At 41.4% G+C, this 144179-nt stretch overlaps 1 protein-coding gene across 2 annotated transcripts; it reads left to right on the plus strand.

The window, feature by feature from the left end:
• The first annotated feature begins 4982 nt into the window (after positions 1–4982).
• Positions 4983–114104, plus strand: IBTK (inhibitor of Bruton tyrosine kinase). 2 transcript variants are annotated; one of them, XM_050950088.1, is made up of 29 exons: positions 4988–5194; positions 13758–14423; positions 17756–17852; positions 19688–19812; positions 20341–20451; positions 21820–21990; positions 22686–22803; positions 25807–25987; positions 29256–29379; positions 33999–34176; positions 36211–36385; positions 37627–38232; positions 39655–39741; positions 43988–44070; positions 44160–44197; positions 45918–46014; positions 46661–46762; positions 47497–47614; positions 49828–49888; positions 51469–51596; positions 65601–65713; positions 66462–66610; positions 68292–68455; positions 77225–77317; positions 87581–87739; positions 92419–92571; positions 110655–110708; positions 110825–110957; positions 112656–114104. In XM_050950088.1, the coding sequence occupies exons 2-29, from the start codon at positions 14100–14102 to the stop codon at positions 112779–112781; spliced, it is 4068 nt and encodes a 1355-aa protein (XP_050806045.1). In that variant the 5' UTR covers positions 4988–5194; positions 13758–14099; the 3' UTR covers positions 112782–114104. The 2 variants fall into 2 exon arrangements, 1 of the variants encoding a protein (XP_050806045.1); XR_007773972.1 differs by lacking the exons at positions 110825–110957; positions 112656–114104 and adding an exon at positions 92807–93003 and having other exon boundaries at positions 4983–5194.
• Positions 114105–144179: the final 30075 nt, after the last annotated feature.

Below are 144179 nucleotides of genomic sequence, written 5' to 3' on the forward strand. Positions count from 1 at the left end.
AGCGCTTTAACGTGCCAGTGTAGATAATCCTTGAGACTTAATTCAGTGAAACATTTTACATATATCCCCTCAGAAACAAAGAATCCCTTATCACTGTATCTGAATGCATAGAGTCTCCGAGCAGTTTCCCAAGTTGTCTTATCTGTTGCTGGGATTCCCTGAATTTTTAATTCTAATATTTTCTTCTCATTTTTAGAGCAGATGTTTATTCTGTTGGATCATCTGACTTCCACTCCAATCCACCAGTGGTGTAAATATTGGTGGTCAGACCAATAGTTCGCCTAATCTAGCATCCTGTCTTGTGACAGTGGCCAATGCCAGGTACTTCTAAGGGAATGATCAGACCAGGCAATGACTCATTGAACCATCCCATTGTCCACTCCCAGCATCTGGCAGTCAAAGAATGTTTTAGGAACATGCAGAGCATGGGCCTGCATCCCTGATTATCTTGGCTAATAGCCAATCTACTTATCCTGAGCGACTGATCTAATTCTTTGTTCAACCCATTCATAGTTTTTCTTTTTAATATAATGAACACATATCTACAACCTCAAGATAATATGAAAATATACCTATCTCATAGAACTGGAAAGGACCCTGAAAGGTCATCAAGTCCAGCCCCCTGCCTTCTCTAGCAGGACCAAGTACTGATTTTGCCCCCGATCTCGAAGTGGCCCCCTCAAGGATTGAATTTACAACCCTGGGTTTAGCTGGCCAATGCTCAAACCACTGAGCTATCCCTCCCCTCAAACCTTTATAACCACAAGAATTCTAAAATCATGAGTTATACACCCTCGAGTCAAGAAATTTTAATAAATAAATGATATATTTTTTGTGCCTCTTTGATCCTGAGCCTGTAGGGGGCAATAAAGTCAGTTCCAATGCCTCGAGCCTAAACATCTGAATGATTCTTAGTCTGCCCTCATATGCCCAAACATTTAATATACCTAAGGCCATATCTACAGTTTAAGTATGGGTTGACTCAAGTTATGTCACCACAGAGTCACTACCGTTACTATGTCACTTTTCTGCATGCCTCCTGGACTCCATGACTCAACAGTCAAGGTACTCACCAGAAGCACTTCTATAGATTCACAGTGAGGTGCACCATGAATAGATATCCCACTGTCCACTCACTGTATTTTGGGAAGCTTTGGTTTGGCAGTGTATGCTGGGTAGCAAACAGGTCAGACGGGGGTGGTTGTGGCAATGGGATCAAACTTCTTATAATGCATTGTTAACCATCCACTGAACTAAATTAATGAGGTTACAGCAGTATTTTGCAAAATGGAGTAAGCATTTTAAAATAGTGTTTTAGTTACAATATGGAATCTTATTACAACAAGTGTAATGAACAATTTAAAAAGTTGGGCTGCAAAGAGGAGTTACAATGTTAGAACAGTGAAGTTTGGTTTGTTCATTTGATAGTAAATAAAGAAAAGAAACAATTTCATTCTTCAGCTGTACAATGACCTGCAAATGACCCTTCAATCCAGAGGTACTGAATGGGTCACACTTTATGTAATTGTCTCAAGACTATATAATTTTTTTGAACCAACCTGAGCTGGTGGTTTCAGCATCTAACAGAATATACCAGACATTACAATTAACATTCAACTTATCAGAATAATGAAAAGAATAATTGGGGGCCCATCCTTTAAGAATATCATACCAATGATGTGCTATAATTTGTTCTGCTTGTGCAGATACTCTATTTCAGATCCCTGATGTAAAATAGCCAAACTGTGTGTCTGAACTTGGACCTGTGTGATTTCAGTCTGGTAATTTGGTTATTTTTCTTCATTCGTTTGTACAGATTTGTCCAATTGACCCACAAAGAAAAGTTAACCTTTAGAATATTACTGGTATCCAGTACGTTAGTTCTTTTATCCTCATGAATTGAGAAGTAATAGGTTAAGGTGGGAGTTTTTAACATAGTTTATATTACACATATATTGCTCTACTGGTGGTTCTTGCCACAAAAGCTCCTCTAATCCAATGGCACTGTAGAGAGGTCGAGACTCACCAGCACAGCACCTCCTGCTGGTCGTCTTGGGAATTAGCACTCCAGCATACAGATAGCCTCCTACTGGCCAGTGTCTCATCTGCCGCGGGCACCCGTGTTCCTGCCAGATCCCAGTGTCCTTTACCTTGGGGTGCTGCCCCTGCAGTAACCCCTTATTCTGGGTTTCCCCTCCCAGGAGAACCCCCAACCCTCTAACCCACCTTGCCTCAGTGGCTACTGCCTGTCATCATCTAGCCCCACTCACTGGGGAAGACTGCTGTGTTATGGCCACTTATCATTGGCAAGGGGTTATGACCTGCTGCCACTGTAGCTGATTCCTACAGATAGCAGTCTAACATACTGATGGTGTGAGAAACTGCTGCCTGTAGGAATTAGCTTAATCACATTCCAGTGTTACAGGTAGCACATCCCTATAGTTAGCAGTTTCATACACAAGTGTGCATGTGAAAATGCTATCTGTAGGACTGTGCTACCCACAACAGCGAGAGGTTCAACTTTGCTAAAAAAAAAAGCCCATCTGATGTAGCTGATTTCTACAGATAGCAGTTTCACATGCCGGTGGTGTGAGAAACTGCTGCCTGTAGGAATTAGCCTCTTCACATTGCAGTGTTACCAGTAGCACATCCCTACAGTTTGCAGTTTCATACACAAGTGTGTGTATGAAACTGCAATCTGTAAGACTGTGCTACTTGCAGCAGTGACAGGTCCAACTTTACTAAAAAAGGTATTTCAAGCAGTCTCACATGTAAAACACAACCTGATAGCGTTCTTTAGCAGTGTAACAAGCCTATGAGCAGTAGATGTGGTATACCTTGCCTTTAGTAAGGCTTTTGATACTGTCTCCCATGACCTTCTCATAAACAAACTATGGAAATGAAACCTAGATGGACATAATGATAAATAAGATGGGCATAACAAGTGGGGTTCTCCAGGGATCAGTTCCGGATAAGTTTCTATTCAAAATCTTAATGATTGAGATAATGGCATAGGATTGAGATAATGGCATAGAAATATGATAACAGTTTTCAAGCATGTACTAATAAAGTAGGATCTATTCAAAATCTTAATGATTGAGATAATGGCATAGAAATATGACAACAGTTTTCAAGCATGTACAAATAAATTAGGATCTTTTTACTCTATTCAAAATCTTAATGATTAAGATAACAGTTTTCAAGCATTGTCATAAATATAAAGGGAAGGGTAACAACCTGCCTGTATACAGTACTATAAAATCCCTCCTGGCCAGAGGCCTTTTACTAGTAAAGGGTTAAGAAGCTTAGATAACCTAGCTGGCACCTGACCAAAAGGACCAATAAAGGGACAAGATACTTTCAAATCTTGGGGTTTGGGGGGGGGGGGCGGAAGGCTTTGTTTTCGTCTGTTCTTTGTCTGTCTGTTCTGTGTGCTTGCTAGAGACAGATCAAGAAAGCAAGCAATCCAACTCCATTAGTATTAGTAAGTACTAGTGAAGGAATGTGTTAGCTTACTTTTATTTTGGCTTGTGATTTCCTTTGTCTAAGAGGGAGGTTTATACCTGGTTTTGTAATGTTAAGGTTTTGCCTAGAGGGGAGATCCTCTGTGTTCTTGAGTCTTTTGTTATTCTGTAAAGTACCTACCACTCTGATTTTACAGAGGTGATTCTTTTACCCAGGGGCGGTTCTAGGTATTTTGCCGCCCCAAGCATGGCAGGCAGGCTGCCTTCGGCGGCTTGCCTGTGGGAGGTCCCTGGTTCTGCGGATTCGGCAGCACGCCTGCGGGAGGTCCGCCGAAGTCGCGGGACCAGCGGACCCTCCGCAGGTATGCTGCCGAAGGCATCCTGCCTGCCACCCTCGCGGCGACCAACAGAGCGCCCCCCCGTGGCTTGCCGCCCCAGACACACGCTTGGCATGCTGGTGCCTGGAGCCGCCCAAGCTTTTACCTTTTCTTTAATTAAAATTCTTCTTTTAAGAACCTGATTGGTTTTCCATTGTTTTAAGATCCAAGGATTTGGGTCTGTATTCACCTGAATCAATTAGTGAGGATCTTATTCTTAAGCCTGCCCAGGAAAAGGGGTGTAGTGACTTGGGGGATATCTGGGGAAGGCAAGGCTCCAAGTGGCCCTCCTTAAATGTTTGTTTAAATCACTTGGTGGTGGCAGCGTTACCTAATTCAAGGTACAAGGAAGGATTTGTGCCTTGGCGAGTTTTTAACCTAAGCTGGTAGAAATAAATTTAGGGGGTCTTCATGCAGGTCCCCATGTCTGAACTTTAAAGTTCAGAGTTGGGAAGGAACCCTGACAAGCATGTACAAATAAAGTAGCATCTTTTTACAGAAGGTGCTTCTTACAATTTATACCAGCAGTAGGCAACCTGAGTTTCAGTGGCCCTCACACTGCCCCGGTCCTGGCGGCTCTGCATTTTAATTTAATTTTAAATGACGCTTCTTAAACATTTAAAAAACCTTATATAACTAAACTATTGTTGTATGTAAAGTAAATATTAAAGACTTATAGAAAGAGACCTTCTAAAAACATTAAAATGTATTATTGGCACGCAAAACCTTAAATTAGAATGAATAAATGAAGACTCGACACACCACTTCTGAAAGCTTGCCGACCCCTGATCTATATGTATCACTAACTGCTACAGATAGTACTTTGCTACACATAGCAATTTCTCATGGAATATACTGTAAGAAACTGCTACCTGTAGGCGTGTGCTAAGCACCTCTAACAATCTATAGGTAGCAGAAAGTGCTACCGGTGGCACACTCCTAGGAGGAGCACAGCAAAGCAGGTCAAAGCTCGCTGCCCAGTATGCTGGACTTTGCACCGCCGCGCCCAGCCCTGCACCGCCACGCGCACCCACCCCGGTGCCCGCCCCCTGACCCCGCGTGCCAGACAGTCACTCCTGGCTCCCGGCTGGAACGCGCTGGCCACAGCGGTGGCTACCGTCAGCCAATAGGCGTGCGGGATACACAGCGCTCCCGCCAATCCTGTGCGCTCTTGTTTCGGTGTGGGCACTCAGCAGCTGTTCCCTGTCCTGCCCCCGGCTCTGAGATGTAGCCGTGGCTGTCGCTTCTTCGCACGAGCGGCCTGGCCCTGAGTGGGAGTCACTGAGGATGAGTCCCCGCGCCGCGCCGCGCGCGTCCCGCCGACCCTGTCCGAGCCCTTTCATCTAGCGACTGGTGAGGCGGGGCAGAGTCCTGCCGATGCGGCGGGCGGGGGGCAGAGAGGAAGGGGCGAGGCAGCCAGTGGGCGGCGCTGGCCGGGAGGCGGAGAGGGGGCCCGAGGGGAAAGGGACGCGAACTCCCCCAGGAGAGAGTCATAGGCGGGTGTGAGGGGACGAGACACGGGGGAGGAGGGGAGGAAGGACGGACAGACAGCGGCAGGGAGGGGCGGGAGGAGAGCAGTGCGAGCTCTCCCCTGTCAGCCCCCTCCCACAGGAGCCTGAGTGGGGAGGTGCGTGCCCCGTATCCCAGACATATACCCCTGCCTGGCACGGACGCTTTGAAATCCTTAAAGCGACCACCGGAGGGATCTGGGCAGCTGTCCTTATCCCGACAGACAAACAGCCTTGAAAGTCCTCTTCCTTTCATGGGCTCTCGCGTTATTTATTCTAGACCTTTTGGCAGTGGCCTCCAGCGATGTTGGCTTCAAACCCGGCATACAGAAACATTCTTGGCGAAGTACCAAAGTGATGAAACTTTTTAATAGAGTTCAAGGAACCAGTGACCTTTCTGGGTTGCCCTGGTACTCCACCACCACCTTTTCTTTAGTTTAGTCTCACTCCTCTTTCCGCTGAGGAGATTGGCATAGCTGCCAGTCTTGAGACAAATCACCCACCTTTTTAAATAATAAATAATGCATTTCAGATAAAAGTTTCCTAATAACAGATATTTGGTAGCACATGTACTGAATTCATTTATGAATTGCACACTTTAAGTGGTAAATCCACCAAATAATTTTAAATTCAATGAAATGTTGAAAAAAGTATGGTTGGTTCACCAGAATATATTATAAGCTGTGAACATTGTTTGATACACAGAGCTAAATCAAGGGTCCAGCATATGGTTCCAGTAGGGGGAAGTTGTAGAGTGTGTGTGTGCGTGTGTGCATGTGTGTATTTTAATACACAATATTAAGTCTGAATAATTTTGACCATTTCCAAATGCACCACATGCAACATTCCTTTTTATATTTAAAAGGCTTCAGCATCTGTATTTTATTAGTTCTGACAAATGGATTCAATTTGTGTAAAATGGAGTCATTTCAAGATACTTTGGTAAAGTCAATTAAATAATTGTGCTCCATTTTGATGTTTTATTTTGTTATGAATTAAGTACAGACCTTTCTCTTTACGGTATTCATTAACAGTGATGAGATTAACAGCGAGACTAATGAACATTGAACAAGTGGGCTAGAGCTGCCTTCTCCTCCTCCTCCCTCCCTTTTGCAGCAGTAAAGACAGAGGAAGGAGAAGTTATGTCAAATTAGTTGCATGGTGTTGAAAACTAATTGCAGCATGTTATCCTGGTGTTTACGTGTTTGGGTTATGATTTATTTATATGTAATAGCTTTGAGTTAGAGCAGCTCTACATCATGATGAAAATGTTCCAATGTAAAGTCAGGACATGCACTGTGATTTTTTTTATTTATTTTTGTGCCTGTTTGCAACTCTGTTCACTTACAAATGGGCTCTCTATTTTTAACCCCCGATTTGGTGTCATTTTTTTTTTTTTGAGGAAGTTTCAATAGCTACGTATGTAATGTTCATGTTACTTGATGCTGTTTGAACAACCACTTATACCACCCTAAAGAGACCGTCAGGACAAAACGCTTCTGTGTAATGAAGCAGTTTTGATGGCAATCATACTACTATAATATGGAAGACAGTTTTAAAGATTATGCAAACATTTTTTAATATTAAAAATGAGCTAAACATTAAGACCTTTTCTTTGGACCAGAGAGTATCAAAATATGCTTTGTGTTCATTCTGAAATCATTTTATTTGAGCTTGAATTATTCACTGGAATAATTACTACTTTGGAAAGGGTTTGCAATTATAGTGAAATACTAGAAAATGTTTTGAGAACTAAAACCTAGCTAAATTAAATAATAATAATTGTTAAATAAAAAAGCAAATTGATGGGGGTCTGGGCTCATGAAGAATGAGATTTAGGTCTGGGTCTTGATCCCTTGTTCCTTAGGTTGGTAGGGATTTGGAACATTGCAGAGGCTATCAAGGAGAAGAGCAGCATGCTGCTGTTCCTTTCCTTGGGGCTAGATGTTCTGCCTCTACAGCATGCCCAGTATTTGCCAAAATAAGAGAGAGAAATTTAACTACAAGTAATTAAATACCAAAACGTTTCATTAGTGTCTAGCCCAAAGTGTAATGATCTTAATCTTTAGTATACTGAAATGTTTCTCAAGTATCAGGGGATAGCTGTGTTAGTGTGGATCCACAAAAACAACAAAGAGTGTGGTGCCACCTTAAAGACTAACAAAATTTATTTGGGCATAAGCTTTCATGGGTAAAAAAAACTCACTTCTTCAGATGCAACGTGATAGGTTTGTGCCGTCTTCCAAATTATAACAGGTGTGCTCTCTATCCAGATTGCTTCAACTTTTTTTTCCTTCTCTGTTAAATTATAAATGACTTTCAACACTTTGCATGAACAGGAAGAATTTGAAGAGATACTGTTTACATGTAAGGTACTCATGTTTTCTTTAATCATGGTACTCTTAGGTTAGTTCCGAAAGTCATCTTGAATGTCAGACCTGAAGAAAAGCGCTCTGAAAGCTTGTCTATTTCACCAAGAGAAATTGGTCCAATAAAAGCTATTTCCTCACCCACCTTGTCTCTGTAATATTCTGGGACTAACAGAGCTACAATAATACTGCAAACAGAGCTTCAAACCTCATTTTCTGTTCAAGAATTTTAGTGCATTCATTGAAATATTGTTTTAAATGTTTCATCTATGTACTTGTGTGTCTTGTTAGATGCCCTGCAGATCATAAATGATACTGTAACTTGTGCCTAACATAAAACAGGACTTATAATATTTACCTGACACTGCTACCCCAAGAACTAAATTGTCTAGCTAATCTCTCACTCTCTCTTTTTAAACATATAGTGCGCATTGCTGTATTATTTAAGCACTTATTAGCTAGGGTGAAAAATAATTGTGCCACAGTGCTCCCTAAACCATCTCCCTGCAATTCAAGAGAACAAAAGTTTGGTGATATTTGTAATAATGTCAGTCAGTTTTCTGATTAATGCACTCATGGTTTTATGCTTTCTTGCTTCACTTCACATAGTCCTTTCTTTTCTTGCAGTGATTTCCGGTATTTGTTTTCTCCACCTACTTACCTCTCTCCTTCGTACTCTGCATTGCATTCTCTACATTCTCCCTAACTTTCTGTCTTTCTCTTCCTAATCTCCCCTCAAATCTTTCTCTCTTAATATCATATTCTATTTAATTTATCCCATCAGTCCCTACCCCTCTCTCTCCTGCACATGCAGCCACCCCTTTTCATTGTCACAGATTCTTTACACGCTGCATATTAATATAGATTAATTTTGTGAATACCTTTGGGGTTAAATTGCTTAAAGGCTGCTTCAAATTTACATTGTTACACAAGATTTAATTTATTGATCAGATTATATTTAGATTATATTTGACCTTTGATTAGAGCTTTTTGTGGTGAAAAATTGCCTTTAATATATAAATATAGTGAAGAGAGAATAGGGAAAATTTCTGAGTAATGATAACCGTGGCCTTGATCTTGCAAACACATACATAACTTGGCTCACTTGAGCAGTCTCACTGTTACCTACTTTGAAAAGTGACAAGCAAAAATGGACCAGACTTTCTATGTGCGATGCTAATAAAGAACTGAGTCAATTGTTGGCTGCAACTCCAGCAATTTTAGTCATCTTTTCCTCTACCCAAACAGTTCTGATGACATACAGAACTCTGCAGTTCAGGAGAAGGAATTGAGGTTGGGAGAATGTGCCCCCTTCAGGCTGTCTGATGTAAGATGGTGAATGAGGGTGCTTGTGTGCTGCCTGATTCACCAAGCTCTGAAATAGTCCCACGTGCTTGTTGCCATTAGGCAACTCCTGAGGGGCAGCAGTTGTAAGATCTCTCTTCTTCACCTGGGCTGCTGCGGAGTTTAGTGAGAGGATCTGTGCTCCTGGAAAAAGCCAGTGATATTTAAGGCCAGGTCTACTCTACCAACCCATGTCAGTATGACTATGTCGCTCAGGAGTGTGAACAGTCCACACCCCTGAGTGACTTAGTTATACTGAAACACCTTCCTGCCCCCCAGATGTAGACAACACAATGTTGATGGGAGAATTTCTCCCACTGACATAGGTACCGCCTCCCGGGGAGATGAATTAACTACACTGATGGGAGAAGTTTTATTGGAAGTGTAGGAGTATCTTCACTAAAGTGCTACGGCAGTGCAGCTGCACTGCAGTAGCCCTGTATGTGAAGACAAGTCCTCAGAGTCTTTGCGTGGGTGAGGATTTAGAAACAATCCCGCAATATAAACTATAAAACATCTTCATGATACTCTTGCTACTTGTTCTTTTTAATTCCTCCTCTCTTTGCTGCAAGCTATTTTCTGTAATGAAAGAGTATGTTAAAATTGGAAACTCTTCAAAAAGAGTTAACACTGATGTTCCAGGCCTTTTGTAACAACAAATTTTTTTTAAAAAAAGGCATGGGGTTTTAGTTTTTATTGACAGAATATAAAGCTCAATAACTGCAGGTTTAAAAAAGAAAAAAGGCTAATGTTATAACACAAATTAAAATAAGGGTTAATGATCAAAAGAGAAATATAGGCAGCTGTCATAGGACAGAAAGAGAAATAGACAATGGCTTATGCACTATACAAAAACAGAATTACAAAACAACACCACACACTTGTGCTACTTCTCTCCCCTCTCTGTCCATTTCCGATATGTTTTCTGTTTAGATTCTGATCCTCTGACTGGGAATCTATGTGGGTAGACTCATGCATCTGTGCAGAGTCCCATTGCAGTCAATAGCGTTTCACACAGGCATGACGATCAGTTGCTGTATTGGGGCCTTAATTTATAAACTTTGGCTTGGGGACCTGTTAAGTTAAAAAAAAAATATGTAGAATTCCTAACCTGTTTTTGAGCACTATAATAATATAACTGTTTGCTTTTATTGATCTATTAATATTTGCCTTGGAGATATATACAATCTTGTGCCTCATAAAACACCCAAGAGGTGTATTAATGCGCTAATAGTGCATGCAACCCTGTTTGTAATGCTGTAATAAAGGAGGGTTGAACTGACTTGCATGAAAATAATTCTGTAGTGTCAAAATTCTGCACTTTTGCAGCAAATGTAATCCGAATAGAATTAGTTTAATGGTTTCAGAGTAGCAGCTGTGTTAGTCTGTTTAATGTAACTCTCTGCTTGTCTCTTGGTTTCTTGTTATGCAGTATTGTACATGACTTCCTAGCCATGTAGTTTTGCTTTCCTTTTTTAATACTTGGTCTGTCTGTCCACAGTAAGTCTGTGTCTGTCTCTGTTGATTTTTCTGCCTCCCCCCCCTTTTTTTAAAAAAAAATAAAAATTTGGCATCTTTTCCTGTTTTCCTTACCCTATGTGCTTTCTTATCTCAGGAGTATCTCCAACAAAAGTGTCTTTGCAATTGGTGCTATTTGAAATGTGCTTGGTCATAGATCTTTCCATGTGTGGTCTGTAATATAAAAGCTGGCAATGACATTATAGTTTGTCAATTTTGTATTAATGCCATCATATGGCATGCAATGCTGTGTACAGTCATAGCACTAATTATAAACTTTGAAGAATTCTTTGAAGCATAGTGAAGGAGAGGGAAAATGCAGGGTTCTCATAGATGTGTCACAGCTAAAGCTTTTTATATGTATATTTTTCCCTTTATCATTTTTGAACCAAGGTCCAATATTAAAGTATGATATTAGATTAATTATAATACTTAGCTTTTCTATAATGCATTTTGTCTGTAGATCTCAAAATGCTTTATAAAGGAAAGGAAGTATTCATAAGAGAGCGCTTATCTCTGTATCTGTGCAGGGTGTAGTTTCATATTTCTAGTATATTATTTTTGGCGGCTATCATGGTTCTCAAACATCTCTTCCACTTCCTTGGAATAAGGAGGTGGGCTAGTGCCCACTGAATGAAGACTTCCTTATCAATATCTAATACTGGGTCAGTTCTCTTATGCATATCATTCTAGAAAGGGTGACTGTGGCACACTCCCACATCAAAGAAAGGATAAGGGGTGACTTGATCACATCCTGTACGTACTTATATGAGGAACAAATATTTGATAATGAGTCCTTCAGTGTAGCAGATAGAGGTATAACATGATCCAGTGGCTGGAAGTTGAAGCTAGACAAACTCAGACTGAAAATAAGGTGTACATATTTTAACAGTGAAGATAACTAACCATTGGAACAATTAACCCAGGACTGTGGTGGATTCTCCATTACTGGCAATTTTTAAATCAAGATTGTGTGTTTTTCTGAAAGATGTGCTGTAGTTCAAACAGCCTGTGTTATACAGGAGGTCCGACTAGATGATCACAATGGTTCCTTCTGGGCTTGGAATCTATAAATATCCAATACAGAACTGAATTTGTCTGCACCTCAGGTCTAGCACTGGGTCTGTTTGTAGAATGTCTATATAGTGTGGCATATAGATGATGGTGAACAAATGTAAATTAGATTGTTGCAATTTCTTTTGATTTATGAAATATTTCTGAATGTTACTGTTAAATAGAGCAGAGTGAATAATTCGTAGTGAATAACTTACTAAAAATGTACTCTGTTTGTTTTTCTTAAAATTACTTGCTATTTGACATTGTTTAGCAAATACGCTCTGCACAAGTTTGGTCTGTAGATTAGTTTATTCCCCATAAATTTGTTGCATTTAATATTTGGGGGATTATTTAACTTTGGGCACATTTCACATGAGATCGTTTGGATTAATACTGTTTATTTAGATCCATGTTTCTGCTGCAAGTCACATTTGAGCTCAGAATTCATTTTTTTGCAAATGTTCTATAACAATTGCTTCCTGTGAGTATTTCTGCCAGTAAGATGATAAAGAGGGATAAGGACAAGGATTGGGAATCGGGATATCTGTGTTCTGTTCCTGGTTCTTCCACAGTCTTCCTGTGTTGACGTTGGGCAAAAGATCTAACCTTTTTCCTGTCTGTAAAGTGGTGATATTACTTCCCTGCCTCACAAAGTGATGGGCAGCTAAGTTAATTAACGTTCTGGGATATGCAGAGCTGTGATGAATGCTATGGCTCAGTGCTTCTCAAAGCCGGGCTGCCGCTTGTTCAGGGAAGGCCCCTGGCAGTCCGAGTTAGTTTGTTTACCTGCCACATCTGCAGGTTTGGCCGATCACGGGCTCCCACTTGCCGCGGTTTTCCGCTCCAGGCCAATGGGGGCTGTGGCTGGCCCGTGCTGCTTCCTGCAGCCCACATTGGCCTGGAGTGGCGAACCGCAGCCAGTGGGAGCCGCGATCAGCTGAACCTGCGGACACCGTAGGTAAACAAACCGGCCCAGACTACCAGGGCTTTCCCTGAACAAGTATCTGATTGGCTTTGAGAAGCACTGCTATTGCTTATGAGGTGCTAACACAGCTACTTTAAATTTGTCATATTTGAGTTAATATTTACAGGACTCATTGATGTATTATTAACCTAATTCTAGTGAAAAGGTTGTACTGGTCATTTTGGGATATACCATTCAGGGTTCTAGGAGATTTTCAAACCCAGGTTTCATTTATAAGCTAAAAAGTTGTAAATCCTAGATGTGGAGGGCCAAACACTGTTCACTTCTGACACCCTGTTAAAATGAGGGAGTTGCACACATGCAGCTAGCTCAGAATGTGACGTTTGTGCTGGAGAAGGTTGATGTTCTAAAGTTTGTGTATTTTGTGGTTGTTTTTTGTTTAGCTTGAATAGGAGTTCAAATTCAGATTGAACAACAGTTTTAATTTTCCAGAGTGGTGTATGTAGGTCACTGACTATTCTAATTGATTATGGACTTATCTGAATGTTTGGGATTTTTTTTGGTTTTGAATGGTGATTGTTTGTACTTTATTTAATGTGTGATTTTATTCGTTTCAAAAACAAACAAAACAATACTATAGTGTCTGTCAACCATGGCTATTTCCCATAATTAAGAATCCTTTGTAGTCTTACTGGTCAGATGCTTGAAAATGAATCATTTGAATCTTGAAATATGAAATGTATTTTTTCCTCTGTGAGAATAAATTTGAGTCCTTTGCTGTCTACTTTTTTTTAGCAATCTTCCTCCCTTCCCCAAACACATTTAAAGAATGACATGTATTTTGTGTGTGGATGTAGATTATGGCCCAGTTTACCTTTAAAGTTTTTACTGTCCTTTTAATTCATGCATTATGTAAATCATTTGGATAATCCAGGGGACTGTTGAGTGATTCAGCCAACTGGAGTAACTGTGGGGCATGATTGAGAAGTTTCTTATTTTTACAGGAATCAGGTCTGGCTTTTATGATATATGGCGACATCAATGCAATAGATAACAAAAATTGGGCCTACCAAAATTCAATTATATTTAAAACAAACAAACAAACCCCACAAACAAGTGCAGTCTTGGTATAAAAGTCTATTGTGTGGTGCATAATCCTTATTTGTCTCTTTCCTCTTTTATCCCTTTTTTTGCAGGTCTCCCTCACAATTATGGAGATTTAGAAGAATTAGACAGTGTGGAGGGGGAACCCCCCTCCCCACTCCTTTTGATTCTTGGAATTTTCTATGGACAATAACAAGATTTTTGTTGTATAAAATGGAGAAATAAGACTTTAAAATATAACTTTATATTTATATATTTTGATTAAGTGCCAAATATAACTGCATGAAGATTCTCATGGCTGCTGTATAAAACTGAATTTAAATACTAGGAGTCATGAATTTCCTGCAGCACTTAATTGTGTCATAAAAAGGGAGTGCCTTAGCATTCATACTGGTTGCTCCTCTTAATGAGGGAGCTGTTTCAGAAAGGTGAGAATGAATTCTATCCTGCCTGACTGCACTCTGAAATGTCATTCCCTGCAGCATGCTTTAGATATTATTTCTGTAGTTACCAGAGGAAGCGAAGGCCAGATCAAGGCCTTTCTCTCTTCTTACTGCTACAATGCAGCAACCCTAAAGGATACCTTTGGCAGGAATGTTCTCCATCTTGCTTCATCCTGTGGTAAGAAAGGTGTGCTAGATTGGCTGGCAGACACCAAAGGAGTGGATTTATTGGCAAAAGACAAGGAATCTGGATGGACAGCTTTGCACAGAGGCATCTTTTATGGACACATCGACTGTGCTTGGTCATTGCTGAAGGTCAGTATCTGACTTTATGTATTGCACACTAATTTTTTAAATATGTTTGGGATGTGTGATGCATGAACTTGTATCAAAATGCCTTTTCCTGTGACTTTTAAACCAGGTGTTTCTCAAACAGGGGTCGCCGCTTGTGTAGGGAAAGCCCCTGGTGGGCCAGGGTGATGTTTTTACCTGCCCCGTCTGCAGGTCCGTCCGATCGCAGCTCCCACTGGCTTCGGATCGCTGCCCCAGGCCAATGGGAGCTGCCCGGCCCGGCCCCTTTCCCTACGCAAGTGGTGACCCCTGTTTGAGAAACACCTGGTTTAAACTGATTGGTTGAGCTAAACTAATACAAAACTCTTTGTGGACACCGCTTAATTCAATTTAAACCTGAACTTGTTTTAGGGTATGGCTACACTTGAAATTTCAAAGCGCTGCCGCGGCAGCGCTTTGAAGTGTGTGTGTGGTCGGAGCTGCATGTAAACCACATCCTCTACTGGTGTAGCTGCGGCACTGATTACACTGAGGCTTTACAGCGCTGTATCTTGCAGCGCTCAGGGGGGTGTTTTTTCACACCCCTGAGCGCGAAAGTTGCAGCGCTGTAGGGTGCCAGTGTAGCCAAGGCCTCAGTTTAACTTGATTCCTTATTTTTAATAACAATTAAGCCAATTTGAAGTTAAACCTGTGCGACTTGGAATATAGGGTATGCTACACTTACAGTTGTACAGCGCTGGGAGTTACAGCTGTCTTCGTACAGCTGTATAGGGAAAGCGCTGCAGTGTGGCCACACTGACAGCTACCAGCGCTGCAATGTGGCCACATTTGCAGCATTTGCAGCGCTGTTGGGAGTGGTGCATTGTGGGCAGCTATGCCAGTGTTCAAGTGGCTGCAACGTGCTTTTCAAAAGGGGAGTGAGGGGGAACGTGGGGGAAAGAGAGAGAGAGTGGATTTTTGGATCTGTCAGCTCCCTGCCTTGCAAGTTCTAAGAACTGGAACATACACATCACCAACCTGCAATCAATTTAAAAGTTTCGAGCCCTTCCCCCACCCCTCTCTTATTCACTAAATGCAAATTATGCACTCCTAAATAGCCTTCAGACTACATAAGCAGCTGCTCAACACGGACTCCCCCACCCCCTCTGCCATGTGACTTCTCTCTTCAAGCAAACAGCTGTGAACCTTCCAAAGCAATTCCCCTGCCTGCCTCCGCTCGCTCTTTCCAGCAAACAGGAGCTGTGTTTGTTTTTTAGATAAGCAGCTCAGAGGAGCTCGGAGTTCAGCCATTCTTCCGGTTCGTTGTGAGCAGGCATTCTGGGATACCTCCTAATACCCTGGAGGCCAATAACAGCGCTTTTGGTGGCCACACTTGAGCAGTGCTGCATCACCAGCGCTGCAATCGTTACACCCCAAGCAGACCAGGTGTACAGCCAGTGCTGCAGCCAGGGAGTTGCAGCGCTGGGTGTGCCTTGCAGGTGTGGACAGTTACTAAGTTGCAGCGCTGTAAACCCATCACCAGTGCTGCAACTCTCCACTGCAGCTAAACCCATAGACAGGATCTCAAGTGTTGGTCTTGTAAGTGACTCCACAGGAGTTGACCCCTGAGCCTGTGAGGAATCCTATTGAAGTCAATGGTCTGCATGTATTTCCATTTACTTGGAAACTCTTGCAGGTAGAGATCTTAACAAAACAACCTGGGTTTAGATTTGGCACCGAATTTTGAATATCTGTGAAAATAAGCGTTTACCAAATATACTAACGGAAATGTTTCCATGACACTAAAAATAGTTAAATGGAAACAGTACTTAATAAATCAGGTATCTGCAGCTCAAAAATTTGTAACATTTTATTAGTCATACATGAAAGTGAAATTAATTAGAAGCTGATTGTAATGTTGGGCTTTAGCTCTGTCCCACTTACTCTTTAGCCAGTCACTGACCAGATAGATGCCAGAGATTTCTGCCCTTCTTACTTAAGGTATTACACTGGCTTCTCATTGCTAGCCTTATCTGTTCTCAACTGTCAGGCTAACAAAAATGGTTGTGGTTCCAACAGTTTTAATTTTAGAAGTTTTGATGTTTCCAAAATGCTTGTTTCACTTGCCGCTTTACTTTCATCGTGAGCATTCTTTCCTTGTAACATTTCCAAGTAGTATGTTTCTCAACACTTTCTAATGACTTCTCGTTAACTTTTTAGTGTGTGTGAGATTCATTACTGGAGAATTCTAAAACTTTTTCAGTATAGATGGTGTCCCATATATATTCACTCCAAGCTGGGGTGGGTGGGTGTATGTTTGTGGTGACTTGCTTCTCTTTGCCCCTAGAAACTATAGCAATAGCTGCACTAAAATATTTATTTATTTCTTCCTTTGACATCTTCTTCGGAACTGCTTCCAGGGCTAAAATGAACTTTTTTTTTCTTTTTTTTTTTTTTTTTTTAGGGAACTAATCATGTTAGATCAGTCCAGCAAATATTTGAATAATTCATCCAAAGATGAAATCTTAGTCTTCCAGTGTTAAGAGACTGCAGCCTCTGCAGGAATGAACAAAAGACCCCAAAAGATAGTTTGAAGTGCAGACTTAACCTCTGAAGGATTCTTTTAGTTCAGAGTCCAGATTGCTGTGCATGTTCAAACACATAGCAATCACCCCCTCACCCCCCCTAAAAAAGTTACACAGCTCTCATCTTATTAGTGAAAATGACTTGATCAGCTATCCTTTAAATAAAAAAATAATAGCCAACCGTGTGTGTGTATTAGCTTCTACGTTAGTGGGGTGGTGTATCTTCAGCCATTGTTTTCTTTCCTGTTTTTTCCTCACACACCTTCCTATTAGTAAACCAATTTTCATAGAGAAAATATTCTAATTAACAAGTAAACATGGAGTATTTGTAAATTATTAAAGAGCAACTCCACTTCCGTCACAACTGCTTGCTACCATTGGTGAAGGTGCCCAACAGTAATAATAATGCCTAGCTCTTGCATAGTGCTTTTTCATCAGTAGATCTAAAAGCACAATAGTGAGACCTGTTTGCCTATTTTCAACTGTGGGAGTCAGTGCCAGTTCCTGTGTTTTTCACTGTATGCAGAACAGTAGTTATTGCTGAAGCTTGACAAGTTGAGCCTTTTTGTAGATCTATTTTGGTATCGTAAGTCCATTTCACTTGTCTCTGATTATTATTTATTGAGATTAAATCCATCTTTAGAATGTCCTGGAATTTAAAGGATTTATTAGCTTCTCAAATGTAAAATTACACTGAGGTCACCTACGAATATTTATCATATTCATTTCTTTACTCTCTGTGAAATGAGGAGTGATAGTAATATTCATACCAGGTGTTTTTTCCTCTTTCAGCGTGGGGTTAGTTTATACATACAAGATAAAGAAGGCTTATCTGCCTTGGACCTTGTGATGAAGGACAGACCAGCCTATGTAGTATTCAAGAAAACGGGTAGGGCTTCAAATGAATACAGAGATTCCTATAGGTTGTGTACTGCTATCAACATATAAATGTGTGTGCATATGTAGACAGTACTATCTGTTTCTAATTATGACTATACTAATGGTGTAGTACCTACAGGTGTGATATAAAAGATGTGGAGGCAACATGGTCAGTTGGTAAGAGTATAGAAACAAAACCTTCTCTACGCGTACACATTCTATATCTTTTGTCAGAAGAGAGTGCAACAGCACTTAATGATGGCAGACGTTTAAGTCCTAGAGTAAATAGGGCTAAATAATGTTCTGGAACATGTCTTGAGAACTTTCTCTGAGTTCAGTATTGGTGCATCTTCATTCATTGCTGGCAGTTAGTAGAGCATGTGCTACTGTAGATAAGGGTGAGAAATTCAAAGTACCTGTGGTATTAACGTTAGAATTCCTCCTAGTGTAACCTATCTGTTATTCTTATCTTGGTTCAGCTATTTTTCAATAGCTGGCCTAGAGTAAATTGATGGGATTCAGTGACTTAAAAAGAAAAAATTCTGTTGACATTGAATTACATCTCTCATGGTTTTCACTAGCGTTAATAGATTAAATGAATTCCCTGGATCTCCTAGCAGCCAGTTTTATAATTTTATATCCCAGTTTTTTTAATCTTCAAAACACTTTAGTGCAACTTTTATATAATTTTAAAAAAGTAGACTAATTCTAGTCACTGGCAAGTTATTGTTATATCTAAGTAATGCTATCTGCTAGTTGGAGTACATCAGCACTGTCTTAAAAGACACTGTTAAGTTTAAAATCTTCTTTGAATATACTTCCCCATCTGTGTTACTAATATCCCTTTGAATTATTATTATAATTGAATTTTAAAAATCTAACCTGCTTTTTCCTATTTACGCTACACTTGTGCTTTTTCCCCCCATTTCAGTCAGCTTTTGGGCAATGAAAATAGTTTTCAGTTTCTTTTGCTAATCAATTATATTTTTGATTGCTGTAATATTTCATTGTACAAATATAACTTAGTTTTTTTGGTAGAAGAAATGTACACAACCTAAATTCTGGGCTGACATTACCTTTATGTTCTATTTATTAAACACTATTTCATCATGATGTTTTGATATTTCGTTGATTTTAAAATATTAGTGATTACTTTACAATCATGCTTTGTATGTTTACATAAAATATAGACTTAGTGTTGGATTAGACTGATTTGACTTTTTCTTATCTGTTTGTCAGAGAGAAATAGGTTAAAGTTCACATTCTAGTATCACAGTAATTACAGCTGAGAAGGTACTCTATTTCCACAGCTCTAAACTATGTAACTTTAGCAAAAAAAAAGTTTTTTTTGAGTTGAAAGTTCTTGTTGTAGGTCTAGAATATAAATTAACTGGGAAGATTTGAAGAAAATCTATTTAGCAGTTTGAGTCCAGGCATGATTGATTGATTGATTTGATTTATTTTATATATGTGGAAGACAAAACTTGCATACCAATTAATGTAGTTTGTGCAGTTTTATATTGCAGACTTGACATGTAAATAGTTCTTACTGATGAAGGTGTGCTCTATGAAGTTGGACAAATACTGTGAGAAATATATATGAACAAGGGACATGTACAGGACATGCAATATGAAAAAATATGTAATAATCATTCTAAATTCTCAATCTTTTATAAAATACACCTTTTAAAATAGAATTTACCTTGTTTCTTCAAGCTTTATTTTTAAGTGGAGTAACGTATACTGTTCTAGTTCACATTTATATCAGAGGTGGAGTTAAATTAATGGAACTCGCACACAGATGTAGTAGATATTGCAGATGGAATTTGTCCTTTTGAATTTTAGATCCCACAGATGTCTACACTTGGGGAAACAACATAAATTTTACCTTGGGTCATGGTGGTCAACAGAGCAAACATCATCCTGAATTGGTGGATCTGTTTCCTAGAAATGGAGTCTATATCAGACAGGTATTCTGAAAAAAATGGATTAATAACCCATATACCATCATGCGTAAGATTCTTTTTCCACCGAAAAATAATCTAAATATTGGAGCTGATCTTGCCACGCTTTCTTATATAACACTACTATTTTAGTAATTGAAACTGCTCCTGGGTTATTTTCTCTTCAGTGCACAGATCAATGGCTCTCAACTCTTTTTGGATGTATAGATACCATGGTGATGATGTAAAATGTTGGATTGACATCTGGTTTGAAAGCCATAATAAATTCCTAGCTTTGTAAATGCAAACTATGTTTTCAACAACAGATGATAATATTAAATAATTCCATACAGGAGCATGGTGCTTTTGTAGTTTGCAGTGCCATATAGACAATGAATTGAAGATGGACAGTGTACTAGTTATATATAGATTGTGTTGTGTCTTGTGTGGATAGACTGTATTTCCTCAGTGAAGGCAGCATATTTACAAAGTAATTTGCAAAAAGAATGCTAAAATACTACCCCTCAAACTGTAACCCTCTCTATTTTTTTTCAGGTGGTGCTTTGTAAATTTCATTCCGTGTTCCTTTCCCAGAAAGGACAGATTTACACTTGTGGACATGGTCAAGGAGGACGCTTGGGTCATGGTGATGAACAAACATACCTGGTATCTTTTAAATATAGTATAGCACAAAAAATCTTGCTTCAGATATGCAGTCTCAGAGTTCATTAAACATCTTCCCAAGTGCACCATCAAAGTTCTAATATTTTGTTCAGTTGTGGGTTATTTTTAACAATGACAGTCTTTGTTCAGAAATTATTTACAAAGGAAGAATTTTTATATTTTAAAATGGATTTTTATTGAAAATGATCAGTACATATTTTTTCATCTGAGTAGTATGTAGTTGCATTATGCAAATCAATGAATACAAACTTTAGAATTCAGTTTGATGCTGTGTGTGTCAGTCTTCATGAAGACTTCAGGGCTATGTACTGACCGCCAGCAGTATGTACTTATTTTACATGAAATGATATCATTTTAAAATTTTCTGAGAAACCTGAGAGTGGAGCAATTTATGAGAGAAATTGCAAGTGTATTTATGTGTGTACACGTATGTATATATTAAGTTGTGTGATGTAAAGACATTATTGGCTAGAATTTGGAATAACCACATGAATTATGAATGGCAAAGCCATAAATGATTGATTTTTAGGTCCCAAACAATGCCATCATATGACCACTTTACCTATAATTCTGTAGATGTCGCACATTTAAAAAAGAAATAGTTCAGGTTTTTTTAATCCCTCAATTTATAATGCCAAGCTTCTTTAGTACTATGAATCCAATTTACAGACGTCTGATGGAAAGCCCTGAAGGCCTTGGTATTTTTGAGATTGATACTACTATCGAGAAACCTTATATATGTAATTGATCTTAAACAAAAAACCATTTGTGTGTGTGGGTATTTTCCACCCCCACCCCCGATTTGAAAATTGGCTGAAACAGCATTTTTGATCAGGGCTAGAAGCAAGTGGCTTTTGGAAAGCTGTGATTCTCCTCTTTTTCTGTGGGATTGAGAGAGATTGGACGTCAAACCCTTACAGCAACACTGTAATTTTGGATGAAAAATATGAATTTAGGAGAAAGAAGGGGAAGCCTTTTTCTGTCAGGGTAACTTCGAAAAAAGAAACACACACGCACCACTAATTGTGACTATTGAAAACTGCTCAGATGTTTTGGAGCTTTAGATTTAGTTCCTGAGTAGATTGCAGGTGATCTGTTCTAAAGGTACATGCTAAAAGTATTTTGTCATATTAATCTTCTTTTCATGTGATATGCAATGTGTAATATATCAAACAATAATTACACAATTCTGTACCTTTTAAATGAGGTTTTCTTTTCCATTTCTATTTTTGTTGTGGGTTTTTTGATGTGATTTGGTGATGGGGGTGTGTGCATGGTCTTTTAAAAAATTATCTCTCGGTATAGAAATGAGTATTTTAATGTTTTCAACTCTTGGTCAATCTGTACTAGGTTCCAAGACTTGTGGAAGGTCTAATTGGCCATCAGTGTTCCCAGGTAGCAGCAGCTAAGGATCATACTGTTGTTTTAACAGAAGATGGATATGTGTACACCTTTGGCCTAAATACTTACCATCAATTGGGTATTCTTCCTCCTCCTACTAACTGCAGTGTTCCCAGACAGGTAATAACTGCTTAGCTAGTACTTGGACCTTTTCCTCACTGAGAGTGAAATGTTAGGATCATATTGATGTCTGTATGTAAATGTTGTAGGGATAATTCAGTGGAACATGGGGTCAAATAAAAACATCTTCTCCAGTTCGTTAGCACATAATCTCAATGTTAAATAATTCCGTTATGTAATCAGATGGTTTGCCTGTCTGTGCTCTACTTAGATTCTAAGCTTATAGAACAGGGATGGCAACCTTCGGCATGTGGCCCATCAGGGCAATCAGCCAGTTGGGCGCAGACATTTTGTTTACGTTGACAATCCACAGGCACGGCCCCTGTAGCTCCCAGTGACTGCGGTTCACCGTTCCTGGCCAATGGGAGCTGCGGGAAGTGGCGCAGGCCAAGGGACATGCTGGCAGCCGATCAGGAACGGGGATCAATGTATCGCGTCTAGATGAGACACGATACATTGATTCCCCGATAGATCAATCACTACCTGCTGATTCGGCTGGTAGTGTAGACATACCCTTTGGCCTTGGTGGAACAGTGTCTCAGTTAACTAACTTTTGAAATGAACCCTGTTTTTTTTAATACCAAATCTTCAATTTAATTAATATGGACTTCAGTTGAAAAGATGTTGATTTATACACATCAAATTTATTTGTTTGGGATTTGACACTTACATGAAAATCTTGTTTTTATATGTAGGTTCAGGCAAAAAATCTGAAAGGTAGAATGGTTATTGGAGTGGCTGCAGGCAGATTCCATACAGTGCTATGGACTAGAGAAGCTGTATATACGATGGGATTGAATGGTGGCCAGCTCGGTAAGAATCAAATAAAAATTGTCCTTTGAAAATGTTACTCAAAGTAAAAGCTGTCATCTGTATGAGAAAAGAAGCTTAATTAATGTTGGGTTATACTTGTCATCCCCTTGCTCCAGAACACCCACTTTTTAGTGCTGTCGATTATTTTTATGCTTGAGGATAAGAATGGGGCCAGTCAAATGTAGCTTTACTGTTCAAATTTATTTGGCCAACTTTCTCTTCTGCGAATCTTGTGTGGTCTATCACTGATGACTTTCAGGATACAGAATGTCATTGTTTAAATTTAGAGAGACAAGGTGGGTGAGGTAAAATCTTTTATTGGACCAACTTCTGTTGGTGAAAGACACAAGCTTCTGAGCTACAAAGACCTGCTCCTGCCTCGTTCAGCAACAGAAGTTGGTCTAATAAAAGATTTTACTTCATTTACCTGGTCTCTCTAGTATCCTGAGGCCAGCACAGCTATAACAACACTGCAAACTACATTGTTTAAATTTGTAATTTCCCAAGAGGAGTGCTTGTGTTGTGCACAGCACTGGCACATTGTTGGCACTTCTTTATGTTCTATATCCAGCTTTCCCCTATCTATAAATATACTATTGGGAATTACCTCAATTTTTCATCCTTACTAACTTTTTAAAAGCAAGATACATATCTGAATATGCATTGTGGCATTTTTTGTTTGCTATTTTTGCTAAGCCATTGCTAGAATTGTCTTTTATTCTTGCTTCCTGAATAAATATTGATTTGATGCGTTAAGACGATAGCTTATTAAACATACCACATAGCAGTGAACTTCATTTATAGTTAAGGGTCTGTGTGAAATGAAATATTTTTGACATTTTAACACTTCAGAACGTCAGACAGATACTGGTGTTTAGATTGAGTTTCTCTTTCTCCAGGTTTACATCTGTGCAGATTGAAAAGTTTTGTTAGCTAATCCTGGTGCTTTGTGTTTACATGCAGTAGTATGCTGATACCATGAAGCTTAGGCACTTCTCTGGAAACTGCTTTTATTCTCTCTTATGTAGGAGCAAGGCAACAGTAGTTAAAATTTGTATATTACTGTTGGGGAATAAAAAACAACCTTTATTGATGAGAAAATTGTCATTAACAGGAAATACTTCAAAAATATCTCATGTTCTGCTCTTAAATTTTAAGTTCATAGAGTTTCCATGCTATTTCATGGCCCTCTTATTACACCCTAATACAATTTCTGTTGCTTCAATAAATGGGATATGCAGTAGAATTCTTGCTTCTGCTAGACCAGGGGTTCTCAAACAGGGGGTCGTGAGGTTATTACATGGGGGGTCGCAAACTGTCAACTTCCATCCCAAACCCTACCTTGCCTCCAGCATTTATAATAGCAATAAATTAAAAACACTTTTTAATATATTTATAAGGGAGGGTTGCACTCAGAGGCTTGCTATGTGAAAGAGGTCACCAGTAAAAAAGTTTGAGAGCCACTGTGCTAGACCAAAGTTGCTCAATACTTTCTGTCACTCCTCCTGCTACAGCGGAGCCTGATGTCATAAGCCACATTGTCAGTACAGGGAAGGGGGAGAAGGTATGATGGTTAAATTACAACAGTGTTGTTGAACTGCAGCTTTGTTTAAATTCACTCTTTCAATAACTCTGTCTTCTAACCCCCGCCAGTACGTAAAAACAATAAGACTGAAACAGTTATTTATTGGGAGGGTATATTTAACTTTGCCAGTATTTATATTAATGTCTGACGTGCACAGGTTTTTATAATTTAGACAATTTTTAGCATTTTAAATAAATCTATTTTAATAGTTATTAACAATGTTTACTTAAGGGACTATATCTATGTCTCTCTCTATACAATACTACCAAAGTCTTGATCTATTGAATTTGGAGCCTCTTAAGCGTTCTCTAGAAGGGGCTTTGGGTTCTGAAATTTTCTCCACACAGTATGGTTGCCAAAGCCTGGATTGGTCTACCTGCTAGACGTGCTCACAAAATCCATTTCTTTTCTTGAGTATTTGGGAAGAGATGGGCTTAAAGGGCTGTGGAGGAAGTGGGATGAAGGATTAGTGAATATGATAGCACAGGGAATATTGTGATGGGTATTACTCATATAAGGACAGTCAAACTAGCAATAACATGGAAGACTTTTTTTTTTTGCTTTCTATAAAATATTGTTTGAAAATAAGCACGTAGAGTTCTGGGTATATTCTGGAAAAAGGCAAACAAAATAAATTTGTTTATAATCTCTAAGTATCTTCATCAAGGTGACTGGCATCAATAATATGCTTAGGGATATCATGTGTAATTAATAGCTGACTTTTAGTAATGTCTAAAAATAGTTTTCTTCTTAAAAAGTAGGAAACAGGAGTGGGATTGAGTGTCTGAATCCTCCCCTTTCACTCCCACTCCCCATTTAAAGAAACAACAACAAAAAAACCCAGACCCCAAACAAATCCACCCTGCAACTAGGTACAAGAGCCTTTACAGAGAGGCTTGTTCAGTTTCTGAACAGAGTCAGTTCATGCAGCAGGAGCTAGTTTGGCACCTTCCAATAACTAGTTAAGGATACATGGAGGTTGTGTTGATGTGATGTGTCAACTAATATCACGATATTGCCAAAATCAAATAAAATTGAGTTTATTCAGTATAATCTGTCCTGCTAATGAACTTTCAGTTTAGTGTGGTAAGCAAGATAAATGCAGCTGTTGTTGTGTGATTGTAATGGCTAAACATATTTAATTATCTTTCTGTGGTCTGTGATTGTGTAGTCCAGAAATCCATTATCTTTTTTTCAAAGCTTCGTTTTTTGTGATACTGTGACTATAAATGACAAATACCTTATTGATTCATTTCTGTCTAATAATAGTGAAGATGAGTTGGTAATATAGAAAAATTAAATTTTAATTGGCTTTTCAGGAATATTTATAGGAGAGAATGAGGAAGTGTTTTCAGAATCAAATGACAAATAATTATGAATCTCAGTGACATACATGAGAGGGTTGTATTTTGTTGTAGGATATTTGCTGGATCCTAATGGAGAGAAGTGTGTAACTGCTCCTCGCCAAGTCTCTGCTTTGCATCATAAGGACATCACCATGTCTTTAGTTGCTGCAAGTGATGGTGCTACAGTATGTGTTACTGAAAGAGGGGATATTTACTTGCTCACAGACTATCAGTGCAAGAAGATGGCTTCCAAGTATGTATTTTTTCCTTTAAGTGGAAGTACAATACTAAGTTAGTTTCACTGTGTTTTTTTTCTTTTTTCAAACTATTTTGGAAGAGATTTGGAAGAGGGATGTTCGTGTTCAAGAAGTGATCTGTACCTGGTCACCTTTAAAGTTTCTTCTTCCTTGACTTCTTGAGCTTGGCTTGATATAATAGTTTATTTAGTGGAGACATTGAAGGCTGGCCTTGTTTCTTTAATAAATAGATTTATTTTGTATTTGTAGGTGTGTAAAATCGCCATATGCTGATAGCTGAGTTAAAATACAACTGTTAAAAAAGTTTCAAGAAATCAGAGTATGAATAATTGGATACTTTCAATTACTGAATATTTAAACGAAACAAATCTGTGGAGGTTGCAGATGCTGGAAAATCAGATGAGGGGGAAAACATTAAGAGAAGCTTCCTTTTTTTCTAGCTAAAAGGTTTACTCTTAATTTTTTCTTCCTGCAGCTGTCATTTCTGAATCCTCCAGTCTTATTTCTCAATTTGATGATGATGGAGAAACTTCCATACTTATATGTAAACCCTTTTAAAATCCCTTCTAATTTAGGACAGGGAGAAGAAAGTAGTCTCAAAATTTGTCAGGGTTTATTTACTTTAGATCAAAGTGACTTAAATCACTGATTTTTAGTTATTTTCCTAAAGAGGTTAATTCTCATTAGTTAGTATAATCATTAAAAATGTTGTTTTGCAACCAAATGTGGCCTTTAAATTATAGAATGGGTGCCTGTGCTAACCAGGAGGTTTTCACTATATCTATATGTATTTATTTTTAAGCAATTATATAGCTTAACATATATTTATTCAGATTGTTAATTTTGCGCTTTTCTGTGTTAGGCCCATTTCTTTACTAGATCTTTTTTTAACTTGAATTTGTGCCAACCTAAATTTAGATGGACATTGGAATTCAAGTAATATTCACAAAAACAATATTTTAAGAATTTCATTTGACCTTTTAATGTGCCGGGTACATAGGACAGTAAGTTTATAAAAATGTGTTGCATTTAAAACTGATTTAATAAACAAAAGAGCTATTAACTGTCATTACTGAATTGATGGATTTTCTTCTGGTCACCATGGGCCAGATTTGTGAAGGTTCTTTGGTGCCTTAAAATGCACCTAAATCAATGGGAGTTAGAGACCATTGGGATTTTCAGCAGCACCTGAGAACCTTCAAAACCTGACTCCTGGTGACCAGAAATAAAGAGTTAGGCGCTGAACTGGTTTAGGTGTATTTGAAAATCCTGTATCTTAAAGCACCTCAAAACCTTTGAAAATCTGGATGGTATTCAAGTTCTTAGAATTAGTGGATCCGATCCTCCACCACATGGCATTTATTAATAGAATGGAAGAACAAAACAAAGCTTTCCTGCTTTTTAAACTCTCAATTCGTTTCTCAACTTTAAACTATTCAAAGTGAAGAAAATAGGATCTCTGCACCTGCTAGCTGAACTGAAACCAAAAGTAATTAAGGAAAAAGCTTTTCTGCCCAACAAAATGAAAAACATTTGAAGAAATACATACTAGCATTCATTATGTGGCAAAAACTGAAAATAATGTAGCTACTTAATGCAGCACATGATATTGTGACACATACATAAAGTTAACCTCCGAAGTTAAAGATGTTTTCCCCTGAGTTTTGCATACAAGTAAAGTAACACCCTTTGACTCATTTAAAACTTGAGGAGGGCTTATTACTGCATATTTTTTTATTAAAATGATTTTAATAATTTTAATAATTTAAAATTTTATTTTAAAACAGGTTTATTTTTTAAAAGAAAAGGATTTAAATTTAAAAGAATCTGATTTTTGTTTTTTAAATCAATTTTATCCACCCAGAAACTTGATGAATTCTGTAAGGATGAAGTACAGATTTTTAAATAATCCAAGTTTTAATTAATGGATGATGGGTAAGAACTATTGAAACCGGAGGAAGATGGATTGTTCAATGTATAAAGTTCAATGTGTTGCATTCTAATATGTTTAGGAGTCTGTGTCAAAACTATAAGTAAGGCTATGTGTTAGTCACAGGTATTTTTAGTAAAAACCACGGACAGGTCACAAGTAGTAAATAAAAATTCATGGCCCGTGACCTGTCCAGGACTTTTACTATATACCTCTAACTAAAACTTGGACCAGGGTGCTCTGGTGCGCAGCTCAGGACTGCCGCTGGTGCTGGTGGGGGGGAGGAGCAGTGGCACTCGGCCCAGGACCTTTGCTGGTGGGGGATGGGTGGGCGGCAGTGTGTGGGCCAGGACCCCCGCTGATGCTGGGGAAGTGGAGAGAGGGTTGGTGGGGTGGGCAGGCTCCCTACCCAGCTCCAAATGGCATGTCCCTGCATCTCCTAGGGGGAGGGATGGCCAGGGGGGCTCCACATTGTGCTTCCGCCACATGCGCCAGCTCCCACTGGCCAGGAACCACAGACAGTGGGAGCTGCGGGGGAGCTGTGTGTGGGTGCGGGCAGAGCATGGAGCCCCCTGGGCCCCTCCACCTAGGAGCTGCAGGGACATGCCGATTGGAGCTGGGGAGGCCTCCCTTCTCTCTGAGACAAGTGCTATACCCCCCCCTTTGCACTCACTTCCACCACTGCAACCTCTGCCCTAGCCCTGAGCCTTCTCTCACACATCCATACTGCTGCTGCTGGCCCAGTTTAGTCATTGTGTAAAACCTTTGGGTGCCAGTCTGCCTACTGGGAAAGGCTAAGGGGAGTCTTTTTTACTTCTTTCTATCTGGGTGAGGTTGGTCTCATGGATCAGAACAAAAAGGAAAGATGAATTGATAACTAATTTTGTTGTTCTCATACTGTGCTGTGTGATGATTTTTTTCAGCAGAAGAAACTTTAAAAAAAAGTCTAATGTGCCCTAGCTGTACAAGACAGTGTAATTCTGTCCCGGAGTCTTGAGCTTGAGGATTATTTTCATATTTTTTGACATGTCCATCAGTTCTTTACAGGAGGAGGGTATTCTCCCTGTGGTGATGAAGATAACCTATTTTGAAGAATGGATGGACATGAGACAACTACTGTCTGTCTCAAGCCATGAGAATATTCTGTTTTTGAGGACTGGTAAATGTACCACAAGGGAAAATTAATCACAGTAACAAACTATGTATGTTACCATAGCTGCTTTTTAAAGTGATTCTCTAAATATAAAATCTCAATGTTTGTGACACTTCTATGTACATGTTAATGGATTTGTAGGAGAAATATTAATGTTATTGTTGCTTTTGTGTTCATTCAGACAGCTTAACCTAAAAAAGGTTCTTGTTAATGGGGGATATTTGGAATACAAGATGGATCCTCAACATCTCAAAGAAAATGGGGGTCAAAAGACTTGCATTCTTGCCCTGGATGAAGCTGGACGAGTAAGTTGTCTGCCTAATGTATTAATTATTTTGAAACAGGAGATATATTGAAGGGCCAGGCAAACTGAGAACAGAACCACAGTGTGACAATGCAGAAGAATTTACTAAAGCTTTCCATATTATAGCAACTCTTCCTAGGAACCCTCAAAGCATCCTCAGTTAGTTCATTGCAAGTTCTAAACTTATGGCACCATCTAGTGGTGGTTGTAAAGTTTTTGTTTAATGAAAATCCTGCATGGAAGAGAAATCTAAAATTGTGTTAGCACAAGAAGAATAAAGAGGATAGAACTGAACTGGTGTTCCTTTCTGCATTTTTCAGTCTTCATTTTTGCTACGTGACTGAGCTCTTTTTATAGGATAAAGCGGATTTTTGATAGGTGCATCTAGTCTTTCAAATTAGATGGTAATATTTTGTCAAATGGAGTTTATTTTGTCAAGATGTTCATATGTGTGCACATGCATGCTGTAAGCCACGTTACTTGTAAAGTTACTGTGCCTGTGGGATCCAGTGTGGCTGCAATATCTTCTAATTCCTAGAGACATTGGGTTGGCATAGCTCTGTTTATTTCAGTGGTATTATGCCAATTTACGCCAGAATGTGTGCAAATAAAATGGAAACTGGTAGTTTCGTGAGTATCAAGGTTGTCTTAGGCACGAACATCACAAATGACTGCTTGGAAGGAATGGGGACCCTCTCATGCTTTTCAGCACTGAATCGACATTTGGTCGTCTGGCCTTATCTCCCCTCTCCTCATGCAGTACTGAAGGAAAAGGAAACTTGCTGCACAGCTTCTTCCCTTGGTGACATTACCCAGGGTACAATCTGGACCGAAGAACAGCTGTATCCCCTCAGTTATCCAAGGCTTGGGTGAATTTTACAGTGCTTTGCTGTGAGAGCTACCACTTCTGGTCTGCTCGCACACAGCCTCTAGCATGTAATTTACTCTGTTATAATATATCAGTGCTGTTACCAGTCACTTTTGAATTACACTGTAGAGGAACACCAGCAAATTCCCAGTCCCAAACTTTCCCCAGAAATGTATGTCTTGTACTGCCTAGCTCTGCTGGACAATACAAGCTCATATAAAGTCTATAATTTTATTAATCGAAAATGATATGCACAAATCCTCTTATCTCAAATGGAGTTTCCCAAACACTTCAATCCGATCAATCGTACTGCTTCAGATAAAACAATAAAACAAATTTATTAACTATAGAAAGAGATTTTAAGTGATTACTAGTAATGAGGCATAAAAGTCATTATTGGTTACAAGAAAATAAGTTAGGTATTAGTTGCATATTGCTTTTAACAAGCTAAGTGAATTCAAAACATAGGTTTCTTTCAACACGTTTCAGCAAGCTTACTGATTGAATTTCTTGCAGTCAGGATCCCTCCCCCAATCTAATGTCACTTCATTTTTCTTCAGGTGGTGTTGATGCCATAGGTAGTGAGAAAGGAGAGAACTCAGGGCATCTAATCTCCCTTCTCATAGTTCTTTCTCTTCTTTAAGAAACATTTCCACCTGAGATTCTGGTGGCAAAAAGTCTGCGTAGATGGGAACCCCAAGCTGCTTTTTTTGTCAAGATGTAGATTTTTTTTTTCACCCACACACCCTCTTTCCTGCTAAAGAATGGTCACTTAAACATGAGATGGTTCATGTGATTCTTTTGACACCTGGCTGAGGTTTTGGTGAGTCTTTGGCTCTGGGATTTGTGACTGTTCCCCAGACTTGTAACATGTCTTAGTAATACCTTACAGAGGATTCTTATAACTTTACATACAGTGGTGCCACACATATTTTACTAGGACAATAATGATCAGCAAATTGAGTTTTTGAATGATACTTCACAAGCCATACTTTGTATAGAATTTATCATAGTCTTATAAAAGAGGTGAACATAGGGGTACAGATTGTCACACCCGCCCCTCTCCCCCACCTGCAGTTCTGTAAATCTGTCCTACTTTAAATGTGTTCCGGGGTAATCTTTGATCATAACCAAATCTCTGATTCTGCTTTGTAAGCTTGGCCTGTATAAAACAAAGCATTTGTGGGGCCACTGAGCAATCAAAGTGCTGAAGGAGCACTCAAGGAAGAGAAGGTTGTGAAGAAGTGATATGAATTCTTTGCGTTGATCTTCACTGAATTAAATGTGAGGGAGATTATTACAGCAAAGCCATTCTTTTGAATTGACAGATCTGAGGGACTGTCTCAGATGAGACGTCAACAGAGGTGGTTTTGGAACAAATTGATAAATGTAACAGTAATATGTAATAAGGACCAGATGGTATTCACCCAAGAGTTCTGATGTAACTCAAATATGAAATAGCAAAACTATTAACTGCAATATGAAACCTGTCACTTAAATCAGTCTCTGTACCAGATGACTGGATGTGAATGCTGAGTTTTATAAAAGGTTCCAGAGGCAATCCTGGCAATTACAAGTCAGTACCAGGCACATTGGTTACAACTATAGTAAAGAACAGATTTATCAGACACATAGATGACACAGTATGATTAGGAAGAGTCAACATGGTGTTTGTAAATGGAAATCATGTCTCACCAGTCTATTAGAGTTCTTTGAGGCAGTCTACAAGCACGTGGACAAGAATGATCCAGTTGATAATAGTGTACTTGGACTTCCAAAAAGCTTTTGACAAGGTTGAATGCCATAGGCTCTTAAGCAAAGTAAGCAGTCATAGAATAAGAAGGAAGGTGCTCTCATGGATCAGTAACTGGTTAAAAGGGTCATTTTTCACAAAGGAGAGAGAAAAATAGTGGGGTTCCCCCAAGGTTCTGTATTGATACCTGTGCTGTTCAACATATTAATAAATTATCTCAATAAAGGGGTGAACATTGAAGTGGCAAAATTTGAAGATGATACAAAATTGCTCAAAATAGATAAGTCCAGGGCTGACTGTGAACAGTTACAAAGGGATTTCACAAATGAGGGTAATTGAGCAACAAAATTGCAGATAAATTTCATGTTGATAAATGCAAAGTAATGTATATTGGAAAACATAATCCTAACTTTACATACAAAATGTTGGGTAGCTGTTCCCACTTAAGAAAGAGATCTTCCAGTCATTGTGGATAGTTCTCCGAAAACATCCGCTCAATGTGCAGTGGCAGTCAAGAAAGCTAGCAGAATGTTAGGAACAATTAGGAAGGGGATAGATAAGACAGAAAATAGCATAATGCCACTGTATAAATCCACGGGACAACCATATCTTTAATACAACTTACTGTTCTACTTGCCCTGTGTCAAAAAAGATACATTAGAGTTGGAAAACATGCAGAGAAGGGCAACAAAAATCATTAGGTATATGGAACAGCTTCCATATGAGGAGAGATTAAAAAATTGGGACTGGTCAGTTTTGAAAAGAGGCGACCAAGGGTAGATATGATAGAGATCTATAAAGTCATGAATGGTGTGGGGAAGGTGATGATAAGGAAGAGTTATTTATCCCTTCACATAACATAGGAACCAGAGGTCACCCAGTGAAATTAATGGGCAGAAAGTTTAACAAAAACGTGAAGAAGTACTTCTTCACACAACGCACAATCAACCTGTGAAACTCATTGCTAGGGGATATTGTGAAGGTGAAAACTATAATGGAGTTCAAAAAAGAATTAAAGAAGTTCATGGAGGATAGGTCCATCAGTGCTATTAGCCAAGATGGTCAGGGACGTTATCCTAAGCTCTGGGTGTCTGTAAGCCTCTGACTGCCAGAAGCTGGGATTAGATGACTGGATGTATCGCTCAATAATTGCCCTGGTCTGTTCATTTCCTGTGGAGCATCTGGCACTGGCTACTGTCAGAAGGCAGAATATTGGCCTAGAAGGCCATTGACTATACTGGATCATACCATTCTTAAGTTTTTATCTTCTTAAAGTTTAAAAAAGCATTGAGGTATTTTTGGTGGTGTTAGTCTGATTGTTAAAAACAGGCATATTGTGTGTGTTAGACTATCTTTGTTATTATAAAATAATAGATATCTTTTGAATGTCATATGATGTTAGAAGTAAAGGAACTAGAAGACAAATGTACCTAAATAACTAATAGGTGGAATCTACTTGATAGGAATTGCCCTCATTAAAGACTGTTATACTTCTGGTTCTCCTTGAACAAGATATTTCATTTGGGTTCTGTTGAAGTGCAAGAAGAAAGAAGGAAAGTACAGCTGGAATCCCAATTGCTTCATAATCTAGCTACTTCATAGTAATTACTTCAGTTTCCTGCTGCTTTATTCTAAAAATGCAGATAGCGACAGTAGACTCCTACCTTTTTAGAATGGTACTCGAAACTAACAATTGTAGTTAAGAACATCAAAACAAGGTAAGTTTATCTAGTAGAGAAGTGTTTAAAAAAAAAAGCCTTAATGGGCCAGTAACTTTTGATATACAAGCATCTTCCTTTACTGCTCACAGTGAAATAAGTCATTCATTCCAAATAAACTTGCATTGCTAAAAATTCATAATCTCCCCTCAGTTCCTCAATAATTTAGAGATGACATGTGCTTCTGGTTTAATAATGCTGTAGTGCACATCACTGTGAGTTGCTTTTTTCTGTAGGTTTCTAAATTCGCTAAACACTCCCCCCCCCCATTCATATTTTAGGTGTTTTGCTGGAAGTCATCCAACAGTCCTATGAAGCAGTGTCGATGGGTCTATGGCCGCCAAGTCTTCATGTCTGATGTTGCTTTAAATAGGAATGAAATAATGTTTGTCACACAGGATGGTGATGCCTTTACAGGAAAGTGGGTAGAAGGAGAGAAAAAAACTTCTGAAAGGAAAGGTTAGTTCATGGTTTTTATGGTATTTTTGAAAGTAAATTACTACATTTTACGACCTATTTCTAATTCAATAAATATCTTTACATTTCCTATCTCTCCTCTCCCACCCAATATTTGTAATTTTTTTCAGGTTTTGTATTGGGAGAGGGAGTTTTCACTTATTCAATCTGCCTGATCTATTAGTAGTATTTGATGGGCTATCTCTGCTTCCTTCATGACTGACAGATAAATAAAAGAAATAGGAGAGACTTCGCACTGTTCAGCTAGTTTAGTTTTTTGCTATTGTTTTTTGTTTGCCCCACCACGTTCAATTTAACTTGTCTCTCTCAGTTGTCAGTGACCTTCTGGTGCTCAAGCTGTATCCTGAATAACTCATGGTGAAAAGGGTCATAGGTGTCCAACATTTATTTGAATGTTAGTGATCCTGAAATGTACTGGATGTACAGCATTGGGAAACTAGGTCCTCCTGTCAGTAAGGAATGGATTCAAGTGAAAAGAGTAGGTGCTTCCTTACATTGCCCTGCTAGGGTAACTTAATCTTGTTTCATAGAGACTGCTAATATAGACCAGCAGGTAGTTTGTGGGGGAGGGATAGCTCAGTGGTTTGAGCATTGGCCCAGGGTTGTGAGTTCAGTCCTTGAGGGGGCCACTTAAGAATCTGGGGCAAAATCAGTACTTGGTCCTGCTAGTGAAGGTAGGAGGCTGGGCTCAATGACACTTCAGGGTCCCTTCCAGTTCTGTGAGATAGGTATATCTTTATTTATTTATTTTTCAGTTTCCAAAACAATTCAGTCCTTGTATTCGTAGCTGAATCTAATGACTAAGGGTCCCAGTTTTAGGAAGTGGTTTGTTTTTTGTAATTGGAAACACCTGTTCCATAGGAATTGGTTGAAAAAATCAGCCCTGTTTACATGGACCAACTGAAAGTCCACAGATGGTAACTGCTTTGTCCCCGCCAAGCTGGGTGGGTTTGGATTTTTATGGCCTGTGGATGAATGGCCATATCACATTTCCAGGACCTTAATTTCCAATTTATAATTTCAATTTTAAGCCTCCAGTCTTGCATTCCTTCATTGCAAAGTCTTTCCTTCCCTTCTCAAAACTCTGAGTTAACCCATCCGTTTTCCTTTTTTGCTTCTCTACTTTCCAAGAAGGTCACATGTCATATTTATTCTTCCTTCTCATCTCTGTTCTCCTAGCCCTGTAAAATGTCAGAACAAGGGAATCTGTTTAATTTGGACCTTCCACATAGCAATGTATGGTGCGCTGGTCTTACAATTCCATAATGCACTAAAATGTCTTTATTCTTGAAAGATGTTGAACTAAAGACCTTTGTAGTCTTGGGTTCACTCGCCCTGTCCTTGTGCTGGACTGGTGACCTTATAAAGGTAGAAAGATTTTTGGACAGGCAGAAGGATTTTCATTTTGTTTATTGCTTATTAATAGTGTTCTCCACATTCTGCCTATGACTACAGTTTAAGCAGCACATAATTTTAATATCTTTTTAAGCAGAAATGGAAAGAAATATCTTGGTAATATTTCCCAGTGTTCATTATTCAGAATTCACCTGACATAAATTTTATAATGAATAAAATTTTTGTTTTGAAATTTTCCAAATTGAAGATATACCATGAAAATACTAAAGGGACACTTTGTGTTCTATATCTTACTTATGTTGTAACTGAAGTACAATAGAAAAAGCAGAGTATGCTTCATTTAATCCATAGCCATGCCATCTTACATATATCGCCACATCTCGCAAAATGAGGAGGTTTGAGTTAGATGAGTACTCATTGGGTGGGAGATCTCCCAAGTCTAGGGATCAGAATCGAGGTAGGCTTATCTCTTTAGGCGTGCCGTTCCTGATTGAAGTGAACGCTGTTTGGGCCAGAGTCTTCATTCTGATCTCAGTTGTAACTCTGTTGACCTCAACTCAGTGGACTCACACTAGTAATTAATTTTGTCCTTTGTTTTATCAGTTAAATCTTAATTAGTTTGACCCTTCCATTGTTTTCCAACATCTCTTTTTTTAACAGAGGTTGTATCAAGTCTTCAGAATTCCTCATATGATGTGTCTTGTCACTATGATACAAACAGTGTATATGAAAGAATTCGACTTGAGAAGCTTGCTTTTGTCCACAGAGCTGTTAGTGTTACCACAGATCCTAATGGATGTAACTTTGCTGTTTTACAGTCAGATCCTAAAACAAGGTATATTTCAGATATCTATGGCTCTAACTTCAATTGCTGAAAATACTGAGGGGGATGTGGGTGTAAAACATTTTTCTGTTCCATTAACAGTCTTGTTGTGTCTTCAGTTTCAATCAAAATTTCTACTTTACAGAGAACCATCTTTGGCTACTGCAGAGATCATAGTAAATATAGTCATTTGGCTTAGTACTTATTTGTAGACAACCATGTAGAGGTTGTTTAGGCAAAAAGCCATTAGGGAACGTCTACACTAGGAACTTTGCAGTGTAGACACATATTACAGTGACAGAAGGGTTCTTCTGTTGCTGTAGTGAATCCATCTCTCTGAGATGGCAGTAACTATGTTGACAAAATAATTCTTTCATTGGTCTAGCCACAGTGTACACAGTGCTTAGGTCAGTTTTAACTATGTTTTAGAGATGTGATTTTTTTTTTTTTTTTCCCCCACCGCGCACCCCCGCCCCTGAGCTACATAGGTAGACCTAGCCAAGTTTTGGGTGTAGACCAGCCCTTAGTTTATACAAAGGCAAAATGTTCAAGCCAAACACTTTTATAATCAAGTCCCTTTTAAAACCTACCTTCTCATGTACTTTAATTCTCCATTCCATAAAGTGTCATAGAAATCCTTCTTAACATATAGGTTCCTTATTTCTCAGAGATGCCCTGTAATACAAGAAACTGAAAGGCAGAAATAATCTGTTTTTTAAATTAAACAAAAACTTAAATCTTTGAAATAAAGTTGGAGTAAATGAAACATTGAAAGATGCACTGCTCCTTGCACTCTCATATTAGATTTTTAGACTATTTAGCATATTGTTTAACACGAATTTTTGTTTTGGACTTCAGTATGCAGCATGTCAAGGATTCTTACATTTCTGAGTTACTTTAAGCACTTCTTTTCAGGAAAAATGACATGGGTAGCATGCAAAGTAGTAACACTGCTGATAACTTCATACAAAAATGTCTGGCTTAATATTTATGAAGAGAAAAATGTGATATTTATTTGGTGCTTTAGAAAAATGTCACAGGAGATGTATGTATATGTAATATTGCATAATAATATCTAGCTTTTATATAGCACTTTTCATCAGTTTAGGAATTTGCTCTGTATTAAAGAATACAATGAAACTTTGAATAGTAATGTAGAATAGCCAAAAATGTAGGTTCTTCATTTAAAAAAAAACCCTTCATGATAGAATTTTAAATTCTACCAAATAAGAAATAACTATTTGTCTTTGTAGCCTATATGAAATTCCAAGTGTGTCATCATCAAGTTTTGTTGAGGATTTTGGCAAATTGTTAGGGGAAACAGATGAAATGGACAACATCCATGATGTGACTTTTCAGATTGGCACTAGGATGATCCCTGCACACAAGTACATCTTGGCCACGCGTTCTGACTTCTTCAGGAAGCTGTTCGTTTCAGATGACAATCGACTAGACTCTCCAGATGTCTATCGTAAAGATGAAGATGCTGTAGGATGTGATCTCTTTATGATAGATAAGGTTCATCAAGATTTGTTTACATACCTTCTGCAGTTCATATACATGGACACTTGTGATCTTTTGACTCATGGTTACAAACCAAGAATGTTGTATAAGGAAAACACAGAAGACTATCAAGATACCCTAATTTCTAACCTTAATAAAATGAGTTTCAGTGGAGATGTTAATGGAAAGTCTGCGTTTGAGGTTTACAGAAGTAATCAAGTGCATGTAGTAAATCAAAGAGAGAACAACAAACCCAAGTCTTCTAAAAAAGGCAGAGTTGTTGGTGAAGATGTCAACCCCATAAAAATGTTGCAAGGTGTTGCAAAGAAATTTGGTCTCAGCAATTTAAGCATAAGGTGTGTTACAATTTTTTCTTTGTCAGCATCCACTTTCGTTGGTGCTTGCTTTTTCTTCCTTTCTGACCATATATAAGCTTGTCTAGAAAATGGAAGAGTTTTAACTACCAGTTAAACTACTATATCAGTGTAGTTTGGGCTGACATAATTCCCAGTTTGTTTCTATTTGCCACTTCCCCACATTTCACAGACCCACAGCACCTCTTAAAAGGAGCTTATGAGGTCAGATTATTCTGACACTTCTCTAAGAGAAAGTGTTAGCAACCCTTAAGTAATGCAACTGAGGGTTCTGTGAAAAAAGAGAATTATGAGATTGCTCTTCAACTAAAGCAATGTGTTACCAACTGAACCACTAGGCCTTCTCTGGTGCAGGAAGTTCTGTACATCAGCACTAGACTCATCTTAATCCTATCCTGGGACACTTGTACAAGATCTATACATTCTACTCTGTTTTGAGATGAGAACTTCCTGTGTTTGAGTTTAGATGCAAATAATGTAGCTTTCCAGATTACTTCTTGCCTCAGACTGAGCCATATGTTTTGTCCTTTCTGTGATGCATATAAAGTCATGGCTCTCATCTGTGGTTGATGCTGGTCTTTGCATGGGTGACGCTGCAGACTTTGCATTAAACAATATGAAGCAAAGAACTGGAACCCTGTTAACTGATGTCTTGTGTTTCTGATAATATTACAAGATGAAACCAGGGGAGCTGAGATTGAACATCTCTGCTATTGTACACATTTCTGCATGATACTGTTTTTCTGTCTTGTGTCTCTCTGTACCATCATGAAAAGGATTGAGGACAGTAAATCCTTGTAAACCAATTCCCCCCACTCCTGTATTTTTAACATACTACTTTGTTCAACTTTCTCAGCCATTCTGTGGTGGTCATAAAAAGGAAGCAATTAGCACAGCTGGGTGCACATAAAAGAACAGCCAGGGCAGAGCCCAGACATTTTACAAGCAAAAATGTCCCTCAGCCTTCTAATAAAGCTACCATTTGTGTTTTCCCAATTTACAAATTAATCCTCATAGCATATCTCTAACACTATACATCTCTCGCCACTCAGGGTAATCAATATCTCAAAGTGTGGCCCAGAAGGAGCAAACACTATGTGGATGGCTGAGCCTACTCTGATATAGCCCACCTGTCACTTGGACCAGGATAAATAAATAGGAGTAATTAAGTAGTAGAGGGAAGTCTAGCAATCCATTTTCATATACCTTTCATATCTATGCTGAAGCATCTATCAGTTTCTTAATAGACTTCCTAGGTTTCTGTGATGTGAATTTGTTGTCCTTTCATTTATGGTCACAATGTTACACTGAGTGGTACTAAATTTCAAACCTATTTTTCCTTATCAATGTAGCTATTATCAGTAATATATAATAGTTGACGTTTGTAATATTTATGCTTTACAGATTGGATGGAGTTAAACTAGAAAATGGAAAAATTAATGTTGTCAACAGGAAAAATGGAAACAAACCAAAGTTTAACCCCCAAAAATGGTAAGTTTTTTTTTTTAAATCTTGCTATGTCAAGTCTCTGTGTATCTGACTTTATTTTTTAGTACCTATCACTTCATTTTGAAACAAGTAGACACTAAGCAGATGCAGCCAAAATTTTGTAAACTGAAATTTTCTGCAGCCTCTTATTGTGTGGGGTCTGTGTTTGTGTATTTCACAGTTAATGGTCGTTGGAGAGAGATGCTTTGTATTTACCTGTACACGCTTTTGTAGTCAGAGATACTGGAGTAGTACTCTGAACCAGATCTCAACGATTGTGTTTGTTGTGCAGTCACATTTTCCATGGCTTCATTTATATTATAGAATAGTAATGTCAGAAAAAAACTTGTGACTTTTCCAGTCTGACACGATCTGTCTGTTGCAGGACTACACTTTGTTATTCCTACTAAAGCCATGTAGATTTTGACTTCTGCAATTAGAAATTTACAAGGTTGCTTAATGAGAAGAGTCTCTGAAATATTTTTCCAGGAGGGGAAATTACCTGAATTTTTACCCTACTGCTATTTATATCTGAATTACTTGGTCCTGTTTTGATGGTTACAATAGTACTAAAGCTTAATTCTTTAACTTAGGTTGGAATAGGCTATACTTAGGGCCCAACAAATTTAACAGCAGTGAAAAATGTGTCATGGACCATGAAATAAGCCCTTCCCTGTGAAATCTGATCTTCCCCATGCTGCTGGGAGTGCCCCAGCCCGGGGGCTCCTAGATGCAAGTCCCAGACTTGTCCTTCCTCTGCATGGCTTTTCTAGGTGGGGAGGAGAGGCTTAGACCCACCTCTGAGTGCCTCCGCCTGCTGCAGGAAGCTCTGGGGATGGACCACAGCGTTGGAGGTTCCTGCAGCCGGAGGAGACTTGGTGAGGTGGGTTTGCTCTCCCCAATGCTTCTGGGAATGCCTCAACTGGAGGCTCCTAGCTGAGAATTCTGCTGGGCTGAGGGGGGCAGGACTTGTTCTTTCCCTGCATGGCTGTTCTTGAGGAGGACATCAAACCCACCTCTGGGTACCTTCCCCTACTATAGGAAGCTCTGGGACTGGACAGGAGCTCAGCGATTCCTGCAGCTGGAGGAGGCGGGTCCAATCTCCCCTGTGTTGTGGGTGCCCTAGCAAGGGGCTGCTAGTCACAGCCAGCTGGGGAGGGACAGGACTTCCTCTTAAGCAAAAGCAGTCCTGCAGGGAATCTCTCCAGGTCCAGGTAGCTCTGCCCCCCTTGCTTCCTGTCTGTCATTTTGCAGCTGCAGGAGAGCGGGGTCATTGTACAGAGAACTGCTCCGCCCCCTCCAGATGCAATTATTAGCTTGTTTCAATAAAAATAGAAAGATGAAGAACTTGAGAGAATTTTTTGATTGACACTTTACAGCAGTGAGTCGCACTCAGGACTCAACTCACTGACTGGTAGATATGAACAGTGGGGTGATTTTGTAGAATAATGATCTCAATTGGCATCCTACCGGAAGACAGGTGAAATTACAAGTTTAAAATGAGAGTCCAAAGTAAGTAAATAACAGTCTAAAATCATTACTATAGCGGATCATGTGAAAGAATTTGGCTTCCAAATTCTACACGCTGATGGTGACAAACTATTTTGTACAGGCTGCAATGTTTTGTTAGATCACACGTCAGGCAACGGTTCAGCACCACTTAGACTTGGAAACCCATCAAGGCAGAAAGAGGGCTTTGGGTAGTGCATTGCTGGTAAACGAAAAGTTAAAAAAAAATTCATCTCTTTTTAAGAAGATGACAGAGAGCTCTGAGACCCATCGTTAGCTAGAATGGAACTTGTGGATGCATTTGCAAATGCTTATCTCCCGTTGGGAAAAACTTGATCGCCTAAAATGCCGTTTGCTTACCAACTGCAAATAAGTTTCAACAGGACTACCTTCCAAAGGTTTTTGCTACACATTTTGAGGAGGCGAAGTATCAAATTAACTCATATGAGTCTTTTGCAGTTATTTTGGATGAGTCCACAGTTGAGCAAGACAACTATGTACTGCATGTTCTGTTTGATTTGATTTCTGACAAGGCAAAAGATATACAGACAGAAAAGCTAACGGTGCTCGCCAACTGCGTTTACTTTAATGCTGTTAACTATGCTAGAGTTTCTCAAGCGATGATTAAAACCATTTCAAGATATGGTGTGAATTTTGTCAAAGTATCTGTTTAAGAAGTGAAAATGCAACTTACATGATGAAATCTTTCAAATCTGTTCTCCAAAGTCTAATGCCAAATGCTTTCCATATTACATGTAATGCACATATAATTTGTCTCGTCAGGGAGCTGTGGAGATGTGAGTTAGGTAAAGTTGATAAACTGGTCAGCTACATTAAAATATCTTTAAATGCTGCCCTGGCCGCAAACTGTGATACAGGCAGCACATTGCGCCAATGACTGAAATCAGCAAACAAAAAATTGAACTTTCCCCAGAGCTGGTAATTACTTGTTGAAATTCCTGATTTGAGGCTGTACAATACCATGCAGCTCACCTGATGTACTACTCTGAGTTCATCTCAGAAGAGCTCACACTGACACCGAAAATGCAGGTTTTAACAGAACTTTCAACTCTTTCTAAACAGTGCTTAGCTGAATGAGGCAGTTCAGTTCGTTGCCAAGAATGCCACAGGACTGATGGATTTAATCACTTGGTTGGAATCTTGACATGTCAGTCCTCCAAGCCTACAACAAATTAATGGATGTACTGTTCTGGGCTGAAGCACAATCAAATGAAAATCATTCTGACAATGCTGAGTTAAATGCCAGTGCTTAGCAGGTGTTTTCTTGCATGGCAAAGAAGCTCAGACAATACTACTGCTATGGGAAAGAGTCAAGCAATGTAGCAAAAACTGCTCAAAAGTTTCAACAACATTCAGCAGGGTTCCTAAAAGTTGTGTGTATATTTGACCCTGCACAAATGCATTGTTGATGGTGGATTTATTTCCCCTAATGCAATATCTGGCTTTGACAAGAATTGTAGGTTGGAGATTCCTGCTTACAAAAATAATGCAAAAGAAGCGGACTGTAATTTGCCTGTGCCACAGTTTTGAAACTCAGTGGGAAAGCAGAATCCCCCATCTCGCAAGGCTAGCTCGGCGCTATTTGACAATTCCAACAAACTCTGTGGATGTAGAGAGAGCTGTGTTTGAACATGAACAGGTGTTTTCAGCGTAGAGACAGAATGAGGAAAGACGCAGTTGCTGCATGCTCCATATTGATGTTCAATTAATGACGTTAGGAACCAGAACTTTTTTTTTTCCGCTTGCTTTTGTTAACTTAAGGCAGTGGCTCTAAAGTATGAGGCTACCAATGGAGATCACTATCCTACAAAACCATATCAGATGCCCATATCTACTAAGCAGGGAGTTGAACTCTGAGTGTTATTTGCTGCTGTAAAGTGTCCATCAATAAATTCTGTCAAGTTTTGACAGACCTTTATTTTATTGAAACAAGCTAATCATTGCATCTGGAGGGGAAGGGAGCCCTCACCCCCTAAAGTAACTCCTCCACCTGCAGTTGCAGAGTGATGGGGGAAGGAAATGAGTGCATATGGCGGGGGAGTGCAGAGCTTTCTGCAGCTGGGAGAGGTACTCAAGAGCAGCTGTGCATAGGAAGAGGAAGTCCTGTCCCTCCCCAGCCTGACCGGGACTAGCAGCTAGGTCCTTTTAGAAAGTTCCAAAGCTCCTGCCCAGCCCAAAGCTTCCTGCAGCAGGGAGAGGTCCCTGGAGATGGGTCTGGCCTCCTCTTGAGAGGGGCTATTTAGGGGAAGAGGAAGTCTGTCCCTCCCCAACCTGGTGAGGACTGGCAGCTAGGAGCCCCTTGCTGGGCTGCTCCTGGCAGCACAGGGGAGATCATACCCACCTCCTGCCTCTGCAGGAAGCTCGGCTGCTGCCGCCTTCAGACCACAATCTTGAGAAGCAATAATTGGACGATAGAATTGATTTGGGAGGAAATCCTCTTCACTAGTTAGCTTGGCTTTTGACTAGCTTGGCTTTTTATTGAATTTTTTTTTTAAATCCTTTTAAGACTGCTAAGAAGTCTTGTTTGTTATGTTTACCATCATAAAGGTAGGTGTATTGTGTTTCTAGTTAAATATTTGTACTTTCCCTCCCATCTTTGAGAGGACAAGAAGCCTAATCCTGTCAAAGCTGGTTTCAAGCACAAAAGAGAAATGAACTGTTTATAGGTCTTATGTTTGTTAATAATTTCAGGATTATAACTGTTCTGAATGTCTTGTAGTTCATACCTCTGTGATGTGACCATGAAATCTATAGATGGAAAGGAATTCCCTTGTCACAAATGTGTACTCTGTGCAAGACTTGGTATGTATGTAATATCTGTAGATTCTTTTGTTCACAGTAACTTGCCTCTCTTATGATGTCTCAGAATGAGCTTTTTTTTTTCTTTGCAGACTACTTTCATAGGATGTTAAGCAGCTCTTGGATTGAGGTAAGGTTTTCATTTGAAAATGTGTGTGCTGCATTAGTTGTTTTTCATTAATGTAAGTAAATGAAGATTTTCTTCTCTCTCTCAAATGAGATTTTGCCATTACCTGGAATGTAAATTAAAATACAGTTTGTGTAAAAATCGTAAGAAAATGGGAAATTTTAGCAGAAACACTAATTTTGAACCATTCAGAAACTGTATTCAATAAAAAAAAAATCATAAATATTATGAGCCATGGTAATTTTATGTAAAAGCATACTTTGAGTTAGTAAATATATTGCTATCTTAGAAATTTCTACTGCAACTAATCTGTAGTATTATAAAACCACCTCAGTGAGTTTGAGCTTCTGGTATCCTTGGAGGTGTATTAAACTTCCTTTGTGCGGTAGGTCTTAATAAATGGCATGTAGATAATATTAGTCTTCAAATAGTGTCCCTGTGAGTGCTCCACTTCAGGTGTGCTCACACCCCATCTGCCTTTAATCAGAGATTTTTTGATAGTAGTGCCTGTTTGGGCTGCACTTCATTGTGCCCTACTCTGAGATTACATATGACTATGTGAGCAAACCTCCCTGAGTTCCTTCTCACCTCCCTTGGCCTGAGATGGAGGATTAGTGTGCCTTACTTTCAAAGTCTCTTAGCCTAGTTTCCCTTCTTTATTTTATTGTTTTTCTTTAGTTATTTTATTTACTTTTGTATATTGGGATTTAGGAGGATTTTGTCTTTATCCCTTTCCTCTTTGGGCAAGGGGTGCCTTCCCCTGCTAGATGCCATTGCCCAGGGTATGCTAGGCTCATTTCAAGCAGTGCATCTCTTGCTGGGAGTCCTTCCCAGTCAGTGACCTGCACTCCCATTTTATCCACTACTTGGGAGAGTCTCATATCCTGCAAAAGTGCTCCATCTGCTCTACTTTTTTAAGGAGAGAGCAATTAAAAATGGGGAGCTAAAACCGAGGCTCTTAACGATGGAATGTTCCTTGCAACTGGCCTCAGGTCCAGGCCAGGAGACACCCCTCGCCTCCCTTCTTCCCCCCAACCGAAACATCAGTAACTGAATGAACACTGTGCCCTGTCAATTTCAGCACATTCACCTGTGTTTACCCAAGGTAAATTCATGAAGAAAACCCATAGAAAATGGAGTCATTTTCCCCAGAAAGAGTCCATCTCAAAAAGACCTCAGTCCCTATGGAGACCACTGTGGGACCTTATGTCGCACCCTGGGTATGGCTGAGGCTCCAGACATTCTTAGTACCAATCCTGTGCCTGGGACTGCGGGCTCAGCACAGAAAAAAAGACAACAAGCATGCTTTGTATTGAGACCTTCGGTGCCACACAAGCAGGACACTGCATCATGGAAGCGTTCCACCACTAAGAGAACTATACTCACAACTCCTATATGTCTACATCTAAGTTGACCACTAAGATGGCCTTGGTACCCGAAGATGCCATGTTTCCAATATGGTCTCAGCATCCCCCAAGTCATCCTCATGAGCACTGACTACTTTGGTCAGAACAGACTTGCCAAAGCAGCATATAGCGTCGGTACTGATAACTGAATAGGGTCCCATGCTTCAAACCTATCCAGTACTGCAGGAGTTGAGATTTTTGAGAGATCTACTTGTTTTAGAGGAACCAGAGTTTTCCTTGTAATTCCTTGTAATCACCTTTGATTTTTAAATGGGCAGTTTTTGAAATTGTACTCTTCTTATCCCTTTTTCCTTTAGGCATCCTGTTGTGCAGCTCTGGAAATGCCAATCCATTCTGACATACTGCAGGTGATCCTGGATTACATCTATACAGATGAAGCTCCCGCAATAAAAGGTGCTGCCAATATATTTGTTTCTGGAAATTGTAGCATTGGGTGCATGAACAATTGACAACGAGTTTTTAAAAGCAATAAATTTCAGCTTGATCTCTTTCAAATAATTCTGCTATTTTCATTTTAAAAAACAAGGAAAAGACACCTGAAGGAAGCAGAAAGTTTGGATATTATGCACTTTCAAATTAGAGACATTCTTGTGATGTGAGGGGAAGTGGTACAGTAAGTACCACAATTAGATGACATTTTTTACTAAAAAGATACTGTATTGCCTTTTGAATCATATGTATTATGTGGTAAACCCCTAACAATATGATATCATTTTATACTTTGGGAGTTAGTTGTGGTTTTATCACGTGTTGTCCCCCCCCCACCTTTGTTTTGCTGAAGACACCATGATCTGCTGCTTTTCCCACATGCACCTCCGTGTTTTCTTCTGTGTTGCCCCTTATACATAAGAAAAACTTTCTCTACAAGATTTGCAAAGCCACTACCACCTTGTCCTATTTTAAATCCCACTTCACAAACTACGTCTGCCTTGATGCCCACAAATAACAGTGGAGCAAACTGGCCTTTGTTGGAACTTTTCTGAAGCATTTTTCTACTTACCCAGTCATCTTTCTCATGCAATTTTTCTTTATTTTCCAGACTCTCAAAATGTGGAATTTATTTGTAATGTTCTGGTGGTAGCAGACCAACTCCTTGTATCTCGATTGAAAGAAATGTGTGAAGTAGCGATTACTGAAAAACGTGAGTGTTTTACTATGTTTCTTAATGAAGTGGCTTCATTTTTTTTGTTTTGTTAAAATAAACCCAGTTGTTTAGAAGGTAAGGGTTGAGCTTTTCTTGTGAGTTGCAGTATGACTCTTCTTAACTCTGACTGTGGCTATGGAAAGGAAGGAGTGAATCTCCAGTTCATGTCACTGTTCTCTCTTGCCTGGACATCTGTAGCCACACCCGCTTCAGACTGCTCAACATTCTAGAGCTAAAATTATCTTCTTGGTGTGAAACTTCAATCATGTCACTTCACTTCAAGTATCTTTACTTCTGTGTCTCTTACCTCATCAAATTCAAACTCCTTGTCCTCACTTTTTTATGGGAAAATATTGGAGTTTAAGCTTTGTTAACAATATAAATTTATTCATGTTACTGTTTTAACCTATGTTTCTCACTCCCTTTGTCTGTTAGCTCCATTTCCAAAACTGATCTGTGTTTAGATTGTAGGCTTTTCATAGCTGGGACTATCTTTTCTATTTCCGTAAAGCATCAGTCAAATTCATGCTACATAAGTGTTGCCTTGGGTGGAGTCAGGGCCACTTAAGCATTTGTGCTTCTGTCTAATGAACCAGCAAAAGGTTTTATTTTTATTCTTTTTCATAACCTGATTTTCCCCCATTCGTACTGTATATCTTGAAGTAATAAGTGATTACAAAACAAAATTGCAGTATGTTGTCTAGTTAAGTCTGTGATGTTTCTTCTTCCAGTTACTTTAAAGAATGCTGCCGAGCTGCTGGAGTTTTCAGCAACATACAGCGCTGAACAGTTAAAACTATCCTGCTTGCAGTTCATAGGACTAAATATGGCAGCCTTGCTTGAAGCGAGGTAAGAGTGGATGTAGGTGTTACAGTATGCAATACTGTAAAAGTGTGGAACTTTTAGAAGAATTATCAGGAAATGTTACATGAGTCATAGTTGAGAATATAACCAAAAATCCTCAGCTGCACTGGTATTCACTTGTGCTGAAACTACTGTTCCCTATCTTGCAAGTTATGTACCTGTTTCACCTGTACTCCAACCCATAATAAAACGTTACTTCTGTAATCCTGAGGCAAAAAGAGCCTGTTCCAAAGCCCATTGAGATAAGTCAATAGGAGCCTTTCCATTGATGTGGGCTTTGAATCAGGCCTAAGAATGGAGACCTGCAAGGTAGTTCTGGAAGACATTTCAAAATGGTTATAAGTAGGGCTAGGCGAAATTTTTGAGACAAATAGTTTATTTGCTGAACAACCCTAAATTTATCACTGTTTTTGCCTGAGATTTTTGGATATAAAAAGGTTTTTTTTTTCCCCCAAGATCAGCTTCAGGAAACTGTTTGTCTTTCCATTGCGCTCTCTAACTTTAGCCGAGGAGCTAGGGCACTTGCCAGGGATTTGGAAAACGCAGGTTTGAATCCCTGCTCTGGAGTAGGGACTTGAATCCCTCCTCTGAATCAAGCAGGGAAGATTTGAATCCACACCTCCTACCTCCCAGTGGAATGCCTTAATCACCAGGCTATTGAATCGTTCTCACTTTGTCCCTCTATTTGGCTCAATTAATATTTGAGTATTTATACAAAGTGGAACAGCTTCAAGAGCAGAGATCGAGAGTAACGTACTCTGAAATAGCCTAGCACCTGGCAGGGAGAGATGTGAGTTCAAGTCCCTATTTCAGAGTAGGGATTCAAACCTGAGTTGCCCACATCCCACGCGAATTCCCTGAGCTTTGGGCTACGTATTAAAGGGGTGAGGGGAGGAGAGGGTTGGAGGAACGCCTAGTTTCTTGAAGCTGGACCAAAACAAACTTTTCCAATTCGCTGACATATGCCAAACATTTTTGGAACAGACTATTTTCGGTGATTCTTTTCAGTTTAAACTGGACACTAGGAAGTTTAGACTTGAAATTAGACGAAGGTTTCTAAGCATTAGAGGAGTGAAGTTCTGGAACAGCCTTCCAAGGGGAATAGTGGGGGCAAAAGACATATCTGGCTTTAAGACTAAGCTTGATAAGTTTATGGAGGGGATGGTATGATGAGAGCCTAATTTTGGCAATTAATTTGACAATTGATCTTTGATTATCAGCAGGTAAGTACGCCCAGTGGTCTGTGATGGGATGTTAGATGGGGTGGGATCTGAGTTACTACAGAGAATTCTTTCCTGGGTGCTGGCTGGTGAGTCTTGCCCACATGCTCAGGGTTTAACTAATCGCCATATTTGGGGTCAGGAAGGAATTTTCCTCCAGGGCAGATTGGCAGAGGCCCTGGAGGTTTTTCACCTTCCTCTGCAGCATGGGGCACGGGTCACTTGCTGGAGGATTTTCTGCAGCTTGAGGTGTTCAAACCACAATTAGAGGACTTCAGTAACTCCGACGTAGGTTAGGCATTTGTTGCAGGAGTGGGTGGGTGAGATTCTGTGGCCTGCATTGTGCAGGAGATCAGACTAGATGATCATAATGGTCCCTTCTGACCTTAAAGTCTATGAATCTCTGAGTCTATAATTTGCTGGTCCAACTAAAAACCCAGTTTACTCAGCTCTAGTCATGAGCATCATGTTGGTATTTTTTACATACATGATAGTTGTTGCAGTTTCAGTGTAAACAATTTCTCTTTAAAATAATTGCTTTATTCACACATAGTAGGTTTATGATATGTTACAAGCAAGTTAATGAGATTAAAGCAAAGACCTCAATTTTTATTACCTGCAACAATAATTTTACTTAAAGGGTTAATCTGCACCATATCCCAAACAAGCTCATTGTGTAGCAAATTGATTTAAAAAAAACAAAAACTTGTTTACTAGAAGCTATTTAATGCCTTGGATTGTTAGAATATATCGCAAAGGAGCCAAACAAGTAGGCAAAAGGTAGATGAGAAAGTACTTTAACATTTGATGATACAGCTAAAGTAGGATGTTAGTGCCCATCACCATAATATCTAATGCTATCACCTCTACATATGTGTACCCTGAACTGTGATTATATGAATCCTGTTGAACAAATGTCCTTCAGTTTGAATCAAATGGTAAATGAGACCAAGGCTATAACTATGTATCTTAATTTAGGACTCTGGACGTCTTAAGTGATGAAGTTTTAAAGGACCTTTCTGTGTCTTACAGAAAAATGGTAAGCTATGCCTAGTTCAGTGAAAAGTGACTACTTTTAAAATAAACATTGAGTTAAGCTGATAAATATATGCCAAATGCTCAACGGGTGGGTGGTGGGATGTTAATCTAGAAATAAATTTAATCTGTATTTTCTGAATTCTTCTTTACTTCTGAAATTTTCTGATAGTTACACATTTATTGCCACCGCAACATGCGTAATTCTGAGTTCCATTAATACTATCAGTCATATGCATTTAATGGTATTAATGGCACCACAAAACGTATGTTCTAAATTGGCTTTAGTGAACAAACAAGTGTCAGGTAATTCTATGCAGAGGAAGAATTTGTGGTGTGTGGGGAAGAGGTAACACTTCCATTTTTTAGCAGAATTGGTAGCTTCAAAGAGCATCAAATTCTGCTTTCCTGTTCTAATATTAGTAGGGCAGTGTAAGAAGAATTAATATTAAGTGAAATAAAAGAAATGAGTGAAACTTTGCTAGTAAGCAAGGCAGAGTCAGCATACAGTATAAACTATTTTTCTTCTTTCATACTTTAATGGTAAGAGATTGTGATGTGTGCATAAATCTGTGCCATTCTTCTATGAAGTATTCTAGTCAGTTTAAATTAAGTGAGTTCTGAACCTCTGTTTTCTTGAAAAGAATTCGAGAATGTGTGGTGTGTGGATCTGCGAGTGTTTGTGTGTGTGGTTTTTTTTTTGTTTGTTTTTAAATTATAAATTTCCTTGGGCTTGTAGGCTGTAGTGCATAATGGTAATATTACCTGGATTCTAAAATTATGTATTCAAGTGATTATAATCTGGTACAGAGGTTCTCAAACTGGGGTCCGTGGACCACCAGTGGTCTGCGGATAGTTCCCTCTAAGGTGTGCACCTGGGTGGCTGCACACAAGAGAATGGCGGGTTACCCCCCTAATTAGTGGAGCCGCACAGGCGTGGCTCCACTAATTAGGTGCCTGGACCCTGGGGAAGATGCATATGTACGGTGACCTAGCAGCCTTGGGGGGGAATAGATGATAGATGGGAGGGGGCAGTGGGGTGAGAAGAGGGAGTGAGGGGAATTTGGGACGTGTGGGGCTATGGTGGCCAGAGATAGAGGCGACTTTCCCTAGTTCCAGGTCTGTGGCTGCTGGAGAGAGATGGCCCTCCTCCCCAGCCTCAGCTCTGTGGCTGCTGTGGCGTGGGAGAGACCTCCATCCTTCCCAACCCCAGCTTGAGGGCTGCTGCAGTAGGGGAGAGAGGGCACATCCATCACATTAGAAAGGTAAGACTACTGATATTAAAATATGAGTTGTGTGCTGTTATTTCTAGAACAAAAAAAGTTAATTATTATTAAGTTTTTTTTGTTTTTGTTTTTATGTAGTGCTTTTATCCAAACTGCATTACAATAGTTAGCTAGCTAATGGTACAAACAACATTTGGAAAGATCATTAAGTGGTCCGCCGAGACCCTTTGCAATTTTCAAGTGGTCCGTGAAAAACAGAAGTTTGAGAATCACTGATCTTGTACTTCTGCAAGAAATAGTATGCTTTCTAGTACACAGCTTAAGAGGAGCAGTGTAACATTAACTTTTGATATCGCAGATTCCAGCTATGGTCAGGAGAGTGATTACTCCATATCAAGATGGACCTGACATCAGTCCTTTGGAGCCTGATGACAGAGAAAACTTTGTCTTTTTGAAAGAAGAAACGAATACAGAACTAACATCTCAGTGAGTCTTATGTTTTCTTTCTTTGATTGTTGAAATAGTTGGCCTCTAGTTCTTGGTATTCATCACTCTTAACAAGTGAACTACACATAGCAGTATCTTTTTTTGTTGGATACCAGTTAGCTCTTTTCACAGCTAAAAGTCAAGAGGACTATGCCAGACTGGGGAAGACGCTCAAAGAAATCGAGGCTCAGGTGATCTTCAGTGGGATTCTGCCAGTTCCTAGAGCAGGGCGACGAAGGAGTGACAAGATTATGGCGATCAACAGACGGCTCAGGCATTGGTGTTATAAGGAGGGCTTTGGGATGTACGGTCATTGGGAAGCGTTTACGGATAGACAACTGTTCGCTCAGGATGGACTTCATCTAAGTAAGGAGGGAAATAGAATTCTAGGATGGAGGCTCGCCGACCTCATCAAGAGAGCTTTAAACTAGGAAGTTGGGGGAGATGGTTGAGAGATGTTCAGGAGATCTCCACGCCGGAATATAACCTGGAGAGGGAAGTAAACAAAGTGAGAGGGGATACCCTTGCGGACCAAAGAATTGATCGGAGAAGGAATAGTGGAGTAGAAACCAGAGTAACGGGTGATGCTGGTGGTAGATGGTCTGTGCACGACGGGGGAAAGAATGTCACTGATGCCAAACGCCAAAAATTAAAATGTCTGTACACTAATGCGAGGAGCCTAGGTAACAAGATGGAGGAACTGGAGCTACTGGTGCAGGAAGTGAAACCGGATATTATAGGGATAACAGAAACCTAGTGGAATAGTACTCATGACTGGAGTACAGGTATTGAAGGCTATGTGCTGTTTAGAAAAGACAGGAAGAAAGGCAAAGGTGGTGGAGTAGCTTTGTACATCAATGATGAGATTAACTGTAATGAAATAAGAAGCGATGGAATGGATAAGACAGAGTCTGTCTGGGCAAAAATCACACTGGGTAAAAAAGCAACTAGAGCTTCCCCTGAGATAGTGCTTGGGGTGTGCTGTAGACCACCGGGATCTGATTTGGATATGGATAGAGACCTCTTTAATGTCTTTAATGAAGTAAACACAAAGGGGAAATGTGTGATTATGGGAGACTTCAACTTCCCGGATATAGACTGGAGGACGAGTGCTTGCAAGAATAATAGGGGTCAGATTTTTCTGGATATGATAGCGGATGGATTTCTTCATCAAGTAGTTGAAGTACCTATGAGAAGGGATGCCATTTTAGATTTGGTTTTGGTGAGCAGTGAGGTCCTCGTAGAAGAAATGGTGGTAGGGGACAACCTTGGTTCGAGTGATCATGAGCTGATTCAGTTCAAACTAGATGGAAGGATAAACAAATGTAGATCTGGGATTAGGGTTTTCGACTTCTCGAGGGCTAATTTTAAAGAGTTAAGGAAATTAGTTAGGGAAGTGGATTGGACGGAGGAACTTGTGGATTTAAATGCGGAGGAGGCCTGGAATTACTTTAAGTCGCAGCTGCGGAAATTGTCGGAAGCCTGCATCCCAAGAAAGGGGAAAAAAACCATGGGCAGGAGTTGTAGGCCAAGCTGGATGAGCAAGCAACTCAGAGAGGGGATTAGAAAAAAGCAGAACTCTTACAGGGAGTGGAAGAAAGGCGGGATTAGCAAGGGAAGCTACCTTGGTGAGGTCAGAACATGTAGGGATAAAGTGAGGAAGGCTAAAAGCCGCATTGAACTGGACCTTGCAAAGGGAATCAAAACCAATAGTAAAAGGTTCTACAGCCACATAAATAAGAAGAAAACAAAGAAAGAAGAAGTGGGGCCACTATACACTGAGGATGGAATGGAGGTTAAGGATAACCTAGGCATGGCCCAATATCTAAATAAGTACTTTGCCTCAGTTTTTAATAAGACTAGTGAGGAGTTTAGCGATGATGAAGGGATGATAAACGGGAACGTGGATATGGAGGTGGATATTACCGCAACTGAGGTAGAGGCCAAACTTGAACAGCTTAATGGGACAAAATCGGAGGGCCTGGACAATCTCCATCCGAGGATATTAAGGGAACTGGCGCATGAAATTGCGAGCCCGTTAGCGAGAATTTTTAAGCAATCGATAAACTCGGGGGTTGTGCCGTACGACTGGAGGATTGCTGACGTAGTTCCTATTTTTAAGAAAGGGAATAAAAGTGATCCGAGTAATTATAGGCCTGTTAGCTTGACGTCTGTAGTATGTAAGGTCTTAGAAAAAATTTTAAGGGAGAAAGTAGTTAAGGACATAGAGGTCAATGGTAATTGGGACGAATTGCAACATGGATTTACTAAAGGTAGATCGTCCCAAACCAATCTGATCTTCTTCTTTGAGAAGGTGACGGATTACTTAGATAAAGGAAATGCGGTAGATATAATTTACCTCGATTTCAGTAAGAAGTTTAACACGGTTCCACATGGGGAACTGTTAGTTAAATTGGAAAAGATGGGAATGAATATGAAAGTTGTAAGGTGGATAAGGAACTGGTTAAAGGGGAGACTCCAGCGGGTCGTATTGAAGGGTGAACTGTCAAGCTGGAAGGAGGTCACTAGTGGAGTCCCTCAAGGATCGGTTTTGGGACCGATCTTATTTAACCTTTTTATTACTGACCTTGGCACAAAGAGCGGGAATGTGCTAATAAAGTTTGCGGATGACACAAAGCTGGGGGGTATTGCTAACACGGAGAAGGACAGGGATACTATTCAGGAAGATCTGGACCACCTTGTAAACTGGAGTAATAGTAATAGGATGAAATACAATAGTGAAAAGTGCAAGGTCATGCACTTAGGGATTAATAATAAGAATTTTAGATATACGTTGGGGACGCATCAGTTGGAAGCGACAGAGGAGGAGAAGGACGTTGGGGTATTGGTTGATAGCAGGATGACTATGAGCCACCAATGCGATACGGCTGTTAAAAAAGCAAATGCGATTTTAGGATGCTTCAGGCGAGGTATTTCCAGCAAGGATAAGGAGGTGTTAGTACCGTTATATAAGGCGCTGGTGAGACCCCATCTGGAATATTGTGTGCAGTTCTGGTGTCCCATGTTCAAGAAGGATGAATTGAAACTGGAACAGGTCCAGAGACGGGCTACTAGGCTGATCCGAGGAATGGAAAACTTGCCTTATGAAAGGAGACTCAAAGAGCTTGGCTTGTTTAGCCTGGCCAAAAGAAGGCTGCGGGGGGATATGCTTGCTCTATATAAATATATCAGGGGGGTTAACGTTAGGGAGGGAGAGGAATTATTTAAGTTTAGTACTAATGTAGGCACGAGGACGAATGGGTACAAACTGGATATAAGGAAGTTTAGACTTGAAATTAGACGAAGGTTTCTAACCATTAGGGGAGTGAAGTTCTGGAACAGCCTTCCGAGGGAAGTAGTGGGGGCAAAAGACTTTTCTGGCTTTAAGACTAAGCTTGATAAGTATATTGAGGGGATGTTATGATAGTATAGTTTAATTTGGGCAATTGATCTTGGATTATCACCAGATAAGTCTGCTCAGTGGTCTGCGGGGAGATGTTGGATGGGATGGGAACTGAGTTACTGCAGAGAATTCCTTCTTGGGTGCTGGCTGGTGAGTCTTGCCCACATGCTCAGGGTTTAGCTGATCGCCATATTTGGGGTCGGGAAGGAATTTTCCTCCAGGGCGGATTGGCAGGGGCCCTGGAGGTTTTTCGCCTTCCCCTGCAGCGTGGGGCATGGGTCGCTTGCTGGTGGATTCTCTGCAGCTTGAGGTCTTCAAACCAATTTTGAGAATTTCAATAACTCAGTCCGGGGTTGTTATAAAAGTGGATGGGTAGGGTTCTGTGGCCTGCCTTGTGCAGGAGGTCAGACTAGATGATCATATTGGTCCCTTCTGACCTATGAGTCTAAGAGCACTGGATAGAGTTAAAATACAAAAATAGAAGAAATGTGGAAGAAATGCAGGTTCCAGAATCGGTTTTCAAAGTCTTTTCAGTAATGAAGTACTCTCCTTCCATCTTTCTCAGTTAAAATGGGTTGAGCAAGGGTGGCAAAAGGAGCAGTTCAGAATGATGTTTAGGCTGAGTGGAGATGAGGGTAGTTATGTAGGCAGCAGCTGAGTTATGGAGCTGCTTGAAACTAAAGATAAGCATAAACTTTAAATGCAGTGGGGATAATCCAATGAAGTGATTCAAGGAGGAAGAGCAATGATGTCAAAAGGAGTGGGGTGGCAGTGTTTTGTATGGACTGTAGTTGGAATAGAAAGATGAGAGTGTAGATGGCTTGAGAGGAGAGTGTTAAAGTAATCAAAGCATGAGAAATAGGGAGTAAGAGGGGAATTAACAAATTTTAGAGACTAGAGGAAGAAGTGGCAAGATCCAGTGAATCTGGGTCTTGAGATTGGAGAAGATTTGAAAATGATTCCTAGTTGTGAGATTGTGTAGCAAGATGTATAGTGGTGTAATTAACAAAAAGGGTTCAAGAGCAGAAGGCTTTGAAGGAGACATGATAAACTCAGTTTTAGACTTGCCGAGTCCAGGAAGAGGTGTCAGAGGCAGGCACAGATCTGTGACTAGATGGAGCATGAGAGATCATGGGTAGAAGAGGATGCATTTGGCAGTAATCCATGTTCAAGTGGTAGCAGAAGCCATGGGAATGAATAAGATCACCAAAGAGAGAGGAGAGGACAACTAATTAATATTCTATGGAAAATCTGCATTTAGAAACACTGTTTAAGAAACCAAAATTAATGATAGTTGAGGGCTGGAGAAGTCTACATCTGCTGTACTGTATTAAAGCTCAATTTAAGAGAAATTTTATCTGCAAATGAGCCTCATACTACAAGCTTTAAAAAAAAATTCTTTTTTTCCATCTAAAATGTAAATAAGCATTTTCCCTTTGATGTCTGACCAGACTGACCTTAGGTTTTTCAGAGCTCTCTTTGCAGTGAAATGTGGTAGACTCCTGCTAGTTCCTTTTCTCCTCCCACTCATTCTGACTGGTGGCACTATTAGTAGAATTGTAGTAGGTAAAGTCAGGTGTATGCACAGAGTGCACCTAGATGTATGGAGTTCTGTGCGGCCACTACAAAGGAGTTGGGCACAATCAAGGAACTATGATGTGACTGGAATAACAGAAACTTGGTGGGGCAGTTCACATGACTGGAGCACTGTCATGGATGGCTGTAAACTGTTCGGGAAGGACAGGTATGGGAGGAAAAAGTGGAGGAGTTGCATTGTATGTAAGATAGCGGTATAATTGCTCAGAGGTCTAGTTTGAAACTGGAGAAAAGCCTGTTGAGAGTCTTTGGGTTAAGTTTAGAGGCGTGAGCAACAAGGATGATGTTGTGGTGGGCGTGTCCTATAGACCACAGGATCAGAAGGATGAGGTAGACGAGGCTTTCTTCAGACAACTAACTGAAGTTTCCAGATCACAGGCCCTGGTTCTAACTGGGGACTTCAATCACCCTGACATCTGCTAGGAGAGCAATACAGCAACACACAGACAATCCAGGAAGTTTTTGTAGAGTGTTGGAGACAACTGCTTGGTACAAGTGCTGGAGGAACCGACTAAGGGCCATGCTTCTCTTGACCTATTGCTCACAAACAGGGAAGAATTGGTGAGGGAAGTAGAAGTGGGTGGCGATCTAGGTAGCAGTGACCATGAAATGGTTGAGGAAGGAAAGGAAGAAGGAGAGTAGCAAAATATCGACCCTGAACTTCAGAAAAGCAGACTTAGACTCCCTTAGGGAACTGATGGGCAGGATCCCCTGGGAGGCTATTATGAGGGGGCAAGGAGTCCAGGAGAGCTGGTTGTATTTTAAAGAATCCTTATTGAGGGTGCAGGAACAGACCATCCCAATGTGCAGAAAGAGTAGCAGATATGGCAGGCGACAAGCTTGGTTTAACAGAGAAATCTTCAGTGAGCTTAAGCACAGAAAGGAAGCTTACAAGAAGTGGAAACTTGGACAGATGACTAGGGAGGAGTATAAAAATATTGCTCAAGTCACAGGGATGTAATCAGGAAGGCCACGGCACAGTTGGAGTTGCAGCTAGCAAGGGATGTGAAGGGTAACAAGAAGGGTCTCTACAGGTATGTTAGCAACAAGAAGGTGGTCAGGGAACGTGTGGGACCCTTACTGAATGGGGGAGGCAACCTAGTGACAGATGATGTGAAAAAAGCTGAAGTACTCAATCTTTTTTTGCCTCGGTCTTCAGAGACAAGGTCAGCTCCCAGACTGCTGCACTGGGCAGCATAGTATCATAGAATATCAGGGTTGGAAGGGACCTCAGGAGGTCATCTGGTCCAATCCCCGGCTCAAAGCAGGACCAGTCCCCAACTAAATCATCCCAGCCAGGGAAACTGAGTGCCTGGACCCTCAGATTAAGAGCCCGATGCTCTACCGACTGAGTTATGTGGACAAGGTCAGCAGCCCTTAGTGGCAAGGGAACAGGTTGAGAACTATTTAGAAAAGCTGGACATGCACAGTTCCTTGGTTCCAGATCTAATGCATCTGAGGGTGCTGAGGGAGTTGGCTGATGTGATTGCAGCGCCATTGGCCATTATCTTTGAAAATTTGTGGCAATCGGGGGAGTCCCGAATGATTGGAAAAAGGCAAATATAGTGCCCATATTTAAAAAAGGGAAGAAAGAGAACCTGGGGAACTACAGACTGGTCAGCCTCACTTCAGAACCCAACAAAATCATGGAGCAGGTCCTCAAGGAATCCATTTTGAAGCACTTGGAAGAGAGGAAGATGATCAGGAACAGTCAACATGGATTCACCAAGGACAAGTCATGCCTGATCAACCTGATTGCCTTCCATGATGAGATAACTGGCTCTGTGGATATGGGCAAAGCAGTAGATGTGATATATCTTGACTTTAGCAAAGCTTTTGATATGGTTTCCCACAGTATTCGTGCCAGCAAGTTACAATAGTATAGATTGGATGAATGGACTAAAGGTGGATAGAAAGCTGGCTAGATTGTTGGGCTCAACCGGTAGTGATCAACGGCTCGATGTCTAGTTGGTAGCCGGTATCAAGCAGAGTGTCCTAGGGGTCAGTTCTGGAGCCGGTTTTGTTCGACATCTTTATTAATAATTTGGATGATGGGATTAATTGCACCCTCAGCAAGTTTGCAGATGACACTAAAATGGGGAGAGAGGTAGATATGCTGGAGGGTCGGGATAGGGTCCAGAGTGACCCAGACAAATGGAGGATTGGGCCAAAAGAAATCTGATGAGGTTCAACAAGGACAAGTGCAGAGTCCTGCACTTAGGAAGGAAGAATCCCATGCACCGCTACAGGCTGGGGACTGACTGGCTAAACAGCAAAGGACCTGCGGATTACAGTGGAAGAGAAGCTGGCTATGAGTCAGCAGTGTGTCCTGGTTGCTAAGAAGGCCAACGGCATATTCGGCTGTATTAATAGGAGCATTACCAGCAGATCAAGGGAAGTGATTATTCCCGTATCTTTGGCACTGGTGAGGCCACACCTGGAGTTTTGGTCCCTCCACTACAGAAGGGATGTGGACAAATTGGAGAGAGTCCAGCTGAGGGCAGCAAAAATGATTAGGGGACTGGGGCACATGACTTACGAGGAGCAGTTGAGGGAACTGGGGTTATTTAGTTTGCAGAAAAGAAGAGTGAGGGGGAATTTGATAGCAGCCGTCAGCTACTTGAAGGGGAGTTCCAAAGAGGATAGAGCTTGGCTGTTCTCAGTGGTGGCAGATGATGAACAAGAAGCAATGGTCTCAAGTTGCAGTGGGGGGAGGATATTAGGCTGGATATTAGGAAACACTGTTTCATTAGGAGGGTGATGAATGGAATGGGTTACCTAAGGAGTGGTGGAATCTCCATCCTTATTGTTTTTTAAGGCCTGTCTTGACAAAGCCCTGGCTGGAATGATTTAGTTGGTGTTGGTCCTGCTTTGAACAGGGAATTGGACTAGATGACTTTCTGAGGTCTCTTCCAACCCTAATATTCAATGATTATGTCGCTTGTATGTGCTTCAGTTAACTCCTGTATTTTTGCAAGCAGCAAACAAGAATCATGAGAAGAAGTGACTTGAGGCTGACTGAACAGAATGTGTGAATAAAAAAAAAAAAAAAAAAAAACCAAAAACACTGTTCAGCAGTTGATTTGAAGTGCTTTTACAAAGGAGGTTAGCATCATTACTAAATTTTACAAAAAATGTGAAAACTGAGGAACAGAGGTGAAGTGACTTGATCAAGGTCACCTAGTAGGTTATTAATAGAGCTTGGAACAAAATTAATGTCTCCGGAAAGTCTGGTGCACTATCCACTAGGCAACACTACCTCCTATTGCACAACACTATTTACATATTTTCCAGCAGAGTATATCAGTGGAGAAGAATAGTAGTGACATTTTATGATAAGTGTAAGAACTGAGAATTCAAGAATAGTTCAATAATAATAAGCATTTCTATGGCACCTTCTGTCAGAGGGTTTCAAACCACTTACAAACAGAAATGAGTTTAAATGCCACAACTTTGAGATAAATATGCACGTTCCCCATTTTCAGTATCTGGAAACTCAGTCACGATTAAGTGATTTGTGGAGCTGATTAAAAACTATCAAAAATTTTTGATGCATTTCTGTGGGAGAATTTGTCTTGGTCAGCTATAGTTCCTTGTATGCAAAGGAAACTAGGAATAGAACAGTTCTTGGCTCTTAGTACTATTTTTTAATCACAAAACCATTTTTCCTCCTTTGTCTCTCCCGTCTTTGTACTCTTCTCTGCATATGATCTTTGACCGAAGCGTGTGTATGGATAACATCACTTGCATATCTTCCTCCAGTCTTAGGGTACGTCTACACTACGGGATTATTCCAATTTTACATAAACCAGTTTTATAAAACAGATTGTATAAAGTCAAGTGCACGCAGCCACACTAAGCACATTAATTCGGCGATGTGTGTCCATGGTCCGAGGCTAACGTCGATTTCCGGAGCGTTGCACTGTGGGTAGCTATTTCATAGCTATCCCATAGTTCCCGCAGTCTCCCCCGCCCCTCAAAATTCTGGGTTGAGAGCCCAGTGGTTGATGGGGCAAAAATAATTGTCGCGGGTGGTTCTGGGTAAATGTCGTCAGTCATTCCTTCCTCCGGGAAAGCAACGGCAGACAATCATTTCGCGCCCTTTTTCCCTGGATTGCCCTGGCAGATGCCATAGTACTGCAACCATGGAGTCCATTCAGCTTTTTTGTTTTTACAGTCACCGTATGTGTATTGGATGCCGTGGACAGAGGCGATACTCCAGCGCTACACAGCAGCATTCATTTGCTTTTGCATGATAGCAGAGATGGTTGCCAGTCGTTCTGTACTGTCTGCTGCCAGTGTAATTTGGCAATGAGATGACGGTTATCTGTCCTTGTGTGCTGTCTGCTGCTATCATGGGTGCTCCTGGCTGAGATCTGCCGGGGGCGCAAAAGCAAAACTGGGAATGACTCCCCGAGTCAATCCCTCCTTTATGGTGTCTAAAAATAGAATCAGTCCTGCCTAGAATATGGGGCAAATGTACGAGAGAAGCAGTGTATCAGAGAGTACAGCTGCTCTGTGTCAGATCCCGCAGAAATGCTGAGCTACATGCCATTCACGGGGGGTGCCCCTGCAACAACCCCACCCATTGCTTCCCTTCTCCCCCAACCTTCCTGGGCTACCGTGGCAGTGTCCCCCCCATTTGTGTCATGAAGTAATAAAGAATGCAGGAATAAGAAACTCAGTTTTTAGTAACATAAAATGAGAGGGAGGCAGCCTCCTGGTGCTATGATAGTCCAGGCAGGACATTAAGCAGTGTGGGGGAGAGGAGCCCAGCATCCCACTGCTGTGATAGTCCAGGCAGTACAGAATCTTTTCTTTTCACATGAAAGGGAGGGGGCTGATTGAAGCTCAGCCCCCAGTTGCCATGATGAAGACAGTTACCAGCCGTTCTGTACCATCTACTGGCAATGACCGGGAGTCATTCCTAATTTTACCCAGGCGTCCCCGGCCGACCTCACCTGAGGCAAGCCAGGAGCACTCACGGGCTGATGGTGACGACGGATATCAGTCATATTGTACCGTCTGTCACCAGGGAGGGGAGAGGAGCAGATACTGCTCTTCATTGCTGCAGCATCACGTCTACCAGCAGCATTCAGTAGACATAGGGTGACACTGAAAGAAGTCAAGAAACGATTTCTTTCCCTTTTCTTTCACCGGGGGGGGGGGGGGGTGTGTGTGTGTAAATTGACGAGCTATTCCCTGAACCACGCCGGACAATGTGTTTGAACCTACAGGCATTGGGAGCTCAGCCAAGAATGCAAATACTTTTCGGAGACTGCTGGGGACTGTGGGATAGCTGGAGTCCTCAGTATCCCCTCCCTCCCTCCATGAGCGTCCATTTGAGTCTCTGGCTTCCCGTTACGCTTGTCACGCAGCACTGTGTAGCCTGTAGATTTTTTTTTTTTCAAACACTTTGGCATTTCGTCTTCTGTAACGGAGCTTTGATAGAACAGATTTGCCTCTCCATACAGCAATCAGATTCAGTATCTCCCGTACGGTCCATGCTGGAGCTCTTTTTGGATTTGGGACTGCATTGCCACCCGTGCTGATCAGAGCTGCATGCTGGGCAAACAGGAAATGAAAATCAAAATTTCGCGGGGCTTTTCCTGTTTTACCTGGCCACTGCATCCTAGCAGAGATTGCTGTGGTCACAGTGGTGCACCGTGGGATACCGCCCGGAGGCCAATACCGTTGATTTGCGGCCACACTAACCCTAATCCGATATGGTAATACCGATTTTAGCGCTACTCCTCTCGTCGGGGAGGAGTACAGAAACCAATTTAAAGAGCCCTTTATATCGATATAAAGGGCCTTGCAGTGTGGACGGGTACAGCGTTAAATCGGTTTAACGCTGCTAAAATCAGTTTAAACGCGTAGTGTAGACCAGGCCTGAGATAACTTTTTCTAGATTTCCTCTTGCTGCTTGCAGTACTCCACAGAAGCACTGGTAATATTAGCATACACAATGGTATCAACTAATACTTTGAGGACTTGCATACAGTTATTCACAAAGTATCGGATGTTTGGAAGACCCACGGAATCCTGCAGTACTTCATAGAGTCCCATGAACCAAGCTGTAGGAAACAATTTTTATTTTATTTTTTTACTGGCAGCATTATGTATATATAATTTTAAAAAGCTGATCTAGAACCTTGGCAAACCTGTGTTCAAATAATTTATTAAACACCTGTTTGAATATTCTAAAGTTTTTCTCTTTGGAAAATACTTATGGAAGAAGTAAGCACCACTTATGCAAATAATGCTGCAGCATACCACATTTAGCACAGAAGAGGAACGTAACAAAACTTCCAAGTTTTGACGCATCAGAATTGGGTTATTGCTTTTAAGATTCATATTACGCAGTTAATCAGTAGTCGTGTTCCTGATTATCTTCCACTTAAGTCTTCAAAAATGGTTTAATTAGACCTTTATTCGTCCACCTAGTGGATGTTTCAGGAGAAATGAAGAAGACTAAAAATATGAATATATAAAGTTGACTTTAAAATTCTGTTTTACATGTCACTGTGTAGGAGCCTGGATAAAATAGGAAATATAGGAAAAGGAATGATTGGCTAAGATTAAAACTGTATAATGCAGTGTAACCACAAGGGTATATTACATTTGATAATTATTGCAATAGTGCAAAAAGTTTTGGCTCTTTTTGGGAGGCTTGACTTTTTGTCTTAAAGTCTCTCAAAGTACCTAAGCCTTATCAGGAGTCCAGTGTAACTGTTTTATTGTGTTCTTCACTTTATTTTATTCTTGGACCTTTACAGATAACAATTATAATAATGTACTTTAAAAGGGCAAGAAGTTCTATGAAATAGGAATATTGTAATCAGTTATGGGTCATGTAACTCTCTTAAAAAGTTACATGACCCATAAAAAATTAAAGCTTTAATTTTTGGTGCAGTAAATAAAAGGTGTTCGGATTTTTTTCCCCCCACTTTTTCCAGTTTGACTAGTGATAAGCATCCTGTCTACATGACTGTTCACAAGCTATGCTACCAGTGTAATAATGTTATTTTGGAGTCCACGTTTGTACTGTAGAGCAACACCCTACTTAGCAGTCATACTACTGTTTAACAGAGTTAAGAGTGGTCTTATTAAGACACCAAAGGTTACCATTTGGTTCAGTGAACTCATTATTGTACCATTTCAGTAGATCGCACAGATCTTGTTCAATGCTACCCTGAATATCTGCGTAGGTTGCATATGCTTACTCAGTGTGGCTCTCTGTCTCTCACTAGTGATTGGGCCACAGAGAGGTTTGAATCTACTAATGGCTTTAAGCTCACAGACTTAGATGTTTTAGCTTAGGCAATCAAGACACACAGTTTTAGATCTAGAAAGTTGAGCAGGGTAGATAAAAATCAGTGCTTGCTTAAAAAAAAATTGAATTTTTTAAAATCAGATTTTTTTAACTGTTTAAATTATGATGTTTCTTTTAAAAAAGACTCTGTTTTAAAATGAAATGTGAGTTAAATACAAAATGTTAAGTTCCAAATTTATTGTAATCTCTCAAAACATTTTACATAAAAAAATAAATATGCTAAACCAATGAGTTTCTGTCGAAAACTTTGAGTATAAAGGCTGCTTTTCTGTACAAAGAGAGAATCGGGGAAAATGTCTAACTTGTGAGGTCAAGCTTTATAATTATGGTACAGTAGGGGTCACCCTAAGTAACGTTAGGAGACAGTCTCTTGGAAATGAGACATAGGGTTGGTCTACACTACGGGGAAAAATCGATCTTAGATATGCAACTTCAGCTACGTGAATAATGTAGCTGAAGTTGAAGTATCTGAGATCGAATTACCGTCCTCACAGCACGGGATCGATGTCCGCAGCTCCCCATGTTGACTCCAACTCCATTCGGGTTGATGGAGTTCTGGAAACGATATAAGTGCGTTCGGGGATCGATATATCACGTCTAGATGAGACGTGATATATCGATCCCCGAGCAATCGATTGCTACCCGCCGATACAGTGGGTAGTGAAGACATAGCCATAGATGAGTAGAAACCTACACTCCATTCTCTTAAATACATTTGAAATTTTCCCCAGGCTGACCTGAAATAATCAGTTTAACTAACTGACTACAGTTAATCTCTGTATAGTAGATTATTTAGTTGTAAATGTGAAACATGTTTTGATGAGAGAAGTTTATGTATCCAAAACATTTATGGTGGTTTTGTTTAATAAAAATAATTTGTTTAAATTCCAGTTTCTATTAGAATGCCGCTTTACACAAATCATGAGCAAAAACTTAGTTATCTAGTAAATAAGCAACATCATTCACCATTTTCTAACCTACTAAAATGTACAGTTAATAAGAATCTGAAAATATTAAGCTATATAATTACTTAAATAAATGTATATAGTTACATTATACCATCCTACGTAGCAAAAGGATGTACCAAATCTAGTGTAAAGGCTCTATTTAGTTGTAAATAAACATGTTTTAAAGGTGTTATCAACCAATGAGAAAGGACCTTTCTTTAGAAAATAACTGAAGAACAAATGGAAACATTGACTAATATTACTTATTTAAATTGAGGCTTTCTACTGATTGATTTAAATCAGTCAACTATGGATCTGAGGTTCAATCTCCATTGCTGTGACCCACCCATGGGCATCTTTTTGACTGTAGTCAAGTGCCTTTTCTTACAATTATTCTTTCACCATCTCCATTTACTCACATCTTACATATAAGGAGTGCTAAATCCACATGCTAGTTCAAAAGTCCATATCTGGTTTAATGAACGTGTAAGTGTCAAGATTGTATGCGAAGAAATGCTAAATATTAATCTTGATACATCTACCTCACCAGTAGTTTATTTTGACTTGTCATGCTCATGCACAAACACTGGATGCACTATATATAATCATAACTGCAGCTAACAACCCAGTCTATAAATAAGCTTTCATATTATCTGAGTGATTCAAAAATATTTACTTTGTTATTTCTTAAGACACCTCAAATATAAAAATGTTTTGCACAGGGAAGCTCTTCTCAAAAAGGCAAAAACAAGGGCTAAAAAGAAGCCACGAAGACGATCGGACAGCTCTGGAGGATATAATCTTTCAGATATTATTCAGAGTCCACCCTCTGCAGGTTAGTGGCAAATAAACTTTTCTTTCAGGCATCACAAAGTCTAGCATGAACTTTAATATGAAATACTATACTTCTGCTATCTGTTCATCTTTAGAAGAATTTCTTACTTAACACACAACTTTTTTTGTAAGTATCCAGTATGGATTATAATGTTTGTTTAATGAATTATAGAATTAAGTGATACTATTTTTTCTTCTCTTTTTGAAGGGATCCTTAACTTTGGCCCCAAACTTAATTTTTAGGAAAACAAGCCTTTTATAAAACTAAGACGAAAGGACATTTTCCCATGTGTTCCCCCCCCCCCCCCCAGTAATTTAAATATTCCTCTGTAACATTGGCAGCCCAAACATTGAAACACTGCTTGAGACCCTGAAAGAAAATGACTGGAAACTGATTAGCCTACTTTTCATTGTCAAGTTGGTGAGAAATAGAAAAAGTAAATACGTTTATTCCTTTTTCAAGCAAATAGTTTGTGTGAATCAGATTAGAGAAAGGAAGAGATGGGGAAGCTATTTTATTCTGCACAGTGATGCTTGAAAGTTGATGGTTACCTGCAACTGTATAGGATTATATAATGAGCTACCCTTTTTAGTTCTATATTTATAGTTATTTATAGTTTTATAATTGTATAATGTTCAAAATATGATGCAGCCTTCCAGCTCTGTATGTTTTCTTATATAACCATTGTATAACAATCCTGCTTTTCATGATATAGTTCTATGTTATATTCTTATCCAATACATTTTAGGTTTAATAAAATTGGATAAAGTTAACTCTGTGGAGTCACTTCCAGAATTGCTGACATCTGATTCCGAAGGTAGTTATGCAGGAGTGAGTAGTCCCAGAGACTTACAGTCCCCCGACTTCACAACAGGATTTCAAACAGATAAGACTGAGGTATTTTGGTTCCTAAAAATCTACTTTATTATTATCATCATAATTATCTTACCATTCTGTGTGTATTTTTAAAAAAAATGCTGTCATATACAAATAGCTAAGGGTTAATGTCTCTTTCACCTGGAAAGGAGTAACCTGAAACACCTGACCAGAGGACCAATCAGGAAACAAGACTTTTTCAAATCTGGGTGGAGGGAAGTTTGTGTGTGAGTCCTTTGTTCTGGTCTTGTGCCTGTCTCTCTCTCAGCTATGAGAGGATTTCTGTCTCTTGCTTTCTAATCTTCTGTTTCCAAGTTGTAAGTACAAATATAGTAAGACAGTAAGGTTTATATTGTTTTCTTTTGTATTTACATGTGTGTAGTTGCTGGAGTGTTTTGAATTGTATTCTTTTTGAATAAGGCTGTTTATTCATATTTCTTTTAAGCAATTGACCCTGTATTTGTCACCTTAATACAGAGAGACCATTTTTATGTATTTTTTTTTCTTTTTACATAAAGCTTTCTTTTAAGACCTGTTGGAGTTTTTCTTTAGTGGGGAACTCCAGGGAATTGAGTCTGTGCTCACCAGGGAATTGGTGGGAAGAAGAAGTCAGGGGGAAATCTGTGTGTGTTAGATTTACTAGCCTGACTTTACATTCCCTCTGGGTGAAGAGGGAAGTACTTCTGTTTCCAGGACTGGAAATAGGAAGGGAACACCTGTAGGTGGGAAGGGAAATGGTTTATTCCCCTTTGTTGTGAGACTCAAGGAATTTGGGTCTTGGGGTCCCCGGGGAAGGTTTTTGGGGGGACCAGAGTGCCCCAAAACACTCTAATTTTTTGGGTGGTGGCAGCTTTACCAGGTCCAAGCTGGTAACTTAGCTTGGAGGTTTTCATGCTAATCCCCATATTTTGGATGCTAAGGTCCAAATCTGGGAATAGGTTATGACAAATGCAAACCTTGATTTTTTTGTGTGTGCCTTTTATAAAGACAATTTAGTCACATTCTCATCCTAAAATAGTTTTAAAGTGCTTGTTTGTTAAAATAAACAAAAATCCTCTGCGGTTTTAATAGATAGTGCTGATATTTTGTTTGTGTATAGTATCAGGAGTTTTTAAACACCATGTTTCATTATACCCTTTTTGTTGTTTGCAAATCTTAACTCTCTGATGTCTTAGTTTTATATTGTTTAAAATTCCTACCTCATTTTTATCTCAAAGTATAAAGGAACCGCTGACTTCGCAAAATAAAGCTAATTTTCTTAGCCTGATGTATTTGGTAAAAAGATTACAGGAGAGGGTAATTTTAAGAGGGTAATTAAAGAGATGATTGATTTATAAAGAGAAATGAAGTTGACAAGAATTTAGACTAATGCAATTCTGTGTGCATGTTAGTCTCAGGTATCAAAATTATTATTTTAGGCCTGTAACAAATCTCTAGGAGTAGTATTACACTAGTTTAGTTTATCTGTAATGTATTTGAACATAGTTCTGAGATCATGTTTTTTGATGGATGTTGTCAATTAAAAATAATATAAATAATGCAGATTGAGCTGAGATTAATTAAAATGCATCTGCTGCTTCTGATATTTCCAGTAGATCCTCTTCATGTATACTTTAATATTTACAACTTATGTCACTTCTAACATCACTCTTTTCTAAATAGGGAAAAAAACCTGTTTCAGTAGAGTTCTTTTGTGTTTCAGATGAAAGACAAAATGTATGTTCAGAGTATAAAAGCCCCGCATTCTAATAAAGAGATGAAATTACGTGAGGGATCATCAGCACTGAAAAAGTCGGTTCCACAGTCCATTCCCAGTATTAAAAACAATTCTGCAAGCTCTCCAAGTTGGGTTGCTACTTCTTCCAGGTACAGTAAAATGTATTGTAAGTAATTAGCTGGCAAGTACTGTTCTTTCCATTTGGTAAAAGATAGTGAACATTAGTAGTTTAATATTCTTGCTTCTTTTCAAGGTGAAAAATTAACGGTGTTTAAATTGATCATATGATACCAGCAACACTTGACATGTTGGCTAAGGATGCTGGCTTTCCTTTTGCAAATTGATATGCTTGCTTTCTCTTGAAGAACCATTAGATACATCTTAAAAGGGACACTGTCTCGAAAGGTTTTTAAATTTTAAAGTAGCTCTTCCTGTTAATTGGATCCTTTACTCCTCCATCCTTCAATTAAAAAATAGTACTGCAGTATTGTACAGTAACAGTTCATTTTGCAATAGTGTTACTGCAGCAATTAGGGTTGTCACTAGTGTATCCTTCTTTTGAGGGGGATGTTTGACAAACAGTCTTAACGTTATTGCATTTATAGGCAGTTTAAGGTCAAATTTGTTAGCTTCAGTCTCATACAGTAATCAAAATCGATTCCTAATGTAGTTCTTCTAGTATTTTATCTACAATATCATCACTGTAGGTGTGTGTCCCCCATGTGCATGAGCTTGGATTCTTTTGTTCAGCAGCATCTGTTGGGTCTCTGCCTGTGCCCCCGTCCTCCCACTTCCAAGGAGGGCATAAGGGGAAAAGAAGCCCCAGACTCCACTTGTTTCCTTACCACTCATGGCAGTGAGATGGTGTGTGCTATCTAACTGCTTCCCTGTAGCTTTCTCAGAATGGGTTTAGTAGTTAGTTTCATTCACAAATATGGGACTTTTTGTTTTGAAGTCTCACATTGGCACCGGGGTGGTGGTCTGTTGGCTTAAGTTAGGTCTTCAGGTTTTAAAATGTACCCTGCCTGTGAGGCAGCTATGCCTTTAAATGATGAACATACTAAATGCCTCTCTTGTCTAAGGGAAGGTCATAAATGTTCAATTTGTAGATATTTTTCTTGTGCAAAAAGCCTGTGATGCCTGACTGAAATTATTTTTTATGGAGAACTCCATGAGGATGTTTCTGACTGAAGTCCTGCCTTGAAAGCAGTCTGCTGCTTTTCTGAAGTCAATTTCAAATTAGTGCCCCAGCTACAAGGGATGCTACCTTAGGAGCTAAGGGTTCTTCTGGCACCAGGAGGTCTTGTGCTTCTGTGAAAGCTTATGCTCAAATAAATTTTAGTCTCTAAGGTGCCAGAAGTACTCCTGTTCTTTTTACGGATACAGACTAACACAGCTGCTACTCTGAAACCTGTAAGTATAGTGATGGATACAAGGAGCTCAATCTTAACAAAGATAAGGTTAAAGGATAACTTGATCAGTCTGTAAGTACATGGGGAAGAAATATTTTATGATGGGTTCTTCAGTTTAGCAGACAAAGGTGTAACAAGATCCAATGGCTAGAAGATGAAGCTGGAAGACAAATTCAGACTGGAAATAAGACATATGTTTATCGGTGATGGTAATTAGCTATTTGAACCATTTACCAAGAGCTGCTGTGGACTCTCAATCACTAGCAACTTCTAAATCAAGATTGAATGTTTTATCTAAAAGATAAAAGGTTAGCCCAAATGGGAATTAATTCAGGGAATGACTATGGCCTGTGTTATGCAGGGCAGATTAGAAGATGATCACAGTGGTCCCTTCTGGTCTTAGAATCTGTGAATACATGCTATACATTAACTGTGCCCTTCATCAAAGGTATAGATTTTCCTAAGATTGAAGGTGACAGGAAAAAAATAAATACCTTGCAGGTACTTCAGAGCCTGCTAGTGAACACACATTCAGGCTTGAGTGTGTGTGTGCCTGGTGCATAACTACAGAGATGAGTCACTTTTTATGAAACTGATTAATGGTGACTTCAAGATGGTAGCGTTTCTTTTAATTTCAGTGAAGAAGTGACACATCTGAATGAGGGGAAAGCCTGTCAGGGTCAGACGTAATTATATGCTTTTCCATATTTTGCAGACCTTTTTAAGGTCACTTAGAATCTAGATCACCCCTATGGCTAAGGTTGACCATGTCTCTTCTAAGAGACATGGTCAACCATCAGCTCAGGATTGAACAAAGACTGTGAATGGCTTGCCAATTACAGAACCAGTTTCTCCTCTCTTGGTTTTCACACCTCAACTGCTAGAACAGGGCCTCATCCTCCCTGATTGAACTGACCTCGTTATCTCTAGCTTGCTTGCTAGCACACATATATATACCTGCCCCTGGATATTTCCATTACATGCATCTGAGGAAGTGGGTATTCACCCACGAAAGCTCATGCTCCAAAACGTCTGTTAGTCTATAAGGTGCCACAGGATTCTTTGCTGCTTTTACAGATCCAGACTAACACGGCTACCCTCTGATACTTGACACCATGCAAGGCACTGCATTTAGCCGTATGGAATGGAAATCCATCAACCTCATGAAGAAACTTGCACAAATACAGACAGATATCATCTTCCTTTCCAAATGCAAACGGATGGACATCATACCAAATGGACTAAAGGTAAAAAATCCACTGCTATCTACATACTACACAGACCACAGTGAGAGATTATGTCATACTCTATCAAAAAAACTGAGGAACCACCTGATCAGCATCCTATACAGCAAACAGGAAAACATCAAAAAAGAGCTCTCCAACCTGGAGACTCTCATTAATAACCAAACTTCTATACAAACGGACTTCACTAGAATAAGACAGGAGATCTACATTACTCACTTCACCTCTCTTCAAAGGAAAAAGGACTGTAAGCTGTCTAAACTCCTACCTGCCACATGGGGCCACAACAGTGGTACCCCTAACCCACCCAGCAATATCGTCAATCTATCCAACTACACACTCAGCCCAGAAGAAAAGTCTGTCCTATCTCGGGGACTCTCTTTCTGCCCTGCCACCCCCACCAACATGATACAGTTCTGTGGCGATCTGGAAGCCTACTTTCGCCGTCTCCGACTCAAAGAATACTTCCAGGACAACACTGAACAGTGCACTGATACACGGGTGCCCTCCCACCAACAGCACAAGAAAAAGAACTCCACATGGACTCCTCCTGAGGGTCGAAATGACAGCCTGGACCTATACATTGAATGCTTCCGCCGGCGTGCACAGGCAGAAATCGTGGAACAACAACATCGCTTGCCTCACAACCTAAGTCGTGCAGAACGCAATGCCATCCACAGCCTCAGAAACCACCCTGACATTATCATCAAAGAGGCTGATAAAGGAGGTGCCGTTGTCATCATGAACAGGTCTGACTATCAAAAGGAGGCAGCCAGACAACTCTCCAATACCAAATTCTACAGGCCACTTCCCTCAGATCCCACTGAGGAATACACTAAGAAACTACAGCATCTACTCAGGACACTCCCTACACTAACACCGGAAGAAATCAACATACCCCTAGAGCCCCGACCAGGGTTATTCTATCTACTACCCAAGATCCACAAACCCGGAAATCCTGGACGCCCCATCATCTCGGGCATTGGCACTCTCACTGAAGGACTGTCTGGATATATGGACTCTCTACTCAGACCCTATGCCACCAGCACTCCCAGCTATCTCCGCGACACCACTGATTTCCTGAGGAAACTACAATGCATTGGTGACCTCCCAGAAAACACCATCCTAGCCACCATGGATGTAGAGGCTCTCTACACAAACATCCCACACACAGATGGAATACAAGCTGTCAGGAACACTATCCCTGATGATGCTACAGCACAACTGGCTGCTGAACTCTGTGCCTTTATACTTACACACAACTATTTCAAATTTGATGACAATATATATCTCCAGATCAGTGGCACTGCTATGGGCACCCGCATGGCCCCACAATATGCCAATATCTTCATGGCCGACCTGGAACAACGCTTCCTCAGCTCTCGTCCACTCACACCCCTTCTCTATCTACGCTACATTGATGACATCTTCATCATCTGGACCCATGGGAAGGAGACTCTGGAAAAATTCCACCATGATTTCAACAGCTTCCACCCCACCATCAACCTCAGCCTGGACCAATCTACACGGGAGGTCCACTTTCTTGACACCACGGTGCAAATAAGTGATGGTCACATTAACACCACCCTATTTCGAAAACCCACCGACCGCTATGCCTACCTTCATGCCTCCAGCTTCCATCCCGGGCACATCACACGATCCATTGTCTACAGCCAAGCACTGAGGTACAACCGCATCTGCTCTGACCCCTCAGACAGAGACCAACACCTACAAAATCTCCACCAAGCATTCTCAAAACTACAATACCCGCAAGAGGAAATAAGGAAACAGATCAACAGAGCCAGACGTGTACCCAGAAGCCTCCTACTGCAAGACAAACCCAAGAGAGAAACCAACAGGACTCCACTGGCCATCACATACAGCCCCCAGCTAAAACCCCTCCAACGCATCATCAAGGATCTACAACCCATCCTGGACAATGATCCCACACTTTCACAGGCCTTGGGTGGCAGGCCAATCCTTGCCCACAGACAACCTGCCAACCTGAAACATATTCTCACCAGTGACTGCACACCACACCATAATAACTCTAGCTCAGGAACCAATCCATGCAACAAACCTCGATGCCAACTCTGCCCACATATCTACACCAGCGACACCATCACAGGACCTAACCAGATCAGCCACACCATCACTGGTTCATTCACCTGCACATCCACCAATGTAATATACGCCATCATATGCCAGCAATGCCCCTCTGCTATGTACATCGGCCAAACTGGACAGTCTCTACGGAAAAGGATAAATGGACACAAATCAGACATTAGGAATGGCAATATACAAAAACCTGTAGGAGAGCACTTCAACCTCCCTGGCCACACTATAGCAGACCTTAAGGTGGCCATCCTGCAGCAAAAAAACTTCAGGACCAGACTTCAAAGAGAAACTGCTGAGCTTCAGTTCATCTGCAAATTTGACACCATCAGCTCAGGATTGAACAAAGACTGTGAATGGCTTGCCAATTACAGAACCAGTTTCTCCTCTCTTGGTTTTCACACCTCAACTGCTAGAACAGGGCCTCATCCTCCCTGATTGAACTGACCTCGTTATCTCTAGCTTGCTTGCTAGCACACATATATATACCTGCCCCTGGATATTTCCATTACATGCATCTGAGGAAGTGGGTATTCACCCACGAAAGCTCATGCTCCAAAACGTCTGTTAGTCTATAAGGTGCCACAGGATTCTTTGCTGCTCTTCTAAGAGAATAATGTAATACTTCTAATATAAATAAGTTATACATATTAGTGTATGATTCAAAAGGAAATTGTTTATCTGTAATTGTGTTCAAATTCACTTGGTGGTTGATTCCCAGACTGTCTAATTTCCAAATTCCTGTGGCTTTCTGAAGAATTTGTCTGAGCATTACTGGTTTGCTTGACACTGCCCAAAACATAGTGCCCCATTTCAGTGGCTCTTACTATCTAAAATACAGACACTGATAAGGCAGGAAGTACTGGGAGATCTTGAGGAAAGCATTTAGAAAAATGTTTTCCTCTCCTCTCCTTTCATAGAGTGTTGGAGTGGAGAAGAGATTTGTCTGATGTGGGTTTGCAGGCCCTGTAGTAGGACTGAGTCTCTTAGAGGGATTTGAATGAGGCAAGTGTGGGATCCTAGCACATTGGGATTGGGAATACAGTTCATGTTCATCTGACAGCATGGAAGGAAAGAAGGCACACACATTGGAGTAGAAGAAAACAGTGTCCATTTCATTGCCATTTCTTTCAGAATGAAGGGACAGAGGGAGTCCAAAAGAAATTGATCTGGCAGGCAAGGTGAATCCAGTGTAGGGATTCTAAGAGGGGAATGATGTGGTGTGATGGGAAAGGAACAAAATTCTAGTTGCAGTTTGGAGGGAAGGGGTTTGATATGGGTAACACAAGTAAAAATCTTTGTTGCTGTATTCTGATGGAATCATTTATTATACCATAAATATTTTCTATGTATAATATGATAGAAGCATTCTCACACACAACTTTTTCTATGTAATTCAGAATGAATTGGATTTAATAATTGCAATGGAGGCAATTGTTTGGAGTTTAAGGTTGGAAACTGAGTCGTCCATTCAATTTAGGCTTAATCACTTGTTGCCTCTATACAGTTTCAGACAGAATTATTGTTATTTACGATGTGTGAACATATATTTATGCCAGATAATAGACAAAATGATAGGGGGCCCAAACTACCATATTCTGAGGTACCAGGAAGTTCTTCTATACTTCCTGATGGCTGCCTCTGACTTCTAATCTAATTCTTCAGTCCTTTTTCCTTCATTTTATGTTCAAATATTCGTCCAGTTTGGTCCTTGTTCACTTGAGTCATTTTTATTTATTTATTTCTTCATTACATATTTTTTACCCTTTCCCCAATCAGCGTTAAGCATTTGTTTTAGGTAACCCATACAATACATATGTGCAAGCTTAAATATACACAACTTTTGCTGCTTATACAATTTTTGTCATTCTGTTTCTGTGTTACCCCGCCTCTGCATTTTCCCAATAAAAGGGTTACAGGTTTCTGTACTTTTACCAAAAATCTTCCAGCACAACATGTTACCTTTGGCCTGTCAGCAATAATGTAATTTTAAGCAAATCTACAGGAGAGAAGAATTGGCAAAACCACACTTATGCCAGCTAGGCCTTGGCCTAAGTATCAGCTCATTCATTATCCTAAATTATTAAGATATAACTAACAAAGCTCTTAATCTTATGTAGCTGTTCTTCATTTTTATATTTCAGGATCATAATTCAGTATGTGTATTGTCATACACACATAGAAGTGTAGGGTCGTGGGTTTAAAAATGCCATGACCTCAAAGTGTCTGTGTTTTATCTTCTTTAAACATGGATTTTCAGAGACTTTTTCACTCAAAGTCCAACCTTATGTTCGTGAATCATTACATAAAGCTTCATTAGTAATTTTCCTTATGTTGTGTTTTGAGGGGTGTCTTAATTTTAGGCCTTAATAATTATTGTTTCCCAACAACATGCTCACTAGAACTGCTTACATTAGCAATGTACATGTGGGACATTAAAATATAAATAACTTACCATGTATAAGGATTTTACATAGAGGGTTGGCCTGTCACTATCGAAATACTGAAAGCTTAATTCTTAACCATATACAAATACAAAGCAGATTTCAGATACACAATTCCCAGGCAAACATTGCTGCAGGATTGCAATGAGATGGACTCCTTCATGCCTCTGCTTGGCAGCATTGTCTAATGGAAGCATAATGCTGAAGACAGCCTACTTCCTCATTCAGTGGGATAGACAGTATCCCTGTAGTATACTTTTGTTCTTAAATTAGTTGATACATACTCTCAACTGTAGCTGCATCTCAACATAGTTTTTGTCTGGGAATTACCTTGGGTTTTAAAAACTATCAGATTCTGTACACAAACCCTAAATGAGAAACTGAAAGAGTGCTACCAAGTGATAGTACATATCTTCAAGTCACTAAAAATATCAAGCTTAAATCACTTTTTAAATTTTTTTACCTTTTAAGGACAGAGTCATTGAGACACTGAAGCAGCCTACACAAGCCATTAAGATGGATTAAGCTGCTTTGCATTGCCAGAGGAGCACAAAGCAGCAAATTAAGGGTCGCACTGACTTGCAGTTGGTTTGGAGGCTTGTATTATACTATGCTGTCTGAAGGGAGGGTAAGGAGAACTCTGTAGAGGGTCCCTCTGCTCTGATTTTAAAGGCTTCCTGCATGCTTCTGCCTCATTTCCCCTGGCAGTGATGTCAAAGCACAGTGGAACCAAGTCAGCAGTGCCATGGGGAGCCTTTCAAGCAGTAATGGCATAGGTTATCCTGTGGCTGTGGAACTTTTAAGGAGCTTTGACAATTGGGCCAAGTAATCCTACCAATGAGAACTTTTCACACAGGTGTACAATTTCTGTCATACCACTGATTCATTAGAACAACTAGCATTGTTACATACAAATCATCTGTAAAGGGATGATGGTGGCTGAATTACCCCATCACAGTGGCCCCAGGTAAGAATTACTGAGCCTGTTTGTAGCCTATATAATTGTAGCAATTAATTTAAACTATCATACCATAACTAATTTCTTCAAATGTAGCATATAACAAGGTTTCAGTTTTAACTATAAGGAAAGTTTGAAGTGTCTGCATTGTTCTGCTAAGATCATTTAGAGAAACAGATAGATACTAAATTTCTTAAAAGAGCTTGTATTAAATTAATTTTATCTCATAAATTTAAGGATTTACTTGTAAATTCTTAGAACGTTCACACTGTACTCAGTCAGAGTAAGTGCTGTAGTTTGGGAAGGGGGAGGGATAACTAATGTTTTCCATACAAAACAGGTTTAATTGTTTCTTTAAGTGCAAAGTGGAATTCTGCCTTAACTGTGGAGTCATGACCAGTGTCTCATAATACTTAAGTTGCTAGCCAACTACTGAACAAGTATCCTAGTTTTAAGTATCTTATTTACAATGGCTGTTAAAAAGTAATCACACAAGTAATTACCTTGTTTCACATTGTAATGAATCTTGGAAGTATTTTTGTGTATTCTGTATATACACATATATAAAAAAAAGTTTTGTCAGAAACATTCTATTTGAGGTTTGCCATAATTGGAGAAATAGACATATGATGGTACCCGGATGTATAATTTAAGTATGACTTAGAAGATTTCAGTGAAGTTTGGAAACTCTGGAATGTAAGTAAAAATGAATGCCTTGAAAGGTAACTTTTTATTTTTCATTCAGCCCTGCCAGCCCTCCTGCTGTGGATCTAAGAACCATCATGGAACTTGAACAAAATATGCAGAAGCGTGGAACTATGCCAAAGACAAATGCAGGGTTGGTAAAAAACCAATATCTATAAAAAAGGAGAGATGTTGAAGAATAGGCCGTTATGGATTTACTTAGTGGTTCAGATGGTTTAAGATTTAAAAGAAGAAGAAAAAATATTGTCCTTTTTGTGTTTGCACAACTTTGTTTATTCATTTTGTGTTATCATTTCTGTGCATGCATTTAAAATTTACATCTCTGTCTGCAATGGCCTGATTCATGTTGTTAGTGCAGAACCTTCTGTTGGACTCTGGAGACATAAATGGAAAGATTAATAAAATAACAGTTCTTCTTCGAGTGATTGCTCATATCCATTCCAGTTAGGTGTGTGCGCCACGCGTGCACATTCGTCAGAAAACTTTTACCCTAGCAACTCAGTGGGCCGGCAGGTCGCCCCCTAGAGTGGCGCCGTCATGGTGCTCGATATATACTCCTGCCGGCCCACCCGCTCCTCAGTTCCTTCTTACCGCCCGTGTCGGTCGTTGGAACAGTGGAGCGCGGCTTAGCTGACCTCCACTTCCCTAGCTACTCGTAGTTCTCGTATATAGTTATACAGTTATAATCCTTTTATATATATATTTGTATAGTTATATGTTTTTTCTTTGCTAACATAGTTAGTTTAGTAATAGTTAGCGGGGTTCAGGAAGTAGCCCCTTCCCTGCACCCGGTGCCGGAGCCCATGCACGGCTCACCGGCTTTTAAAATGGGCTCGGCCTGCCAGAAGCTGATGCCGAAGGGAGATCTACACGACTCCTGTTTGAAGTGCCTCAGGGAATCACACTTGACAGCTAAGTGCCCCATTTGTAAGGCTTTTAAGCCGAGAACAAAAAGGAGCGGGACTTTCACTTACCCCTCCACCTTTGGCACCGAGCGATGATCAAGCAGCTGGCAGAAGCGCCTCCTCGGCACCGGACCCCGCCGGTACTGCCAAGGCCTTTCGGCACCGGCCGTCGCTGGCACCGAAGTCGACTCGGCACCGCTCCCTTCCTCCGAGGTCGAGAGAGCCTACAATTCCTGCTGGTGCCTGACGGCTCCCCGGCACGCACCGTGGTTGAGCCCCCTGCTCCTCCTGTTTCCGTGCCACCTGCATCACAGCCAGAGAGCTCGTCTAAGTCGGATTGCCCGGCACCGACACCTGAAGAGGCACCGATGACATCGGCACCGTCGATTCCAGTCCCCCAGGGCCATTGAATCCAGTGCCTGACAGCTCCCCGGCACGCGCCGTGGTAGAGCTTACTGCTCCCGCTGCTTCTGTGCCAACTGCACCGCAGACAGAGAGCTCGTCTAAGTCGGATCGCCCGGCACCGACACCTGCTGAGGCACCGACGACGTCGGCACCGTCGATCCCGGTCCCACAAGGGCCGTCGAATCCGGTGCCTGACGGCTCCCCGGCACGCGCCGTGGTTGAGCTTACTGCTCCTGTTGCTTCCGTGCCGACTGCACCGCAGCCAGAGAGCTCGTCTAAGTCGGATCGTCCAGCACCGACACCTACCGAAGCTCTGACGACCTCGGTACCGTCGATCCCGGTCCCACAAGGGCCGTCGAATCCGGTGCCTGACAGCTCCCCAGTATGCACTGTGGTTGAGCCTGCTGTTCCCTCCACGCCGGAGACATTACCAACGGCGAGGGATCTCATTGCCATGACAGAGTCGATGCTGCCTGACCCCGGCACCGCCGGTGCGGGTAATACAGTCTCTTCATATGACCATCCTCTGCCAGCACAGCAGAGCGGCACAGTTCATGATCACGGTCCCGCAGACGCTCCAGGTCCCATCGGCACACCCGACATCACTTGCAGTCCCGGTGCTGTTTTCCTCATCGGTACTGGTCGCACTCACCGCACCGGTCGGTATCCCGTTCGCCGACCCGCTACTATCGGCACCGTTCCGACTCCCGGCACCGCGACAGGTACCGTGACTCCCGTAGCCTCTCCCCGAGCCTCGAGATCTCGGTCGACCTCCCGGCACCGTTCTGGTTGCAGGTCTGGATCTCGTTCCAGGTACCGGTATGCCTCCCGGTGCCGATCCCCGGTGCCGAGTTGAGCAAGGTCCGATAGAGTCAGAGACTCTGCCCATGCCTTTTTTTAGTACCTCCACAACCTGAGGTGTAGGAGGTCCCAGAGGCAGAGGACCCGGTATGGGGCCCTCTAAGGGGTACGACTACTCGTCTGTCCGCTCTCCTCTCTGCTCACTAGTCTTTCAGTCGGTTAAGGAGAGGTATTGGCATGGCCAGCGGGCGCCAGCCCCGAAACCAAAGGAGGCTTGGCGAATGAACCTACTTGACCGCCAGGTGTACTCTGCAGAGGCCCTGCAGCTCTGGGTAGCAAAGCAACAAGCCTTGCTTAGCTGCTGTAATTATAGCACCTGAGTGAAGGTAGTTTAGTTTATGGAGTTTCTCCCTAAAACTGCCGCCAAGAGTTCGCTGCCGTCTTGGAGGACGGGGGAAAAAGGTACCCCGAGCGTCCCTCCAGGCCTCTTTGGACGCAGCAGACTCAGCAGCCAGAACTCTGGCCTTTGGTGTCGCCATGAGCTGCATCTCATGGCTTCAGGTTTCAAACCTCCGGCCGGAGCTGCAGTAGGCCATTCAGGATTTACCCTTTGTTGGTAAAGGCCTCTTCGCGGCAAAGACAACCCCAGGCTGCGAAGCCTATGGACAATAGGGTCCTAATGCGCTCTCTCAGCATGCATATGCCAGCGACCAAACGCAGGCCTTTCTGTCCCCAGCCGCCATACTCTGTGCCTAGCCAGAGACAGGACTTTGGCAAACGGCGAGGCCAAGGTGGTCGCAGACAAACGTCAGGACCCCTAAAGAGCCAAGGTCAAGGTCCCTCGCAATTACCACTGGGACCAAAGACGAACCTTCCAAGGTGCGCCTGAGGGCGGTGTACCAGTCACAGGCCGGGATCCCAATCCCGCTTTCTCCTGGCGTGGCCCCAGTTAATTTCAGATCGCTGGGTCCTGCGCACGGTGGGGCATAGGTACCACCTCTAATTTGTTTCAGCCCTGTCCCCCTTCAGGGACCCCTCTCACGAGCAATTCCTCGTACAAGAGGTGCAGACGCCGACTGACGAAAGGGGCAAGGGGGTCTACTCCTGTTATGCCCTAGTCCTCCACTCGAACGGAGGTCTCAGACCGTCCTAGTCCTGCGCGGACTCAACCAGTTTAGGATAAGGTTGAAGTTCCGCATGGTATCCCTGGGAACCATTATTCCATCCTTGCCTCCTGGGGGCTACTATGCTGCCCTCGATATGAAGGACGCGTACTTTCGCAACGCCATCTTCCCTCCGCACAGGAGATACCTCTGCTTTCTAGCCAACCGTCAGTACTTCTGGTTTACGGCCATAGTCGCCGCCTACCTTTGGTGATGTCGGATATGCATTTTTCCGTATCTGGACGATCCGCTTATCCGAGGAGACTCCGAGACACAAACCACTCAGCACGTGGGCATCGTCACGGTCTTATTCACAGGTCTAGGCCTGATGATTACTATAGAGCAATCCACTCTGGTTCCCACGCAGAGGTTGGACTTACTAGGGGCTATCCTGGTCTCCAACCTAGCCGGAGCCTACTTATCACAACTGCGGTTTTAGGCGATGGCAACAATCATCCGAGGTCCGCAGACTTTCCCAACGACCTCGGCTCGCACTTGTCTCAGTCTCCTGGGTCCATGGCTGCCCGCAAGTTTGTAACCAAACACGCCAAGCTCCGCCTCCGTCCTCTCCAAGTCCGGCTCACCTCGGCGTACCACCCGGACAGGGAGCCAATGGTCATGGTAGTCACCGTTCCCTCGAGCACCTTAGGCTCCCTAGAGTGGTGGCTAACTCCCTCCCTGGTGTGAGCAGGGATGCGGTTCCATCCGCCCCAGCCCTCACTGCCTCTGACGACGGACGCGTCATCTCTCTGCTCGAGTGCTCATGGTCACCTCCGAGCTTAAGGCCTTTGGTCTTCTCGGGAGCTGGCATTCCGCATCAATGCCCCAAAAATGAGAGTAGTCCACCTGGCGTGCCAGGGGTTCCAGCGGCAGCTGCGAGGCCGTGGTATCTCGGTGTTTACAGCCAACACAATGGCCATGTGCTTCATAAATAACCAGGGAGGGACATGGTCCTCCCCCCTTTTGTCAGGAGGCCATCCATTTCCGGGACTTTTGCATGGCCCACTCGATGGAGCTGGTGACGTCCTTTCTCCCAGGCGTTCGGAACGCCTTGGCGCTTTGACTCAGCAGGTCTTTACTGTCTTATGAGTGGTCACTCTGCCCCATGTGAGGCGTTCTGCTTTCCAGAAGTGGAGATTTTTCCTCACATAGACCTGTTCGCTTACTGCGAGAGCAGAAAATGCCAGATGTTCTGCTCCTTCCAAGGTCTCTCCTCGGGATCGATCTTGGACGCATTCCTGATGCCGTGGAAAGGCCAACTCCTTTATGCCTTCCCACTGTTCCCACTGGTTCATTAGGTCCTACTCAAACTCCGCAGGGGCAGCGCGCGCATCATCATGATCACTCCAGCGTGGTCCAGGCAGCACTGACATACCACGTTGCTCGGCCTGTCAATAACCGACCCAATTACCCTGCCAACCCACCCAGACCTCATCACTCAGGACCACGACAGGCTTCGTCACCCGGACCTGCAGCCTCTTCGCCTCACGGTGTGGCTGCTGCGTAACTGAGCCGGGGTGACAGGAAGCCTTCCACCTGGTCGACGTACCGTGCCGAGTGGAAGCGCTTCTTCTACAGGTGCAATACACTCGATCTTGCTCCTACCGAGGTCTCGATCCCCTCTATTTGGCCTGCCTCTGGCCTTCAGCGGCAGGGCCTGGCGGTATCATCGCTGAGAGTACACTCGGCAGCCATCTCTACCTTCCAGCCAGGCTAAGGTGGACGTTCTGTGTTCTCACACTCTATGCGTTCGAGGTCCCTCAAGGGCGTGGAGCGCTTGCACCCTCGGGTGCGCCGCCCAGCGCCAACCTGGGACCTCAACCTAGTTTTAACCAGACTTATGTCTCCTCCATTCGAGCCGTTCGCGACCGGCCCTCTGCTATACCTGTCTTGGACGACAACTTTCCTCGTAGCTGTTACATCGGCCAGACGAGTCTCCGAGCTCAGAGCTCTTACGGTGGTTCCGCCGTACACTAGGTTTCACAAAGACAAGGTGCAGTTATGACCGCACCCGGCTTTCCTCCCTAAGGTGGTTTCGGCCTTTCATGTTACCCACAGCTCAACGCAATGGGCACAACAATTGCACTCCCTGGACATCTGTAGAGTGCTCGCATTTATATTGCACTGACACAACCATTTCGTAAGGTGCCCCAGCTCTGTCACGGTAGCAGACCAAAGGGAAGGCTTGCTTGTTTTCCTCTCAGAGGATCTCATCTTGGGTGATGGCGTACATCCGCACTTGTTATGATTTGGCTCATATTTCCCCAAGCCACATCACCGTGCATTCTACCAGGGCTCAGGCTTCATCTGCCGCCTTGCTGGCTCGTGTTCCTACCCACGAGATCTGTCGCGCAGCTCCATTGGTTCTCGGTCCATACCTTTGCTTCGCAGTATGCCCTGGTTCAACAGTCAAGAGATGCTGTAGCCTCTGGCTCAGCAGTTTTCATTCTGCACATTTCACTCCGACCCCACCGCCTATGTAAGGCTTGGGATTCACCTAACTGGAATGGATATGAGCAATCACTCGAAGAAGAAAAGACGGTTACTCACCGTTGTAACTGTTGTTCTTCGAGATGTGTTGCTCATATCCATTCCACACCTGCCCTCCTTCCCCACTGTCGGAGTAGCCGGCAAGAAGGAACTGAGGAGTGGGTGGGCCGGCAGGAGTATATATCGGGCACCATGACGGTGCCACTCTAGGGGGCGACCTGCCGGCCCACTGAGTTGCTAGGGTAAAAGTTTTCCAACGAATGTGCACGCGCGGCGCACACACCTAACTGGAATGGATATGAGCAACACATCTCGAAGAACAACAGTTACGACGGTGAGTAACCGTCTTATCATATGTGGGATCAGTAGCCTAGCTGGCCAACCTTTCTGCTCTCAGTCCATCCCCACTCAAAAATAATCTAAATTTCCATCTGGTTGCTCTCCAGGTACCATTTGTTTCACACCACCTCCTTCATCTTGTCCAGGTGCATGGTATTTTCCCAAAGAGTACCACTGGTGTGGATGGGGGAGATGATTTCAGTGCAGACTGGACATTTTGCAGGAGTTTTTTTGCCCACATACTAGCCTGAATGACACCCATCTGTGGATTTTAGGGAGCAAACACAAGGTAGAATTAAATAAGAAGTGCGTTCTGGAAACAAAACTCATGGTAAAGCAAAACTTCGGACCAGAAACACTCAACAGAACTGCACACGCACAAACAAAAATTGAATTAGTGTTTTTTGTAGCGTCACATGTGGCAGTGCTCAATGATTCTGCCTTAGTCAGAGAATGGGGAACATCTTGGGCAACCTCCACTATCTCGCTATGAGGAGCAATGTGACAGTGTTACGTCTGGAGGAAGCTCTCATTCCTTATATGCCCAAACATACAACTGACTTCCCTTCCACCCTAAAAAAAACAAAAAAATACCCGACATATAGACTTTTAGTGTTTCAAGCGTCGTCTGCATATTCCACTTCGTTCTGTTTTATTGGCACTTCTGGTATCAAGATGTAGAATCTTCTGAAGAGCAGTAGCCCTTGGGATGCATCCCAGTTTCCCATTGTGGTGGACTCTGAAAGTACAAAAGGGGAGAGGGACCCAGTTACACTTCAGTTTCTTCTTGACAGCTGAAGTGTTCAGAGTTTAGGTTTGCAGTGTCCTCATTAGATGGATATATATATATATTGTGACAGGGTCAGGCCAGATGGCTACAGGAGAATGATAGAAGGCAGATATATTAGCCCCAGGTTAAGTAGGTCCCCTTTCCCTGGGTAAGGTAACAGGGAAGGTTCCAGAACAATCAGGAACTTTCTGGAAACAATTAAGGCAGGCAGGCTGATTAGAACACCTACAGCCAATCAAGAAGATGCTAGAATCAATTAAGGCAGGCTAATCAGGGCACCTGGGTTTAAAAGGGAGCTCACTTCAGTTTGTGGTGTATGTGTGAGGAGCTGGGAGCAAGAGGTGCGAGGAGCTGAGAGTGAGGGTGTGCTGCTGGAGGACTGAGGAGTACAAATGTTATCAGACACCAGGAGGAAGGTCCTGTGGTAAGGATAGAGAAGGTGTTTGGGGAAGGCCATGGGGAAGTAGCCCAGGGAGTTGTAGCTGTCATGCAGCTGTTACAGGAGGCACTATAGACAGCTGCAATCCACAGGGCCCTGGGCTGGAACCCGGAGTAGAGGGCGGGCCCGGGTTCCCCCCAAAACCTCCCAACTCCTGATCCAACACAGGAAGATCTCTGAGGCTAGCAAAATCCGCCAATAAGCCCAGGACCCACCATGGTAGAGGAGGAACTTTGTCACAATATATATTTGCCTCTGTCCTTTCAGGACTATTTTTTTTTTTTTTTTTTTTTGTATAATTATCAGTCAGGTGTCGTTTTAAAAAAAAGAAAAGGTGCGTGATTGACACTGGTATCTGGACCCACGCAAAGTGAGAGAGCTGCCTCTGACATCTCTGTTGTTGAGGGGAGGCTCCATAAGCCCAGTTGACTAAGTTTGGCATTAAGTCCAGCATTGATTTAAGAGAACTGCTCACCTAAATGGCTCTTCATCTGCCTTGAAGCAGTGTCCAAGTCCCTGGCTGACTAAGCTCAGTTATGTTCTAGCATACTTAATAAGAAACAGAAGTCCCTAAATTAGTCTGGTTCAAGTTAATTTGGTGCTGAAGATTTTGCAGTTCACTCTAAACCACATGCTAGAAGTACTCTGGTGCCAGCATTGGCAATGCTAGGTCCTCGGATCCAGTCATGTCAAAAGTCCGGTGCTGATAATCCAGCACCTTTTAAATACTAGTCAACTACTCGTTTTGAAGTTTTGCCTGATACCAATAGTACTAATGTCCTTAGTTTCACCAATGACTTTGGTGAACCATTAGTTGAAGTGGCTCTCTGCCCAGCTCTAGTGAAAATAGATCAGATCTAGATAGATAGATCTATCTGAATTAATGTAGTTTGATGTCACCAATAATAGATATTTGGCAGTCTGTTTCGCTGTAACCTGCCAATGATGGATCGTTGAATCTGCATGCTTCTTCTATTTATGCATGATCAGCTGCACATTGACAGGAACCTCTCAGTTTCCAGAGCAGCTGGTGTGTGTTTGGAGATTGTAGGGAGTGGACGCAACTCCTGACACCTCTGCAATGAAAGTCTCCATTCCAGTCATATTGGGCTTGCTGGTGCTGCATTTTTGGCCCTTTTGCCTCAAACCTATTCTGCTATAATGGTAGAAAGACCTCTTTGGGCTTTCATCCTTCCTTGGACTTGGTTATTTGTAGTAGGTACCTCAAAAGTGTTGTCATATTTTTTTTTGTAAACTTACCCAACCTGCACTCAGGTAGTCACAATGGCCAATGGAAAAATGCTTAACTTTGTAAGTTTCAGATTTTCAACTGAGGATATATCCCAGCTAGGGTATTACTGGAACCTGGAATTCTTCTGCCTTCCCTCTGATTCCATTGATTCAGGAGGACTGTCTGGAGGTCAGTCACAATGGATCCAAAAAGTTGTCAGTAGCTTTAATTGGTCTTGGCTGTTTCATCTTCATACATCTTAGGTCAGATTTTTTTTAGTACCACAAATCCTATTTTCCATTCTCCTTGTTCTTTGTCTTAGAGTTGGAGGTAAAAGTATCCATCTGAGCCTAAATCTTCTCAGGCTGACAGCCTGACTTCTGGATTACTGAGATGCTTTATGAGGAAGTTTATTCTGAAGTCTAGTAGATCCTGTTGAAAAACAAAGCAGACAAAAACCTCCTGCAATAAATACCGAAGTTTCCCCGTCTCAGTAGCTGAAGAGAGTGAATCTGAGATGCTCTTCTCTTGCTTTTGACATATTACACTTTTGAACATTTGAAGAACTGTTTGCATTCTACCAGACTGAATTGTTTGTGATGTCAGCAACTACTGTCACATGCATGGGGGAATGGTACAATCCTCTAGTTTATGGAAGACTTACTCCATGTACTAGTAATGCTACTTGGAACATTTACTTTGTTGCGATATCTAAGACAAAGTAAATTTGACTTACCTTTTCAGAAATACTGCAGTGGATGGATTTATTTGAGCTGTCCTTGGGTTATTCCCTCTGGTGCACGACTTTCCTTTGCCATGAGATTGAAATCTTTCCTTCACAAAACTCTTAGGATCTTTGCACTGATTCACATGTGCATGTCATCTATGCCATGTGCTATGGAAAAGGGCATTCCTCATAGCTTTAAATATGGCCAGGTTGTTGGTGAGATGCAGTCCAGAAGGCTGAGTTTGCATAAGCTCAGTTCCATATGGAAAATGTCCTGTGCATACCTTCACCACAATTTCCAGTTTAAAAAAATATCATCCCTGATTTAATCTTTCAGGCCACTAGGCTGTCTGTAGTCCCACAAGCATCTTTCTCATGCCTTTTATGACTTGCTAGGTATTTGGTCACCTGAGAAATTAAGGTGTAATTAACTAAATGAGAGTGGTGAAAACAATCAGCATCCATCTGATGCTTTATCATCTTTTTGCAAAAATGCTACCTGGGCATAGATATGTGCTTTCAGCAATCTCTCTCTCTCTCTGTGTCAGACTTAATTCAGGAGAGGAAATTTCAGTCACTAACACTCTTGACCTATTGTTCAGACCTGATGTTCATTTTGTTAGTTCTGCAGATAGCATTCACCTAGGCTCTCAGCCCACCTTTCATAGAATTGTACTGCTTTCAAGTCTTCCACAAGTGGGACTACACAGAGGCTGTCCGAAGGAGGGAGAGAGGTTACTACCAGCAGCTGTTGCTCTTAGATTGCAACTACATATTGACACTTCCTGCCTTCCTTCCCCTTTTCTTTGAAGTCTTGGGAAAGAATTTCCTGAACTAGGGAAGGAACTGATGGATGTCTGGGCCAATCCTTACTTTTTATGCTCTAGGGATCCTTGCAAGGGGCAGGGAGGGAAGGGAGAGTATTCTCAAAGGGCATTGCTCTTCACAAGATTCTGCAATTTTACACTAGAGGCACCAGTGCTTCAAGTGTGAATATGTAGAGTCTACACTCGAATAACGGTTGCAAGTAAATAACATGTCTTTTGAGCTTAGTATTTTAATTTGTCAGTTGTTTTCTCTTTTTCAATTGTCATTTTAATTCATAGTAAACTTGCTTCTCATGGAATCAAGCTTTCTCAGAAGCAAAGAAGAATGATTGCCATGGCGGCTAAAGATAGTGGCTCAGTTACAAACAGCCTGGAGGCTACTTCAGTTACAGCCACGCCCCCTACACCTACGAAAGTTACAAAACCAGGGAGCGCATGGTATGTCATCTTAGTTAACTCAGTTTATTTGTCTTTGTGTTGATGGTTCCCTTTGGGCAGTTTTTTTTTTTTTTTTAAAAAGATGACATAACTTCTATTTAGTTACAAGAAAACAGTGGTGTTTCTACTTTTGTACAGTCAGTGTTCTTGAAAATTTTAAACAGGAGTTGTGGTTAGTGGTGGTGATTATGGCTCAACATTCATATACCCTAAAGGCCACAACCAAGCTGGGCCCTGTCATGCATATTGTGAGTATGGTCAACAGTATCAAAGACATGATAGACATAAGAACAGTCATACTAGATCAAACCAAAGGTCCATCTAGCCCGGTATCCTGTCTACTGACAGGGGCCAATTCCTGGTACCCCAGAGGGAATGAACAGAATGAATCATCAAGTGATCCATCCATGAACTTATCTAGTTCTTTTTTGAGCCCTGTTACAGTCTTGGCCTTCACAACATCCTCTGGCAAGGTGCTCCGCAGCTTGACTGTTGCCCATTAATTTCATTTGGTGTGACCCCTTAGTTCTTGCATTATGAGAAGGAGTAAATAACACTTCCTTATTTACTTTTTCTACATCAGTTTATGATTTTATAAACCTCTATCGTATCCCCTCTTAGTCGTCTCTTTTTCAAGGAGCACTACAGCCATTTAATATCACAATCATTAGTTACTACAATTACAACCTTTTTTCAAGTGTAGCCTATGCACAGTGTTTTAATTAATGTTAATTAATTAATGGAAAGTCTGAAGAATTTGTGGTATTCCATTATTAATAATCATTCTGGACAAAGAAAAGACTTGACACATTATATTTCTTAACATTAATTTGAAAATATGTCTTATCACAGAAATGTACTGTTTTGCATTTTATCAAATAATTCTGGATTCAGAGTAAGTGCTACAATTTTGGGGCAGATGCAGTTTATTTTTCATATATAACAAAGTTTGAGTTCTTGCTTCAAGTGCAAAGCACAACTCAGTCTGAACCCTGGAGTTGTGACTGATGCTTCCATAATGGAAGAGCCTATGTTTCCAAACTGCAGGATTTGGAGTTTATTGAACTTTTATATAATGGTTTGATGGCATGGTATTACCAAATTAGACATAAAAATCCTTAAACTGACTATTTAAGCATGTTGCAGTGAGTACAGTACCTACGTTAGTGAGATTTAATCTGGTACATAATGTACATTTTGACAAACTGAGAGGTTTTTTTTCAAAACTTACTTTCCTCATGGTCCAACAAAGGATGAATTAAGCTTTGTAGGATGTTCATCCAATTTTCCCCAGACGTTTTAGTGGCTGAAGTTTAATTTACTGGCTGGCGGGAGCTGACTTTTAGTCAATTCTTTTGGTTAATTGGTGTCTTTTATGTTAAATGTACAAGCACCCAGAGATTGCTAGGCACATTTTTAATAAATCAGTCTTTTGAAATATTTTGTATAGTGTGTGATGCAGGCCCAGGTATCTTAAGTGAAAAGGCCAGTGCATCTTCTACTGAAGGAAAACTTTCTAGTTTAATTTTCATGTGGCTACATATGCCTATAAATGTTCATCTACAATATTCCTCTGTGCCTGCTCAGACAGAAAATGTCGATTAAACCAAGAGTTAAAGTAGAGAATCAGTGAGAAATCTGTAAATGTTTCAAATAATCACCTAGCTGCTGGAAATGGGAATTAACTTGGTTAAGTAAAGTTTAAACTTCAACAGGCAAACTGTAGATTACTACTAGTTGCTTTTGCTAGGTTTTTTTTTTTTAAATGTATTAACAATTATCATCCACGTTGTCTATTTTTCTGTAAAAGTACAGAACAGTAAGGTTGGGTGCATCACTTAACCATGTGGAATTATGGATCGTTTGATCCAAAATGTAGAGTACATCTGTTGGCAAACTCAGCTTTCCATGCGTGCAGTACATTGAGAGCTATAGAGCTTTTGTGTTCCAGTGAAAGGAGATACTTGTCTTGGAAATTCAGCAGTTTTACTGGCAAAAACATTTGCCAGAAGGGTGTGGGACCTTCTGGCACTTTCTTTGGTTGAGTAAAAGACACAGTCTAACTTATACCATTCTTTTCTTTTATGCCAAAAGAAACCTCCAATTTCACAGTTTGGGGGATTGAAGCTAAAATCAAGTGCTTTGAAGACTGGTAGAGACACTTTTATTTTGAAAGACTCTCATGTCTCACAAGAAATTAAACAAAATATTGGCCTTATTTGGATTTTATATATAATATAGTTCAGATACATGTGTGAGGGTGAGAGTGTGTGTGTGTGTGTGTGTGTAGGTGTATATGGTTCAGATACCTAGAGTCCATCAACAATTAAAACTTGATATTTTAGTTGCAAAAATATGCTTTGTGCATCATAACGTATTTTAGTACTTTGAAGTCCATACTGGTGTGCCATCTGTTAAAAGTGCCTTCTGTAGCACACCAAAATGTCAATAGTTGTTCTATAAAGAAACTTCACACTTGTTTGTGTACAGCCAAAATTCCAGGAATAAGATTTTTTAAGTTTCTTCCATGCAATGAAAACTTTTTTTTTTTTTTTTTTTTTTTTTTTTAAAGACAGCCTGGTCAAATTAAATTAGTGTGTCACAAATTAGGTGGCAAGGACAGTGCACAAAGCAAGATGAGTTTAGTAAAGATATTGCATTTAAGCCATTAGTTTTTTGTTGGCTAGGCCATAACTCTTTCTTAAGCTTCATTTTGTTTTTACCTAAAATGACAAAAAATAGTAATGCAGGTTCTCTGATGTGTCCAGTTGCCATTGGATGTAGTTGTGGCAAGGAGGTGACATGGAGCTAGTTAGTTAAGTTCTCTAATTCTCTAGCGGGTTTTGCACTGGTCCCAGAAGAGGCTTCTGTAATCTCTGCTAGCTAATAAAGGACCACAAGGGACTGTCTGGGGTTAGCATATCTCCCTAACTCTCATATGCCAAGACAGCAGTGGGAGTGGAATAGGTGCATGCTGACTCTGCACACATTATGTCAGGGGAATTCCAAGCTGAGGACTTGCTTTGCTCACTTTGCACTGCTTGAATCAAGCAAAGGAAGAAGAGTGCATCAGAGAATATGTGAGTAATAGATTAAAGCACTTACAGAGTAAAATTGAATTTGGCTGAATTTTGGCTGCATCCTGAGGTTAAGCGTACATCAGGTTATGAAGTACACCTCTACCTCGATATAATGCTGTCCTTGGGAGCCAAAAAATCTTACCCTGTTATAGGTGAAACCGCGTTATATTGAACTTGCTTTGATCCACTGGAGTGCGCAGCTTCCTCCCTCAGCCCCCGCAGCACTGCTTTACCACATTATATCCGAATTCAAGTTATATCGGGTCTCGTTATATCGGGGTAGAGGTGTAGTATTAAACTGTTCAGTTCCTGACGTGTTTGAGATTTCCCTGAACAGTGCTTGCTATTTGGTTTTCTAGATGTTTAATTTTTCTTGCTTTGGTCATGATACAGGTTTATATTTCACCCAGCGTTGCCTTGGTGTAGGTAGTATTCTGCATTAAAGAAATAATATTTAAAAAGTAAAAAATTGTGGCTTTTTTTTTTTTTTTTTTTTTTTTTAAATTCACATGCTTAACACAACTACCATGAGTAGTCCCATTTTAAATGAATGGGACTACTCGTGGTGATAGAGTTAAGCATGTGTTTAAATGCATACAAGATTCATGCCTGAGATCCTGATAGGAGGGAATCCTATAGTAAAGTTGTGATAACTCTTTTCTCCTGTAAATAGAAAAAGCTTTTGAGTAGCATGTTAGGGGAAGGGAGAAGAATGACTAACTCAAGGATAGTCAGTAGGTGGACCATGGGCCAAATTTGGACCGCCAGACACTTTTGAACAGACCTTGAAATCTTTGTATTTACTTATTATTTTTTATTTTCTCTGGAGTCTGGGCTTTGACTATATCTTGGACCAAGAAATTTGGACCTCGACATAAAATGGACTATCTCTGCCCTAACTTATCTAGAAGGTTGATTCTTTATCTTGCATTAGTTCTGGAGAGCTGTAATGAAGGGGCAATGGACACATTGGGGTGAGCAGAGGGAAAATGGGTGGTAGGATTCATGATAGGAATTAATTTTCCTCATTTCAGTTACTTTCCCATACTACACATCTATTACTTTTTCCTCAACAAAATATTTATTTTAGGGAGAGTACCCAGCATAGTATGTATAATGTAATGTATTAGAGTAAGGATTCTACTGAAACTTATGAACTAGGGTTTGCCTATATTTGCTATTGGGGTTTTGCAAAATGAAGCCTTTTATCTTCAAAGGATTCTGCCATCTGTGGTCTAGTAAAATTGACACTACAGGCATATAGCTACACTTGACATTTTAGTATTGTTTTAACAACTGTTAATCATGTTAGTGAACACGTTAATTATTTCTATTATAGACAGAACACCAATGTTTGTTGTATTAACCCTAGATTTTAGCAATTAAAAATTACTAAATATTCATGTGTAGACCTACCCCAGTGAATTCCTTGAGCTATATGCACAGGAAAAGATCTGACAGATATATTGATGTGCAAAATTATGATATTTGGTGACATAAAATTGTGTGGATCTCTAGCCCATGTTTAACATGACTCACAAATACAGTCTTGAAAAATGTAAGTCTAAAATGTTGAAGCTTTTGTTGTTGTTTTTAAAGGGCATCTTCAGTACATTCAGCTTTGCCAAAGTCATTCCGTGATCTTGTACTGGAAGAAGAAAAATCTGTCAGTGCAGGTCATTCTCCGGGCATCACTGTCAAAAAAGTTTGTTTTAAAGGAATTGAGGATCCACAAGCTCAAAAGGCTGTAAAGTAAGTGATATTTCTGTTGCACAGCGTGTCTCCCCAGTCATTACTCATGGGCTAATGCCCCCACCTGTGGAATTTAGATGCAGTCCAGTGGTGATTCTGAAGGATCCAGGACTAGGCTCCACTCTTCAGCTCAAGCCATCAGATTTTCTGCCTCCTGCTGTGGAACAAATTGGTGGTTCAGTTTCTCCTGACCATTTTCTTTTTAAAACCTTTGTTTTTATTCATTTTCATGCAGTTGCAACTTTATTATAATCCTCCTTCTCCTCCCATCCGCTGGTAAATAGCAGCATGTTGGTTTCAACCACATGGATCTGCCGCTGCAACTCCTTCCTAACAGACTTCTGTGCACCCACTCAGGCCTTACATGAGCTGTGCTGCAGACACCCAGCTTATGAAGCCTTTGTGAAACAGCACTTACAAGCTCTGCAGAGAGTGAGTTGTGCCTCACCTGTTGCCATTCACCTGACCTTCGCACTGCCAGGGTATGGGGCCCAGAGTCAGACTGGCATGTTATGTCCCCATTCTGCCCTGGGAAATCGTGACTCTAATGCAGAAAAGACCAGTCCAGCACTAACGAGCTTTCAGTGAGAGAGTCTAAGGATGAGGAAGAAACTACCAAGCCAGCTCAAGGGGTAAATCCCACAACAGACCTGGGCTGGAGGGAGAAAACCCCCTGAAAGGATCAACAGTTGTCCTCTCCCCAGAAACTAAAGGGTCCTTAGGCCCCAGTAGAGAGCAGGGCTCCAAAACAGCTTCCCTTCTTCCCACTGGGAGTCGAGGAATTCTCATGATACTCAGGGGTAAGTCCTGCAAACTCCCGAGAGTCCCTAAAAGGCAAAAGGAAATGTGTCCTTCCCATGATAGTAATTAATATTGTTAATTAGCAATTGGGATGAAAATCGTGGTTAAACCCTTCTTTTGCTTTCTCACCCTGTGGTAGTGTTTGCTGGTGTTTTTCTCCTACATAGTCTCTCATAGTGCCCTGTACCAGGCTCACCACCCTCTCCCACTCTGCAGCATGTCTGGGCCTGCAGAGAAGGCTGTTCTTCCTGTGCAGCCCTGCCTTAGGCTGTAGTCTAATGGAAATTGTATCAGTCTGGCTTTAAGCTTAAAGACCCTTGCTCTGCCAGGGAAAGGGATTCAGATTTCAGAAAGCAGTGGAGTGGGAATTGTGCCCTTTGATTATCGGTCCTAAACCCTTGCTTTGCCAGGGAAATGGCCTCAGACTCTGAAAGGTAGGAAAGGGGAAGAAGTACCACACATGCTTTAGAGGAAAAAAACAAAAACAGTAGCTTGCAAGTAACTAATTAATATTAATAATCTTCCCTTTCAAATATTCTTATGTATATTTTCCCATTAATGCTTCCTGTGAGTGCATCGTAAAATCCAAACTAGGACATCTGATTAAACCAAAAGTTCAGCTGAAGTGTTTGTATAAAAATAAAGACTTTTTATACATTTTGGGAGCCTAACGGTGTAGCAGTAGCTCCACCGGGGAAAGACAAGCCACACCTTCAGAAGGGGACTGCCTTCCAAAACCTGCCTTAAACACTGCACTGCAATTTCAAAGCCTCAACTATACCCTTTCAGATTGTAGGTTTTTTCATGTATTTAGTAAGGAAAGCCTACTTTGTGGCAAACTAGTGGCTCATTGTCTAGAGGTATAGTTTTTGATTGGACTGAGATGTCTTGGGTTTTGTTCTGGTCAAACCTTTGATGTGATTTGTGGTGATAACTTGGTGGCTACACGGAAGCTGTGTTATACCCAAGAATAACTGTCACTCATTCAAAACTGATATCTTGTGCATGCAAACATGTGAGTAGCTATTGGAGGACACATTAGAAAAATTAACTGACATTGCAGAGAGGCATCAACCCTTACTATCAAAGCCAGCATAGAAGTTGATTAGTTACTACCAACACCAAGTGTATCCAAGAAGGGGCCATTACCCTGGCAGAGGGAAAAAACTGGAGTAGAAGCATGCAAGGAATCAACAAAATCCTCATAATGATGAAGACAAAAAAAGTGTTTGTGTGTGAGCCACAGTGCTTGTTCAAGAGTCTTCCTTTTGATCTACCCTCTGTATCCAGAGTCTTAAGTGGCTGGTGGTAATCACAGCAAGGCACAGGTCACCCCCAACTTTCACTCTTGACCAGTGATACTCAGACAGAGGCTCGTGAGCTGCAAGTGGCTCTTTAATATGTCTGCTGCAGCTCTTTACAGCACATGATATTAAAAGACTGTGTGCTTCAATTATTAACCAATCAGGATGCTTTTACTATTGTTATTAACCAGTTACGTTATTAACTTGCACTATGTAATTAACCTGTCATACTGTTTAAATATGAATATATAGTACTATAGTAAATGAAGCAATGAATTCACACTACTGTGGCTCTTTTGGGTAATGTTGATCCCTAGTTTAGCTCCTGAACCACTGAGGTCTGAGTATCATTGTTCTACACCCTTGAATACTCACTATGGATGCAAACATACTTGGAAGATAAATTTCCAAAAATCTCATCTCATATAGCTTTTAGTTAATATTGACACCTCTATCAGGATGTGTGTCATTTTTTATTTTATTTAAAATAAATTTATTAAAAATAAAAGAAGCAGAACCCACAAACATAACTACAGAGGATTGGACCTTTCAGGTCCAGTATCCTGTCTGACAATGACCAGAACCAGCTGTTTCAGTAGAAGGTGCAAGAAACCTTCGGCAATTACAGTAACTGCAGAGAGAGCCTCCCCTTACTTCCCATTAGGCTTGGCCTGGGATTGACACGAGTGTTGACATCTCTTCCAGCCAGGGAGTAACTAGAGGTCAAAGCTTCTCTGTGGCAATGAAATTAATGTCCTGGTTAGAGAAGAATGCTGCCTTTCAAGACAGTTCACATAAAGAATACAGGAAAGAAGAAAAAGTAGAGTTGTGATGTCCTTGTCCTGTACTGGCCCAGAGGGCACTTTGGACTTGCTAGGTAGCCAGTAGTGCCACATTGTAAACAAACCTCTTGAAGCAGAGACACTTTCATTCAATCCAGGAACAGTTAACAACTTGGGCATCAGAAGCGAAGTGTAATTCAGCATGGATTCTCTATTAAACTCAGATATAGTTTGGTATCCACACAACACTCAGGATTCATTGATCTGATCAAATTTACATTTCTGGTGTGAGGGGAAACAAAGCCCAATGCAATGGGATCCTGATCTGTAGACAGTATTATAATACAATTAGAATAATAATCACAAAGTTCTAGTGATCTCAGCTACACTAAAGTTTCTCTCGGAAGCTTGGTTGCTGTCTACAAGAAAGCACCTTAGAAAGGTGGGTACCAGCCATACTGGCATTTTGAAAATAGGCACTTTGGATCCTCCACTTAAATATCAGGTGCCAAGTTTAATTACATTGATAAATTAGACAAGTCTGTGGCAGACCTTTCCAGTTGCCATTACCTTGGAAAAGCAAATTAGTTCTTATATCCGTAACAAGAATCACACTGCCTTTGTCACAGGGAAAGGATTATTCTTATAGCTCCAGAACATTTCTGTCCAAAGTAAGTTCCTCTTTCCACAATTGCTGGAAAATAATTATCCCGTGATCTTGTTCTAATGCTTTGACGGTTGTGATATAAATAAGCATTCTTAGAGCTATAAAGATGCATACTCCATATGCTTGAGATGTATGCTTGAGATGTTTGCTTGTTGTACCCTGTTCATCCCATTCTGTCCAAAATGCCAAGGCCTTGCAGCTCAAGGTTGCTGCAGGCAAGATGTAAAAATCCTACCAGTTGGTATACTAGGCATCTGGGAAACTATTCACAGAAGTCTCTAGAGGCATTGAGGGAAAAGTGTTTGAGCCTCATCCAAGGAAGATCTTCAAGTAAATTTCCTTTCCTCTAAAAAAGCGTCCTTTGGTAGAGGGTGCTACTGGATTACTTCTCACACAACTCAGTAGTTTATAAAGCTCTTGCTTTATATGGGGGGAACTCCCGTTGCTGCTGTCATAAGCAGATTGTTAAGGGTTAATGTCTCTTGTACCTGTAAAGGTTTACAAGCAGGGAACTGGACACCTGACCAGAAGACCAATCAGAAGACAAGATACTTTTAAATTTGGGCGGAGGAAAGCTTTTGTGTGTGTTTTGTGTGTTGTATGTTCTTCTCTCGGAGGGTGTGAGAGAGACCAGACATTACTACAGGCTCTCTAAGTTTCTTTTCATATAGTAAGTAAAAACAGGCAGTTTAGGCTTTTTGATTGTTTTTACTCTATTTGCAATTGTGCGTCTGGCTGGTTAACTTTTATATGTTGTAGTTGCTGGGAATATTCTGATTTGTATTGGTACTGGGGGGAAAGTCTCTTTCTGGTGTCTGTAAGCTATAGGACCCTGTAAGATTTACATCTTGAAGTTACAGAGATAATTCTTTACTTTTTCCTTCTTTTTATTAAAAGATTTTTTTTTTTTGAGAATCTGATTGATTTTTTCTTCCTTGTTTCCCTTGTGTTATTCCAGGGGATTGGGATACTCACCGGGACGGGTGGGGGGGAGACAGGAGGGGGAGAGATAGAATCTCTCTTTGTTTTCCTGGAATCTGTTTGCCTCTTTGTGGAAGGGAAGGGAGATGCTTCTCTGTATGGTGATTTAGAGGTTAGATCAGTATCTCTCAGGATAGCCCAGGGAGGGAAATTCTGAGAGAGGGAAAAGGTGGGGGGAATGGTTTATTTCTCCTTGTTTTAAGAACCCAAGGGATCTGGGTTCTTGGGGTCCCCAGGGAAGGTTGGGGAGGTCAGAGTGCCCCAAAACACTATATTTTTGGATGGTGGCAGTGCTATCAGATCTAAGCTGGTAATTAAGCTTAGAGGAGTCAGGTGCTAGTATCTCATTTTCTGAACTCTAAGGTTCAGATCTGAGAAGGAATGCTATGATAGCTGCTTATTATTCTACTAGAATAATTAAACTCTGCTTATCCTTTCCTTTCCTTCCCTACTTCTGGAATTCACTGCTTCATACTGCCAATGAATAATGAATTAGGAGAGAAGCTGTGCAACAGAATGCAACAGTTCTTACCTGATAATATTCTCTCTCTTAGCAGCTTCTCTCTGAATTCAACCCACCAGGATAATCATATAAATGACCAGAATATAAATGTGAAAACTTACACTAAAAGAAGTTCTAGGCATATATTATCTTAAAATATATTATCTTAAAGTTAATTTAGTGTGATAATTATGTCAGGTTACCTTACATGCTACTAATTGGTTACAAGAGTATTTCTACAACTGTGGAAGAACTCTTCTGGTGGCCTGAGCTGAAAGGCAGAGCTTAGTCCTGGAGCCTCCAGCAGCAACTCTGGGCCAGCTCTGAATTCCACAAGTTGTTCATTCCATAGTTAGCCCATGAGTAATGAATTTAGAGAGAAGCTGCTGACTGACAAATTTCTTACCTGATAATTTTCTATTTCTAATCTTAAATGTATAGCATAAGAGTTTTGCTTTCTTAGTGATTAGGTAGTCATCTTAGAATAGTACATTAACATTGATCTTTTTTTTAGAAAAAGCTGCTAGCAGTTATTAATTATGAATAGAAACCAAATGTTCTTTTTATTTGTATGCATCGGATTTTCTTACCTGCCATGCAAGCATATGAACAGCACATGTAGTATTTATATTAAAATTAAAGCCGTTCAAATATTTATCATCATGTGGGCAAGACCATCTGCTAATACTTGTATTCAAACGAGAGATGAATTACGATATGCATGGAGAAAGGGGGGAGGTAGTGGTTTTGATAGCTCCAGTTTTTATTAATTACTATTCCCATTTTAAAACTGTCTGTGGATTTTCTTGCTTGATTTCACTTATAGGTTGGAACCAGTTTTCTTGGTGATTCGCTGGAATTATAGTGGTGGGTTTTGTGATTATGATTAGGGCTCTGTCTCTGTCATGGAGCTGGAGGGAGTCACGGATTCTGTGACTTTCTATGACCTCTGTGACTTCTGCAGCAGCCAGCGTGCTTGACTCCAGGGCTGCCCAAGCAGCTGGCTCTAGGACCAGCTGCTCAGGTGGCACCAGGGATAGCCACATCGGTTGTTGCTGGAGCAACCGTGAGGCCAGCCATACCGGCCGCTGCTGGAGTGGCCCTGGGCAGCTGGCCCTGGGGACCGTCCACAGCAGCGGCCTGTGTGACTGTCCTCGGGGACTTCCTGAGCAGTGGCCCTGGGAACAGCCAGAGCTGCTGCTGCTCAGCAGCCCCCAGCAGCTGGTGCCTCTTTCCACATCCCCTACCCCCAGAGCAGCAGCCCCCCAGCTAAGATTTAGTCAGAGGTATTTATCGTACAAGTCATGGACAGGTCACTCATCATTAATTTTTATTTGACCTGTGACCTGTCCATGACTTTTTTTTACTACAAATAACTGACTAATCATAGCCTTAATTATGAGGTTTGTGAGTTAGCAGCTGGACTGAGATGACCAAACTCTCTCGTTCACTGCCTCTGAAGTATAGTATCTGTATGCAGTCATCTAGCTCAAATCCTTAGTGTGAACTGGTGAATGACAAGTTAAAGAATCTGCATCCGCATCCCATTAATCCCCTATGTTTGGTTTCTTTAGGGCACGAGTATTATACAAAAATTAAATGGCCCGATAAATCTCTGTTGAAGGCAATGGCAAAGTTCTTTGTCTGGGCCTAAAGTTAGTAACTCATAATATAACTCAGGATTAAATTCCTACATCAACCATACGAGTAGCTTAAGCAGTAATGATTAAAACTGATTGTGCTAGATGTAATTTTCATGGCACTGTGACTTTTTTTTTTCATAGTCTGTTTCCATTTTTTCTTAACATAAAGATGTGTTTAGCAATTATAATGCTATGAAAGTAGTGTGACTTAAGTATAACAAATTTCTTCACAATAAGACCTACCTTAGTGAACTTAGTTTTTTTTAAATGTTATAGCTGTTTTGCCATCTTTAATTGCTTTTGAACTATGACATCTATTTGACATAACTTTTTTTTTAAACTAAATTTTAACTTTAATCATTCAGAAGTGAATCCTACCAATTTGTGGTAAGTTAAATGATCAAATTTTAACAGGTTAGCTTTAAAAACAAAAATAAAAGCAATCAGTGAAACTCTGCAAAGGTGAGATATTGCAAAGCTTAGAAATAATACAGATTTAAGTGGGTTTGTTTTTTTAATGATTGCATAACTGCACATCTTGTTAACTGTGAAATTCAAGTGACTTGAGTTGATTCTGTTCTTTCTAAACAGAAATGCTGTTTAATGAATCTGGAATTCTATATACAGTGTCAATATGAGGCCCCAGACTTCAGCCACATGCACTGGGACTGGAGCTTTCTGCCCTGGGCCCCAGCGAGTCTATTGCTGGCCTTGCTTGGTGGCTCCCCTGAAACCTTGCTGGGGGGAAGGGGTAATAGCTCAGTGGTTGGAACATTGGCCTGCTAAACCCAGGGTTGTAAGTTCAGTCCTTGAGGGGGCCACTTAGGGATCTGTGGCAAAAATCAGTTCTTGGTTCTGCTAGTGAAGGCAAGGGGCTGGACTCAATGACCTTTCAAGGTCCCTTCCAGTTCTAGGAGATAAGTATATCTCCAATTATTATCTTAAAAAAAATATTTGAATGGGAACTATTTGGTTCAGAAGAAGGTAGGCTCCTTTCAGTTACAATTCCTAGTCCTATATCCTGTCTAGGTTAGTTTTGAACAAAAGTCATTATGGTCTGATCTGATGCCTTTGAGTTGTCCTTATTAAATGAGTTGGTCATAGTCTTACCCAGTTTTAATGGACAGGTAGTCACATCACCAGAATCACAACTAGCACTTCTGTTACCTGATTCAGCAGAGTTGACTTTTTTTTTAAAAGGAGAGTGAGCTATCCTCTTTCAAGGTCAGTCACACTGAGGGGGCAGCATGAGGAAGTTTGCATTGCTGCTACTCTGACTGTTCCCCTACTTTGAATACAGTGAGACGATACATCTTGAGGACTATAAATCAACACCTTCTAAAAATCCTAAAACACATTTTAGACAACAGTTGGCGTGGAACTTACCTAGAGACCTTTTCTCACACACATCCTTCTGAAACATGTAGATTGGACACTTCCATACACTCCTTTTTCACTATCCTCTAACCCGTTGATTCTCAACCTATTTACCATTGTGGGCCACACATGTGGTCCACAATATGTTATGTGGGCTGCATCCAATTCTATCTGTATAGCCCTGAGGATGTCACATAGGCCACTGCTGTGTGCGGATTGGGCCACAAGTGACCCATGGGCCGCAGGTTGAGAACCACTGCTTCTAACCTCTTGTTATTTGATTCCACTTAAGACGCAGTATTAACATGTTAAACCATTAGACGCACAGTTAATCTATTGTATGCACTTATTTAATTTCAGATTTCTTATCTTTAAAACCATCTAGATCCAAAATGCTTAAAATGTGAAATCTCTGACCACCTCGTTAATTACTTGTAAAGATCACAGTAGCAGTGGAATAGATGATTGTTGTGCATTAAATACCTGTATAATAATCCTCTGCTTATCTTTTAATTGATCACTAGAGTGTACTGTGACATTACAACTGCTAATTGTGATAAAATAGTCTTGCTCTGGAAAGAACTTTCGTTATCTAGACTGAGTCATACTGTCATAAGACAGATGGTTAAGGGTTAATGTCTCTTTTACCTGTAAAGGGTTAAGAAGCTCAGTAAACCTGGCTGACACTTGACCAGAGGACCAATAGGGGGACAAGATACTTTCAAATCTTGGTGGAGGGAAGTCTTTGTTTGTGCTTTTTGTTTGTTTGTTATTCGCTCTCAGGACTGAGAGGGACAAGACGTACACCCAGGCTTTCCCAATCTTTCTGAAAGAGTCTTTCATGTTTCAAAATAGTAAGTAATAGCCAGGCAAGGCGGACTAGTCTTATGTTTTCTTAACTTGTAAATGTGTCTTTTTGCTGGAAGGATTTTTACCTCTGTTTGCTGTAACTTTGAATCTCAGGCTGGGGGAGGGGGTCCCTCTAGTCTATATGAATCTGAGTACCCTGTAAAGCATTTTCCATCCTGATTTTACAGAGATAATGTTTACCTTTTCTTTGTTTAATTAAAAGCTTTCTTTTTTAAGAACCTGATTGATTTTTCCTTGTTTTAAAATCCAAGGGATTGAGTTTGAACTCACCAGGGATTGGTGGAGGGAAAGAAGGAGGGGATGGTTAATTCCTCTTTGGTTTAAGATCCAAGGAGTTTGGATCTGTGTAAGTCTCTCAAGGCAACCCAGGAAGGGGAGAGTCGTGGGGGATGGTTAATTTCTCCTTGTTTTAAGGTCCAAGGGGTTTGGGTCTTGAGTTCCCCAGGGAAGGTTTTGGGGGACCAGAAAGTGTGCCAGACAGAGACTTCTGGCTGGTGGCAGCGTACCAGATCTAAGCTAGGAATTAAGCTTAGAAGGGTCCATGCAGGTCCCCCACATTTGTACTCTAAAGTTCAAAGTGGGGAAAAAACCTTGACACATACGTGCTATGACCAAGTTGATTTTGCTTTACTACTTTATAGTGGTCCTGTGAATACTTTGGGCAGGGGTAGGAGGGTGCGTGCATCTGACTTTCATTCAAAGTGTCAACCTGCTACACATTTCTCAGAATGTTTTGTCTTCTGAGAGGGCTAGGGGGTTTCTGTTTACGTTGGTGTATAGAAGATAGTTTTTAAAAATGAGCCTCTGAGAACTGGGAATACTTGAACATCTCCCTAGCTTGGCAAAGATGACAAAAAGCCTACTTCTGCATTGTCAGTGTGGAAATTTTACTTAAAGGAAGTTACCACATGCTCTTGTGTGGTTCTCAAAAACGCTAATGATTTTAGAGTTCTCGAGTACCTGAATTGAAGACACCATTGTTTCAGCTCAGAAGATTGGACAGGATTTGCTGTGGAGACCATCAGTTTTCTACCTTAGTAGAAGGAAGGCATTGTTGAGCAACACAAGGCTCTTCTTTTCCATCCTACAGCTGGAGCATGTATCTTCTATTCCTGCTTTCAGCTCCTAACTGGTCAGAGTGAGAGAGACCCAAAGTGAGAGCAAACAAGTCTGACACACAGGAATGTAGAACGCTACAAGTGAGCCACTGAATCAGAAATAGCAAGGTTTTTATGAATGTTGAGTTGAAGGAATCAGCCCCGGTGGTGTCACCACAAGCTTTAACTTGGCATCCATTATGAGACTGTAGGGTTTTAACTGACTACAAAGTGTGCACTCCTTCAGCTCATGAGCCCAACTGCGTTTTAAGTTGGCCCATTTTTGTTGTTTCTTCACCTTACTCAGTGATTCATCTAAGTTCAGATGAATGTTACAGTTGAGATTTCACGATCAATAAATTCTGGTGTCTGAGTGGTAAAGATCTATCTACAGTTTTTTGGATCACTAGGCAATTTGTTGATCCTGTAATGTATTTCTATTCTTTAGGGGAAATGAGTTAATTTGGATGTAGCCTTTGATGATAGATGTCTACTTATTTATACTTCTTAAAAAAAAAAATCCCCTTCTCCCTGCAATAGGAGTTATGCTGCTTGTTGTCCGTGAAATTGTGTTCTATGGAAGAAATCCCAGACAGAGAACTTGAGAACTCACCAGTCACTGGAGTTCTATTAGGAATTTTTCTATGAAATTACTCTGACAATTTGTGGCTGTTTAATTACAGTATGTTATTGTGACAAAGTTCTGTCCTTGACTCTGTGGGTCCTGCATTTCCTGGCAGATTTTGCTAGCTTCAGAGGCTCACTGTGACCCTCCACTTCGTCCTTCTCTCTCTAGAGGCAAGGGTCACAGCTTACTGAGCCATTTTCATCATAAGCCAACAAGAGAGGTGAGGAGAAGCTGTCATAAACAGATAGCTAAGGGTTAATGTCTCTTTCACCTGAAGCACCTGACCAGAGGACCAATCAGGAAACCGGATTTTTTCAACTTTGGGTGGAGGGATTTGAGTGTCTTTGTCTTTGTTTTCTGGCTGCCTGCTTGCTCTGAGCTTTGGAGAAGTAGTTCTACTTTCTAGTCTTCTGTTTCTAAGTGTAAGGACAAAGAGATCAGATAGTAAGTTCTATGGTTTCTTTTCTTTGGTATTTGCATGAATATAAGTGCTGGAGTGCTTTGATTTGTATTCTTTTTGAATAAGGCTGTTTATTCAATATTCTTTTAAGCAATTGACCCTGTGTTGTATCATCTAATACAGAGAGAACATTTGTACTTATTTTTCTTTCTTTTTATATAAAGCTTTCTTTTAAGACCTGCTGGAGTTTTTCTTTACTTCAGGGAAATTGAGTCTGTACTCACCAGGGAATTGGTGGGAGGAAGGAATCGGGGAAATCTGTGTGTTGGATTGCTAGCCTGATTTTTGCATTTCCTCTGGGGGGAATAGGAAAGTACTTTTGTTTCCAGGATTGGGAACCGAGAGGGAGATTCACTCTGTTTGGGTTCACAGAGCTTGTGTCTGTGTATCTCTCCAGGAGCACCTGGAGGGGGGAAGGGAAAAAGGATTATTTCCCTTTGTTGTGAGACTCAAGGGATTTGGGTCTTGGGGTCCCCAGGGAAGGTTTTTCAGGGGGACCAGAGTGCCCCAAAACACTCTAATTTTTTGGGTGGTGGCAGCAAGTACCAGGTCCAAGCTGGTAACTAAGCTTGGAGGTTTTCATGCTAACCCCCATATCTTGGACGCTAAGGTCCAAATCTGGGACTAAGGTTATTATAGAAGCAATCCTCCTTCACACAGTCTCTGTTGTCTCCCAGTCTCAGTGATTAATCAGGGAGGGGAGGAGGGAGCCCAGGCCCAAGTTCTACTTCAGGCTCCAGCCCAGGGACCCTAAAATTAGCAGCTATGGTAGCTGACTCTTTTGAAATAGGACGTGTACAATTCCCTGGCCCACTTCCCCACAGCAGCCCCCACTCAATAACTTCCCCATTACCTCAGGGCCTCCTTCCTTGCACCTGATATGGATTTGTACTGCTTCATTCCTCCAACAGCATAGCTTCTGACATCCACACCTCACTGATTAACTGGGAGGCTTTTAACTAGTTCCAGCCAGCCCTTGATTGGCTTCAGGTGTCCCAATCAATCTAGCTATATCCACTAGCTTCTAGAAGGATCTTAATTGGTCCCAGGTGTCTTGATTAACCTGGAGCAACTGCCATTTGGTTACCATGGTACCAGGGATTTGTTTAGCCTGGGGCTAAGATACCTGTTCCTCAGTACTTTACTGTAACCATCTGGCTTTGCCCCATCACATTATGTAGAAATGAAAACAATTGAGAGTTGACTATACCAACGCATTAAAGCACATTAGGTGCTGTAGAATAACTGAAAAATAAATGTTGAACTTTATTTAAAAAAAAAAAATCTTGCTATAATACTTCGCCCATGCTTTTAAACTGCATGTTGTCAGAGGTTCATACAATTTAGGGGAAGAGGGCTTAGATTTCCCATTTAAGAGGGCTTAGATTTCCCATTTTAGGTCTTTTCCATTCCCCTGTTAATGCAGGATTAGTCTGGTCAGCACATATTAGTGTGTTTCTGTCTGGTGTAGACTTAAATGTACCACATGGTTAGTTCTCTTGACAGATTATACAGAGTAACACATCTTACTGTCAGAATTTATTTTTTCTTGATATTAAGCATGTTTTTTTCTGTTTCGTTTCGTTCCATGAATCCTATTTTTACACCCCTTTTATGTATATTCGTCAGAATCCAGATCATATATTTATGAGGGAAGGTACTGGGGTATGTGTGCTGAAGATTCACCATCTCTGGCATTGAATAATCAATACTATGCTGACAGAGAAATAATACACTAGTGCTATTGCAGTTAACTTAATGCTACCGCCACTTCTTTCAAGACAACAATTTTAGGATTGGAGATCATATCATTCCCAGATTTATTGTGAACAGACTTATATACTATGCTTATATTGCAATTACATTGCTCAAATCTCTAAATAAAAAACATTACATAAACATATTATTTAGGCTGCAAAGTCAGGCACTCGGAAATTAGGAAATGCAATAATTAAGGTTGCCTGTGCTGTAAATCCGTTACAGTTCTAGTAATCAAGAAGCTAACTTGGGAGCAGGTACTGTACCACTGTGTCAAAGTTAGAATAAGGACTCACAATTTGTCAGACCACTCTGTTTTATTAGCGCAGCGCTCCGCCAATAACACCCAGATAATGTGAGTGGCCATGCAAGACCCAAACAGTCTTATTTATACAGATAAAAGAGCGGGAATTAGACAAAGGAACAAAGAAAGCAAAACAGTAAAATTCACCAGGGGCACAGCATGCATACCCTACTTCCTTACTAACTCTTATCGATCTAAGGCTAATACTTCACCAATTGCCCTTAAACGGTGCAATTGTTCTATGTTAATGTCTGTATTCCTGGCATCTGGATTGCAGCATTCCAACAGTTTTGCTTAAAGGTACAGACAGCATTTCTTTAATCCTTTCTATTTTCACAATATAATTCATTCTGCTTTCACAACTGCATCACACTCAAAAACCTTCTGTCTAGAAGTCTTGGGCCATGTCTACACTTACAGTTTTGCAGCGCTGGTAGTTACAGCTGTGTTCGTACAGCTGTGTAGGGCCAGCGCTGCAGTGTGGCCACACTGACAGCTACCAGCGCTGCATTGTGGCCACATTTGCAGCACTTGCAGCGCTGTTGGGAGTGGTGCATTATGGGCAGCTATCCCACAGAGCACCTCGTCCCATTTTGGCGCTGTGGCTTGTGGGAAGGGGAAGGAAGTGTGCGGGTCTTTCCGCTTCCTGTTCCAACGCCCCGTGGTGCTTTGCTGCACATTCCGAGCAGTTTGGCGGCATTGTGAGTCTGCAGCGCGATTTCTGAGATTTCTGTTACAAATGGAGCCTGAGCTGCTGAGGACCTTGCTGATGAATGTTGCCAGCACATCACGCATGGCAGTGGAGCTATTCCTTCAGCTGCAAAGTGACAGTGAGGAGTCAGACGATGATATTGAAACGCCTGACGCTCAAAACACTCAATTGCTTATGGCAGTAACAGACGTGCTTAGCACCGTGGAACGGCGCCTTTGGGCTCGGGAAACCAGCACTCAGTGGTGGGATCACATCGTCTTGCAAGCATGGGATGACGAGCAGTGGCTGCAGAACTTTCGGATGAGAAAAGCCACTTTCATGGCACTGTGTGCTGAGCTCGCCCCTGCCCTGCGGCGTAGGGACACGAGATTGAGAGCTGCCCTGCCAGTGGAGAAGCGGGTGGCTAGTGCAATCTGGAAGCTGGCAACTCCAGACAGCTACCGATCGGTGGTGAACCAGTTTGGAGTGGGAAAGTCCACCGTTGGAATGGTGCTGATGCAAGTTTGCACAGCCATTAATCGCACCCTGCTAAGAAGAACTGTGACTCTGGGGAACGTGCAGGACATTGTGGATGGCTTTGCACAAATGGGTTTCCCTAACTGTGGAGGGGCAATAGATGGGACGCATATTCCTATTCTGTCCCCACCCCACCTGGCATCAGAGTACGTTAATCGCAAGGGGTATTTCTCCGTGGTTCTGCAAGCGCTTGTGGATCACCGTGGGCGTTTCACTGACATTTACTCAGGATGGCCTGGAAAGGTGCACGATGCACGCATCTTTCGGAACAGTGCCCTGTTCAGGAGGCTGAGGGCCGGGACTTTTTTCCCAGACCGCAAGATCACAGTAGGGGACATCAAAATGCCCACTGTGATCCTTGGAGACCCCGCTTACCCCTTAATGCCATGGCTCATGAAACCGTATACAGGGAAGCTTGACAGGAGCAAGGACTGGTTCAACTACAGGCTGAGCCGGTGCAGAATGACTGTGGAGTGTGCTTTTGGCCGTTTGAAAGGGCGCTGGAGGTGTCTTTATGGGAAGCTAGATTTGGGGGAAAGCAGCATCTCCGCTATTATATCCGCGTGCTGTACCCTCCATAATATTTGTGAAGGGAAGGGTGAAAGGTTCAGTGAGGAATGGACCTCCGAGGTTCGACGCCTAGAGGATGAATTTGCACAGCCAGAGAGCAGGGCTACTAGAGAGGCCCAGGAAAGGGCTTCAAGGATTAGGGATGCCTTAAGGGAGCAATTTGATGCTGAGAGCCAACAGTAATGTTTGGTGCCTTTGCTGTGCTCCTTTCTACCTTGGGGTACAATATTTACCACTTCCTGCAATAATAAAACGTATTGTAAAAGCCATAAAATCCTTTATTCAAAGTACAGTACATAAAAGGCCAGGGGGGTTAGGGTGGTGGACTGTACATTCAGAGGTTTGAATATGTCCTGTTTGGATTACTTTTCAATGTCTGCTGCACTTCAGGATTACTATGCTGCAGAGTAATGGGGGTGGAGTTCACAGGGTAAGAATTGTAGTTATCAGGGCTGGTAGGTGATCATACAGGTGTTGGGGGAAGCTGGGGGTAATAAGAAACTGGCTGCTGGAGAAAGGGGTTTTGTGCAAATACTGGGGAACAAGAAAGAGAGCTTTGGGAGGGGTGTGGGTTACCACGGTACAGATCTGCCTGCATGGCTACGAGAGACTCGAAAGAGTCAGTTTGGCGAGCCAGGAGGCTTATCATCTGCTTTGAGGTTTTTTTGGTAGCCAATTCCTTTCTCCTGCTTTCTGTTTGCCTCCACTCATACATTTTCTCTCTCCATTCCTGCGTCTTCCTACTTTCTCTGTTGTAGTGAATCATAACTGCTTTGATCAATTCTTCTTTTGATTTTCGTGGATTTTTTCTCAAGTTCTGCAAGCGACGTGAGGCCGGTGATCCGGCTGCATTAGTCAAGGTCACAAAAAAAAACATAGATAGAAACATGTAATACACAGAGGCTACATTGTTTATTATCACACAGTGAAGGAGTTTTTAGACTTTTTGTAGCATCCTTGCCACATACCTAGCATAACACGGAGGCCAGGGAAGCGAAGGCATGGCGAGCAATGGAGTGAGTGTTTCTGCCCCGACTGCACCTGGGAGGGGGATTTGACCGATGGATCACTGGGGTTTATCTGCACTGGGTACAGGAGGTAACTGGTGTCCTGCACAGGGGACAGTAGTGAACAGGAAGGTGGCGAGCTGCTGGCGGGGGCGGTCCGCGTAACTGCCGGCCTGCTGGTGAGGGGGGGGAAACACACAGCTGGGCTGGCTGCCTGCTGGGAAGGGGGGGGAGAGACCGGAGCGCACCGCGGGGCTGGCTGCCTGCTGGGAAGGGGGGGAGAGACCGGAGCGCACCGCGGGGCTGGCTGCCTGCTGGAAAGGGGGGGGAGAGACTGGAGCGCACCGCGGGGCTGGCTACGTGCTGGAAGGGGGTGGGGAGACTGGAACACACCGCGGGGCTCGGGGGGGGACCGCGAACCTGGCGCCCTGCACTCAAGTATCCCTAAATTCTCAACAGGGTTTCCTACTGCCAGATATATCACTGCTGCGTGTTACCTGGGAAGAGAGGGAGGGTCTTCTACAGTAATGTGGATTCCGCCCTGGCCCCTATGCAGCTTGCCTGTGTGCAGCCATGGTCCCCCCACCCCTCGCTGCACAGTGGATCGGACGAGTTAGCCTGACCGGGACAAGGACCACGGTGGCTCTCCCTATAAACTTGCGAAAGCACATTGCCCACGCTCTGGCTGCAACTTTTCAAGAGATTACCGAGGCAGATTACAGAGACGTGATAGAGCAAATCAATGGGCTATTCCACGTTTAGGCATGCATGCAGGCAGCCATAACCCAAACCCTCCTCTCCCAAAACATAAAAATCTGCTTACCCCGAGCATGCTCCTCAGCTTCTTCCTCACCAGCAACTTCCAGCTGCTGCGACTGGCTAGCCTTCTCCTGGCTTGAGAAGAGCTCCTGGCTGCATGCCTCCTGGGACTCGGGGGTGTCTCCCTCCACCACAGTAGCCTGACTCTCGGCTTCCTCTACACCCTCCCCCACTTCTCCCTGCTCTGAACTCTCCATCGTGCTCCTAGGATTGGCAGTGGGGTCACACCCAAGTATGGCATCCAGCTCCTTGTAAAAACGGCAGGTTGTGGGGGCAGCTCCTGAATGGCGATTTCCCTCACGGGCTTTGCAGTAAGCACTCCTCAGCTCTTTTATTTTGACCCTGCACTGCAACGCGTCCCGTTCATGGCCCCTTCTCAGCAAGGACTGTGATATCTACCCATAGGTATCATAATTTCTCCTTCTGGAGTGCAGCTGTGCTTGCACAGCTTCCTCACCCCAAACACTGATGAGGTCCTGCAGCTCGGAATTGTTCCATGCTGGGGCTCGTTTGGGGCGTGGAGGCATGGTCACTGATTGATTGAATGATTGATTGCACTCCACACCTGGCTGAGCAAACAGGAAGGGGATTTTTAAAATTCCTGGGGCATTTAAAGGTGGGGTCAGCTGAGCCCAGGGCAGTGGAGTGTGCATGATTACCAGAGAGGCTTCTAAGGTATGCTGGGATACCTCCTTATACCCTGGAGGTCAATAAAAGCGCTGGTGGGCGTCCACTCTTGCTGACCAGCGCTGGATCACCAGCGCTGGAATCCCTACACCCGAGGCTCGACCGGGTGTACAGCCAGCGCTGCAACCAGGGAGTTGCAGCGCTGGCCGTGCTTTGCAAGTGTGGCCACATCCTAAGTTGCAGCACTGTAACCCCCTCACCAGCGCTGCAACTCTCTAGTGTAGCCATGGCCTTGGATTTAATTTTGGATTTGCTACTATATCACAATACAGTGAATGTGCAAAGAGAACTTTTTGTCTGAATTCATTTTCTGCTGGGGCACCCATGTGCTTCTTACTAAAGTAGTTATTGGAATAGGAACAATATAGGAATATGTTTTAGTAACTGCTCACTGTGGGCTATCACACTGCAATTTGCGAAGGACACTCAATTCACTGATTTGTTTTTTCTCCAGTGGCTTAAGATTCCCCTCTCCAAGCTGTTCCTCTCCCCACAGTAGCAAGCTTAGTGCAGTAGAATAAGTCTGAGGGTTGCCAACAATCCTGTTACATTCCAAGAGAGTATTGAATCAGCAACTTTAATGTTTTTTTCCTCCCAGATGCACAATCAAAGAAGATCGTGTTTCTGATTTACTACAACTGGAGAGTCATAAGTAAGTTTAATTTTTGACATGAAAGATTTTGAAGCATGTTTTCTGTTAGTTCTTTATACTGCTTTTGTTTCAGAATGTCAGCGATATACTTCACTGTGTAATGTATTACCTTGCAGTCCATGGTTAGTGACATCCTTAACTAGCTCTACTGCGATAGCACCTATCACGTTTGCAGCAATTGTAGAGGAAGAGCTCCAGCAGGAAGCTGCTCTTATCAGGAGTAGAGAGAAACCTTTGGCTTTGATCCAGGTAAAGAAAGCTGTATTTTTTTCACTACCTCTTTTAGAGATGACATTTTAGAATCAGTTGTTCATATTACAAGAACTAGAGGTCACCAAATGAAATTAATAGGCAGCAGATTTAAAACAAATAAAAGGAAGTTCTTCGCACAGCGCACAGTCAACTTGTGGAACTGCTTACCTGAGAAGGTTGTGAAGGCTAGGACTATAACAGCATTTAAAAGGGAACTGGTTAAATTCATAGTGGTTAAGTCCATAAATGGCTATTAGCCAGGATGGGTAAGGAATGGTGTCCCTAGCCTCTGTTTGTCAGAGGATTGAGATGGATGGCAGGAGAAAGATCACTTGATCATTGCCTGTTAGGTTCACTCCCTCTGGGGCACCTGGCATTGGCCACTGTTGATAGACAGGATACTGGGCTAGATGGACCTTTGGTCTGACCCGGTTCGGCCATTCTTATGTTCTTATATGCTGCATAGTGTCTACCAGCTGTTAAAGCATAACTTCAGGCTTGTTTTGGGAGGGTACGGCTAGCCCAGGGGTGGGCAAACTTTTTGGCCTGAGGGCCACATTGGGGTATGGAAATTGTATGGCAGGCCATGAATGCTCATGAAATTGGGGTTGGGGTGTGAGCTCTGGCTGGGGGTGCAGGCTCCAGGGTAGGGCCAGAAATGAGAAGTTCAAAGTGCAGTGGGGTGCAGGAGACTCTGGCTGGGGCTGCAGGCTCTGGGATGGGACTGGGGATGTGGGGTTTGCGGTATAGGAGGGTGCTCCAGGCTGGGACCGAGGGGTTCGGAGGGCAGGAGGGGGATGAGGGCTGGGGCAGGGTGTTGGAGTGTGGGGGAGTGGCTCGAGTTCAGGATCCAGGTGGTGCTTGCTTCAAACAGCTCCTGGAAGCAGCAATGTGTCCCCTGTCCGGCTCCTAAGCGGAGGCGTGGCCAGGTGGCTCTGCTGCATGCTTCCCCGTCCACAGCGTGTGGAGCAGAGCCCCTTGGCTGCTCCTACACGTAGGAGCTGGAGGAAAGACATGCCTCTGTTTCCAGGAGCCGGGCAGAGCGGCCCCTGACCCTGCTCCCTGGCTGGAGTGCCAGAGCAGGTCAAGCCCCAGACCCTGCTTACCAGCGGGAGCTCAAGGGCTGGATTAAAATGGCTGGTGGGATGGATCCTGCCCGCAGGCCATACTTTGCCCACTCCTGGGCTAGCCTGGCAGTATTTGGGGCCCTTAACTGCTGGGGCTAAATTCCATGTTCCCCAATTTTCTTTGCTTGCCGTCATGGTTTGGAGTGTGTTACCTTCTCCCATTTTGCTAGAGGATGACATCCAGCCAGTCCACAAGTGTTTTAGAATGTTAGGACGTATGGCCCCAGGACCTGCCTATTTTTAAAGCCTGTCCAGCTAGCAGGTTTTTTAAAAGACCTACCATGCAAAAACATATCTGTATTTGAATGAAATTAAGAATATTCATTGATTACTGATGTGCAGTACCCTCCCAAAACAAGCCTGAAGTTATGCTTTAACAGCTGGTAGACACTATGCAGCATTTTTCAGGGCTATTAAACCTTATTGGTAACAGTAATTTGTTTTAAAAAGTAACATTGTTATACAGTGAATAGTTTCCATCCCCCATGAGATAATTTTTGTTCTAGACCTGATTATAAAATGCTGACTTCCCCTTCCCTCTCCCTCCTCTCGTTCTTTCCTCCTTCAGATTGAGGAACGTGCTATTCAGGATTTGCTAATCCACTACGAAGCTTTTGACAACCCTGATGAATTTGTTGTAATTGAAAGGGCTCCACAGGGACCTGTTGCAACGCCTTTGTGGAACAAGCACTGAAGTTAATCCATCATGAATTTCATGAAGATATGTCTACTTCAGAGTTTTTGACTTTTATTAGACGTAGAATTGAAGTGGGGGGAGCAGTCTTGTAAATTTAGTATCAGTGTTAAAATGCTGCACATAATCAGCATGCATCTGATTATACTAGAGAGAGAATGCAAACTATGATTTGTTAGTATCCATTATTCACACGGTATAATGTATGTATGTTTTGACAACAAACTGTTTACCATACCCTGTGTTAATAATATTCTATATACAATTGTAGATTGAAAATACATTTGCTTATAGTAAGGTTTAGTCCCTATTAGGACAATAAAGTTTTTGATAAATTCACAGGTGGTGGAAAAAAGTAGATGCTAATTTTGTGATTATTGTAAAACTGACAATTTAAAATTATGCATCTTTAAAATGTGAGCATTTAATCAGGATTGACAATGACAGATTAGAAATATCCCAAAAGTGTCTTATCTTAAATTTCATCTAAAAATACAATTTGGCAATGCAGTTTTTCCTAATCTCTGATATGTATGTATAAGTACTGGTTCTCTCATCTATTGTGACTAGTACTTTTTTGACTGTTGCTCTTCGTGGTGAGCCTCTGTGCTGGACTTCATGTGCTCTGCCAGTACCTGCTTCCAGTTCAGTTGTGTGTGTTTACACTTTTGTTAGGTTGGCCTTTTGAGCAGCCCAATCTCTGTTATGGCTTAAAACAAACACAGTTCAGTGGGATGTGATATCACTTGTTGGATCATCCATGATGTATTTTGGTAAATTGGTACAATTTTAGAACCACTGTTTTAAAGTACAATATATTTAAAGTCCTGAGGAAATGCAAAACCTGTATGTTAAATATTAGAGCTTCAAGGATGAATGCTTAACTGTGGATTTTGAGAAGCTTAACCTGCAAAGATTTCATGGCTGGCTTTTCAGTATTGTGTGTTCAAAAAGTTCTTTGTGCCTGGTTTCTCTGAACAGATTTATAAAAGTTGTTTAATAGCCTTATGTGTAATATGCTGTCTTGGTTTGTGTTTGGGTAGTTAAATGTGGATTTACCTGTTTCAGTAATCTCATCGTTTACCGATCCTGGGCAAACTGGAGAGGATCAAGCTTAGAGAAGATATACCCAGATGAATGTACAAAGCAATCACTGTGTGATAAATTATTTGAGTCTTGGAAAACAATGTAGCTGCATCTAATGGCTTCAGGTGAGCTACATAAAAAAAAAAATCAAACAAATGCAATAAACATTAAAATCTTGATTAAGACAAATGTGTGTACTTTGTATGCCATTGTATAAAAATTGACTTTTGTGGCAGAGTATTTCTAAAAGTATTTTCATTTCATATGGAGCATGAACAGTGTGCTTAATACAAGATAAAATTTCAAGTAAACACCTGTAAGGGGGAGGGGATTGCTGTCTAAGATCTCAATGTATTTAAATATTAATGCTGAATATTTGGAGATTTTCTAGTGCTTCAATTCCTCTTGCTGTTTAAAGTTTTGTAAAACAACTGTATAAAGATTTTTTTAAAAAAAGCAATTACTACGTACAGTAAGAAATTTATTCAACAGCTGTTAGGTTTTTTCTAGCCATTATCTTATTCCATTCTCAAATGTAAAATGATAGGTTTTTAAAAAATATTCACTGTTTTGCTGCATCTTGGAAGAAATGTTTCATAATTCCTTTTTAACAAACCGTTAAAATTATTCCAACCCTGACTGACTTTGAGATCTATTTGATGCTGGCAGACCAAGTGCCAGCTCATGACAAGGCCCAGGCCTCACCTCACTGAACACTTACAAATGCATAGCTGGAAACCAGTCTAATTGTAGAACATACCACCTGTTTGTTTGGGGTGTCTTCCCTGCTTTTGACAGTCTGCCCTGAGGTTGGCACTCAGTCATGAGCCATTTCAGACAGTGTGAAAGTCTAATTGGTATATCTTAAAAGAGAGGGATGATATCAAATCTCTGGGGAACTTCTGATGTCTTTTACACTCAAAGTTCTTATGCAATGTGTCATTGATAATACTTAATTTTGCACTCATGTGGTATGTGTATATGCTTTCGTGAAATTGAAAACACATCTTTGGAAAAATTGCATTAACGTAGTTTAAATTTTACAGCCAAAATCTGAGGAAAAAGCTTTGAATGAGTGTCTACTTGGACAATATATGTGTCTTAGATTTAAAGGTACAATAAATAAAATTAAAAGTTAGCAGATGGGTTGAAAAACTTTGAAATGTCATTGATGTCAATATTTCAAAGTATAGTGGGTAAGATCAAGTCATTCATATTTGATACGTTCTGGAGGCAATTAACTGTACTTACACTCTCTATGACATTTTAAATATAATTTTAAAAGCATAATCTGAAGACAGAAATTCTTCAAAAACATGAGATCCTTTATTTATAGGTATGTGATTACAGAGTTGTGACTGATAGAACAGACAAGTGACAAAAGCTAACATGCCAAATTATCCTGATACAAGTATAATGCCATTAGTCTGCAATATATTAATTCTCACGTGCTAATATAGGACTTTATTCTGTTTTCCTGATTGAGATTCATTTCACCAAAAGTTGATATTTAAATATTTAAGAAAGGTATTTTAATGGACCAGTCCTATTTTGTAAAACAATTATAAATAAGGAAGTTTTAATTTCTTGAACTAAACAATGCATCAGTATCAACCCAGTGAAATAAATTTGAGATTATCAATTCAATCTTTTTAAAAAAGCATCTCGTAGGAAATGCATGCACTGGTTTTCTCTTGAGAGGATTTTACCTAAATAAACTTAAGAATTAGCACCTTCTCTTTAACAATACGTTCTTTGGTTGTAATGAATAATATATTACCAACCAAAGAAGTACTAAGAAATAGTTATATTAATGACAAACAAATCGGTAGCATACATGTACAAAACTAATTTAGAATGGCAAATCCCAAACCATATTAAAATGTATGTTAACTAAATACATATACCTATTTTCATTCTTCCAGAAATAATTAGGAAACAATTAGTTTCCCTATAGGATAGTTTATCTGGATGTTATGAACTTGTTAACTGATAGTTACCAAAACTGATAGTAGTTACCAGTTGCTATTCAAATTGGAGTTACTCTAAACTGGGAGAACACAACTTGAGAATATAATTAACATATTACATACAAAAACCTTCATGAAGAGGACATTATTTAGGTTGCAAAGTTAAGCCCTTGAAAGTTAGAAAATGTCAGAATTACAACTGCCTGTGTAACCTGAAATTGACCCCTTTGTGCATCCAACCTCTGAATTTAGTGAGGCCAGGGTCTTCTGGAAAAAATAGCATGTGACCATGTAATTAAAGATCATAGTGCACAGGCACAAGGGGGGTAAATGTTGGTTGCACAAGCAACTGTAACTCTGGCATTTCCTAACTTTCAGATGCCTCATATTGCAAGAGAAGTTGTGACATGCAGAAGATCAAAAATCGAGTTGTGTGTAGAACCCAGACTTATTGACTCGTAGTTATGACCATGCTGTCTTCTGCAAATTATTTAAAATCACCACAACAAAAACCCCAACCAGAGCATTCTTTAAATACATGGCACCTGTTCAAAACAATGAGAAATTTCAAGGCAAGAGTTTTAATTTTAGCACTCTGTCAGATTCCCATGTAGCTAATTTTAATAACTTGAAAATTAATTCCCAAAACCCTGTTAAGTAAATACAAATCCTCTATATGTATTGTCTGTACAGTATACTAGCACTTAATTCCAATTTTTATCTAACTATAGCAGGAAGGAATAGATTTAGATCAGGGGTTCTCAAACTTCACTGCACCGCAACCCACTTCTGACAACAAAAATTACTACAGGACTCCAGGAGGGGGGATTGAAGCCTGAGCCCCACTGCCACAGGGCAAAGCCCAAAGACTTCAGCCCCAGGCTCAAGGTTGCAGGGGGGAGGTTGTAACTTGAGCCCTGCACCCAGGGCTGAAGCCCTTAGGCTCAAGCCTGGGTCCTGGGCAGTGGAGTCAACCCTCAGCCCCAGACTCCAGCCCTGGTGACCCCATTAAAACAGAGTCACAACCCACTTTGGGATCCCGATCCACAGTTTGAGAACTGCTGATTTAGATTAAACTGTTCCAAGCAAAGCTGCAGCAGTTCTGTCATTTGCAGTAGCACCACACTCTGCTAAAAATGCCTGAACTCTGAACTGTTAAGGGAGCCACTGCACCTGTTCAAAAACAATTATGCCTTGTTTGAATTTGTGGTGTGTTTCCTGTAAAGATAAGCATAAAAATCCTAACTTTATGAAGAAATGAAATGCAAAATCTAATTCTTAAAATCAGGTCTAGTAACTTTTCATAAGAACCTGACTTAGTACAGCCAGGAACTTTGCAATTATCTTTTTAAACTATTTTACCAAAACATAATGGCTATTTATCAAAAATTTGTCAAGTTCAAGGGTTAACTTTCCAAGTCTTAATGTAAATTGGTATCTACAAAAGTCGCCTCATTGTTTACAGTGAAATGAACATATGGCATTTTGGTGTGTAATTTCAAAACTCCTCATTATGGCTTGTTGGCATAACAATTGGGAAGTTAACAAAAGGCTTTGTATTCAATATACACCAATATCTAGTTTCTGAGTCGGATGAGTGTTTTGAGAAGAATTAGCTGAAGTATTTTATTGCTTTGTCATCTTCTTCATTATCTCAAACTTCAAAGCAAGTTTAAAAGGAGGGGGAGGGGCTGATTTGAAAGCAATACTTTCACTTCTCATGGAAACAATATTATGTTTAAACAATTTTTATTTGTCTCTTTTCATACTGCTGTGGTAACTCCAGGCTATTGAAGTTTCCAGCACTTGATACCATACAGCATTGTACTGTAAGTCACCTGCTCTAAGGCCTTTCAGGAATATGACTAATCTGTTACTTTGCAACACAGGATAGATTAGTTAAAGAGAGAGGAGACCAAACGAGTGACTTCAGTCAATTACCTGTAATTGCTGTAGTCTGCAAGTAACTTTTGTTGTTCATGAGCAGGCTACATGTGGAACATGCAGGAAAAAATCTTATTATACATACCACTGCTTTAATTTCACAGGAGGGAGATTACTGACCACTTATGCTCATTTAACTTGTTGTAGGAACCTCTTGATGGCACTAACCCCTGTTGTACTACTTTAACTATACATCTGTAGTTAAAGCAGTATAACCCCTTCACTGTAGATGTACTTATACTGGAATAAAATTCTTGTACTGGTATAGTTCATGCCCATAGGGGAAGGGCAATAAGATATATGGGGGTAAACATATACACTGGTATAACTGCATCCACATTAGGGTTGGTACCAGTATAACTATTTCAGTGAAGAATCACACCCCTAATCAAAATAGTTGCACCATTACAAAAAACGTGATGACTAAGCCTTATGGCAAGTTCAAAACACAAGGGGTAAAGTCCTGGCTCCACTGAAGTCAATGGTAAAATTCCAACTGATTTCAGTATGGCCTGGATTTCACCAATAAATCTTATTTTGTCTCCTGAGATGTGCTAACAGATTAAGAAAATCAATTGTCAGTCTTTTCCTTTTCTGGAGGTGGAGGCCTCAGTAACAATGCATATTGAATAACATAAGCATAGTTGTTAGTAATTCTGTAGACTCTAAAGTGGAGGTAGTGGTGAGGTTGGGAAATAGCTCTAGAGACAAAAGCGGGGCACTGTCTGTCTTCTTTCCTCCTCCCCCCCCCCCCCCGCTGTTCTTAATGAATAGTTTACTTTTTCCTAAATATTTTTTATGTTGTTCATCGAATTGCTGTAGGAAGATTAATGGAAGGAATTCCACTTACCTAGGTAAGTTTGTTACCACAACCACTGTTTGATATAGCATCTTTTTACAATTAATAACCTTAGTTTATAGATGTATTAAAATTTCCCTATATGGCAATGAGTCTTGTATGTTAAGCAATCCAATAATACTGAACTGGGACTCAGTTAAAACCATGGTTGACCACTTAAGCTATTCCATTGTTCTTAAATGTCGTAGGGGAAGCCACAAGGTAAATGTGGTGCAATGTCTTCACATTGCATTTGGATGTTGCTGCTGATATTGCAACAAATATCAAATGATTTTATTTCTGACTCCAATGACTACAGTGGATTCCATTTTAAAAAAAATGTTACCAGTAGTTTCAGCGAAGTAGTATTAATAGATTTTAAGGCCAGTAGAGATTATGATCATGCAGTTTTACCTCCTGCATAACATAGCCATAGAATTCCATCAAGTGCTTCTGACTCTAACCACTCAGCACTGAAGAAGTTGATGCTGCCCTCATCTGCTGTTGCCTCTTCAGAACTGAAAGTGTTGGTACAGCAAGAATCAGAAAATCCCAAATGCTCTTCTGTACTAAAGCTTTAATATCTGGGACTCATCAAATATCTGCACAAATTCACCTGACATCACAGGAGTTCATATGCTCCAGAGATCTGTTTGTTTCTGAGGAACTAGAGTCTCCTTCGTTGAGCTCAGGACTCCCAGTACTGCAGCCTGACTTATCCCTGGACCTCACTTTTCACTAGTACTGCCTCCTTCCCTGGTGTATCAATATGCACTGACAGATGGACAATTCCTCTTCCTTGGAACATGAGGAAGAGAGTTCTTAAGACTCAGTTCTCAGTACAGGGCTCTGTTGGCTGACTGTCCACCTTTTGTTTACCAAGAACCTGCATAATCAAAGGATACTTCCAGGCTTTACCACCATGATTTGCCAAGTGTCCTCTCTGGTATGAGCAGTCCTGGTAGTCTCCTCCATTTCCATATTTCAGGACTTGATGAGTGACAGTCACTCTACAAATTCCATTAGAAGAAGTCAAAGATACACAGCATAAATTGCTTGTTGTACATGCACCGTTGTCAGTCTTTAATAGCACAAGTAAGGTGCTATTAAAACCTGCCAAAATGATTGGGCAGACTTCTGCTACTCCCTTACCTGACAGCTAAGAGAGCAGATTAAAAATATTATGCCCTGGCTATGGCATTAGAATTTTTATTTTCTCATCCTCCTCATTCTGTGATTGTGGAGGCAGTGAATTAACACAATAGGTAACACCATTCAATGGTAACCCCACATAGTAAGGATCAGAAGCACTTAGACTCTTTTGGTTGTAAAAGTATTTCATCTGCAGCCCTGTAATTCAAGATTGCTAAATATCAGGCGATTCTGGCAAAATATAACCACACCAATTATGCAAAGTTTAGCCCTTTCAGTGAGCGTTTACCAAGGGGAGCAATTTCAGGATAGTTTTGCGGAGGGGCAGATTTTGATGAGAACCATCTTGCAGGCTTCTCTTAGCACAGCTGGTATGGTAGCTAGCTCCATCTCCACTGCCATAGTTATGTGTAAATCCTCCTTGCTCCAGTCCTTGGAATTTTCACAAAAAGTCCCAAAGCACAGTAGAGGACCTTATCTTTGATGGTTTGAAGTTGTTTAGTGACTCTATGGACGACTCCCTTCATTCTTTGAAGGACAAATTCTTTGAAATTTATGATGGATTGGTCCATCAATGGCTATTAGCCAGGATGGGAAGGGATGGTGTCTCTAGTCTCTGCTTACCAGAAGCTGGGAATGAGCGACAGGGAATGGATCACTTGATTATTACCTGTTCATTCCCTCTGGGGCACCTGGCATTAGCCACTGTCAGAAGACAGGATACTAGGCTAGATGGACCTTTTGGTCTGACCCAGTATGGCCATTCTTATGACTCCAGAGTGACTTTTCATTCTTTGGAAATATGTATATGTGCGGATAAAAAGAGATGTGGTGGATCTCAGACAGCACAGAGATTGTGACCATCCCACCTCCTGAAGGATAGCAGAGCTATCTAAGAAAAAACCCAGAATACAGAATGGAAGGTTCTTAACTGTTACTGCTACCTTGATGCAGCAGTTGTAATCTACCAAACATTTGTTTTGATGCCATGGATGATGGCCAGGAACACTCTTATAATCCAGATCTTTTGTTACACCATCTTATTTTTTCTATTCTCCCACATTTTGGGGATTGTTCTTCCGTTTACACAGCTCGTGGGAGCAGATAAACTCATCTCTCAGAGGTATGGAGGTTATAATTTTGAGGTACTCCATCCACTTCCACTCGCTACCTCTTTCACACATCCCTTTCCTGTCCCTTTTCAGGGACCCATCTCATTAACCTCTTCTGAAACGAGGTTTTTATCCTTTTAGGTAGGAGCCATGGTACCAGTACCTACTCGGTACAGGAGAGACAATTTTATTCCAAGTACTTTTTGGTTCCCAAAAAGAAAAGCAGATGAAGACCGTTTCTAGATTTAAGGATGATGAATACCTTTGTCAAGGCTTAGAAATTTAAGGTGGTGACACAGCTATCATTCTATCCCTGTGTCCAGAGGACTACTTCATGACTCTGGACCTTCAGGACACATACTTTCATGTCATGATACAGCCTTCTCACAAGAGGTTCCTACAACTTGTGGTAGATCAGGATCCTTACCCATATTGAGTCCTTCCCTTTAGATTGTCTACCGCCCCCAAAGTGTTCACAAAAGTTATTGTGTAGTTGCTTACTTCGATGATTGGCTTCTCCTGGGACACACCTATACTGAAATCAGAATTGCTCTAAACATGCTCATGGTTTTATTTAATAGGCTGTCTTCAAGTCAACACTGAAAATCCTTCCTCTTGTCTGTAGAAAGACTAGAGTTCATAGAGGCCTCTTTGGATGGCACCACATCTAGAGCTTATCTACTAGAGAACAGATTCCTCACTCTGTGACACTAAATTGAACAAATTCAACTGAAAGCTCAGGTCACTGCCAGATTGTGCATGCAATTCCTCAGACTCATAGCAGCATGCACTTGGATCATGCTACATTTACCTACACCTGTGTTGCTTCCAAGCCTTATTCAAGACAGTTTATCCTCACCAGAGACTGACTAAACAATTTGCATTCTCTTCCCTGTCAGATACTAGTCTCCTCTGACTGGTGGAAGAATCTTGACAAGGTGTGTTCAGGGGTTCCAGTCAACTACTTCCTCCCACTATTGCAATTGTTTCTAACATGTCCATCCTTGGATGGGGGAGCTCATCTGCAGGATCACGCTATCCCGGACAGGTGGGACCTTACACATCAGACATCCTGGAAATCAGAACAGTAAAATCGTCTGCCAGCACCTTCACCCTGGGATACAAGATCAAGCCATCCATATAATAATAGACTAGAGGGGCAGTATGTACTATATAAATTGGCCTGGTGGAGCTAGTTCTCCTAAATCCTGCAGCTGGATGCTGCTTGGGAGTCAACTCATGTGGCGCATGCATAGACACATGACTCGAAGGAAGGAGAAGTTTTTACATTATACCATAACTGGAATTCTCCAAGATGTCTGTCCTCAACCATGCTCCAATACCCACCCTGCTTCCCCTCTGTTACAGCGCATTGTCTCTCTGGGGTTTTGTGGTGGAGCAGAAACCAGGGCCAGCTCCAACTTTTCTGCCATCCCAAGCGGCCAAAAAACCACAACAAAAAAAACGACGAGCATTGGCACTTCGGCGGCAATTCGGTGGCGGGTCCTTCACTCCCTCTCCTCCTCTTCTGCGGCACTTCAGCGGCAGCTCAAAGAGAGAGAGAGAATAAGGGACCTGCCACCAAATTCCCACCGAAGACCTGGATGTTCCGCCCTGATACCGGACGGAGTGCCGTCCCTTTGTATTGGCCGCCCCAAGCACCTGCTTCCTTAGCTGGTGCCTGGAGCCGGCCCTGGCAGGAACGGAAGGCAGTCTGTCTCTTGTAGCTCTATATATCCTCAGTATGGGCCATAAGGATGGCTAAGGTGCATGTGAGGACTAAATGAGCACTGCTTCCAAAAAATCTCTGGTCAAAGGTGCATGGAGCTTATGTGTTCCTCAAGTGGAGCACCCTTAGGGGGACACATCTTGAAGAATTCCTGTTACCGTACAAGGTAAAAAACACCTTTTCCAGTAACATGGAATACAGATATTTCTAAGCACACTGTCTCTTTATTTTGTTTGTATAAAATACTTTGCACACGTTGAAACGTAATCTGTTGGAATACTCCATTTATTTAAGAACTGACTGGAACAGCTCTATTGCAACCTCTCTGAAATGGAGAATACACATCTGTGAGTAAACCAAGTAACAACTGCCTCTCCTCTTACTCAGCAGGAAACAATAGTTTCTCTCTGCGTTGAAAAGTTCTCAAAGAAATGAGAACGTAAGGGAAATGAACCTAAAAATTTGCTTCTGGTGTTCAATCCTATGATTTCCTCCCATCTTTTTCTCATTTCTTTAAGAATGTTAAAGATGGGAGAGGGGACTATTGAACCATAAAGGTAAAACATCTGAGGCTGACTCCTCAACTGGTGTAAATCAATTGACTTCAGTGGAGCTACACCTGTTTTATAACAGCTGAAGACCTAATCCATAGACTCAGTTAAGTGTAAGTTGTATGATACCAATGGGCCTGCCTTCCTTTAGTTAAAATCTCTCTTCCATCCTACTTCTAGAGGAATGTGTCCAGTGCATCTTTTGGTCTTTCAAATAGGGCTGAAAGAAAACTACTGCATTTTCCATAGGAAACTCTCACTGTTGAGGAAAACCCCTAATATTGTGTCATGTGCCTTTAGTCTTCCTGCCTCATTGCAGCTACATCTGATCTACATAGGTCACTGTCTACCAGCATTAGAGCAATTTTACTTGTTAAGATCACCTACATTCTAGTGGGAACCCAAGCTATTTGCCCCTCTTTGTTTTCCTGCAGTCATGGTGAATCATCAGCTGTACTATCTTGCATTAGGACTCATTTTTAGAGCTATTTTTTGTCTAATTTCATACCAGTAGCTTTGATCTGGAGAGCACCGTGCCCCATCTGCTAAACATCCTTGATCACAACCCAGCTCTTCCTCCTCACCCAATGATAGTGGTTGAAACAATAAATGGAGAAAATGGCATTTAAAAAAATTTGAACTAGAAAAGCGTTTGTTTCACGCACACAGCTTTGATCCTACACTGTATTTTGTATAAACCTTTATTGCAAGGAAAAAAATTACATAAATCCTTCTCCTTTTCCTGTTGTCTGTATTTTAAGATATTTTCCAGACATGCTCACCCACTCGTGCACGTGCAGAGGAGGTAAAATTGAGTTATAAGGGTGCTGATCACAACATTGGTAGCCCTGAGTTTTATGTGTAACTTTACTAACCACTGTGTCTGTGTGTTCATATAGTTTAAAAAGAGTACAATACTGTTGGCAAAATATTTATATTTGTTTCTCTTTTTAGCTTCCTCTGTTTACATGGTACATTTCTGTTTGCTGGAAAATAAGAGAGCAAATAAAATGATGTTTTTTCATACATATATTTTCAATAATGCTTTTTAACAAAAAATGCCTTTCATCATCTTGTGCAAACACCACCATCCCCCACCTGCAGTCAGAGCTCTCACCCCTGTCCACACCCCACCTCCCACCCCAGCCTTGTGAAAATGAGCGGCTGGGGAAGAGCGAGTGATGAAAGGAAGGGGGATGGAGCAAGCGTGGAGGGTGGGGGTGACTCAGAAGCATCAGGGTAGGGAGCAGGGCAAGGGTGTTTGGTTTTCTGCAATCAGAAACTGGCAATCCTAACACATACCTCTATCACCTCTTCTACAGGAAGGCAGAATGCTATTGGAAAGCCATCTAGTCCACCACCTGTCTCCTCAGGTGCACCCAGCATTGAACTAGGCCTCTGTTTCCATTATCCTAGGCAATACTGGCTGATGAGAGACTGCTGATCTCCTTAAAGCAGATATTCAAACATCGTCCTCCTGTTTTCTGCTTGGGATCCATGTGTGGGAGTTATAAGTCTTTCACCTGTGACCCTTTTGTCCAGAGATGGTGGCAGAAACAAGGGTCAAGTTCACAAGATTTAGGGTAATTCATGCCAAATAATTCAACGGACTCAAGCCCTCACTTAGAAACCCAGGGAAATGAAAGACACCCACCCTAAGTGCCCTTAATAGGCAAAAATTCCCCACTTGCAATCATTCCAAAATAGTACAAAATAAAGAATATTCGGGGAAAAGGAACAGTCATAAACTTGGGGTGGGGGAGCAAAAGAGATTATGTATGCAGAGAGAGAGTAAAATACCCTCCTCCCCCTTTTAGTAACTTTGACAGTTGTCTAACTCCCTTCCCACCCACCCAGCTGTGAGAATGGTGAACCATCCGTTCGCTGCACCACCTCACCCATCCACGCTTCCTCCTGTCATTTGTAGTTATGGGGACTCTTCAGGTGTCAGTAGGATTGCCAGCCCTCCAGGATTGCCCTGGAGTCTCCAGGAATTAAAGATTAATCTTTAATAAAATATTGTCATGTGATGAAACCTCCAGGAATATGTCCAACCAAAATTGGCAACCCTAGGTGTCGCTGGACAAGTTGTGGGTAGGTAGTCAATGCAAATGAAGTGCTCTGTGGCAGTACCTTTCCCGCATGTCCTTTTTCACCAGTAGAGAGAGCAGAGGTTGCCTCCTCCACCTTAATCCTCCCCCAGTTGCTTCTGACCATAGGAATTACACTCTAAAGTTTTCATTCTAGGCTACCTTTGCCCATACAGGGCTAGCTCCTAAAGAAGCCAAATGCAAAACTTTTTGGACTTCAAGGGTACGTCAACACCTCAGTTAAACACCTGCAGCTGACTTGGGCCTGTGGGGCTTGGGCTGCGGGACTGTAACATTGTGGTGTAACCTTTTGGGCTCAGGTTGGAGCCCAGGCTCTGTGACCTCATGAGGGAAGAGGGTCCCTGAGTTCCAAATCCGACCTGAGCCTGAATGTCTACCCTGCAATCTTTAGCCCTACAGCCCGAATCAGCCGACTCGGCCCAGCCATGGCCATTCTGGGTCCTTTATTCCAGTGTAGATGTACCCCAATAGGAATATTCCCCTTCATACCAGCTGTTGTCTCTTTAGCTCCCTTCAATTAGGAAAATAAAGCCAAATAGGATCAAAGCTTTTTCAGTGTCACTGTATTTCATAGTTGGTGCTTCTGACATTTTGGGAAGATGCAAGAAGTGTTTGCTGTGTTTTCTGCCACAGACATTAACTATCATTCATAGCAGCAAGCACGGGGTGGTGCATGGCACAGCAGATAAATAACGCAGCATACACTTTTATCACTGACAGGCTTATCATGTAAGCAAAGCAGATTATCTTCTAAATGTTGGCAGGTAATTACTTACTTTCTATACTGGGAGAAGGAGGGTCTGATCCTGAGAGGTATTTAATAAAATAACTTCACAAATATAGAACTGTGAAGTGTTTTTTAATTAATGCTTATTTTGAGTTTGCAAATAAACTATGATCCTCAAAGGGCTAAGGAATTAGCTGTTGGTTTTCACACCAGTCTAAATATTTCTAGCACATTTATTAAAATCCTTTTCAGATTCTAGTGCTGATGCTGCCAGCCAGGAATTAGTTTCATTCTTTGGATGTTAAATTCCTTTTAGCCATGCTGGCCAACGGAAAGCTATCGGGACTGCTACTTGCCCTGGTGAGTCTGGTCTTCTGAAAGTATTTGAAACACAAAGCAGAGATTACAAATGAATCCACAGCTTTATGAATCATATTAAGTGATGTGCATCTCCTTCCTGTTGTCTGTTTCAACCACTGCTGGCTGTAGAAAGTCTGGGGCTACAGGCCCCAACGTTTATGTGCGTCTTAACGTCATGTGTCTTACCAGAACTTTTGTTGGAGTGTTTCTCCATTCCAAGAATGGCTTGACATATATTGTATTTGCTTTTGGTAGCTTTATTTTATAGGGTCCTAGCAATTTTAACTGCCAATTTGGCTTTCCCATTTGACTGGCTGTGATATGGTGATCAGGTGATATGACTGAATTCCCATTTCTAGATAAACTGCACAAGTTATTGTGCAAATTTTTCCAATTTCGGTCCATTGTCTGAAATCACAGTGTGGGATGACACATCTGCTGAAATACTATACTGCTGTGTCCATGATGGTTCTGAGGTAGCATCTGACAGTTAGTTTAGTTCCCACAAGTCTAAATAGTAATCTGCAGTAAGTGAGGTAGTTTGCGTGGTTTGCAGTAAGAAGTCCATCCCTACTTTACTCCAAAGTGTATTGGGAATGCTGTGTATTTTCACTGTCTCTTTTTGCTGCTTGGCCTGCATTTCTCCACATGTATCACTACTGCTCACCAGGTCTCTGATATCTGGTCATTTTTGGCTAGGTTTTGGCATCTCTGTCATTCTGGTTTCACAGTGGTTCTGACGTATTCTTGAGAGAATTTCTCTTCACAGTGATCTGGGTATTATTATTTGATTGCCTTTATATGTGATGCTATCTTGTACATTCAGCTCACATCAATAGTTCCAGTATTCTTGAGAGGCAGATGGGGCCTCTCTCCTGGCATCTGGACATTCTGACAGACCAACTGGGGCACTTGTAAATCTTTGTCTTGTATAGTTTGTTCTTGGATTCTTTCTAGCCCCTGCCTTGAAACAGCCCAGTACTGGCTTGGTTGTTGCTTTCTCTTAGGTTAAGGAATTCATTCTTGTTCGATTGCCAGATTTTCATGCTGCAAGGCTGCTCTGGATAAGAAGTCAGCTGTGCACAACTCAGTCTGTTTCGTGTAGCAAACATCTAAGTTGTAGCATTGCAGTGTCAGTAGCATGCATTGGAAGTGTTTTGGAGCTGCAAGCAAGGGGTTTTAAAAAATGCTCTCTGATAGTTTATGCTCACTTTCTACTCCAATGGCTGCTCATCTTTGAACATACTAGTGAAATGTTTCACATGCAAACACTAGTACAAGTAATTTTTTTCCAATTTAGGTGCATCTCTTTTCCATTGATGATAGCTTTCATGTCACAGTCTCAATCAGCTGTCCCTTCTGCAGGTATAGTGCCTCAATCCCTATGCCACTGCATGGCCTGCCTCTTCATTCTCATTGTAGTAATTCAGAAAGGGATAGTTGGTCACCTGCTCCTTGTTCCATGTGATGGCTGTATTGTGTTGAGGTAACCCTGTCACAGAATCATAGAATATCAGGGTTGGAAGAGACCTCAGGAGGTCATCTAGTCCAACCCCCTGCTCAAAGCAGGACCAACTCCAACTAAATCATCCCAGCCAGGGCTTTGTCAAGCCGGGCCTTAAAACCTTAAAAGAGGCACCATGCTTAGTCTCAGCATTTTCTTTGCTAGGTCAGTAGCTTCCACTGAGAGCCTGTTCAATGATATCCACACCATGATGGGCCATTCTATCTTCCTGTTCCATCATTAAGGTTCTGTTGTTACATTCTTCCCAACGTGTGACCACCTCATTCTCCACCAAAATGAACTTGTACTCTGTTTTGGAATCTGCTGGTAAGATGACCATGTCAGACCGAACCCATCCTTGTCATACTTGAGTAGCACACAGTTGTGCCACTGAGCAAGACAGTCATGGTCACGAGTGACAGCTGAACATCAATGTGAGTGATATAGTGCACATGGAAGTTCATGTGGATAGTCTGTCACCAAGTAGTGACTCAGAATATTTTTGCTTGTGCCAAGTCAGGCAATTTTTCTTCAGTCGTGGGCACTTGGTAGTGAGCTACTGTTAGTGTGTTGTTTAAATTACTTGAATCTATACAAAGATGCAGCTTGCCTGGTTTCTCAATATCCACCCTGCTACTTATCCCACTCATGGGCTTCTGTGACTTTAGCAATGATGCCTTATTTGACCATATGTTTTACTGTTCCCATTATTTTTTCTTTTAATGCAATGGGTACTCTGCAAGGCAGCTGCTGGTTTGGCAGCATCATTTACAATTTCCAGTTGTAACATGCCTGGGAGATATCCCAGCCCTTCAAAAACATCTTGTCAAGTATCAGAGGGGTAGCCGTGTTAGTCTGGATCTGTAAAAGCAGCAAAGAGTCCTGTGGCACCTTGTAGACTAACAGACATATTGGAGCATGAGCTTTCGTGGGTGAATACCCGCTTCGTCGGAAAACATCTTGATAACCTTTTAGCAGCTTTGCTGTAGAGATGCCATAATATAGTGTCTGTTCTTGAGATGTCTTTTTCTTTTGCTTGTGTGTCTCTTGTATGAATCTTTTTTCCCCAGGTTTAGCATCAGTAAGTTCTCATCCATTCACTTGTTAAGCAGAAAGCAGTGGCTTCGCTGTTGTTTGCACTACCTGAAATTACAACCTGTATATTTTTGAGGGGTATTTATCATTTTACAGTGTCCTAGTGGTGGTATGATCCAGCCATCATATAATTTTAATTTGGCTTTGTTGGGCTGCAAATTTTACTGTCTTCTCTTGCATAATGCTGAAGGAATCTTTGGAGCCCAGCATGTTCACTGATACTTCTTCTCTATTAGGTATTCAATTTCTCCTTTGTGCTTGTGTGCTATGGCCTTCTCTTTGCATCTGGTGCTAATCTGAGCCTTGCAAACAATTTATTTTTGTTGTTTTGCCGTGCATTGTCATATCTGTGCAGAATCTCATCTGCTGAATTATAGCTTGCTTCCTCGATATGGTGCTATTTTTCTCTTCCTTTTCTTGTCTAGAAAGTTTGGCATAATAACTTTTCTTGCCATAATCATTGCATAAGGCCCTATATGCAGAATATTTTCCCCTCCACAGGTCTTCCTTTTCCATTTTCCTCTGCTTTGTGATCATGCCTTTGCTTTTGCATAGATATTGGTGTGGCTTTTTTCCTTGTATTTTCATTCTTTGCCTGTGCTACTTAATGAATTATATCTGCCTGCCCCACTTACATTCTCCATTTGGATGTGAGCTTGCTCACCAGATTTGCACATCTATAGGTCTTGGTCGAGTATGAGTTCTCTGAGCATTCTTATTTGAATTCCTACATCTTTTGTCTCTTTTATTAATCTATCATACATTAGTCAATCTTTTAAGATTTGATAGTCATGGGTCAGACATTTTGTACATTAGCAGCATTTTCTTGATTACACTTGCTCAAAAGGTAGCTTTTGTATAGAACATTTTTTGTGGGTTGGAAATGCGTTTGTAGTGCTTCCAGGATTTTACATGGGTCTTCTGAGTCTGCTGGTAACCTAAGTTCCCTCTAAATTGCGTGGCTGTGCAGCAGGCTATCAAGGGCCACACAGGTGCAGAGAGGCCCCTCTCCCTCAGTCCTGGAGCTGCTGCAGCGAAGCGTCTCCCGGCCCCAGACTGCAGCGGCGAGAGAGGGCTCAAAGGAGTCCTCTCTGCCTGTCGCAGCCCTGGAGCAGCCTGCACCCCAAATCCCTCATCCCTGGCTCCACCCCTAGCCAGAATCTTCTCCCCTCTAGGGCTAGCCCTAGCCCTGAGCCCCCTCCAGCACCCCAAATCCTTCATCCCTTGCCCCACCCTGGAGACCACACCCCCAACTGGAGCCCTCACTGCCTCACACTCCAACCCTCTGCCTCAGCTCTGAGCCCCCTCCCACATGCTCAACTCGGCCTCACCCCTGCCACACATCACCTCCATGCTGGTGCACATAACAAAATTCATTCCGCATATGGATGTAAAAAATTAGAGAGAACATTGCTGGTTACGTATCCAGCTATTGTAAGAGCATGTAGCAGCTTTTGCCCACTACAGTTAATAGTGGGGCTTCCCTTATTTATTTTCCTTTTTATCCAGAGCTAAAGAATGTCCATTTGCTAAACATATTCCCTTTCATAGCCATCTGCTCAGGGACAGGAATCTGCTATGCCACCGGGATTATTGTTTTCTCTTTATGGGGATTTTTTTTTTTTAGCTACATACTTGGTTTCTGATTTCATGTCTCATTTCAGGGCCGCTGAATCCAGATCTGAATCATAGCAATGGCTCCGCCTGAAACCAGAATCCCGGGCCCTAGTTTTATTAGGCCTAGATAAAACTATCTCTTGCTTAACCCATCTCTAATTCTTTAGAGATTAATTTAGAAACTGGAGCAAAGGCTTTAAGCTCAGTATATACCTACTGTTTTAAATGCCTTAATGTAAAACTGCATTTAGACAGTCCTCTGGAAACAATTTTAAATCACTGCCATCTTTGGTAATTATGTTGCCTTGCATATTGGTGTGTACAAAGATGCCCAAGGAAAATACCCCACTGGTAGTTTCCTTTCCTAAAGCACTTTTGCTCTATACCACAAATACGTTTCTAACAGTTTGTGCTGGTGCTTTTCATTTTTCAGGGGTGTTTGTGTGTTTAGGAAATATCTTAATTTAATTTTATAGCTATATAATTAAGAGAAACCAAGGAGTGCTCAGTAAGAGCAAAGATAGATCAATAAACTAGAACTATCGGATATGGAACATAAAATAATGTTTCATCTCCTTCCAGAAGTAGAGTATCAGCATAGAATCTGAGCCCTGGTCCCTGGCATTTGCATCTCCTGTTATTTCCCACTACCTCACTGATTCCCCCTGCAGGAGATATAACAAAACTAGTGCAGAGGGAATCTAAGCTTTTAAGGGGCCACCTGGAAGTATTACATGGAGAAAAGAGGTAACAACACTGAAGCAATGGTAGCCCGGATTTCTGCCCATCTCAGAATAGTCTCTTGCTATAGTGGAGGAACAGTAGTGGGCGTTAGAAATGACCAAGCAGGGAGGATTCCTCTGAATTTTTCAGTTCTTATTTGAACTGTCTTTTCCTTTGGGGCCTGTGAGACTGTGCGGTAGAAGAGACTTCCTCACAAGATTACTGTGATTCTTCTGCTCTCTAACTGGTTGAGAAATGCAGCATTTTTTGTGGTATTTCAGCACTCTTGGCCCTAGAAGGAAGCAAGAATCACAGTGGTCCCAGAACACAAAGAGTAGCCAAGCATCAACCTAACTTGTTTCCATTTCAGAAAAACTCCTATTTGAGCTCTCTTCATGCTTGGGTAAAGGCCGGGGTCAACTCTTACTCTGATGTGCCTTTCCCATCCCAGCTTGTGCCCCCCTTTCTGCTGCCGAGACATAATTACAATTAAGATGGACAGCAAGCATCTCAGACATTTATTTTCCCTCCATCACTTGTGGTAAGCAAGAATTCAGTAGAGCTCCTTATTGTGAAAACATAAATGGTACTTTCAGTGCAGGGTGCAACTTCAGACTTTTCCTTCCCTCTGATATGCTGAATGAACAACTCAGCAAAATGCTCCATCAAAAACATTCTGGAAGAAGAAGAACAGAGCAGTGACTAGTGGATTACTCCTAACCCAAAGCAGCTCAGCATTGCTTCAGATAAGCATCATGAAGTTTCTGAACCAAGGAGGCCCCATGACTTTTTCCTCACACGATCACCCTTCCACCCAAACTTTTGAATAGATTCTTAGATTAAGGCCAGGATGATCATTTAGTTTGAGGTCCTACAATAGCTGTGCTTTCACTAGAACGTATCCTTTAGAGAGAGATTCCATTTTTTTTTTTTTTTAAATTTCCAGTGATGGAGAGTCCACCATAAGCCCTGGGAAATTGCTCCAATGGCTAACTACCCTCATTGTTAAAAATTTGTGCCTTATTTCTAGTCTGAATTTATCTAGCTTCAACTTCCAGCCATTGGATGTAGTTACACCTTTCTCTGCTAGATTGAACAGGCCTCCAATATGACATTACTATTCCCCATGTAAATTCTTGGGGGCTGTGATCTAATTGACCTTTATTCTTCTCGTTAATAAGCTAAATAGAGCTCAAGCACTCTAAAGCATGTTTTATAATCCTTTAATCATTCCCATGGATCTTCTCTGATCCCTCTCCTATTTATCAACATCCTTCTTGAACTGTGGAGACCAGACCTGGAGACAGTATTTCAGCAGCAGTTGAAACACTACCAAATACAAAGGTAACATAACCTCCCTGGTGCTATTCTATACTCTCCTGTTTATGCATCCAAATATTGCATTAGCCCTTTGGGCCAGAGCATGTCACTGGGAGCTCATGTTCAGTTGATCATCCTGTTTCCCATCCTGTACATATTGTCTACATTCTTTGTTCCTAGATATATGACCTTACATTTGGTCATATCAAAATACACATTGCTTGCACCCAGATGATATTTGTGATCCTAGATCACTTAGGTTCTTTAGAAAATTCTAACAACTTCCTCCCTGGACTTAAATGTGTTTCAGTAAAAGATGGTGGATTTGACAATTCTTGTAACCTTAACTGTGATGTGCCTCAAACAGATACCCTCTACTCAAAGGCTAGTCAGAAGTTAGCAGCAGCCTCCCTTGAAATGCCCACTGCCAACACTGACATTAACCTGAAGCAGGGACCTTTTCAAAGGCAGTTATTATGAACAAAGCTTCTGCATAAAAGGCTGTGATTACTACACTGAACTTTTAATATTTGTTGTGGTAAGTTCTTAATAACAGTTAATATTCATGAATCATGTAGCTAAGCACTCAGGCTTGCAACTTATTAAGAACACTGACAAATTTGTGAGGAGAAATTCTTTTAGAGTGATTTATAAAACCCAAGAGAGCTATCAAATCTCCACACATCAATTCTTGAAGTGAAAATAATTAAAGAACGAATAGATACCAAAACATAAATCTAGTGCATCATGGCTGACTAGTAAGATTTGACCAGACTATCAATTTTCACTGCTCTAAAGTTACCTTTGCTTAAAGCATGACCAGAAATGATTTTGAGCTTATTATTTTATCAAGTGGTTTTTCATATGCATCTCCACTCTAAATGCTCTTTAAAGCATCAAGAGCCTTGAATTGTTTGAGTGACACTACAAATTCTATACTCTGTGTGCATGTATATGTAAAATATATACATTTTAAAAACTTTGAGTTCTTAAAAGCAATGACCAAGATTCTGAAACTTTGGTGCCTCAAGTTTAGCAGAAGCAGGTGGTTGGCACATCTGCAGCATAAATATGGATTTTAGGTGCCCATCTTCAGGCATTCAAGTTTCAAAATTTTAGATTCTAACAAAAAGTTGGTCCTAATTAATGAAAATACACAGCAGTGTCACCCAGATGCAACACACGCAGGAAGAAGAAACACAGGATAAAACAATTACTTTATATATGCTTTTCTCTGTTTCACATGGATTATAAATGCTACATGAGCTCTCTGGCCCTGAACTCCTCCAGATGCTTGGAAACTGCCAGCCAATTCTCCCACATCACATCTGTTATTGCTCAGTTAACAGATACCTTCTTATCTAAGACACTGAATAATATTCTGGAGACATATTAAGACTACAGTATGAAATATGCCCTGTAGTGCCCTAATGTTTTAATAGTAATAATAATTAATTCATATAATATGTTATCATAATAGTTAATAATAAAAACCATTAGTAATTTATTTGACTTGGGATTGAATAAACTTTCCCCAGGTAATTAGAATGAAGGTAATTAGAACTTATTTTTTGTAAGAAAGCATGGAGTCTTGTAGAGTTTAGACTTCATTTGGCATAATAATCGTTGACTTTGTAGTGACCTTTGCATAAAACCCAGCAAGAAAGGAAAAAAAAACCTTGTCTAAACCACAGTGATCAACACCCATCCAATTGTATTGTGATTTTTTTAGTTTAACCATAGTGCTTGTGGTGATGGTTACCCGAAGCTTTTTCTAACTTTTAACTGTTTGCATTTACGGTTAGTATAGACAGACCTATGGTAGTGTGATCTTCTTTTGGATGTCATTCCAGACATTATGAGTGGATCGTAAGTAAAGGATTATATTTCCATGTGATGAGAAAAGTAAGAACAATGCTAAGACACTATTTCAATCCAGAACCAATCAGCAGCACTTGCAGTTAGTGGCATGGGATCAGCTATTATACTGTACAATATATGTTTTAATCCAAAATTATTTGACCAGTTTGTACTTAATTTCAAAGAGGAAAGTTAGAAGGGGGAAGGAATAATTCCTGCACAGTAAGAAAAGGACATTTAGCAATATTGCATGAAGTTGATACAGGTGAATTTCAAGAGCAAAAAAGAGAGGTTAAGAGAAAATACTGAAATAACATGGGAGAATACAGGTTTTGACTCGAATTACAATATTGGCTAAATAGCACCTGCAAAATGAAGCAGATTAGATTTAGAGATAACATTTTGTATGAAAGGTTCTCTCTCTTTCTGAGGGGTAGGACATCAGCCATATTCCTGAGAAGCACTTATGACTACTCAGCCATTTTTTCACTTTAGTCACCTTCTCCACCTTTATTTTAAACAAAGCCACCACGCTTCCCATTGAAAAGGATTCAGGGAGACTTGTTTAGGAGCCCTCAGTGCTGCTGTTTTCTTCTCTTGTGAGAAGTGTACCACAGCCCTGGAAACTGAAGTCCTCGATTTCTCTAAGGAAAGTGTGCAGTATAGGCAGTGGGAGTGCAACTTTCCCCACAATTCCTTCTCATTTGGCCTGCATGCTGACTTGGAGGGATAAAATAAAGCAGAAATTCTCAAACAGCTCCATAGGGTGGATCAGAACCTTAATTAAGGATCCTTCTTGACCTCTGGCCCTCTGATTCACAGTGGTGCAGGCTGTCTTTACCATTCATGATCAAACAATATTATTGTGGCAACTGCATCAGCTATTGGCATGGAAAGTCCTATCCTTAATGTGCTTGTCATGGAAAGAAGGAGAGAGCCAGCATTCTGTGATCAGCTGGCTACCTTCAGTTTATGAGCAAGAACTCTGTGGAGCATCAGTGGTCCACAGTTTGGCAACAACTGAAACAGCCTCAGTCTGGCCCTGAATAAGGGCTTCAGGATTTGGCTCGCTGTGTTTTACGCTGGCCATTTCTCCCTACTATTTCCTACCTTTTAACATCAGTGCAATGGTGGGAGTACTAGTGCAGACATGGTGTAAGTGTTCACTGGCAGTTTCATATCGATGTTTTCTAACCTTGCTCATGGTCAATCTAGACAACAGAGTGATTAAAACACAATCAGGCATGGTGCCTTGTATACCCTAGTGCTCCAAATGCTGTTATCCTTGGTGAAGGTCCATTGGTGTTAGCAACAACCAGAAAACAAGCTAGTGTAGATTTGGCTGTTGTGATGAGAAACAGACAACAAATAAATATCCTGAGTCTGTCTTTTCATTTTTCCCTGAACATGAATATAACCCCAGAAATATAAACACTTCATAATCTCTTGCAAGCTGGGCTCCTGCTCTGCCCTATCCTTCTGTCTTCATTACCTCTCTTCTTCCCATCTCTTTCCCGTTCTATGTCTTTATCCTAATCTGCATTTCTTATCTCAGCTTTCAGACCAAACTGCCTTTGCTCCCTGTTTTGTCTTTCATAAAATGCTTTAAATACTTTTCTGGAGATATAAAAAACAGCGTGCAACTTTGAAAAACGTTTGCTTTTCAGTGAACACACTATCGGTTTCAAATGCCTCTTCTCGTTTCTCTCTGCTGCTCACCCTTACTGCCTCCCTGCAGCCCCAGTCTCTGCAAGCACATTTACAACTCTCAAGCTTATCTGGCAAAACAAAAGCATCTTTAGTAAGGCTGGAGCAGGCAATTGGAATGCCTGGGAATCTAGCAATTTTTATTGCATGTGTAGGGATTTAGTGCTAGTAGTAGTAGTGGGAAAATGTGCTTTGTCTTCTGCAAGCCATCTCAGATGGTTGTAAAAAGGTTTTATTTTACAAAAATATGTGATTGGTGGAAATCTGTCCAACAGGACTTGCAAGTCTGGATGCAGAATATGCTGGCAGCTAAGGTTTATGTTGCATTGTGAAACCACCTTTTGTCTCACCCATTTTCCATCTGTCTGATCAGTTAGAAATTGAAACTGCTTGGCTTACGATACAGTCATGCAGGGAGAGAGTCAGAATTTCAGAGTGATGAGCTTTTCCATTTTAGTTCTTATTGACAATTTGGCTCAATAACATTTTTTGTTTATCTTTGCGTCCATTCTTCTGCAGCTGAGAAATGATGGCAAACAGCTTCTTCTCCAAAGCCGACATGAACCTTGCCTCAGATACATAGAATAAAAAAACGAAGGTTTTTAAGAATGGCTGGGTTTGTATTTAGTGTGACTGTCATGTCCTACGGGATGAGTGCATCACCTTACTAGACTTGGGAAGGAGCAGCAAAGTTCAGCAGACCAAATCCAACTGAAGCCAATGGGAATTTAACAGAGTAAAGATCTCAGGATACATCCCACAGAACAGAGCTACTGAAGTTCAGATCTGGATCCAATCTTCCCAGGGACTGGGGTGATCAGAACCAAGGTTTTGACTCACTTACCTCTGATTTTCCATGCTTTAGTTGCTAATCCAGCTCTGCTAGTTACACTAGCAGGATGTTATGCTACCAGTCATCTGTGTGGGCTTTAATGCAGCTCTACACTTCTGAAAACATCAAAACAATGAGTCATATCCAATTACGAAGGTAACATTCATACGCAGCATTTTAGTTGGTCTTAATCGCTGAAGTTTATTTTGAATGTTTTATCAATACTATTTTTGACACAATGTAGAATTACAGGCTGATGTTCAGGCAAACTAACAAGCAATACTCTGTGTCCCCGGTACAATTTTCTATTTGAGGTTATATTAATCTCATTGCAGTTACAGCACACAGTACCAAACTATCAAACATTCTATATGGGGCTAGCAGAGGGTTTTGGCTTCTTAAAGAGAAAAGCCATAAAGAGGGCTTAATGATAGGTGGATTTTATTATGCACCTGCATGAAAAACAGTCTGATTAGTGTAATAAGCGTGCTCCATTATGCGAGCTCAAAACTTCCTCATTTGGGATCCCAGCCTTGTTTTAGCATCACGGATCAGAACACGAACAAACAAATATTATCTCAGTTAAATGCCCATCCAAATAAGAGCATTTTAGGATAATCATCATTGCGTCATCTGCTTCTATAATTTCTCTACACTACCCATGGCTCTTGGGTTACTTTAAACATCTGTGTCAGGCCTAGTGTTATGTGATCCAAGAGTCATCTTATCTCCATGTCAGGTTTTGTGCAGAGTAATTATAGAGGCTAGTGAGGAATTAGATGCCATGTTCCAGTCCCTTCCCACCCCTTGTCCACTTCCTTACCCATCCCTTTTCAGTTACTGTAGTGTAAGTAACCAGTGTTTGTTTAATTCACAGAGAGTAGAGAGGAAGGAGGACTAGCCAAGCTTGCTTATGCAGCAGAGTTGTGGGGGAGGGAGTGTCTTGTCTACTTAGCAAATAAACAGGAAGACAATCCTACATTGGCTCCTGGCAGAGTAGAACACTGTTAGCTGTCATGATGATTAACTGAATATTAGCCATGTTGTGTGCAATCACATTCAGAGCCAATTGTCTCACTGATCATTCACTTGGGCTCCAATAATGTAGCTCACTGAACATGGGTCTACAGCTGTGCCTACATGGTGCCTACATGGAGACTTTTTGCCACAGATTTTGCTGGATTGGAGCCTATGTTAATAGTTGAATTGTAGACAGTAGTAGATAGAAAAATGGGATAACGAGCTCAGTAGACAGCAAACCATAAGTGATCTATATCGTCATACAGATATAAATATGTATATTTCAGACAACCAGAGTTTTCTGGATGCTCAAAAGTTTATCATATCAGATGAATTTGCCATACTTAGGAGAAGGTAGAAATTCTTTTTGTTACTGGTGCTGCATCAATGTGTGGGCAGCAATTGTGACAAAGCTCTGAGCCTGTATAGGTGGGTCCCATGCTTGCAGGTGGATTCAGAGGCCTCAGAAGCTCGCTACGGCCCTCATTATGACCTCTCTTTCTTAGTACAGCTGCAAAGGTCACAGCTTATTGAGCTACTTTCATCAAATCTCTTTTGCTCCTTTGAGGTCAGTAGGAGTAGTCTGGCCTCCTGCCTGGATCAAAGTCTGCTTTCCCTCTCAAGGGGGTCTCTGTAGAGCATAGTGGGGAACCCAGGCCTGCCCTCTACTCCAGGTTCTCTAATGGTAGCAGCTGTTGGTGGCTTTCCCTCCACCACTGACGCTGCTTTGATTCCCTGGGCCACTTCCCTGTGGTCCCCTTTTCCTAGCTTCACCCTTACTTCAGGATTCAGCAACACTTCCTCTCTTCCAGCTCCTTTCACCTGGGCTCTCTCAAGAGAACTGGAAAGGAGAGCTTTTAAGCAGTATGAGTGGAACCTTAATTAGTTCCAGTAGTCTCCATTAGCCTAATGGCCTTAACTGACCCTTTGCCAGTTAATTGAGGTCAGGTGCCGGCATTAGGCTAACGACCGTAACTGGTTAAATTGGCATCAAGTGTCTTGATTGGCCTGGAGTAGCCTTGGCTATCCATGGAACAGGGACCTGCTCATTCTGAGGCTGATATACCTGCCTTCCACTATTCTCTTATATCCTTCTGCTCTGAGTTCCTCACACAAGATATGTTTTTAAAAGATGCCAGGCAAATGGTGCATAGGCTAGGAATCAAGAAGTTCTTCAAGTGATGGTCCCTGTATGTATTTCACACATGGGTATGCATGCGCACCACGCACCTGAGTCTGGAGAGTGAGCTGTGTGTGTTGGTCTACACATGTGCAGTTGTTCTCCTCTTGCTCTGAACTGAGGGTATAAAGGGCAGTGTGGACCAGATCCTTGCCAGATCCTTGTTATTGCCACATGGCCTTTGGCAAGAGCAAATGGGACAAATGATCAGTTTTGCTGAAAAAAAGGAGCGTGCTGCCCTGGGGGAGGCATGGAGGAACGTTCAAGGGGGCAAACTGACACATTTATAACTGAACAAAAATAAAGGGAAAAGAACTTGTGAAGGGTCAAGGTATGGCTTTGTGGGACACCTCCTGGAGGCCATTGAAGTCGATGTAAGTAATGCAGTGTCTACACTGACTTTGTGTCGACCTAAAATCTATGCTTCCTGTGGGGGTGGAGTTATTAAGTCTGCGTAGTGGGTGAATTACGTCGGTGGGAGCGACTTTTTAGTATAAGAGACTTATAGAGTTAGGTTGACACAAGACAGCTTACATTGACCTAACTCTGCAGTGTAGAGCAGGCATGAGCAATTGAAAGTGGCGAGGGTATGCAATGGGATTGTTTTAAAACTTTTTGGGTGCTATTTGATTTTGTTAACAGCACCTATTTAATGCCAAGAACTAATTAACTCTTTGAAGAGAGGATGGCTTTGTTGAAGATTCAACAGCCTGGCTCTTTCAAGTAAGATGTGAAAATACACAAAAGATCTCTAAGATACCCAGGAGATGATGCTCCAAAACTGACATTCAGGATATTACTGAAGGCTGGTCTACACAGTGTTTGTACCTCTATAATGATATGGGTTTAGAAACTATTAAAGTAATGCAGCCCCTTACCATGGACACAGATATACTAGTATAAACGTTCTTAGGTCACTTATGGGAATAAGCATCCCAGTATAATTACATCCAGAGCTGAGGGTTGTACCATTTTAACTATATCAGTGTAGATGAGCCCTAAGGTGAAAAATAAGCAACCACTCCCCCCACCCCCACTCTGCTTTAAAAGCAAAGAAGTAAACAAACAAACTTTTCAGGGTTACTTTTATACATCATGAAGAAAAGCAGAAAAGATGACAGCTACCCCTTTTAAAAAAAAAATCCCAAACTTCCTTGCAAGCTGCTTAAAAAAGTGTACCAAATACAGCTGATACCATGCAAGCATTGGTGAAGATGGGAAAGAGACTGCCAGCTGGGTGGTGGAGGCAAAAAGCTGGCAGCTGAAGATAGCTGGCTGAGAGAGGACAGTCTTTAAATACCTGCACCCAGACTTCTCAATGTGGAAAACAAAGGTCACCAAGGATTCCACTTCTGAGCCATCCATAAAACCAGGGGTAAGTAAAGATAAGATTTGTTTTCAGGGCATTTATTTACTCATGTCACATGATTTAAGCAAAGGTTTGAACACTATTCTTCTTGCTCACGTGACCAGCCCTATTGACCTCAATGGGAAAATTCACATAATGTGAGCAGGATTTGGCCCCAGTTCCATTAAAAAAACATGAGTAATTCCCATTTGGAAAAACAGTGCTTTTCATAAAGGGTCTAAAATGTTCTGTGAAACCCAATTGCATCTCTGGGGAAACCAGCTACATGGAAAAAAATTGCTTTTTGTTTATGTGTGGATTGCTTGAATTATCTGTGTCTCTTGGCTGCCAACTGATGCTATTAGCAGCTATTAGGTAGTTCCAGATGAATTATATTGATGATATACCATGTTACGACATGTTTGAGTGTTGCACTGAGATCAGACTTGAAATGATAAGTGTTATTGCTCAGTGCCTGTTTAGAAAACTACAGATTAAAATAAGAGGAAAATATCCATGGAGTGGCGGGTGAATAAGAAATACAATGGTTTGATCCTGGAAGATGCTAGCTTTAGCACTGCTGAGGTGCTGAATACCCTCAATTCCCATTGAAGACAGGTTGGAGTTGAGGGCATTCAGTCCCTTGCAGGATCAACACCTAACTGATGGGATCCAGCTGTCTTATTGTGGTTATCACTGCTGGTACACCCTGGAGTTGTTGTTGCATGGACTTCGTATGCGTTATTCAAGTACAGATGGTTTGTACTGCCAACAGTTCTGTAATTTCTCTGTGAAAAGAACTATAAAATAGTTTAGAAGCAGAATTCTAATCACTGAAATATTTAGGGATACAATGAGTTTGGTGAAAAACGTTACTAATAAGTACATCTAGGGACAAGTCTGGGCCAGCCCTGTACAAATCTTCCCTCAGACCATATTCAACTTGAAAAAGTGATTGAGGCCAAGGCAGAGACCAAAGTCTGGGCAATTTTAGCCCAGAAGGTGGAAGTTTTAGAAAGTTCTGAGTGTCTGAAAATGGGAGTTTAGAATGGTAACTGTTTTGCAACCTTAATTAAGATTGTTATTGCTGCTCCAGCTTGAGGATTGTTTTTTTAAGGTTAATAACTAAGGCCTGGTCTACACTACGCGTTTAAACCGATTTTAGCAGCGTTAAACCAATTTAACACTGTACCCGTCCACACTACGAGGCCCTTTATATAGATATAAAGGGCTCTTTAAATCGGTTTCTGTACTTCTCCCCGACGAGAGGAGTAGCGCTAAAATCAGTATTACCATATCGGATTAGGGTTAGTGTGGCCGCAAATCAACAGTGTTGGCCTCCGGGCGGTATCCCACAGTGCACCACTGTGACCACTCTGGACAGCAATCTCAGCTCGGATGCAGTGGCCAGGTAAACAGGAAAAGCCCCACGAAATTTTGATTTTCATTTCCTGTTTGCCCAGTGTGGAGCTCTGATCAGCACGGGTGGCAATGCAGTCCCAAATCCAAAAAGAGCTCCAGCATGGACCGTACGGGAGATACTGGATCTGACTGCTGCATGGGGAGACAAATCTGTTCTATCAGAGCTCCGTTACAGAAAACGAAATGCCAAAGCATTTGAAAAAAAATCTACAGGCTACACAGTGCTGCGTGACAAGCGTAACGGGAAGCCAGAGACTCAAACGGACACTCAGGGAGGGAGGGAGGGTGTACTGAGGACTCCAGCTATCCCACAATCCACAGCAGTCTCCGAAAAGTATTTGCATTCTTGGCTGAGCTCCCAATGCCTGTAGGTTCAAACCCATTGTCCGGTGTGGTTCAGGGAATAGCTCGTCAATTTACTCCCTCCTGCCCCCCGTGAAAGAAAAGGGAAAGAAATCGTTTCTTGACTTCTTTCAGTGTCACCCTATGTCTACTGAATGCTGCTGGTAGACGCGATGCTGCAGCAGTGAAGAGCAGTATCCGCTCCACTCCCCTCCGTGGTGGCAGACGGTGCAGTAGGACTGGTAACCATCCTTCTTATCAACCCGTGAGTGCTCCTGGCTGGCTTCAGGTGAGGCTGGCCGGGGGCGCCTGGATGAAAATAGGAATGACTCCCAGTCATTCCCAGTAGATGGTACAGAATGGCTGGTAACCATCTTCATCGTAGCAACTGGGGGCTGAGCTTCAATCAGCCCCCTCTCTTTCATGTGAAAAGAAAAGATTCTGTACTGCCTGGACTATCATAGCAGTGGGATGCTGGGCTCCTCTCCCCTACACTGCTTAATGTCCTGCCTGGACTATCATAGCACTGGGAGGCTGCTTCCCCCTCATTTTATGTCACTTAAAACTGAGTGTTTCTTATTCCTGCATTCTTTATTACTTCATGACACAAATGGGGGGGACACTGCCACAGTAGCCCAGGAAGGTTGGGGAAGGAGGAAAGCAATGGGTGGGGTTGTTGCAGGGGCACCCCCTGTGAATGGCATGTAGCTCATCATTTCTGCAGGATCTGACACAGAGCAACTGTGCTCTCTGATACACTGCTTCTCTAGTACATTTGCCCCATATTCTAGGCAGGACTGACTCTATTTTTAGAAACCATAAAGGAGGGATTGACTAGGGGAGTCATTCCCAGTTTTGCTTTTGCGCCCCCGGCCGATCTCAGCCAGGGGCACCCATGATAGCAGCAGACAGCACAGAAGAACAGATAACCGTCATCTCATTGCCAAATTACACTGGCAGCAGACGGTACAGAACGACTGGCAACCATCTCTGCTATCATGCAAAAGCAAATGAATGCTGCTGTGTAGCGCTGGAGTATCGCCTCCGTCCGCGGCATTCAGTACACATACGGTGACTGTGGAAAAAAAAAAGCTGAACGGGCTCCATGGTTGCCGTGCTATGGCGTCTGCCAGGGCAATCCAGGGAAAAAGGATGCAAAATGATTGTCTGCCATTGCTTTCCCGGAGAAAGGAATGACTGATGACATTTACCCAGAACCACCCGCGACAATGATTTTTGCCCCATCAGCCACTGGGCTCTCAACCCAGAATTCTGAGGGGCGGGGGAGACTGCGGGAACTATGGGATTGCTATGGAATAGCTACCCACAGTGCAAAGCTCTGGAAATCGAGGCTAGCCTCGGACCATGGACGCACACCGCCGAGTTAATGTGCTTAGTGTGGCCGCGTGCACTTGACTTTATACAATCTGTTTTATAAAACCATAAAAGCAGCAAAGAATCCTGTGGCACCTTATAGACTAACAGACGTTTTGGAGCATGAGCTTTCGTGGGTGAATACCCACTTCTTCAGATGCATGTGGTGGAAATATCCAGGGGCAGGTATATATATGCTAGCAAGCAAGCTAGAGATAACGAGGTCAGTTCAATCAGGGAGGATGAGGCCCTGTTCTAGCAGTTGAGGTGTGAAAACCAAGAGAGGAGAAACTGGTTCTGTAGTTGGCAAGCCATTCACAGTCTTTGTTCAATCCTGAGCTGATGGTGTCAAATTTGCAGATGAACTGAAGCTCAGCAGTTTCTCTTTGAAGTCTGGTCCTGAAGTTTTTTTGTTGCAGGATGGCCACCTTAAGGTCTGCTATAGTGTGGCCAGGGAGGTTGAAGTGCTCTCCT

The sequence above is a fragment of the Gopherus flavomarginatus genome, chromosome 4 (assembly GCF_025201925.1).
Source record: "Gopherus flavomarginatus isolate rGopFla2 chromosome 4, rGopFla2.mat.asm, whole genome shotgun sequence".
Classification (NCBI taxonomy): Eukaryota; Metazoa; Chordata; order Testudines; family Testudinidae; genus Gopherus; species Gopherus flavomarginatus.

Excerpts from the sequence above, each read along its gene's own strand:
- IBTK (XM_050950088.1), top strand. The coding sequence starts at position 14,100 with ATGAATTCTATCCTGCCTGACTGCACTCTGAAATGTCATTCCCTGCAG. Across the intron at positions 22,804-25,806 it reads ATTGAATGGTGGCCAGCTCG|GATATTTGCTGGATCCTAAT; the intron begins GTAAGAATCAAA and ends ATTTTGTTGTAG. Across the intron at positions 44,198-45,917 it reads TAAGCAGCTCTTGGATTGAG|GCATCCTGTTGTGCAGCTCT; the intron begins GTAAGGTTTTCA and ends TTTTTCCTTTAG.